The 144,179-nt window shown below is 38.4% G+C and overlaps 2 protein-coding genes across 2 annotated transcripts; both read left to right on the forward strand.

The window, feature by feature from the left end:
- The first annotated feature begins 71,962 nt into the window (after positions 1–71,962).
- LOC128869942 (uncharacterized) lies at positions 71,963–73,054 on the forward strand. The gene is made up of 2 exons (XM_054112540.1): positions 71,963–72,701; positions 72,744–73,054. The coding sequence occupies exons 1-2, from the start codon at positions 71,963–71,965 to the stop codon at positions 73,052–73,054; spliced, it is 1,050 nt and encodes a 349-aa protein (XP_053968515.1).
- Positions 73,055–73,129: 75 nt separating this feature from the next.
- On the forward strand, positions 73,130–74,263 carry LOC128869943 (uncharacterized). The gene has a single exon (XM_054112542.1). It carries the CDS (start codon positions 73,130–73,132, stop codon positions 74,261–74,263), a length of 1,134 nt encoding a protein of 377 aa, XP_053968517.1.
- The last annotated feature ends 69,916 nt before the right edge of the window (positions 74,264–144,179 follow it).

Consider the following 144,179-nt stretch of genomic DNA (forward strand, 5'->3'; position numbering starts at 1 on the left):
ATGCGCGATGTCTTCATGAAATCTCATTTATTGGGCACTGCAGCATTTAGAAAACGACGGCAATCTTGCAGTTTATGTTGCCCGTGGCATAGTGGGCACTTTAAAGAAGTTGCGCCTGCATAGCTCGGGCACTGCTTTTCGGTCGTATATGGCAATACACGACGTCTATGCTCTCTACTGTCAATATCTTGCACTATGCATATAAAATTAGCATGTTCACTTAACCAAGCGCTAAGGCGTACAATTGTCGGATACGGCTGTATTGAGGTGGCGACTCTGGCCCACTCCAGTTCCTTACTCATTGGAAGCTTCGCTAATAATTACCGTAATAGCGTAGGATAGGCGATGTCTTCTCGCCCATTCGCGGATTGTTACAACGTTACTAAATTTTTCACTTTTCACGTGCTTCTCCTGTAATATTTCCGCATAGGAGGTTTCACCCTTCGCCTCTATTACAATTGCGTCAGGTCTAATCCTCCTTGTTCTAGCCTCCCTTGGCTTGGTATTTTTAGACACTGTTCGCCATTGCTCGATATCTGCCTTCTAAGATTCCTTTTGTGAGGCAGACGACGTTCTGGTGTCTTGCTCTACACCTGACCCACTCGCCTCTGGGTCCCTCCGCGTAGGTTTTGGGGTCTAAACCGCACCCTCCAGTTTTTTTTTGGGTCTGGATTGTGCTGGGATGCTTGGGAACCTATGCTTTTTCCTCTGACGTCTTTGGCTTGCTTATCTCCCTGTTCAATAGCTGCCAGCTCGTATAATGTCTTGATGCTGATGTATTGAGCGCCTTTTGCTATCCGCCATCATTTCAACTAGGCTTCGCAAAGCCAGAAGAATGCCATTCGCTTGATATCCACGCTATCCCCATTCGTCTCCTCAGTCTCCTTTCCGCGCTGTGCGGCACCCAGAATAGGGGATCTGAAAGTCTTTGACGTCCTCCGGAACGCATTGGCTTCCGCTAACTTCATATCCGCTGTTCCTGGTACTGCCGCTCTCTCTCCGCTTGCTGTTGTTGTTGTTTTTTGTGTTTATGTTTTTTTGTGTCTCCATTTAAAAAGGGTCCCCACTCAAGTCCGTTACCTCTAGACGTAGTGTAGTTGCTTTATAACCACACGTAGGGAGGCCATGCGAGGGTTGACACATGACTTTATGAGTACATGTCTGAACACCGGGTCGGCACTAACCAGGAAAAATTCAACTGGACCTCCACGACCAACTAAATGGTGACGGCTAGAGAGCGTTACTTGAGGGCTGCCAAGGTTTTAACAAAGTTCTTGAATGGCATGCACCTCCGCTTGAAACATAGATGCGTATTTTCAAGGCCTCTTCTTGAATGAAAACAACAAGGGGTGGTAGACTAACCAGATCGTCTAATGCCGGCCTTGAAGTAGTCGGAAAAGCTCCAGTGGTCCTTCTGATTCCCACGAGAGAGATCCATAGGACCTTGCGAGGAGAAAGACCACACGTTTTCCTAAACACATCCTTGCACTGCCAAAAGGCTGTCAGAGCTTTGGATGGCTTTGCAACTTCCAAAGGAGTTTACTATTCAGGATTACTCCAAGATATTTGATGTCTTTAGATAGCTGGATTGTGACTGCTTTTAGCTTAGTAAGAACGAGTCCATCAAGCTTCCTCTTTCTGGTAAAGAGGACAATACCAGTCTTAGTGGAGTTTGCCGATAGCTCATTAGCACAGCACCAAGTGTCAATCAATCAGATGTTCACAAGCGAAGGGCCTGTTAACAAACAGGAAACGTTGTTTGCATATGCGTGTGCGGAGAAAGAGGGTATACCTTCACCGACTTCTGACGTATGTGCAATTCCATTAGTCGTTCGAGACTTTTCAGCATGAAAGAAGTCATGCTGATGTGTATAAAGCTTTTGGGGCTCCAATCCTCGAAGAGCGTGGTATATAAGCCAATGCAGGAATGCAGAGAAGATTTTTTCAAGGCTGCTGTCACGGACTCTGCGCCTTCATTCAGCATGACAGGATATATGCCATCTGGTCCGGGCGACTTGTAGCCGCGAAAAGATGTGATGGCAAATTGAATGGCGGCCTCATTTACCACAGATCTAACAACGTACCAGTCATGCCGAGAAGGTGTAGCAGCTCTGCTACAGGCTCTTTGAATAAGGGCTGTTGCCGGCCGACGCTTATCTGATTGCCTAGAAAGTGAGACTCCATGAGCAAGCTTTACCTCTCCGTGAAGGAGCCATCAGATATCCTAAGTGACCCCAGCTTTGCAGTTGGGTCCCTTTTTAGAGTCCTAACCAGTTTCGCTGTGTCAATCAGAGATTCAATACCGCTGCAGAATTCCCTATAGGAGGCTCTTATAGATTCCCGAATAAGCTTCTTGTAGTTCTTCTGAATATCACGGTACCGCTCCCAGTCCCCAGCAAGATTAGTCTTTAGGGCCCGGTTTAGAAGTTTTCTTGACTCACGCCTCAATACCTGGAGTTCTCTGTTCCACCAAGGAACGGGAGTCCGGTCAAGGAGAGGTCGAATTGGACAGGCTGACGCAAAAAATTCAGTTAAGGCAGCGTTGAGTTTCTCAAAAGCCGCTTCAATGACCTGTTCTTTCCAAAGTCATGGTGGCGCCGCGTCATGGTGTCGCAACGCCGCTTCTAAAGGGCAATGGCATTTGTGCTTCCTCGACACACTGAAACTCAATGTACCAGTGGTCTAAGCATGAGTCTTTTTCAAGGACTCTCCAGTTCTTCACTGGCCCCCCAAGTTTTGAGTTTGATAGGGTGAGATCAATCACCTGTTGCCTTCTAGCAGTTATAAACGTAGGCTGTTGTGTATGTTTAGGCAAGATGAGAGACAGGTAGTTGAGAGTGTCGTCCATTGCATTTGTTGCAGTCCTAGATTGTATGCTGGACAGAGTTGTTCAAGACCCATAGTGAGATGGGGTGATACTTTAAGACCGCTACTAGATCTACTCGATTTCCTGTCATATAATACCGTGTCCCCTTTCAATGCGCCAAATCTACAGAGGCGGCCCCTAAAGATCCAGATCTCTTGCACTGTTGTTATGAGGGGTTATGCGTGCAACTGGGCAAGCCGTCTACTTAGAAGTGCGTAGCGACTTTTGTCATCGAATATTCTCATAAATATACGCAAATCTTGTCGCTTTGACAGAAATGTGAGCTCATCAAAAAATGATTTTGGAAACTTCTCCACAAATGTAAGCTGATCCGATGCTGGCTTCGTTATGGATCCAGCGAACAACAGTGGCCAAGCGTGATAACTTTTCTTCATTGTCTGCACTCTGAAGCCAATCATCGAAAAAAGTGTTATTATAATGGCTTGTACAGCTTCGGGATAAGTCTCGGAAAAACGTTGAGCAGTTCGGTTTTACGAAGTTCGCTAGCCAAGGGAAACACGATGCGCCGAAGGTCATCACACATATGGCATAGACCTCTGGCTGTCGATTAGACTCACCATCGTGCCATAAAAACTTCTGCGCTACTTGGTCCTCTTTGGCTACCTTAATTTGGTGAAACATCTCGCGTAAATCTCCGAAGTTTGCAAAAGGTTTTTCGCGGAAGCGAAGAAGAATGCCGAACATCGTGTTTTGCTGATCAGGTCATTTTGACAACTTGTTGTTGACGTTGTGCACCGTGAATACCATGATCTGTCACCTATCGATATTTCGCGTAACTCCAATTTACATATGTAACCTTTTTTCTTGTGGTCGTCAATTTTGCCGACGAAAAAACGGTGCAGTTGAGGATCCCGCTTCATCTTGGCTTCCAGGTACATTAGACGGCGGCGCGCCGTAGGAAGTGAATCAGGTAAATCGACGACATCTTGCTTTCATAGCAATCTTGTTTCCCATCTCTTCTCTGTTGGCAGAAACATGATGAATTTTTCCATCAATTGTAAAGCACATTCATCATCTTTTGAGCGAAGCGGTTTAGCTGGCGCATAGACACCGATAGCGTCGATAGAAAAATATGTCTTCATCTGTTCATCCATTCGGCCGTTGAGCGTAGGATCACAGCTGCAGATGTGGAGCACACGAGGCTTCACTGCGTGTTCAGATATGTGTCAACAATATCTGCAATCAGATTGGAGGTGCTACTCTCCTTAACTTCAATTGGCACACAGACTTTCGCGTTGTCGACTCTAGCACAGTTATATGGTACTATAGGTAGTAGTAATATAGGTAGACCTAAACGAGCAATAGTACGTACCCCTCGTAACAAGTATGATAGTTTGGAGCGCCAACTGTGTCGATGCAATGACGGCGACATACCTGAAGAGCGAGTTCTGCTTTTTGTTTGGGGAGCCTGAACGACGTTCGTAGATAAACCCTGTTTGCTTATAACGGAAGTTGCTCTTAACGGAAGCAGATGCAGGCAGAAGAGCGTTGTTTGCCATCTGGCAGCCGTCAACCACACAACTACTCTTCAAATTGCATTGGCGAATGTGAAAATTGAATTAGCGAAAGCAAAGTTTTTCTCTCGTATAAACAGACATCGATAATTTCGCGAGAACGCAGAAAGTTCTACAGTTTATGGTAGGTACCACACTTTGGGCATATAGTCACCTTTGCATTTACATCTACATTTTTATCGACAACTTCATGAACTAAAATTCTTGCCATGTGGGAATTGCGGCCACCTCTCTTTATTTCAATATTTTAAAAAGTGGCTGTGGGTGGCTCACATCTCATTGGCTGAAAATATTATAAGAGACGTTTGGGTATACGACTGCATTATGTTCGGCTGCACGAAAACAGAGGTATTCGGTGGCGGCGCCATGCGGTTATGCGTGGTCGCCTGTGAACAAAATAGACGATATATAATATATTGCCGAACGTTGGATAGGTTAGCGCGCTACAAGGCATGGCAGCCGAAGTGAGGTTAGTCACGACCCCACTAGATACGCCGGCTGAGTTCCATGAACTGATGTTATCATGGATGCGTTGTTCACGCCGGATGCGGTAAATGTCGAAGGGTGAGTAGTGGTTGCGTTGATGCGTGACAGTACGGCGCACTTCCAGCAGTAAATGTCGATCCAATGCCCGAATAGGCAAAATATTTCAGAATGTTGTACCGGCAATTGGCGGCCCGCAATTCGAGCATTATGTATAAAAGATTATTATAAAGAGCTTATATACATTTTGTTTTAGGCCCCATGCGCTCTTGAACAACCAGAAAAATAAGGAGAGAGAAATAACGTTAGCTATGACAGTTGTAATTTGCGTTCATATAAAGACTGTACGAACTCAACAAAAAACATAAAAATAAGCTAGGCTGTATGAAGCCAGTTCTTCAGTATGTATATTAAATGAATTTTGTTGTTGTTTAAAGAAAGTATATTTTTTACCTTTTTTCGCAAGGTAGTTGCTCCGAATCGTGGACTTCATTATACAATCACGGTGGGAGAATACAGGAGGTGGCGAGATCCACGAACCGCGACTTGACGGAACTGTGAACTTTACAGAATCACTACAAAGTTCATCTTTACAATTTAATATAAACACAAAGTGATACCTATGCTCATATTTATCGGAGAAGTTGTCTGTCTCCCATCGGACGCGTCCCCAGGTGGCGGATAGGGGAATGCTTGGTAGATATGAATTGTAAGTGGAAATAAAATACCACTCGCAGACCAAAACAGACAAACACCGATAGGAGCGACAGAAATCGAGGACGCGATATAAAAGCCAGCAAATCCGAGGACACTCCGGTGACAGAGGCGCACAGATACCGCCTCTATAATATAAGTATCCTCTTCACCATTCAACGGTATGGTGAACTATGCAAACATCAAGGAGCGTTTAATTCACAGTGAGCGGCTTCCCTAGTCAGCGTCTGTCTCCAGGTTAGGACCAGTTGTAACTTACGCGTAATATGGCTGGCGAGTCATCAGAGTGGAGACCAGTATCATTCTGACTTTGAAATACTGGACATATTTGGAAATGTGAAACCTGGGCTGGGCTTGTAATTCCCTGTTACCTGAGTATGCGGCTTAAAACACCGTAGAAATGGCTTGCAGAAGAATTGCAAATTCTCGGTCCTAATAAAACCTGGTAGGTCTTAGGATGCGTTAAATACTTGTTGCCTTGGACCTACGCTCTGTAGGTTAGGTTGAGACGACTCCCTATTTGTTCCGGTTGGGGCTTGGCTCTGAACTCTGGACTCCATAAGGGCCAGGGTCAACCCTCCCATGACCTCACTGCTTGCATAGATAATCATGGAGTCTTAAGGAAACTACATACACGAGTGGAGATAGCCGTCTTAAGTTTGGACCCTTACAGAATGGACCCATTAAAAAACAAATTTACAACAAATTCACCAGCAGCAGCAACAGCAGAAAAAATCAATGTTTTGCGGACAAGTTCGTTAATGCAATATTCGCCACCTACTAATGCAACGACTGAACCAGTAGCGTCAAGTGGCACCCTCACAACTGCTTCGACCCCTCAGCAGCACCGCATTACAGTGCCTAAGGCGACCACCACACTGAGCGATAGGAGCACAACCAGATTGATCACCACACCAGTGACAAATGTCGTCAAATGTCGATGTTGGTTGCGCCTTAAAATTACAACATGACAATTCAATGATTTGCAAACGTTGTTTGTTTGTAAGACGATTTATGGTTAAATTATAGACCAAACTGTAGATGTTTGACAGTGAAACAAAACACGAAATGTGCGTCAGCTGTTTAAATCAACTGTTTAAAAAGATAATAGCTAAAAAATCACCCGTTATATGATATCACAGAAGCGAAAATGAATAGTCCAAAAATACTGGTAACGCATACGAATGCTGAGCTAATAAATAAAATTAAAATTCAAAATAGTTTTCTAAATGCTGCAAACTTAAAATGCATTAAAAATTTTAGATCCAAAAGCAATAAGGAGACATTCAATGAGATAATTGAAATCGAGCACAATTTTTTTTTACAGGTATTAGATTGAAAGAAACTAAATATTGGTTGGCATCGCTGTCCCGTCTATGGTGGGCAAGCAGTAAAAAGATGCTCCAAGTGTTTGGGTTTCAACCATGGCTCTAAGAATTGCAGCAAAAAGTTAAGGTGTAGCAAATGTATGGGGGAGCATAACTCAGAGAACTGCACTGAGACTAATCCAAAACAAATTTGTTGTAACTGTTGTGCATTTAATCGGCAGTGTACGGTCTACATTAGACGACTTAAGCTTGAAAAGTAAAGGATAGGATGTTAGAAACTAAAATCAAACAGAGCGCAACACAATTATTTAGGGCCGGCGGGCCAATTAGATGTCCTAAATTCAGTAGTTTTCGCGAAGCATTGTAGGATGAGAAAAAAAACAATTAGCCAAATGAAGTTTTGGGGATAGTTTAATATATATTTGAACTAAAAAAAAAAAATTTGTACAATCTCCAACAATACATTGTAAGCCGAGTTATCAATAGATTCCCAGAGCGCCTTGCCACTGAAGTATCTGTACTGAAGTAACTTCTGTACAAGATACAACTTGCAATTTTCATCTGAAAACAAAAAAAAAAGATTATTAATTTTGATGTAATTATCTTCGATGTGAACTAAGAAAATTGGGAGAAACACTTAAAATTCGAATTTTTGGGGAAGGTAGAAAAAAAAGTGGTTTTTCAAGGAAAAAAAAAACTCTTCAACTGGGTAAAAAAGTCGCTTAAAAAAAGTTTTTGGATGTTTTTTTTAGTTCACATAGAAGAGAAAACAATACTGAAGATAACGCATTTTGAATGAAATGGATAGCTCGTTTAGTTTTTTTGCAATCGTGTACATAAATTAGCTAAAATCGTGAAAATGAAAAGCCGAGAAAACGCGCTTCAAAGTCAACAATAAGCGCACGGTTGCTCGACGCCGCACTACGCTCGGCTCTGTAGCTCTGCAAATACTTGGAATTTAACTCTGAAAATTTGTGTCTCATGTTCTTGAATATCTAAGCTATTGATTTCAGGAAAAAAAAAATCGATTTTTTTGACCTTTTCATTGGCCCGCCGGCCTTAAAGTGCATATATCTTAATATAAATAGTATTATAGCTCGAAAGCTTATTGAGACTGTTGGCGCGGATATAGTTCTATGTTCTGAAACATGTACAACAGATGAAATAAACAGCTCAGAATTAAAGTTCCCAACGTATCAATTAGTAAGGTGCGATTCATACAGTAGGTATACAGGCGGAGTAATTATGATCATGCGAAACACACTAGACTTTAAAACAATATTTAATGAATCTATAGATTCAGCTGTAAAATTGCAAAACCAAATGGAAAATCGGAGGTCATTTTGTCGGAAATACCTATACTATTATATGGGCGACTTCGTGATATAGTAAGAAACTTAAAGAGATTTGCGCTCAACAAGCAATGAAGCAACTAATAAATTTTAATACACGTGTTACTGAACACACTGAAACGTTGATCAACTTACGATACTCGAATACTGATGAAGTAGTATGTGAAAAAGCAGAGGAGCAAAAAATATCAGATCATGAAACTATATTGTTCCGGTACAACATAACAAAACAAAGCCCAATTATTAGAGTGTCAGAGTTAACTTCCTGGGTTCCTGGGAGGGATACAACACTGAAAAGCTTTAACGAGTACATTTCCTGAGACAGTGCAACTTCGCTGACCTGCATAGTTTTACCACTGATGTTATGCAAGAACAGATTAACAGTTGCCTGATGTCTATAATGAAACAGTTACCTACTAAAAAGCAAATTTACATTAAACTGCCAACTAATTCACTCGAAACTAAAAAAAGTTTACGTTGTATCAAAAAGCCATTATGACAGGAGATTGGGTAGAATACAACGAAATAATGAAAGAATGGTTAAACAAGGAAATGGTTCAAGGTAAAATAAATGCTGCATATGGAACACAAGGGGAAACAAATAGACATGATAGTCGATTAATGTGGAAATATTTAAAAAATGTTGTTAAAACACAGATAACAACATTAAAGAGGTGCGAGATAGCGAGATGGCTAATATAGTATTATCGACGTAAATAGTAACATAGAAAATAGTGACAATGAATTGATAAGGCAGGAAAAACTCCCAACTACGTTTAAGTTTGAAGAAATAAGCACAGATGGTATCGTTCATATTGTCAGGAAATCAAAGAGAAAATTGGGTGGAAACAACTTATTATCAGAAGTTGTAATTAAGGATTTTGTGGAATATATGGACCCCTTCTACGTATACTAGTAAATAGTAATCTTAGGTCAAGATCAATGCCTATGCAACGGAAAACTTCCACCATAGTACCACTTAAGAAGGTGAAAAATACTAAAATACTACCAACTACTATTGAGAATGTTTATTCTGAAAAATAATTCAATATTATATGTTACATTATGTACTTTTTACCTAAGTAAACTTACCGCAGTTTTTCAGTCTTTCTTCTTGAAGGCCAGTTTTGATTTAAAAAAACCGTTTTATACAGCGCTCTTACAAATACAAAGTGAAACTAGAAATCAAAAGGAAGTATAAATAAAAAGGAAAACGATGAAGAATGAGTGCGCAACTTTGGTTCACAACCCAGAGTTGTATTAAAGAGTATAATTAAAAGGAGACTTTAAATGGCATTTGCCAACACCTCCCCCCCCGTGGAACGATCATCTTCACCACTTTCCAGATCCAGTACTGCCAGTTTAGATACCGCTTGTTGAAGAAGTCCGCCCGCCGAGCCACACCATCAGCGCCAGTGTACACACGTTCAACAACACCACGTCGCCACTGATACATTAGCATATTCGGATCGCAAATAAATACTAAGTCGCTTTATTTAAGAGGCGCCGTTCGTTCACACGTTCCATCGGTTCCGCGTATCTTAGGCTTCGTGCAATGAGCCATTGCATGCGTAATAAAAGTGTCTTGAATTGAATTGGCCGGTGGTGCTTAAAGGACATTCCCCATGCCAATAAGGAAGTGGTTAGGTGTTAATGGTCGTCTTCGTCTCAAGAAATGGGTAGATGCGTCAATGGGCGAGAGTTTACTATATTCGTCGCTTCGATCAGAAAACATGCTTACGTAGCGCTCTTTCTTTCAATGAATGTCGAAGAAACTTTTCAACACTCTGCACCATTATTTACTAAATTCCTCCTTCAGATGGATTAGCGGGGCAGCTGAAAAACCACTCAACTCCCTCTTTTGATAATCCGTTTTGTTCTCGCTCAGTGGGAAAAACTTTAGGAAAACGTTTCGCTACTTCATTGGCCACAATAAAATTTTTTCCATTGTGAGATCGTAGACGCGCTGGGGCCCCTCTCCGATTCATGTTTAAGTTAAGCATGACGCTTAAAGAGGAATCCGTTGATAAGTCGTGGGCGATTTCTAGATGGATTGCACGCACGGTGAGGCATGTAAACAACGCGACCCAGCGCTTTTTAGTTCGCCGCCCGATCGTAACAAAAATAGGTCCAAAGTAGTCCAGTCCCGTTTAAGTAAAGGGTCGTACATAGGGCTTTAAACGATCTTCAAGTAGAGGATCCAACATGGGCGCGCGAGGTTCTGCCTTTCTGATTCGACAATATTTACATCCGGCTATTACGCGTGGAAGAAACTGCCTTATTCGGAGAACCCAGTATTTCTGATGTATATTACTTAAAGTAGCCTCGCGATTCTGGAGCTTCATTTTCAATGATGATAATTAACGATGAGTTGCGTAAATATATGTTTACACGCCAATATGATCGGTATTCTGTTGTTATAAGGCAAGAAGCTGGCTGCATCTATACTCCCTTGCACAGGAAGTAGTCCCATGTCGACCAGGTATGATGTTTTAATGCGCTTTCAGTTGAGATGACTTCATCAATTTCGATACTGTTGCGTTCTGAAATTATTCCGATTGGATGCGTAGGCATAGTAGGTGCTCCGCGGTTTCCAGCTCAACTGCAGTAAGTCCATATTCATGATGTTCTAGTTCCCGTTTACGCCAGCGATTTAAAAATCGAAGCACCCACGCTCTTGCCCTTTTTAGCCTAAGTAAATTTTAGTCTATGTATTGTAGTCTATATATAGTTATATATAACACGGTGCTACAAAATAAAAGAAATCGAAAGAACTCTTCAAGTGATACGAGTATAGTGCACGTTTTATGTCAAGACCAGTACAACACAAAACTGTGTTTAGAAAATTCAAAACACCCTCAATTTTTTTATTTATTGTTTGAAAATCGATTTATGGTGTTTTTGATGAAGTAAAAATTCATAACTAACCCTATTTCTAACCGATTTTTTACTTCAATATGGTCTTGGGAAGGGAAGTGTATGTGCGTTAAGAATCTATATAATTCTAAGATTGAACGATTGACGTTCAAAAGAAATTTTCAATTACAAGCTCTGATTTGTGCAATTTTTTCACTTTTCTTTTCAATGTGATGCAATTTTTTGGCCACTATTCTTAAACGGGCACCACAAATATATAGATATTTTTAAACTCCAATAAGATGTCCTCGAAATAAGCTATTTTTCATCTTCATACATTGAAAACTGTAAAAGTTACGATTTTTTGTTTAAAGTTTTCTTCCACATTTTTAAAAATCCATTTGAACCGAGACTGCGAGAGAATACCACATGACCGATAGTACTTTATTGCTCATTGTGGCTATCTTTGAAAGGCAGTAATAAGTTTACATAACTATGAATACATCTAACATATCAAAACCCATTATAACCTAAGCTTACCTAATCCAAACTGACCATCCGAAGCTTGTATGACACAGCAGAAACGTTTGCAATTTGCTGGTAAACATGTACAATTTAATGAGTGTGAAAAATCATCACTCTTGAATGATCAAGACCTATTAAAACTTAGCAAAAGTGCATCTAACCTAACCTAACATAACCTTACCTAACCTTATTTAACCCTAGAAAACTAAACCCCGCCTCTGAGGGGCAAAGATTGTCATTTTTACGTATTTCATTATGATTGAATGCAAGTGGCAGCACGAGCTTTCAAACCATTATAGTAGTCTCTTGTGTGAGTTTGTGGGCGAACGTTCATTGCACAAAGTTTTTTTGTTACGGAGATATATTAGCTCGTGTTGCCTGAGAGGCGAGGTTTAGTATTAAAGATATTTTTCTGACTACATATTATTTCTAAATATTTCCCTTTTTTGCGACAGTAGCTATAATGTTAATGGCTTTTTCGTTTAGAGATGTGTACTTCTGACTCCCAAATAGAAAAATGGCTGGAGGAGCTGTCGCTAAATGGAAGCGAAATAGAGGACAATTTAGAAAAGGATTTCGATTCAGACGATACTCGTAGTCTAATTGATCCAAACTTTCAAATTGAATCTGAAGATGAAGTTGAATATATAATTGTAGGCAATCAAGAATTGACTTCTGTTGCAGTTTCACCTATAGACGTACCACACAGTAATGACCAACCTAATGACTCTTTAATAATCAAGCCTTCCGAAGCTATTGTAAGAGGTAAGAACAATTTCATTTGGTCGACTGAATCGTCTTCTACAAAACGAAGCTCAAGTAGAACTCCAGCGAGGAATATTGTTCATGTTTTACCGGGATCAAAGAGAGAATTTAGGGATGTTACAAAGCCTTTAGATTGTTTTGAAAAATTTTTCACTCCAAATATAATTGAAGAAATCCTTCTTCATACCAACGAAGACATTAAAGTTAAATCCAATAATTACAAAAAACAAACCACAACCACATCATTAACTAGAACAGAAGAACTTCGTGCTCTCCTTGGAATTCTGGTTTTAAGTGGTGCGCTAAAGAACAACCATTTGTCAACTAAAGAGCTTTTTGATCCTTTGCTCTGCGGATCTAAAAATGTTGCTACAATGAGTATGGAACGTTTCAGATTTCTTATAAATTGCCTTTATTTTGATGATCGGCACACGAGAAAATAGAAGAAATACTGATAAATTTGCTCCCATTAGAAACATATGGGAGATTTGTATTCAGCAATGTAGAGATAACTTTATACCGGGGTGATATGTGACAATAGACGAACAGCTACTAGCATTTAGAGGTCGATGTCCATTCCGAATGTACATACCAAACAAACCAGCTAAATGCGGAATAAAAATTGTGTTAGTCTGCGATGTCAGAACTAAATACATATATGTTTGATGCTTCACCATATTTGGGAAAAAATTTTAATACAGTAGCTGGCGAACGGTTAGGTTCTTATTATGGTAAGCTTCTCACTAGAACTATACATTGAACAAATAGAAATATAACTGTAGACAATTGGTTCACTTCCATACCACTAGCAGTACAGCTATTAGCGGATCCTTGTAAGTTAACTTTAATTGGAACAATCAAAACTAACAAAAAAGAAATTCCAGATGAGTTCAAGCATAATACATCCCGTCGTATTGGAACATTCATTTTCGGTTTCCATGATAAATTAAGTCTTGTTAGCTATAAAGCAAAACTTCATAAAACTGTTTTTTTTAATATCAACTATGCACGACGAACTTACACTCAACTCACTATCAAAAAAACCTGTAATTATTGAATCCAATAATGCAACAAAAGGTGCTGTTGACACTTTTGATCAAATGTGTTGTCATGCCATGATAAATATGGTAGTATTGAATAGTTATATTCTCTATGTTTCAAACTGTGACCAAAAACAAATAAAGCCAATGAGCAGAAGGGATTTCATGAAGGATCTTAGTAAGGATTTGTGCTGTGACTGGCTCTCAATGAGACTTCAAGAAAGACCATCTAGGCAAATTGAGTTCGTGAAGCAATAACCGACTCCATTCATAGCTCCGAAGAGCAGCAAGAAAACTCTGAACCACAAATAAAGAAAGGGAAAAGATCAATGTGCAATTACTGTCCATCAAGCAAGAAACGTATGAGTGTTTATTATTGTGCAAAATGCAATAGAACATATTGCCTGGAACATAGATCCCCAAATTGCTATACATGTGATATAAGAAAAAAGGTCTGAATTCATTTTTATGTACAAAACAAAATGTTACTAATATATTTGAAATTCTTTATTTTTATGAAACTTAGTACAAATAGCTATAAAAAAAATATGAATTTTATGTTTTTGTTTTAAAGAAAAAAAAATTATAAAACTTTTTCTAAATGATATCCTTGCAAAACAAAAAATGTAAGTGTTAATTTAATAAGTACATAATTGGCTTATAAAAACAATTTGATGAAATATTTTTTTTATATTATAGTTAAATACTCCAACTCTCAAAAAATAAAATGTTTTTCAATACAAAAACTTAACAAAAATAAGAGAAGAATTTTGTTTTTTAAAAAGTAGCCTGATAGGCGAGCTTTAGTTCTAAGCGTTTAAAAAAAAGGTTTAGTTTTCTAGGGTTAAATTAAGCTAATATACAAAATATAATATAAGTTATTCAAGGTTACGTCGAGTTTGGATAGGTTGGCATTGCAAACTAATCAAAATGACTTGCTTTTGCAATGCAGAAAAGCAGCACAATGGGTTCGATTGTCTCACATTGTGTACGGTTGGATTGATTTCGATAACTTTAGGTTAGGTAAGGTTTAGTTAGGTAATACTACGTCCGGGTAAGTTAGAAAATTGCAGAAGTAAGTCAGCAAATTGCGTTACTTTTTTGATAATTTTTTTTTTTTTTTGACGTTACAATATTCTTCTACGGTCTCTGTGCAACTCGAAAATGTTCTGTTTTCATTTTATTTCTACAAAAACGTTCTTCACTTGTAAAATTTCTTATCAATTTTGATGAAATAATGCTTGCTAGATTCGGAATGGACACAGGTATGAGTAAATATACTCATACATGTATTTCGCGAATAATAACGGAGAACTGCATTAAATTTGCAGAAGAACACTCGAAGGCTTGCTATTGCCTGCCGAGGGGCGACCGCTATTAGAAAAAAACTCTTTCTTCATTTTGGTCTTTCACCAGAGAATGTTAATGCAATGAGAAGGAGCAAATGTTAAACGAGCTTTTTTCGAGTTCTAATTTGTAGATTCATAATAAGGTCATTTCAAATTCAACTTTACGCACGAGTGGCGAATTGCAGATATTTACCACGCGAGTGACGCGAGTGGAGGGTTTCTATATTTACTTACCACGCTAGGACAGAAATTCAGATTTTTTCTGCGTTTACCATACTACTGAGGAAGTTCATAAGATTTTTCGGCACACTACTAAGGAAATCGAAGCGAATAAATTTGCGATTAAGAAGGCCGTTCGGCAGTTAGTTTGTGGTGCAGAAGCTAAAGTCGGCGGAGTTATTCGTTTTGTTTTTTGGCACGTATTTAATTCAGGTTCAAGTCCTGAAGTCATATTTTTTTTTCTTTCACATTTTTTTTTACAATTCAAACCAGGAAAGTTTGGAAAAATTTTTGAGTTTATTTTAATTAAAATTTCTTTAAAATACTGTTTTTTTTGTATTTCATAAATGGAAATTTCTTTTCGGTATAAAATAGTTCATACTGGATATGATCTGATTTTTATATAAATCAATCAAAACAGAAAATATGTACATATGTCTATAATCTATTTCATCAAATCCAAATTATATTGATGAGAAAATATCATTCTAATATCCGTCCAGAAAGCCAAACGCGCATACACAGATCCATATGCATATAATTACGCATACAAACTTTCAACTAACGCAGAATATGTGCATATAAAACTGCGAATCGAATAAATGAGTGATTTAGAAAAGTTCATTAGTAATTGTAGTTTAGCGCAATCGCGAGAGACGTGTTGTGTATGCAGTACATCGTCCTATATTTGACTCAGGTTCAAATCCTGTACACATTTTCTTGTTCGATATTTTTATTTCATTTTTTATATTTGGTTTAATTAGAATTGATTTAAAATAGTGTATTCAGGTTTTTCTAATACCTGTTATTTAGAAATTTATTTTCTATATAACATTATTCATACTTCTTTTGAATTAATTTATATGTAAAACAGCCATAAAGGCAATCATATGAATATGCATTCATATATGTATGTGTGTATTTAATCTCTTCAGTCAAATCTGAACTACTTACATACACATATTGATGAGAAAATACTCTAATATCCATCCAGGAAGCCTAACGCGCATACTCACATATGTGTATAAATATATGTACAAACTACCACCATTCTAACAAACCCAGAACACAAGCTTCTGCGCACACTTGACACATGGGATATGTATACCCTATGAGCAAAAAGAACCGGGAAGGTGATGTTGACTGCTTCCTTCGATTGCCAAGGCATAGTCCACCATGAGTACCTTCCATCGGGCCAGACAGTCAATAGAGAATATTATTTATCCGTTTTGAAACCTTAGAGAGATGCTGTGTGTTGCAAACCGCCGGAAATGTAAATGTAAATGTAGCAACCAATCCTCAGATTTTGCATGATGATAACGCGCCATCGCACTGATCAAAGAGAATACAAATCGGCCTGCCGGGGGTGTTTGGAGGACTGGGTTAAACGTTGGCACATGTGTGTTGCTTCAGACGGGTCAAATTTTGAAGGAGATAATATAAATTTGCCTTAAATTTAACTCTGTTTTGTTTAATTTAAACATTCCCGGTACTTTCTGATCATAAGGTACATATATGCGGCTTTGCGGACAGCAATGTGTGATTCGCTGGAAGTCGCATTAACTCGCGACTGTCGCACAGTTAGAATACATATTTACATACATATAAGGGTGCATACATACATACGGAGCCGCGGCCACTCGACATGACAAAAATTTAAGATTTATCAAATATTGGCAAATAATTCCACGCGAAATATTCCAATATTGACTATTTTCGAATGGTCGCGAAAATTGGCATATGGGCGGCTCGTTTATGAATGAAATTGAAATATGAGCTCTAACTTATGAATGAACTTTTTGTTTTTGATCTAAATTGTTCAGCGCCGTCGCTGATAGAATCATGGCCGCTGCGACTGCGTCTACCAATGTATTTTGTTTTTGTAGTCGCTAGGCTTAGATTTTAGCTTTGGGCGACATGCGCATTCTGTTCTAGAATATTTTAGAATGTGTGGTGGCAAAGCGGCCATCGCGTTGCGCTTGCTGTTGCTTTTGCGCCGATCAAAGTATTGTGTTTTTGTAATTGCAATATTAGGAATATCGACTGATGAAAGACAAAAGTATACATAAGCAAGAAGGGAGCGCTGTGCTCGCGCATATATGCATGAATGTATGAACGTGCATGGATGTAGTAACATATGAATGCAATTATTTTGTAGGAAGTTTAGAAGGCAAGTAGGTATATATGTATGTATGTATATATGCTAGGACATAAACTCGGTATATATGCATACATAGAGCAGAATTGTTTTTGCACTTGTTAGGAAGAAACTCGTTCACTAGTGCGCATGTGTATTTGATTTCTTGTAAGAATGTGATATGGTATGACATGTGTACATACATAAGTCAAGGTTATTTGGGCATACTTGCATATGTGATATGATGTTCTTGCGCTTGTGCATTATTGTTTTTCATATACAAATGTGCATACATACATATGTATGTAAATGCTGTCGAATACATAAACTATAAATTGACATACAATATAAAATAAGTGTTGATTTATCTTAAACCGTTCTTTTTTTCTGAATGCAAATACCTCATATTGACATGTACGTACATATTATGTACTTATGTATATTTCATATACCATCATTTATTTACATATAAAGTATGCGTTCATTTATGTACATATGTGTGTAATGAAAAACTTCATGAATTACTTTCAGAACTTTATTAAAATTAATTCGCGTCGCGCGCATGCACAAAACCTTGGTTCACAACGCAGGCGCAGAAATAAACGCTCTGCGTATTTATCCTCCCCACGTGACTCGCCATCAATTCTCGGCGCAAATTTTTTTTTTCGTTTTTAAATTTTTTTTTTTAATGTAATCGTAAAAAAATTTGTAATAAATTTTATGTATCCGCTTATCATTTCAAAAGTAACAAAATGGTAAAAAAATAAGCAGTCGAAGAAATAAACGCACCACCTATTTTTCCTCGCCACATGTTCGACTCGAGTTCAATTCCCGGCGCAAACTTTTTTTTATAAATTTTTTTTTTTAAATCGTTTTTTTTTTAATGTAATTGAAAAAAAAAAAATTATGTAATAAATTTTACGTATTCGCTTATTATTTCAAAAATACGAAAATATTATAGTAAAAATTTAATTGGTTTAATGTCGAGGTGAGAAATGTGTTGTGTCTTGAGGTGAAAAATGTGTGGTGTTTCTAATTTTTGTGTGGGCAAAAGTCAGTGAGGTGTCTATAAACTCGGTGTGCTAAATGACCTTATTACAAATCTTTCAAATCTCAATTGTACTAAAAAAAGCTCACAGTAACATTTGCACCTTCTCATTGCATTAACATTCTCTGCTTTCACCGAGATTCGAGATTAAAGAAAATTTTGAACGGAATTCCTCTTTGAGATTTTACTGAGAAATCATCCCATGGCTTCTTGTCGCATCATCGGCAGCATTGTCTTTCGTTGGTACCCATCGCCATCACTCCTATCTAAAATCTCTGCAATACGGTGACATATGACGCGTTGTTTAACCACCTTAGACGTAACTCGAATCTACCATCGCTGTGAATTTCACTAGCCGCTTTTGAGATATCTACGGCTTCAATCGTCAAAAAACTGTCTACAAAATCATCAATAAATGGTGTTCAAAAATAGCTTGAATTACACGAGGATGACTTTCGTGGTGTTCCTTGGCGTTCAGACTCATGACATATTGCGCCGAAAAGGGTAAGCACGCAGCACCGAAAATCATCACTCCCATCTCATACTCCTTAGGTGACCTACTACTCTCACCATCACGTGGCGGCTGTATAGCCACCTGGAGGAATATTACTTTAATATCTTTGCAAACTGAGACAGCACGTGTTCTAAAATTAAATTAAATCGAGGTAGTAACATATACAGCTGTGGTCCCTTCAATAATTTAGAGCTCAGAGATACCCCTTCAAATTGACAGGCAACGTCAAAAACAAAGCTTAATTTTTTAGGTTTATTTGGGTTGAAGACGCCGAAGTGCGGGAGATACCATTTCCTGGATGAAGTCATACTCGATTCCTCGTGCGTAAGCTTTCGAGCATAGCCTTTGCTTAGGTACCCTTCGATAATCATTTTGTACGTGGTTGCGAACGTGATGTCACGTTTCATCTTTCTCTCAATCCCCTCAAGCCTACGTAAAGCAGCTGTATAATTATCGGGCAGTTGTACGTTGTCGTTTTTCTATAATAGGCCTGTTTGAAATCGACCTCTAACTCGAATAGTTGTACCGCTAAGTAGCTGCTTAGCTTTGACGACATCGTTGTTTTCGACTGGTGGCCAAGATTTGACACCAATACCCTCAATATTGAAATAGTCGTAGACAAGTTGATGCATGTCTTCGTCCTCTTCCCATTCTTGCGTGCGTCAACACAGACAAGAGTGGGTTGCTAATGATGGCAGACAGGTTGGACCAAAACCTACCCACCCTAGATTAGTGTTGCAGGCATAAAGACCTTGTTCACTAACCCTTTTTATGTCCGTCGGCATTCCCAAGCGCACGTGATCGATTCCAATTAAAAGTTGAGGTACAGCATCGGTATATAGTTGGCGAGGAAGAGAAGAAATTGATTTGTCACTATTCTTTAAATCATCATGATATGGACTCTGCATGGCCAAACCAAGATTAGCTACGGCGTATAGGTTGGGCAGCAGATGGCATTTATTCTTACCAACATCGCTAATTTTAACACTGAAAACCTCAGTTGACTGCTGCTCTTCCCCCAAACCATTGTAAATCTAAGTGGTGTCGACGGCCTCGTCTTCCTAACTTTTTGGCAAAATCGCTGTCTAACATTGTAACTGAAGAACCTTCATCCAATAAAGCGTATGTATTGATACGCTTATTATCGTCATACAAAGTTACCGGCAGCACACGAAAGAGCAGCTAGGGCTAACTGCAAACATTCGCGCAGTTCAACACGATTTCTGGTACGTCACCTTGTTTTTCCTAAAGTTCAGAGTTATAACTTAGGCTTCCTGTAGTAGATAATGGTGTATGCGGTGGCATTCTTCTTCTGAACAAGGCTTCTTACGCAGACAATTACGCGTAGTATGGCCCCCGTTCAGGCACGAAAAACATGCGCGATGTCTTCATGAAATCTCATTTATTGGGCACTGCAGCATTTAGAAAACGACGGCAATCTTGCAGTTTATGTTGCCCGTGGCATAGTGGGCACTTTAAAGAAGTTGCGCCTGCATAGCTCGGGCACTGCTTTTCGGTCGTATATGGCAATACACGACGTCTATGCTCTCTACTGTCAATATCTTGCACTATGCATATAAAATTAGCATGTTCACTTAACCAAGCGCTAAGGCGTACAATTGTCGGATACGGCTGTATTGAGGTGGCGACTCTGGCCCACTCCAGTTCCTTACTCATTGGAAGCTTCGCTAATAATTACCGTAATAGCGTAGGATAGGCGATGTCTTCTCGCCCATTCGCGGATTGTTACAACGTTACTAAATTTTTCACTTTTCACGTGCTTCTCCTGTAATATTTCCGCATAGGAGGTTTCACCCTTCGCCTCTATTACAATTGCGTCAGGTCTAATCCTCCTTGTTCTAGCCTCCCTTGGCTTGGTATTTTTAGACACTGTTCGCCATTGCTCGATATCTGCCTTCTAAGATTAATTTTGTGAGGCAGACGACGTTCTGGTGTCTTGCTCTACACCTGACCCACTCGCCTCTGGGTCCCTCCGCGTAGGTTTTGGGGTCTAAACCGCACCCTCCAGTTTTTTTTTGGGTCTGGATTGTGCTGGGATGCTTGGGAACCTATGCTTTTTCCTCTGACGTCTTTGGCTTGCTTATCTCCCTGTTCAATAGCTGCCAGCTCGTATAATGTCTTGATGCTGATGTATTGAGCGCCTTTTGCTATCCGCCATCATTTCAACTAGGCTTCGCAAAGCCAGAAGAATGCCATTCGCTTGATATCCACGCTATCCCCATTCGTCTCCTCAGTCTCCTTTCCGCGCTGTGCGGCACCCAGAACAGGGGATCTGAAAGTCTTTGACGTCCTCCGGAACGCATTGGCTTCCGCTAACTTCATATCCGCTGTTCCTAGTACTGCCGCTCTCTCTCCGCTTGCTGTTGTTGTTGTTTTTTGTGTTTATGTTTTTTTGTGTCTCCATTTAAAAAGGGTCCCCACTCAAGTCCGTTACCTCTAGACGTAGTGTAGTTGCTTTATAACCCCACGTAGGGAGGCCATGCGAGGGTTGACACATGACTTTATGAGTACATGTCTGAACACCGGGTCGGCACTAACCAGGAAAAATTCAACTGGACCTCCACGACCAACTAAATGGTGACGGCTAGAGAGCGTTACTTGAGGGCTTCCAAGGTTTTAACAAAGTTCTTGAATGGCATACACCTCCGCTTGAAACATAGATGCGTATTTTCAAGGCCTCTTCTTGAATGAAAACAACAAGGGGTGGTAGACTAACCAGATCGTCTAATGCCGGCCTTGAAGTAGTCGGAAAAGCTCCAGTGGTCCTTCTGATTCCCACGAGAGAGATCCATAGGACCTTGCGAGGAGAAAGACCACACGTTTTCCTAAACACATCCTTGCACTGCCAAAAGGCTGTCAGAGCTTTGGATGGCTTTGCAACTTCCAAAGGAGTTTACTATTCAGGATTACTCCAAGATATTTGATGTCTTTAGATAGCTGGATTGTGACTGCTTTTAGCTTAGTAAGAACGAGTCCATCAAGCTTCCTCTTTCTGGTAAAGAGGACAATACCAGTCTTAGTGGAGTTTGCCGATAGCTCATTAGCACAGCACCAAGTGTCAATCAATCAGATGTTCACAAGCGAAGGGCCTGTTAACAAACAGGAAACGTTGTTTGCATATGCGTGTGCGGAGAAAGAGGGTATACCTTCACCGACTTCTGACGTATGTGCAATTCCATTAGTCGTTCGAGACTTTTCAGCATGAAAGAAGTCATGCTGATGTGTATAAAGCTTTTGGGGCTCCAATCCTCGAAGAGCGTGGTATATAAGCCAATGCAGGAATGCAGAGAAGATTTTTTCAAGGCTGCTGTCACGGACTCTGAGCCTTCATTCAGCATGACAGGATATATGCCATCTGGTCCGGGCGACTTGTAGCCGCGAAAAGATGTGATGGCAAATTGAATGGCGGCCTCATTTACCACAGATCTAACAACGTACCAGTCATGCCGAGAAGGTGTAGCAGCTCTGCTACAGGCTCTTTGAATAAGGGCTGTTGCCGGCCGACGCTTATCTGATTGCCTAGAAAGTGAGACTCCATGAGCAAGCTTTACCTCTCCGTGAAGGAGCCATCAGATATCCTAAGTGACCCCAGCTTTGCAGTTGGGTCCCTTTTTAGAGTCCTAACCAGTTTCGCTGTGTCAATCAGAGATTCAATACCGCTGCAGAATTCCCTATAGGAGGCTCTTATAGATTCCCGAATAAGCTTCTTGTAGTTCTTCTGAATATCACGGTACCGCTCCCAGTCCCCAGCAAGATTAGTCTTTAGGGCCCGGTTTAGAAGTTTTCTTGACTCACGCCTCAATACCTGGAGTTCTCTGTTCCACCAAGGAACGGGAGTCCGGTCAAGGAGAGGTCGAATTGGACAGGCTGACGCAAAAAATTCAGTTAAGGCAGCGTTGAGTTTCTCAAAAGCCGCTTCAATGACCTGTTCTTTCCAAAGTCATGGTGGCGCCGCGTCATGGTGTCGCAACGCCGCTTCTAAAGGGCAATGGCATTTGTGCTTCCTCGACACACTGAAACTCAATGTACCAGTGGTCTAAGCATGAGTCTTTTTCAAGGACTCTCCAGTTCTTCACTGGCCCCCCAAGTTTTGAGTTTGATAGGGTGAGATCAATCACCTGTTGCCTTCTAGCAGTTATAAACGTAGGCTGTTGTGTATGTTTAGGCAAGATGAGAGACAGGTAGTTGAGAGTGTCGTCCATTGCATTTGTTGCAGTCCTAGATTGTATGCTGGACAGAGTTGTTCAAGACCCATAGTGAGATGGGGTGATACTTTAAGACCGCTACTAGATCTACTCGATTTCCTGTCATATAATACCGTGTCCCCTTTCAATGCGCCAAATCTACAGAGGCGGCCCCTAAAGATCCAGATCTCTTGCACTGTTGTTATGAGGGGTTATGCGTGCAACTGGGCAAGCCGTCTACTTAGAAGTGCGTAGCGACTTTTGTCATCGAATATTCTCATAAATATACGCAAATCTTGTCGCTTTGACAGAAATGTGAGCTCATCAAAAAATGATTTTGGAAACTTCTCCACAAATGTAAGCTGATCCGATGCTGGCTTCGTTATGGATCCAGCGAACAACAGTGGCCAAGCGTGATAACTTTTCTTCATTGTCTGCACTCTGAAGCCAATCATCGAAAAAAGTGTTATTATAATGGCTTGTACAGCTTCGGGATAAGTCTCGGAAAAACGTTGAGCAGTTCGGTTTTACGAAGTTCGCTAGCCAAGGGAAACACGATGCGCCGAAGGTCATCACACATATGGCATAGACCTCTGGCTGTCGATTAGACTCACCATCGTGCCATAAAAACTTCTGCGCTACTTGGTCCTCTTTGGCTACCTTAATTTGGTGAAACATCTCGCGTAAATCTCCGAAGTTTGCAAAAGGTTTTTCGCGGAAGCGAAGAAGAATGCCGAACATCGTGTTTTGCTGATCAGGTCATTTTGACAACTTGTTGTTGACGTTGTGCACCGTGAATACCATGATCTGTCACCTATCGATATTTCGCGTAACTCCAATTTACATATGTAACCTTTTTTCTTGTGGTCGTCAATTTTGCCGACGAAAAAACGGTGCAGTTGAGGATCCCGCTTCATCTTGGCTTCCAGGTACATTAGACGGCGGCGCGCCGTAGGAAGTGAATCAGGTAAATCGACGACATCTTGCTTTCATAGCAATCTTGTTTCCCATCTCTTCTCTGTTGGCAGAAACATGATGAATTTTTCCATCAATTGTAAAGCACATTCATCATCTTTTGAGCGAAGCGGTTTAGCTGGCGCATAGACACCGATAGCGTCGATAGAAAAATATGTCTTCATCTGTTCATCCATTCGGCCGTTGAGCGTAGGATCACAGCTGCAGATGTGGAGCACACGAGGCTTCACTGCGTGTTCAGATATGTGTCAACAATATCTGCAATCAGATTGGAGGTGCTACTCTCCTTAACTTCAATTGGCACACAGACTTTCGCGTTGTCGACTCTAGCACAGTTATATGGTACTATAGGTAGTAGTAATATAGGTAGACCTAAACGAGCAATAGTACGTACCCCTCGTAACAAGTATGATAGTTTGGAGCGCCAACTGTGTCGATGCAATGACGGCGACATACCTGAAGAGCGAGTTCTGCTTTTTGTTTGGGGAGCCTGAACGACGTTCGTAGATAAACCCTGTTTGCTTATAACGGAAGTTGCTCTTAACGGAAGCAGATGCAGGCAGAAGAGCGTTGTTTGCCATCTGGCAGCCGTCAACCACACAACTACTCTTCAAATTGCATTGGCGAATGTGAAAATTGAATTAGCGAAAGCAAAGTTTTTCTCTCGTATAAACAGACATCGATAATTTCGCGAGAACGCAGAAAGTTCTACAGTTTATGGTAGGTACCACACTTTGGGCATATAGTCACCTTTGCATTTACATCTACATTTTTATCGACAACTTCATGAACTAAAATTCTTGCCATGTGGGAATTGCGGCCACCTCTCTTTATTTCAATATTTTAAAAAGTGGCTGTGGGTGGCTCACATCTCATTGGCTGAAAATATTATAAGAGACGTTTGGGTATACGACTGCATTATGTTCGGCTGCACGAAAACAGAGGTATTCGGTGGCGGCGCCATGCGGTTATGCGTGGTCGCCAGTGAACAAAATAGACGATATATAATATATTGCCGAACGTTGGATAGGTTAGCGCGCTACAAGGCATGGCAGCCGAAGTGAGGTTAGTCACGACCCCACTAGATACGCCGGAAACGCATTCACTGGCGTGGTTTGAAACAGCAGTGTACAAGTGGTATATACCATAAACTGCGGTTGAGTTCCATGAACTGATGTTATCATGGATGCGTTGTTCACGCCGGATGCGGTAAATGTAGAAGGGTGAGTAGTGGTTGCGTTGATGCGTGACAGTACGGCGCACTTCCAGCAGTAAATGTCGATCCAATGCCCGAATAGGCAAAATATTTCAGAATGTTGTACCGGCAATTGGCGGCCCGCAATTCGAGCATTATGTATAAAAGATTATTATAAAGAGCTTATATACATTTTGTTTTAGGCCCCATGCGCTCTTGAACAACCAGAAAAATAAGGAGAGAGAAATAACGTTAGCTATGACAGTTGTAATTTGCGTTCATATAAAGACTGTACGAACTCAACAAAAAACATAAAAATAAGCTAGGCTGTATGAAGCCAGTTCTTCAGTATGTATATTAAATGAATTTTGTTGTTGTTTAAAGAAAGTATATTTTTACCTTTTTTCGCAAGGTAGTTGCTCCGAATCGTGGACTTCATTATACAATCACGGTGGGAGAATACAGGAGGTGGCGAGATCCACGAACCGCGACTTGACGGAACTGTGAACTTTACAGAATCACTACAAAGTTCATCTTTACAATTTAATATAAACACAAAGTGATACCTATGCTCATATTTATCGGAGAAGTTGTCTGTCTCCCATCGGACGCGTCCCCAGGTGGCGGATAGGGGAATGCTTGGTAGACATGAATTGTAAGTGGAAATAAAATACCACTCGCAGACCAAAACAGACAAACACCGATAGGAGCGACAGAAATCGAGGACGCGATATAAAAGCCAGCAAATCCGAGGACACTCCGGTGACAGAGGCGCACAGATACCGCCTCTATAATAGAAGTATCCTCTTCACCATTCAACGGTATGGTGAACTATACAAACATCCAGGAGCTTTTGATTCACAGTGAGCGGCTTCCCTAGTCAGCGTCTGTCTCCAGGTTAGGACCAGTTGTAACTTACGCGTAATATGGCTGGCGAGTCATCAGAGTGGAGACCAGTATCATTCTGACTTTGATATACTGGACATATTTGGAAATGTGAAACCTGGGCTGGGCTTGTAATTCCCTGTTACCTGAGTATGCGGCTTAAAACACCGTAGAAATGGCTTGCAGAAGAATTGCAAATTCTCGGTCCTAATAAAACCTGGCAGGTCTTAGGATGCGTTCAATACTTGTTGCCTTGGACCTACGCTCTGTAGGTTAGGTTGAGACGACTCCCTATTTGTTCCGGTTGGGGCTTGGCTCTGAACTCTGGACTCCATAAGGGCCAGGGTCAACCCTCCCATGACCTCACTGCTTGCATAGATAATCATGGAGTCTTAAGGAAACTACATACACGAGTGGAGATCGCCGTCTTAAGTTTGGACCCTTACAGAATGGACCCATTAAAAAACAAATTTACAACAAATTCACCAGCTGCAGCAACAGCAGAAAAAATCAATGTTTTGCGGACAAGTTCGTTAATGCAATATTCGCCACCTACTAATGCAACGACTGAACCAGTAGCGTCAAGTGGCACCCCCACAACTGCTTCGACCCCTCAGCAGCACCGCATTACAGTGCCTAAGGCGACCACCACACTAAGCGATACGAGCTCAACCAGATTGATCACCACACCAGTGACAAATGTCGTCAAATGTCGATGTTGGTTGCGCCTTAAAATTACAACATGACAATTCAATGATTTGCAAGCGTTGTTTGTTTGTAAGACGATTTATGGTTAAATTATAGACCAAACTGTAGATGTTTGACAGTGAAACAAAACACGAAATGTGCGTCAGCTGTTTAAATCAACTGTTTAAAAAGATAATAGCTAAAAAATCACCCGTTATATGATATCACAGAAGCGAAAATGAATAGTCCAAAAATACTGGTAACGCATACGAATGCTGAGCTAATAAATAAAATTAAAATTCAAAATAGTTTTCTAAATGCTGCAAACTTAAAATGCATTAAAAATTTTAGATCCAAAAGCAATAAGGAGACATTCAATGAGATAATTGAAATCGAGCACAATTTTTTTTTACAGGTATTAGATTGAAAGAAACTAAATATTGGTTGGCATCGCTGTCCCGTCTATGGTGGGCAAGCAGTAAAAAGATGCTCCAAGTGTTTGGGTTTCAACCATGGCTCTAAGAATTGCAGCAAAAAGTTAAGGTGTAGCAAATGTATGGGGGAGCATAACTCAGAGAACTGCACTGAGACTAATCCAAAACAAATTTGTTGTAACTGTTGTGCATTTAATCGGCAGTGTACGGTCTACATTAGACGACTTAAGCTTGAAAAGTAAAGGATAGGATGTTAGAAACTAAAATCAAACAGAGCGCAACACAATTATTTAGGGCCGGCGGGCCAATTAGATGTCCTAAATTCAGTAGTTTTCGCGAAGCATTGTAGGATGAGAAAAAAAACAATTAGCCAAATGAAGTTTTGGGGATAGTTTAATATATATTTGAACTAAAAAAAAAAAATTTGTACAATCTCCAACAATACATTGTAAGCCGAGTTATCAATAGATTCCCAGAGCGCCTTGCAACTGAAGTATCTGTACTGAAGTAACTTCTGTACAAGATACAACTTGCAATTTTCATCTGAAAACAAAAAAAAAAGATTATTAATTTTGATGTAATTATCTTCGATGTGAACTAAGAAAATTGGGAGAAACACTTAAAATTCGAATTTTTGGGGAAGGTAGAAAAAAAAGTGGTTTTTCAAGGAAAAAAAAAACTCTTCAACTGGGTAAAAAAGTCGCTTAAAAAAAGTTTTTGGATGTTTTTTTTAGTTCACATAGAAGAGAAAACAATACTGAAGATAACGCATTTTGAATGAAATGGATAGCTCGTTTAGTTTTTTTGCAATCGTGTACATAAATTAGGTAAAATCGTGAAAATGAAAAGCCGAGAAAACGCGCTTCAAAGTCAACAATAAGCGCACGGTTGCTCGACGCCGCACTACGCTCGGCTCTGTAGCTCTGCAAATACTTGGAATTTAACTCTGAAAATTTGTGTCTCATGTTCTTGAATATCTAAGCTATTGATTTCAGGAAAAAAAAAATCGATTTTTTTTACCTTTTCATTGGCCCGCCGGCCTTAAAGTGCGTATACACTACCGATCAAAAGTTTGGGTTCACTTGAAAAATTGTAAAATTTTTTTAAATAATCGTGATTTTCTTCGTCAAATATTTTTTAATATTGTTATTTTACAGAAAGTAATTGTGTTTAATACAAAATATGTTAACTTTTAAAGAAACCCGCAAGTATTTGTTCATATTTTGGATTCCTCGGAATATCCGCCTTTTGCTCGTATTACAGCGTCGCATGTTCTAGGCATCCTATTAATTAGTTTACGCAAAGATTCTGCTGTTATTTGATTCCAGCAATTCTGCAGAAATGTCCAAAGTTGCTTTGTATTAGTAGGTTGCAATTTTCTTACTTCTCTGTTCAACTCGTCCCACAGCAACTCGATCGGGTTACAATCCGGCGACTGCGGAGGCCATTCCATAAATTTGAGTTGTTTTTGATTTCCTTTGGCTGCAATGTAATCCTGGAAAAATTTTGAAGTGTGCTTAGAATCGTTATCCTGCTGGAAAACGAATCCGCTGCCCACAAGTCTTTTCCCACACGGAAAAGCGTGCCGTTGAAGTATGTTGTGGTAGACTTTTTTTGTCAATGATACCCTCAATTTGCACAATGTCTCCAACTTTATCCCCAGACTAACACTGACCATCCACCATTCTTAACTGTGGGAACAACACATTGGTTCAACATGCGACCCGACAAAACGATGAGCATATCAGCGGCGTCGTTTGTTGAAAATTTCAAATTTGGACTCGTCGGTGAACAAGACTTTAGACCATTGTTCAGTTGTCTACTCTTTATGTTTTTTAGCCCAATTAAGTCTCTTTACTTTATTTTGCTTTCGAAGTAAAGGTTTTTTGGCGGCAACGCACCCTTTTAGGCCGTCGCTTCTTAGTCGTCGCTGTACCGTCGAAACAGATACTGGAGCCTCGCGCGAGGAATTGAGTTGTTCGCGAATTTCAGCGGCTGTTAGAAAACGATTTTTTTTGCTTACAACACATATGAACTTATCCTCTCCTTTTGACGTAGTTTTAGGCCACTCAGAACGATGACGACTCTGATTGCACCCAGTATTGCTCTTTCTTTGTAACGTTCTCATAACAACATTTTGAGAAACATTACATTTCGAAGCAATTTTTCGCGTCGAATAGCCTTCTCCATGTAGTGCTACAATGCCTGCTCGTGTTTCTACACTAAGCTCTGCTTTCCGACCAATTTTTCTACATATAAAACAAGAAATATGTAGTTTTATTTAAATTTCAATAATTAGAAGATCATTTTTGTATAACGTCGACTTGTATATAACTTTTTGTAAAATAGTTATTTTTTGGAAGACCAAAAATTGTTTTACTTACCGTTTTGATAACAAAGATGACACAAACAGTTAGAAATATAACTCCTGAAGCGAGTTTTGCAGCAATAAGATGTTACGCGTAATAAGCACTAGACGCATTGACAGAATGCAGCAAGTCATAACACGTTCCTGCTTGATCTACGCGACTCCCACAGTCACTTTGTAAACAATAACAATCTCCTAAACTCAAACTAGTAGCAGAAGCCACGTTGAAAAAAAAAAACCAGTAATAAGCCGACTTGATTGTGTAAAATTCCAAAATAATGCAAGTGAACCCAAACTTTTGACCGGTAGTGTATCTTAATATAAATAGTATTATAGCTCGAAAGCTTATTGAGACTGTTGGCGCGGATATAGTTCTATGTTCTGAAACATGTACAACAGATGAAATAAACAGCTCAGAATTAAAGTTCCCAACGTATCAATTAGTAAGGTGCGATTCATACAGTAGGTATACAGGCGGAGTAATTATGATCATGCGAAACACACTAGACTTTAAAACAATATTTAATGAATCTATAGATTCAGCTGTAAAATTGCAAAACCAAATGAAAATCGGAGGTCATTTTGTCGGAAATACCTATACTATTATATGGGCGACTTCGTGATATAGTAAGAAACTTAAAGAGATTTGCGCTCAACAAGCAATGAAGCAACTAATAAATTTTAATACACGTGTTACTGAACACACTGAAACGTTGATCAACTTACGATACTCGAATACTGATGAAGTAGTATGTGAAAAAGCAGAGGAGCAAAAAATATCAGATCATGAAACTATATTGTTCCGGTACAACATAACAAAACAAAGCCCAATTATTAGAGTGTCAGAGTTAACTTCCTGGGTTCCTGGGAGGGATACAACACTGAAAAGCTTTAACGAGTACATTTCCTGAGACAGTGCAACTTCGCTGACCTGCATAGTTTTACCACTGATGTTATGCAAGAACAGATTAACAGTTGCCTGATGTCTATAATGAAACAGTTACCTACTAAAAAGCAAATTTACATTAAACTGCCAACTAATTCACTCGAAACTAAAAAAAGTTTACGTTGTATCAAAAAGCCATTATGACAGGAGATTGGGTAGAATACAACGAAATAATGAAAGAATGGTTAAACAAGGAAATGGTTCAAGGTAAAATAAATGCTGCATATGGAACACAAGGGGAAACAAATAGACATGATAGTCGATTAATGTGGAAATATTTAAAAAATGTTGTTAAAACACAGATAACAACATTAAAGAGGTGCGAGATAGCGAGATGGCTAATATAGTATTATCGACGTAAATAGTAACATAGAAAATAGTGACAATGAATTGATAAGGCAGGAAAAACTCCCAACTACGTTTAAGTTTGAAGAAATAAGCACAGATGGTATCGTTCATATTGTCAGGAAATCAAAGAGAAAATTGGGTGGAAACAACTTATTATCAGAAGTTGTAATTAAGGATTTTGTGGAATATATGGACCCCTTCTACGTATACTAGTAAATAGTAATCTTAGGTCAAGATCAATGCCTATGCAACGGAAAACTTCCACCATAGTACCACTTAAGAAGGTGAAAAATACTAAAATACTACCAACTACTATTGAGAATGTTTATTCTGAAAAATAATTCAATATTATATGTTACATTATGTACTTTTTACCTAAGTAAACTTACCGCAGTTTTTCAGTCTTTCTTCTTGAAGGCCAGTTTTGATTTAAAAAAACCGTTTTATACAGCGCTCTTACAAATACAAAGTGAAACTAGAAATCAAAAGGAAGTATAAATAAAAAGGAAAACGATGAAGAATGAGTGCGCAACTTTGGTTCACAACCCAGAGTTGTATTAAAGAGTATAATTAAAAGGAGACTTTAAATGGCATTTGCCAACACCTCCCCCCCCGTGGAACGATCATCTTCACCACTTTCCAGATCCAGTACTGCCAGTTTAGATACCGCTTGTTGAAGAAGTCCGCCCGCCGAGCCACACCATCAGCGCCAGTGTACACACGTTCAACAACACCACGTCGCCACTGATACATTAGCATATTCGGATCGCAAATAAATACTAAGTCGCTTTATTTAAGAGGCGCCGTTCGTTCACACGTTCCATCGGTTCCGCGTATCTTAGGCTTCGTGCAATGAGCCATTGCATGCGTAATAAAAGTGTCTTGAATTGAATTGGCCGGTGGTGCTTAAAGGACATTCCCCATGCCAATAAGGAAGTGGTTAGGTGTTAATGGTCGTCTTCGTCTCAAGAAATGGGTAGATGCGTCAATGGGCGAGAGTTTACTATATTCGTCGCTTCGATCAGAAAACATGCTTACGTAGCGCTCTTTCTTTCAATGAATGTCGAAGAAACTTTTCAACACTCTGCACCATTATTTACTAAATTCCTCCTTCAGATGGATTAGCGGGGCAGCTGAAAAACCACTCAACTCCCTCTTTTGATAATCCGTTTTGTTCTCGCTCAGTGGGAAAAACTTTAGGAAAACGTTTCGCTACTTCATTGGCCACAATAAAATTTTTTCCATTGTGAGATCGTAGACGCGCTGGGGCCCCTCTCCGATTCATGTTTAAGTTAAGCATGACGCTTAAAGAGGAATCCGTTGATAAGTCGTGGGCGATTTCTAGATGGATTGCACGCACGGTGAGGCATGTAAACAACGCGACCCAGCGCTTTTTAGTTCGCCGCCCGATCGTAACAAAAATAGGTCCAAAGTAGTCCAGTCCCGTTTAAGTAAAGGGTCGTACATAGGGCTTCAAACGATCTTCAAGTAGAGGATCCAACATGGGCGCGCGAGGTTCTGCCTTTCTGATTCGACAATATTTACATCCGGCTATTACGCGTGGAAGAAACTGCCTTATTCGGAGAACCCAGTATTTCTGATGTATATTACTTAAAGTAGCCTCGCGATTCTGGAGCTTCATTTTCAATGATGATAATTAACGATGAGTTGCGTAAATATATGTTTACACGCCAATATGATCGGTATTCTGTTGTTATAAGGCAAGAAGCTGGCTGCATCTATACTCCCTCGCACAGGAAGTAGTCCCATGTCGTCCAGGTATGATGTTTTAATGCGCTTTCAGTTGAGATGACTTCATCAATTTCGATACTGTTGCGTTCTGAAATTATTCCGATTGGATGCGTAGGCATAGTAGGTGCTCCGCGGTTTCCAGCTCAACTGCAGTAAGTCCATATTCATGATGTTCTAGTTCCCGTTTACGCCAGCGATTTAAAAATCGAAGCACCCACGCTCTTGCCCTTTTTAGCCTAAGTAAATTTTAGTCTATATATTGTAGTCTATATATAGTTATATATAACACGGTGCTACAAAATAAAAGAAATCGAAAGAACTCTTCAAGTGATACGAGTATAGTGCACGTTTTATGTCAAGACCAGTACAACACAAAACTGTGTTTAGAAAATTCAAAACACCCTCAATTTTTTTATTTATTGTTTGAAAATCGATTTATGGTGTTTTTGATGAGGTAAAAATTCATAACTAACCCTATTTCTAACCGATTTTTTACTTCAATATGGTCTTGGGAAGGGAAGTGTATGTGCGTTAAGAATCTATATAATTCTAAGATTGAACGATTGACGTTCAAAAGAAATTTTCAATTACAAGCTCTGATTTGTGCAATTTTTTCACTTTTCTTTTCAATGTGATGCAATTTTTTGGCCACTATTCTTAAACGGGCACCACAAATATATACATATTTTTAAACTCCAATAAGATGTCCTCGAAATAAGCTATTTTTCATCTTCATACATTGAAAACTGTAAAAGTTACGATTTTTTTTTTTTAAAGTTTTCTTCCACATTTTTAAAAATCCATTTGAACCGAGACTGCGAGAGAATACCACATGACCGATAGTACTTTATTGCTCATTGTGGCTATCTTTGAAAGACAGTAATAAGTTTACATAACTATGAATACATCTAACATATCAAAACCCATTATAACCTAAGCTTACCTAATCCAAACTGACCATCCGAAGCTTGTATGACACAGCAGAAACGTTTGCAATTTGCTGGTAAACATGTACAATTTAATGAGTGTGAAAAATCATCACTCTTGAATGATCAAGACCCATTAAAACTTAGCAAAAGTGCATCTAAGCTAACCTAACATAACCTTACCTAACCTTATTTAAATTAAGCTAATATACAAAATATAATATAAGTTATTCAAGGTTACGTCGAGTTTGGATAGGTTGGCATTGCAAACTAATCAAAATGACTTGCTTTTGCAATGCAGAAAAGCAGCACAATGGGTTCGATTGTCTCACATTGTGTACGGTTGGATTGATTTCGATAACTTTAGGTTAGGTAAGGTTTAGTTAGGTAATACTACGTCCGGGTAAGTCAGAAAATTGCAGAAGTAAGTCAGCAAATTGCGTTACTTTTTGGATTATTTTTTTTTTTTTGACGTTACAATATTCTTCTACGGTCTCTGTGCAACTCGAAAATGTTCTGTTTTCATTTTATTTCTACAAAAACGTTCTTCACTTGTAAAATTTCTTATCAATTTTGATGAAATAATGCTTGCTAGATTTGGAATGGACACAGGTATGAGTAAATATACTCATACATGTATTTCGCGAATAATAACGGAGAACTGCATTAAATTTGCAGAAGAACACTCGAAGGCTTGCTATTGCCTGCCGAGGGGCGACCGCTATTAGAAAAAAACTCTTTCTTCATTTTGGTCTTTCACCGAGATTCGAGATTAAAGAAAATTTTGAACGGAATTCCTCTTTGAGATTTTACTGAGAAATCATCCCATGGCTTCTTGTCGCATCATCGGCAGCATTGTCTTTCGTTGGTACCCATCGCCATCACTCCTATCTAAAATCTCTGCAATACGGTGACATATGACGCGTTGTTTAACCACCTTAGACGTAACTCGAATCTACCATCGCTGTGAATTTCACTAGCCGCTTTTGAGATATCTACGGCTCAAATCGTCAAAAAACTGTCTACAAAATCATCAATAAATGGTGTTCAAAAATAGCTTGAATTACACGAGGATGACTTTCGTGGTGTTCCTTGGCGTTCAGACTCATGACATATTGCGCCGAAAAGGGTAAGCACGCAGCACCGAAAATCATCACTCCCATCTCATACTCCTCAGGTGACCTACTACTCTCACCATCACGTGGCGGCTGTATAGCCACCTGGAGGAATATTACTTTAATATCTTTGCAAACTGAGACAGCACGTGTTCTAAAATTAAATTAAATCGAGGTAGTAACATATACAGCTGTGGTCCCTTCAATAATTTAGAGCTCAGAGATACCCCTTCAAATTGACAGGCAACGTCAAAAACAAAGCTTAATTTTTTAGGTTTATTTGGGTTGAAGACGCCGAAGTGCGGGAGATACCATTTGCTGGATGAAGTCATACTCGATTCCTCGTGCGTAAGCTTTCGAGCATAGCCTTTGCTTAGGTACCCTTCGATAATCATTTTGTACGTGGTTGCGAACGTGATGTCACGTTTCATCTTTCTCTCAATCCCCTCAAGCCTACGTAAAGCAGCTGTATAATTATCGGGCAGTTGTACGTTGTCGTTTTTCTATAATAGGCCTGTTTGAAATCGACCTCTAACTCGAATAGTTGTACCGCTAAGTAGCTGCTTAGCTTTGACGACATCGTTGTTTTCGACTGGTGGCCAAGATTTGACACCAATACCCTCAATATTGAAATAGTCGTAGACAAGTTGATGCATGTCTTCGTCCTCTTCCCATTCTTGCGTGCGTCAACACAGACAAGAGTAGGTTGCTAATGATGGCAGACAGGTTGGACCAAAACCTACCCACCCTAGATTAGTGTTGCAGGCATAAAGACCTTGTTCACTAACCCTTTTTATGTCCGTCGGCATTCCCAAGCGCACGTGATCGATTCCAATTAAAAGTTGAGGTACAGCATCGGTATATAGTTGGCGAGGAAGAGAAGAAATTGATTTGTCACTATTCTTTAAATCATCATGATATGGACTCTGCATGGCCAAACCAAGATTAGCTACGGCGTATAGGTTGGGCAGCAGATGGCATTTATTCTTACCAACATCGCTAATTTTAACACTGAAAACCTCAGTTGACTGCTGCTCTTCCCCCAAACCATTGTAAATCTAAGTGGTGTCGACGGCCTCGTCTTCCTAACTTTTTGGCAAAATCGCTGTCTAACATTGTAACTGAAGAACCTTCATCCAATAAAGCGTATGTATTGATACGCTTATTATCGTCATACAAAGTTACCGGCAGCACACGAAAGAGCAGCTTGGGCTAACTGCAAACATTCGCGCAGTTCAACACGATTTCTGGTACATCACCTTGTTTTTCCTAAAGTTCAGAGTTATAACTTAGGCTTCCTGTAGTAGATAATGGTGTATGCGGTGGCATTCTTCTTCTGAACAAGGCTTCTTACGCAGACAATTACGCGTAGTATGGCCCCCGTTCAGGCACGAAAAACATGCGCGATGTCTTCATGAAATCTCATTTATTGGGCACTGCAGCATTTAGAAAACGACGGCAATCTTGCAGTTTATGTTGCCCGTGGCATAGTGGGCACTTTAAAGAAGTTGCGCCTGCATAGCTCGGGCACTGCTTTTCGGTCGTATATGGCAATACACGACGTCTATGCTCTCTACTGTCAATATCTTGCACTATGCATATAAAATTAGCATGTTCACTTAACCAAGCGCTAAGGCGTACAATTGTCGGATACGGCTGTATTGAGGTGGCGACTCTGGCCCACTCCAGTTCCTTACTCATTGGAAGCTTCGCTAATAATTACCCTAATAGCGTAGGATAGGCGATGTCTTCTCGCCCATTCGCGGATTGTTACAACGTTACTAAATTTTTCACTTTTCACGTGCTTCTCCTGTAATATTTCCGCATAGGAGGTTTCACCCTTCGCCTCTATTACAATTGCGTCAGGTCTAATCCTCCTTGTTCTAGCCTCCCTTGGCTTGGTATTTTTAGACACTGTTCGCCATTGCTCGATATCTGCCTTCTAAGATTCCTTTTGTGAGGCAGACGACGTTCTGGTGTCTTGCTCTACACCTGACCCACTCGCCTCTGGGTCCCTCCAGTTTTTTTTTGGGTCTGGATTGTGCTGGGATGCTTGGGAACCTATGCCTTTTCCTCTGACGTCAGTTTAATATAAACACAAAGTGATACCTATGCTCATATTTATCGGAGAAGTTGTCTGTCTCCCATCGGACGCGTCCCCAGGTGGCGGATAGGGGAATGCTTGGTAGATATGAATTGTAAGTGGAAATAAAATACCACTCGCAGACCAAAACAGACAAACACCGATAGGAGCGACAGAAATCGAGGACGCGATATAAAAGCCAGCAAATCCGAGGACACTCCGGTGACAGAGGCGCACAGATACCGCCTCTATAATATAAGTATCCTCTTCACCATTCAACGGTATGGTGAACTATACAAACATCCAGGAGCGTTTAATTCACAGTGAGCGGCTTCCCTAGTCAGCGTCTGTCTCCAGGTTAGGACCAGTTGTAACTTACGCGTAATATGGCTGGCGAGTCATCAGAGTGGAGACCAGTATCATTCTGACTTTGAAATACTGGACATATTTGGAAATGTGAAACCTGGGCTGGGCTTGTAATTCCCTGTTACCTGAGTATGCGGCTTAAAACACCGTAGAAATGGCTTGCAGAAGAATTGCAAATTCTCGGTCCTAATAAAACCTGGCAGGTCTTAGGATGCGTTCAATACTTGTTGCCTTGGACCTACGCTCTGTAGGTTAGGTTGAGACGACTCCCTATTTGTTCCGGTTGGGGCTTGGCTCTGAACTCTGGACTCCATAAGGGCCAGGGTCAACCCTCCCATGACCTCACTGCTTGCATAGATAATCATGGAGTCTTAAGGAAACTACATACACGAGTGGAGATAGCCGTCTTAAGTTTGGACCCTTACAGAATGGACCCATTAAAAAACAAATTTACAACAAATTCACCAGCAGCAGCAACAACAGAAAAAATCAATGTTTTGCGGACAAGTTCGTTAATGCAATATTCGCCACCTACTAATGCAACGACTGAACCAGTAGCGTCAAGTGGCACCCCCACAACTGCTTCGACCCCTCAGCAGCACCGCATTACAGTGCCTAAGGCGACCACCACACTGAGCGATAGGAGCTCAACCAGATTGATCACCACACCAGTGACAAATGACGTCAAATGTCGATGTTGGTTGCGCCTTAAAATTACAACATCAAGATATCAGCCCAATTAGTTGTCAATTTCGGAACAGAGATCGACGAACTAATTCAGTATGGTGATAAGCGCCACAATGTACATGGTGAGGTGAAGAAGCGGTGCAGCATATTGAAGCGCTGTCACACTGAAATAACTATGGAACTGGAGGCGGAACAAAGAAGCGCCAGGCTAAACGACCCACGTCACAAACCTATGGTAGCAGCGCACGGAACGCCAAAATCAGCGAAAAGGTCGAGAGATAAAGCTAGCCCAAAGGACGTTACAAATAGGTCTGGCAGAACGCCCGAGGCAAAGAAAAGGAAAGCAACGACCCCAGAAAACCTACACCCACAGAAAAAGACGGCAACACCATACAAAGATCAGGAATGGACAAAAGTTCAAAACAAAAATGACAAGAATGCACGAAATCACAAGCGAGTGGCCAAAGCAATAAGACCCAGGGCAGATGCTTTGGTGATAGCAAAGAAAGTCGATGTGGTAACCTATGCAGAAATAATGAGAGAAGTAAAATCAAATGAAGAACTAAAAGATCTCAGTGAAAATGTCAGAACTATGTGACCTAGGCAAAAAGGTAGTTTGCTGATAGAGCTCAGAAGTAAAAAAGACGCCAATACTGCGAAGTTTCAAGCAACTATCGAAAAGGTCTTAGCAAACATGACAATTGTTGATTTACGTACGCATATGGTTACCGTGCAACGCAGAGATCTCATCACTGACGTGAGCACGGCTGAAGAGCTAATAGATGCGCTGACCGAACAAGCAAAAATTAAGACGCCGGAAATAGGCTCCATAAAAAGCACACGAGCCACACACACTGGTATGCATGCTGCCTACGTTTCCTTACCGGCAGATTGGCCATCTTAGAGTTGGTTGAATACGCTGCTGCGTGTCAGAAGTTGTACCCCCAAAGTACTGTTTACGATGCTGGGGGTATGGTCATATGGCCACAGCAAATAAAGAGCCGGATCGAGCAAGCCAATGCAGGAGATGTGGATCAAGCGCTGGAGCGCATGCAGCAGGAAGTGCTTAATGTCCGCGGTACCAAGACGCAGCACGTCGACGAACTTGAAAGTATTGCAGCTTAACATTCAACATAGTAGGATCGCACAAGATTTGCTTTGGCAAACTGTCGCCGAAGAACATATTGATGTGATATTGCTGTCTGAGCCATATACAGCAGAAGGGTCGTACAACTGGGTAAGCGATAACCAGAAACTGGCAGCAATCTGTGTGCTTAGGAACAGAACACGGCAATGCAGAATGAGAGTTATGCGTGCAGGCTTCACATGGGTAAAGCTGCACAGCATGTACATAGTGAGCTGTTACGAACCACCGAGATGGCCACAGGAATAATTTGCATGCCTGTTATCATTAATGGAAATAGAGCTCAGGGAATAACGCCCAATACTGGTCGCTGGAGATTATAATACTTGGCCGCTGGCATGGGGTAGCAGGAAAACCAATGCGAGAGGTCGGTTATTGGAAGCACCCTGGATCTGGTGCCACAACGGACAGTGAGTGATTGATATCGTTTTCGCAGACCGAGCTACGGCGATAAACGTCAAATGGATACGGGAAGACAAATTATACGCGCATAGCGATCATCTCCCCATCGCAATAGACACCAGCAAGACCATTAAAAAGCCAAGCTGCCACAGAGTACAAGCGAAAACATGGAAGACCAGGTCTTTTAACATAAAGGTCTTCAACGAAAAATGGGAAGGATTAAAAATTACCGGTGGCACGTCAGATATTATTGCCGACCATATAGGCGTCATATGGAAACAGCTTGTGATGTGTCGATGCCTAGATGGAAAAAAACCTGCCAAAACAGAAAACCGGTGTATTGATGGTCGACTGAGATAGGTGAGCTGCGCGAAACATGCAATAAAGCAAGAAGACGATCTCAAAGAGCGAGGGGAAGACCAGAATTCGAAGAACTACGGGCTGAATTTAGAGCACACCGACTGAAGTTAAGGAAAACTATAGAAGCAAGTAAAAAGGGATGCTTTAAGAAAATGATCGACGACGCGGATGACAATCCATGGGGTATTGCCTATAAGACGGTCATGCCCAAAGTAAGAGGTCCCAAAGCACCTCAACCAACTTGCCCAGAACTGCTTGAAAAGGTGGTCATCCCACCCTTCCCTCCACAGGAGGAAAGCAGCAGAATTTATACGCAATTGGGAGAAAATTATGAGATTCAGGCGGTTACAGTGCCAGAAGTATTAAGCACATTGGCGCGAATTAATGACAACAAAGCATCTGGGCCCGATGGCATACCAAATTCGACATTTAAAGCGGCGGTGTACTCAAATCCGGCTGTGTTTGTAAACCTGTATAATTTGTGCCTGGCCGAAGGTACATTCCCAAAGAGCTGGAAAAAGCAGCGTCTAGTATTATTACTAAAACCGGGAAAGCAGCCGGATCAGCCATCGTCATACAGACCGCTGTGTATGCTCGATACCATTGGGAAGGTATTCGAAAGAATATTAAGCGAAAGATTACGGGAGTATCTGGAGGGGCCAAGAGGTCTCTCAGGCAATCAGTTCGGTTTTCGCAGAGCCAGATCTACTGTTGATGCAATAGCGATGGTAGCTGATTTGGCCAAAAAGGCTGTTAATAAATTCAATGGCACCAGAGCGACGAAAAAATGTGCAGTTATGACATTAGACATAAAAAAACGCATTTAATACGGCCAATTGGGCAAATATTTTGAATGCACTCTGCAGCTTCTCGGTACCAAAGTATCGTATTAGAATCATCCGGAGCTACTTAAACCAGAGAGTACTGCAGTATGATACAGAGAAGGGCCCAAAGAGCTACAGCCTGACAGGTGGTGTACCGCATGGATCTGTTCTTAGACCAACTCTATGGAACGCTATGTATGATGGCATTCTTAAAATTGAAATTCTCGCTAAGACAACCATAGTGGGATACGCCGACGATATCGCACTGGTAGTGATTGATAAGCACATAGACAGATTGCAACATGTATGTAATGATGCCATAACAAGAATACAAAGGTGGTTGAATAACGCCAGCCTGGAAGTAGCTGTCCAAAAACTAGAACTGGTGCTGATCAGCAGAAGTAAGCAGGGAGAAAAGCTGTCAACATCAGATGGTGGCCACGATATAGAATCCCAGAAGTCTATAAAATATCTTGGCATGTACATTGATGCCAGACTAACATTCAAGGAACATCTTAAAGCTGTTAGTGTGAAGCCGGCAAAGGTTAATAACGCACTTACGGGCATGCTACCGAGCTTAGGAGGACCACAGGGTGCCAGGAGAAAAATTATTTCCACTGTGACAGACTCCATAATGTTGTACGCCTCTCCAAGCAGAACGTTCTACCTCGATAGCAGACTGGCAATCAAAGTGGGACCAGTCATCAAATGGCCGGTAGACACATAGGTTGATCCCACGGATTAACGAGTGGATCTGTTGGAAACACGGAGACGTTAATTTCTTCCTAACGCAGCTATTAAGTGGACACGGATGTTTCCAAAAATATCTGCATCGCCTAGACTTAGCTGGTAGCCCTTATTGTCCAGAGTGCTTGGACGAAGAAGAGACGGTCGAACATGTGGCCTTCTATTGTGGCAGGATCGTTAAGGTACGCGAGGACCTAGCAAGAACAACTGGTGTATTTCTGACTCCCATTAACCTAGCTCCACAAATGCTTGAGTCGAATGAAAAATGGGGGGCAGTGCAGGTTTTTGCAACTCGAATTATCGTGGAACTTCTCAACATTGATTGGAGGCGAAGGAACGACTCGAGACGAACGCGGCAGCAACCACAACTGTCGCATTGATAAAAAGCAGCAAGACGAACAGTATACGAATATAACTGACGATTGAGCTTATTGCTCACGACGGCCCCCAGACGTAATTACCAAAACGGTATCCCTGTAGGATGAACCGTCGGACTTGAGGTGCTTTTTGTGGCGTTAAAGTCCCACACTGACTAAGGTTTTCGATTGCTTTTACACCTCGTTAAAAAAAAAAAAATTGGAGAAGTTAGGCAATACGGATCACCCTTTGTTTTCGCTTATTTGTAAAGTATGATATGTTGATATCGCTGTCGCTGTTTTGTCTTGGTTTTAAATTGGCCATCTAGGATTGTTCGCGCTCTTCAAATATCAGGGGATTTTTTTTTCCAAAAAGTCAAGAAGTGTTTGTTTTAACATACATAATTAGTCTACAAATTTCCAAGAAATTCTAGCAGGTAAGTATCGTTTTGAGCTTCGCCTAACGTTACTATTAGAGGCCACAGAAGAAAAATGTTATACAAGATGAAGTCCAAAATAATTCTAATTTGATTTGATACAACCAAATTAACTAACTTAAAACTAAGTTTATTCTGAGCAAAAAAAAAAAGCACACAAGCCCAATTAGTTCAGAAAAATCCTAAATAAAGGCTGATCAGAGTGCAAGGGTTTATTTTGACAGATCACGCGGGACTACTGTCACACTATGTAAATACTTGCATATTCGCATTTATCGTGTATATCATCTGCGAGCATTTTGTATAACATGTCGTTTGGGTTATAACGGGCAGCTTTTTTCTCTGTCTGCGTATTTGTTCTTTTCCATGTAAAATTTCGACACTTCCAATACATCAACTGCATCACTTCGCAGTGCATTAAACGAAGTTAGTTCTTTGAAGCATGTGTAACAAGACGTCTTTACTTTAGTTTCAATTTACACGAAGTAGGTATGTATTTGCATTTAAGAAAGTTTACAAAGCTTTTAATTAAATTTCAATTTCACTGCTTCCGTGGTCAACCAACGCTGAAACTCCACTCCCTGCATTCGAGTCTGATGTTGCTACTTTGTTCGTAAGACTATTTAGGTGCAGAATTACCTGCACGCTGACACGGTCCTTTGGAATCGTCCCCGATTTGGTTGTCTACAGAATCGGTACCCGTTCAGTAATCATCATAGAGTTTGGGACAGATGCCATATCAGGGCTTAAGTTTTCGAGATTAGTAAACTGAAGAAAAATTACGCGACTTTATAGGCATATCCGGTACATCTTCTATTAGATCGTTGTTTAAAACCTTTACGATATGATACGGACCGCGATACTTTAGCTCTAATTTTCGCGACTTACCAGTAGCGACTGCTTCGCTCTCGATAACGACTAATTAATCTTTACGGTGTAATCAAGAATATGAATGTTTTTCATCAAAACACTTTTTCCGTTTTTGTCGCTCGATCGATATTGTAAGAAGCTGAAAAACGTTTTTCGTCTATCGGAATTTTCTCAGCGGTTTCATGTACATACGTCGTGTATGACGCAGACTAATTGTGTACAGTATCATGCACATTAAAGCGATTGGACTATAACCGGTCGTTTTATTCTTTTGCGGGTTAATGTAAATTGCAAATTCCGTAATACTAAGCCCCTAAATAGTTTAGAATCGATTGGCTAGCGCGCTTGACTAGCCCGTTAGATAGTGGAGTACCGTTTAGCTCTCAATACGAAGTAAATGCCTTCGACGTGTGGGCGGTCCTATAATCGGTGATAATTTTAATATGCAACCTGAAATAACTACTTATGTCATTTAATGTATTTTCAACATGAATTGTTAGTGTTCCGTGAACCGGTTTAGCTACAAGATATTTGGAGAATGCGTTTAAAATTGCTAGTATATACATATCAATTTCCTTTTTTACTACGAATAAACGGACCAATGTACAAAGTGCATTGCACCTTGTGTCACACTGGATTGGGATCTACAATAACAGCATTCAATATACGCCGTGATATAGTTTTTAATATATTTATTTTACGTAGAGACGACAAATATAAAGGCGATGACCCTGTATACGGAAATACAATTGGCCTGGCAGAACGCATTGTGTGAAGCTAATCGTTCACTCGGACGTTATTTCGAATATACATTTCCTGCGGACTGGTCAGGTTCTCTACTCACCGCATCTACATGAGCAAATTTGGTACTGGAACAATGTAGGGCTTCGAAGTAGAATTCTGATATTTTCAACCGCCATCGAGAAATGTTAGGCTTGAGTTGCTTGTTAGCACGTAGTTTGGTAACTGTTGAACAACCAGTCACCAGGCGACATTTCTTGCCCAATATGGATATAAGAAATAGTTCAAGCAATTCGACAACGACAAGAGCTTCCAGCTCATAAGAGTGATACCGATTCTCTGTGTCTTCACAGTGACGACTGTAGTAAATTGTTGATTTCCACGTTTTACTATCGTGCGATTGCATCAGTACGACTACGAGGCCTATAATACCAGCGTCGGTGTGAACCTCACGCTGCGCGGATTGATCGCAGAACGCCAACACTGGAGTGATTATCGAAATTTTGATAATTGTTTCAAACACTGTTTGCTGTAGCTCCGACGAGTAAAAAGTATTTTGTTGCGGACTTTGTTATTAAAGAGTAATCACGAGCAAATTTTCTGAGAAGGCCGTGAGACCCACAAATCGTCTCAGCTCTGTGACATTCGTCAACACTTGAAAATTCTGGATTGCTGATCCCTTGCGATTCTCAGGCGTTTTCTGTTCTCGGCTATGTCGTGACCGAGATATTCAATTTCACTTTCCAAAAATTGGTATATGTCGACTCCAAGTATCATCCCACTGTCTTTTAGATCTTCCTCAATAGTGCAATTTGGTCTGATAACGTCATCTAAATATGCCAAGACTTCCCCCGTTTTCATTTATTTGACCAATCTATTCACTGTTTGAAACATAGGCGGAGCGTCGACCAAACTAAAAGACATTATATTGAACTTCGTTAGTAACAAATGTCGTAAACTGCTTTGAATGTCCATCGAGATCTATATATTTGGTATTACGTCATTCGTAGATCTAACATAGAGAAATATTTATTACTTGCTAGCTGGGCTGTTTTTTTTGTTACTTTATTCAGACATATATAGCTACGCAAAGTCAGAGGAGAAAAATATATGTGACATATGTGGACACTGATGGTCTTTTAAATTCGTTTTCTTTTCGAGTAGATCTTTTATTTCCCCATTGCAGAAGAAGTGGGGACCTTTCAAAGAAGGAATTGCGAATTTTCTCTGTAAATGTCCGGGTTTGGCAACTGTGTAATTAAGGTCACTTGCTGCTGCTTTTTTCTGCAGTTTGGGGCACTTATTATTATATCGTATGGTATGGAAAGAACAAAGCCCCACAACAAATTCCTTGCAATTAGATCTATTCTACGTCAGTCCTTTAACTTCATTCCAGGTTAAATTCACGATGCCCAAATCCAACAATAGTCTTTAAGTGTTCGACTGCCTTCCGCGTCTACGGTGCCTTAGGGATTCCACTCAATCGTGCATCTTGTTAAGTCATCACATTGTCTACGAAGGAGTGGCCAATCCAATCCAATTGTTCTCAACAGATCAGCATTCGAGATTGTATTTGGCCAAAAGATTTTTCGAAGGCATCAATTAGTGACTTTTGCCGTATCACCTAGAGTCTCACCATGCTTTATTCTGCATCCTGCCCTCAACAAACTGAATCACTTTGCGTGGGACCCTCTTACTCTCAAAACAGCATTACCACAGTGACCCAATGTGTCGAACGCTTTTTCAAAGTCAAGGTAAAGTGGGGCCCTCCAATCAACGAATTGTTCGACAATTACTCGGAGGCTGTTAATGTGATCAATGCAAGAGCGGTTAGGAAGATTGACTGCCTGTTCTGGCGTGAGCTCTGGTTGAAAGTCTTTTGTTGATGATCTGTGCAATTATCTTACGTGCTTAGCAAAATAATACCTGTCCAGTTTTTACATTCTGTAAGGTTTCTTTTCTTTGGGATTTTGATGATCACGCCTTCTTTCAGCTCATCTGGACGGTTACTAGTGTCTCAGAACTTTTTGATGGTATGTTAAATAAGCTTTTTGTACTGGTCTTGGGATCGGTTTTCAAAAGTTCGGGTGAGATTTTATCACGCACTGCGGCTTTTTAACTCTTTATCGAATCGATCGCCGCATCCACCTCCGAGATATTTGGATATTCTGATGGGATGTCTCTTCGTTCTTCATGCGTTGCACACATGCTGATTTTCTCGGCAGTATTCGTTGGCTTGGGAAGCATGTTCACATATAACTGTGTCCGAATGGAAAGCTGCTGTTCTTTTGGGGTAACAAGTTTGCTGTTTGTGTCTTTTATTGCCATTGAATACGTATTTTTGTTTTGTGTCATCCATTTCAATGTTCAATGTTGCGATTAGTTGCAACAGCTGCTTCAGCTTCTCGACAGAGATTTTCTGTGTACTTACGCTTATCACTCCGTGCTCTGCATTTTACCCACGATCAATTTGACTATAGGACTTTTTTCGCGCCGCCTTAGAGCTTAAATCTCTTAATCTCATCGCATCAATACTCTCCTCCTTTTCACACATTCTATTTCAATTATCGTCTTAATTTTCTCTCCACCAAAAATCATTTAATGTGATTCAGCACGGAGTAGGTATGCCGGGCTCTCTTGCGAAGCTTTCTTTCACAACACTGCGACTACTTCCGGAATCTACAACAAAAATTGTCATTAACCCATTTATTTTAATTTGTTTTACATTCACGTTTAAGCTAGTTTCTACCGACTCGACGCTATAATTAAATTCTTTCACTGTATTATTCGATTTTTCTGGACAATTATCAGTTACATGATTAGTACGTTGACTTCTTTCTTCTGCGGTTCTGGGCATTTAATCGAGTAGTGCCCCATCATTAAACAATTGTAGCACTTCACACTTTGGTTTGATTTTATGTATGTATTTCGCGGAACGGACGTAGAGTTTGTTTGTGGCATTGTTTTTGGCTTATATTTTGGAACACGCATCAGTTCGTTAAAACTATTATAATTGTTCATATCACATGGCAAGTTACTGTAACACTGTGGAACAAATTCAGGTTAGCAAAAATTAGGTCCATTCTGAGAGTGGCGAGTGAAAATAGAGGCAAAATTAAAGGACCCGTATCGCGCCGTTTGTTTATGTTAGTTCGAATTTTTTTTTAATCGGCCTTCGAAGTTTGCAGTCAAATGCCGATTTTCAGTATATTGTTTATATGGGTTTTCGGCTATAACTCGTCGACTAATTGATATTATTTCAATCTGTAAAAGCCAAATTATTTTTATGGTACTTATGAGGCAAAATGTTGGAAAAATTATTTTTTTTTCATGTTTTTTGAAAATATTTTCCACAAAACTAAGTGTTTTTTACTTTTTGTGTGGTCTATAATATGCTTCCCAGTTTCTTTATTGAATTTCATTTGAAAAAAAATTGTCTTAGTCGATAATTTGCGCTTTAGGCATACAGTCATAATACAAAACTTGCGTTTTTTGAGCTTAATATTAATTTATTTCCCATTTTTTATTTACCAATTTTGTTCAGTGTTGGTTTTGAAGAAACATAGAAAAAGAAAATATAAAAATATGGAAAAAAATATAATTTTGAAATGTTAATAATGAAAAGTTTTAAGTAGAAAAATAAAATAAATTAAATTAATAATTTGGCCAGCTGCCGTTTAGCAGGCGGCTGTGGATCAACATCAGTGCTCTCTCTAATGTCTTGGTCATCGTCATCATCATCAGAGAGATCGATTATTTCGTCCAACAGATATTCTGGATTTTCATCTGTGTCTTCCCCTTCTTCCTCTGTTTCCTCGTCTTCCTCTTCTTCAAAGGTGTTTTTATACCACCAACAAATTTCAGCGAGTATCGCATCTGGAGATTTCTTTCCTCTGTACCTGAAACGAAAATAGTTTTCAATCGTTAACATGTTTAAATTGTGCACTCTGACCAAGATATTAGAAAAATCTAGGAATTCAAAATATGCACACTCTATAGTTACCTTATTTCAAATGGAAGCGCAGTTTGGTGATGACGTTCGCCTTGCTCATCAGATTCAGTTGGCAACTGTTGAGCGATTTTTTCAAGATGCTGATGCAAGAGATGAATTTTGTATGACATATTAACCCCAATTTCAGCGAAAGCTGCCAACATGTTTGCAACAGATTGCCTGTAGTTTTCTTCGCGTTCTTTACCCAAAAGTCCTTTGATGACTGCTTTCAATGCGAGCCATGCATTTAATTCTCGGTCTGTCAGAACTTGCTCAAAATCTTGACGACTCATTAGTTTCCGTATGTCGGGACCATTAACAACCCCTTCCTGAATTTTGGCCTTACTTAGTCTTGGGAAAATGTCTTTCAAGCGGTTGAATACTGCTGGTCTTTTTGCGATACATTTCAAAAAATTTTTAGCAATGCCAAGTTTAATGTGGAGCAACGGCAACAAAATTTTCATTTCAGGAACAAGACTTTCGTGTAGCCTATTGTCATTAGGCCATTTTCGCCCAATTCGACTACTCCAGTTATGTTGTTTGTACTAGTTTCTTCCTTTAATACCTTCTCCGTATCGTGAATCCCAATCGCACAAAAAACACGGATATTTTGGACGGCCAGATGCTGTTAAGCCTGTAATCAGGGAAACTACTTTGAGGTCCCAGCAAATGCGCCATTGGTGTTCGTTATATTTGACTACTTCCAGAATGTCTTTCAATTTATGGAAAGTTTCACTAGTGTCAGTGCTATACGCAATCGGAACAGAAGGCATTCTATTTGTCTTGTGCAAAATCACAACTTTTAAGCTGATTAGTGAACTATCGATAAAGAGACGCCAATCATCTTTTTTATAGGTTAACCCTATCGCCTCCATTAACTTTTCAATATCGTTGCAATAAGCGAAATTTTTTGCATCATTGACATTGAAGAACTTTTGTCTTTTTGGCGTTTTCGATATGCTGTTACTTTTGTACCTTTCGTCAGCAAATTATTTCCTTTCAAAAATTAAGCCAGTCGTTCTGATTTTTTCTGAGTCAAACACAAATTTGCAACAATTCCATCCAATTGGTTTTGTGTTATTAGGATTGGGTCCTTTGATGTTTTATAGGATGTACCTTCACCAGGGTTGAATTCTGAGGAGAAATCCATGGGTGCAGCAGCGGTGGTTGTAGTACTGATACCTGTTTGAAGATCAGTACTTCTGTATGTTGGTACTGGAACGAATTCTGAGTGCGGTAATGGTAATTGGACACTTGACACTGCTACATAAGTTTTATTCTTTGTTTTCCTTCTATTCAAAGTTTTATTGTAGTTGGTACATCCATAGCAATTTTCTTCTTGATGTGGGATATTATCTGACCACATCATTGGTACACCAAAAGGCATAGCCTTCTTCTTTTCACTTTTCCATTGCATAAGACTTGAATAGCAATTAAAGCAAACTTTTTTAGGGGCATAGTTTACGTCATTGATAAACTCTTGCGAGAAATATTGTCTATAGATTTCCAAAAAAGAATCAGTCACATTGCCGCATTTTTCATCGCTTACTATGAAACGTCCACAAATATTACAAAAATGGTTCATTTTACACGTTGGTTCCGACATTTTTAATAATATACAATATATATTATAGAATGTTTTTTTTTGTTATTTTTATGAAACCTATACACTTAACTTAAATCACTCACAAAATGAAATAGGTTTCAAAAGAATGAATAGCAAATTTTATCACGACCGAGCGAAAATTAAAAGACATCAGCTTCGGCTGAGTTTCGAGTCTTAACTGAATCTTTATTTTTGAAATTAGTTCGCATGCAGATTGTTAAATTTTTTAGTTCTCATGCTGTTGCAATTTGAAAGTTTCCACTCTTGAAATAACAAGTTGTAAATAATAAGGTCTACAAGTCGCAAAACGTGCTTAAATGTCGCTATGCCAGTAGATTATGATCATGGCAAGGGCAAGTAGTAAACAATTCGCCGAAATACCTGTACCGGACTATTTGGACCCCCTCTCCTGTCGGTATGAATATTGTGTGGGTCATAGTATGAGAAATGGAATTTTGTTTTTTTCAGTTGTCTGCCGACTTTTGCTAAGAGCACTGCGTGCTTCTTTTCTAATACATTTTAACCGTTATTTAATCAATAAATATTACACTTAATTAAACTGTTGATTTAATCATTGAGATTTCAACACAAATGTTTACAAATATTATTTTAATAGCTATTGATTGTTCCTGGAAATTCCCTTTCTTAATTGTATTCTGGGAATTTCCTTTTCCTTAATTATTTTTGGAACATGCTTTCTTCTCGGAAAATCCCTTTTTTAATCCATACTTAGCATTTCCTTTTCTTTAATTGTTTTTGGAATGTTCTTAATTCTTGAAACTTCCCTTTTTAATTACTTCTACCGAAATCGATATTTATTTAATGGTTTTGGGGATTTTTAATTACTATGTGTTTACCAGGAATTTTGGGTTTTTTTACATTAGTTTTATGTAATGAATGTGTGTATATCGCACAAATTTTCGACTGATACTATATTTTTTTCCATGATATTTATGTGATGGATTGAAAACTATATTTTAGATAAGAAAAAAAGCGAAAAACAATGAGTTGCTTGCCAGATATTAAGAAATAATAAGGAAAACGTTAATTTTTCGAACATTTTGTGACTTTCGTCTAAGTAGCTGCCAAAGTATTTAATCCCGTAATTTTCTTTTCAAATTACATTTATTTAAGAAACTGAGAAGCATATTATAGACCACACAAAATGCAAAAAAGACTTAGTTTTGTTGAAAATATTTTCAAAAAACATAAAAAAAAAATAATTTTTCCAACAATTTGCTTCATAAGTACCACAAAAATTTTCGAAATCAATTTTTTCAAAAATTGTAATTGTTGCACAGGTCTTTAGCAATAATTTGGCTTTTACAAATTGAAAAAATATCAATTAGTCGACGAGTTATAGCCAAAAAACCATATAAACAATATACTGAAAATCGGCATTTGACTGCAAACTTCGAAGGCCGATTAAAAAAAAATTCGAACTAACATAAACAAACGGCGCGATACGGGTCCTTTAATTTCGCCTCTATTTTCACCCGCCACTCTCAGAATGGACCTAATTTTTGCTAACCTGAATTTGTTCCACAGTGTAATGTGAGAGTAATCGTTAGATATTTTTTTTTTCAAATCATCATCATTAATACATACTGTTCACGATGTGAATAGCAATATCGTTTTAGAAATATTTCTTTTCATACCGTGAGCTGTTCAATTGTGATATTTTTATATGCAAGTCAGCAATACTTTCCAAGCATGGAAAATCACTGATCAACCGATTTGAAAACTCGAACCATGAAGTGTATACTACTTGCAGTGAATCGATCAACTTTTTAGCTGTTACTTACTCTTTTGCTGCGCCGCGCCTAGAAAAACCGTATGATAAATGCAGTGTGCATTTTGTACGATTTCGAGACGTTGTATGAAATGAATTGCGTTTAATGAAACTGGGGTAGACTGAATATGTGGCATTTGGTTTTTAATGGAACCAACTCCAATTGTCTGCATTGGCACTGGCTGATGCACCTATGGAATTGGTGCCTGCAAACATCGCCTGAAATTCGTGACCCTAGCGATTGCATCGTGTGCAAGTTTGTCGGTACAGACACCGTCTACTGGCAAGTAGACAAATTGCGGTACGAAATCTATGAAGTGATTACAAAATAATTTTCTTGTTGCCTATTTCTAAATCGCCTTTTCTAATTTCGCTACGCTTTGTGACATCACTAAACTAGCATTTAAATAATGTTCTTCATTACGTACGTAATGCCCAATAAATACCCAATTCATGTTTCTACCGGTGCGGCAATATTGGCGAATGTTATAAAAAATGCACATTTTCTCACGTTCTCACGAGAAAAAGAGCTTCACATCTAGTCATCTATGGTTCTGACAGCAACATAAGCAGTGGCTGCGCTGGTAATTTTATATTTATATAATTTAATAATAACATAATTATAATTATATAATAAAATGATTGGAAAAAAAAAATTTTATGATTCCAAATGCGTTTGGTGATATGCAGTGGGATTTTTTGATAATTTTCAGGGTTTGCGGAGGGATAATTTATTTACTGAAAGGAAAAAGAAAACTCTTTTCTTTAATTGAAAACAGGTTTGAAGACATTAAGGCACTTCAGAATTGCATATATCTCTTTGATAACCCTTTTACTTGTGATGTTAGCAACTACATATGATTTTAAAATTCAAGTAGAATTACTAATCCCAGGAAGCGAAAAACATTTTTATAATGGAAATAATATTGTATAATTTAGTTCTGGAGGAATTTAGATAACAGTTTGTATCCTCAACTCAAAAAATTTTCTTTTTTTATATTACTTCCACGTTTGTACTTTGGCGAACAAATTTTTTATGATTTAAAATTTATTTGTTCCAAGCAAAGACTAAATTAAATACAAGCCGTTTAGAATATATACTCTTAACCAGAAATTTCCCAAAAGTATAAATAGTAATATTGAATAAACTACGTTTTGAAGCATATGGTTTCTTTGTCGTCAATTTAATTTCTTTCAAAGTAAACAAGGATTAATTGCAAAATAAATGGTACGAAGGAATTCAATTGCTTAAATTTTTATTAAAGTTTGTTACAAAATCTTTACTTCTTATATTATTATACTCGTACATCTATAATATTCTATTTTATATTTTGATACCTATGTATTTCATTGTGGAGTAGTACAGTATTCATTTTTCGTTGTTAACACATTTGGTCTTTAAATTATGCTCTGTTCTAAACGTTTTATAAACGCATTTTTATTTTCAGCGCTTGGAAGTCCTGCATCTTTACACATTTGTTTAAGTACGTTTGAGGAACGAAGGATTTCCATTTCTTCGTTTTATTTTGGTTAACGATATGTACCGAGTTGAAGACGGAGAGAAATGTTTACGCTTAACAAGAGAAAAATTGTAAACGATGTTTCTTGCAATCTTCTTGGAGCACTACAAACAATTTTAAAATAGCAACGTTTTAGTGGGTTCTCATCAGCTTTTTCGTGCTGAAAGAAATATTTACGATGAACGAGAGAAACGAAGTGAACGATGTTTCTCGAATTTTCCATATAGCAACGAGCACAATTTTAATTATCGATGATCGCAATACTATAACCTAAATGCAAAGGAGTCTCGATTTTCGCGGAGTCAACGGAGTCTCACTCTTTTAAAATGCGGGTTTGAGGAATGAATTTCCATTTTTCTTTTTCACTTCAGTTTCAATTAACAGTAAGCGTAATATATACATATTTTCGGTTCGTGACAATTATTCGGAGTACGTAGCCTCGAATCTCCAAACATGAAACACCAAAATGAAGAAACAAGTTTTTTTCTAATAGCGGTCGCAATGGCAAACCTCCGATTGTATTTCTGCCGTGGAAAAGCTCCTTATAAAAAAATATCTGCTGTTAGGAGTCAGCTTAAACTGTAGGCCTCTCAATTTGTGGAACAACATCAAGACGTACGCTACTAGCAGAAGGAGGAGCTCAGCCAAACACCTAACAGAAGTGTACGAGCCGATTATTTATTATATATATATATTATATTTATTTCATTTAAGAAAGTTTAATTAAACTTAAATTTCACATCTTCTGTCCGCAACCAACGCTGGAATTCTACTCCCTTCTTTCGAGTCTGATGTTGCACATTGCTCGTAACATGCGCCGCTAAAAAGCGAAACGTTCGTGCAACACCCAAGAAACAACAAAGCACTGCTTCTCGCCCAGCACCTTCTCAAATTTCCCTGATTCTCTAACATTTGACCTGCTTGCGGTTGTACCTTGTTTTCATCTGGAAAAGTGCATGCAAAGGTATGAGTTACTTTACTTACTAAAGTACTTAAAATTTTGAGTTCGCAAGAAAGTTTCTAGTGAAATTTGAAAATTTAGCTGAGAATAATTATTACTATTATTAATTTTGAATGTAAAATTTGATTTATTACTCTTTTTAATACAGAGAAGTCTTAATAGGAGGAACGTATACGATTTTGGAGGTACTCGTCCATATACACAGTTTTCGCCATAAAAATACAGAATTGCTTAAATTGAACAGCAGTGGAGCACGGTTCGTATGTAATCCTTCTTCCTGTCATTGATTGGCGCCATAACCACTTACACGATTTTGGCCGAGTTTAATAAAGCGCGCCAGTCGTTTCGAAGCCAAGTCCTTCTCCACCTGTCCTTCCCAACGCAAAGTCGGATTTCCTCTTCCTCTGCACCCAGCCATCGAAGCTTCTGGATCTTTATTCGCTGCACTGATGTATAATATATGTCGTCGTAAAGCTAATACTGCTCAGTGCTCTATCGCCTACGATACTCATCATCGCTAACGTGCAAAGATCCAAAAATCTTGCACAGTCTTTCTCTACAATACTCCAAGGGACGCCTCATCAGATGTTGTCATCATCCAATCTTCTGCGCTATACGGTAGGACGGGCATAATGAGAGCCTCATAAAGTGTTAGTTTTGTTCTTCGAGAGATGACTCTACTACTCAATTGCCTACTTAGACCAAAGTAGCACTCGTTTGCAAGAGAGATTCTATATTGCATGACATTGTCATCGGTGTTTATGATAAACGAAGTCTCTTACAACCTCGAAATCGTAACTGTCAAGAGTGACGTGGCTGCCGATACGCGAGTGTGCCGACTGTTTGTTTGATGACAGGAGGTCTTTCGTTTTGTCCTCGTTCACCACCGTTTTGCTTTTTTATTCAGTTTCCAAAAGGCAGAACTAGCAGCGCGGTTGTTAAGACCGATGATGTCAATATAATGGGCATACAGCAACAATTGTACGCTATTATAAAAATGTGTGCTTGAGCGATTAAGTTCTACCACTCGCACGATCTTTTCCAGCATCATGTTAAAGAAGTCAAACGATAAAGAGTCACCTTGTCACAATATAGAGTCAGCAAAAATTTTAAGTTAATACAATTCGAAAATTCTTCGAGAAAAATTCTTAGGAACGAAGTAAAATGATAGTCCAATCATAAAAAATGCAGGCGAAATGTAAAAGTATACATTAATATTTTGTTGAAAATCCTAGTTGCTTTATTACTGCTGCACAGCGCCTTTGCATTGGCATTTTCAAATTTCTACAATGTTCAACAGGAATTAGATTCCCATGCTGCCTTAGCTTTCTCAAATAACTAATCAAAATATTCTATTGGATTTATAGCGGCAATCAAGGATGCCCAATCCAGAATAGTGTCTTGGAAAAACTTGTTTACCTCACGATAAGTGTGCTTCGAATCATTGCCTTGTTGAAATTTCCAAATCACCAGTAAAGTGAGACGAGCTGGGCATCGAATGCTGCACGTTTTGGCCACCGCACGTACTTCTTACCATCTGAACCAATTCTATTTATTTTCATTTCATCGCTGAATGAAATATCTACATATAAAGCCACTGATTTTGAGACCAGAGAAGCGCAACTGTTCTTTTCGTTATCAGCTTTTCTTCTTTTTCATCGTTTATTTAGGATTTGATCCTGTTTACAATAACAGTTATGGGTTATTTTATATTTTATTATATATGCATGTATATTTCATTGTATTGTATGCTTAGTTTTGCGTATCAGCAGATCCCGACTTCCAACACTCATCCCTTTGTCTTGGCGGTCTGTAGCGATTAACTTTGCCGTTCATTGCTATTCTTTGGACGTGATCTCTTCATGCTTTTCTTCGAGTTCGGACCCATTTCGTTATTTCTGCTATGTTGCAAGTTTTTCTTATTTCTTCTTCAACTGTTGCCATGACTTTTTGCGTTGGAGCCGTGTAGGCCTTGTCTGCGCAGCATACGTGAGAATTGCCTTTTTCAGGTGAACAAAAGTTTCTCGATTGATATCAGCAGCAGTCTTCCTGGGATCCTGTTTTGCCAATCTAACGATCATCCTATCAATAGTAGTATTTCCCGCTTTCTACTTTCTGGAAACTTTTCTGCTGTTTTATACCCAGAAAAATATTTCAAAGCATTACAAACCATCGTTTTTGAAACGTTTAATTATACACTTTTAGATTTCTTTAAATTTTTCTATCTAGAAAATCCATATTTTATTCAATGTAACAAAATGTGGATGAAAAAAATTGCTGTTGGCCTTGATTCAATTTGATTTCCTACACATGCCAAAATTTGTGCTGAGCCAATATACTTAGAGAGAATTCACTACAATCAGCCCGCTATCGAGCGAGCTGGGCGGGATGAACATTATAATTTAATAGAACTAATAATATAATAATATCCTCATTCGACTACGGCTGCTTACTTACATATGTATTAGGGTGTCCGTTATTTACCAATTTGATTATTTTTCTTGCGACGCCCCCTAAACTTTTAGTTTTCCGTCTAAGAAAAATTATCATATCAAAATCAGCTCTTAATATTCAGAATAAACCTTACCCCAAACACGATATATTTCTCATTTACATAACATGGGATTTTCCTACTTTTTGGAACAAACTTTTTTTTCTCTAGTATGCTAATTTACAGCTATGAAAAACACATATTCTGATGGCAATTTTAACTCTCTGCAAAAAGATCTCGTACAATTTTTCGATAAATTGACTCCTTTAAAAGTTAATCGAAGTTAAAGTTGAACTGTGTGTAAATTTCAGACTTTTTCACTTTTGCAGCAAAATTATTATTGTTGTAGTAAACTTCTCACGTTTATATAAAAAAATAAGCCAGAGCCAAGTAAAAATTATTCAAACATTTTTCCATTTACAGTATCTAATCAACTAATATTTCTGAAAAATGCATCAATTTTTGTCCATTCCTATGAAATGTCTTTTTCAATTATTTTTACAAGCATTTCTGCCAACATATGGTTTGGTTTTTTCTTGCACATTAGGGTGTCCGTCATTAATTTGATTATTTTTCTTGCGACGCTCCCAAAGTCAGTGGCCTACAAAAAAATAAATTGAAAAACGTCTTAAAAGAAAAATACCAGAAATAAATTCGAAAATTGTTGAATACTTGAATACTACGCTACCTCGTGATGATTATCGAGAATTATTAGAGCTAAGTAAAATATTTTTAGGCACAATGAATGTCAAAGAAATCAAATTTTATAAACCGGGGGCATTCTATCACGCTCGATGGATGTCCAAAGCACTTTATTGCTTAAAAATGTATATTTTCGAGACAGTTTCAAGTTAAGCGCAGGAGATAAACAAAGTTTTCAGGACATAACATTGTTCGTCGTTTTTGTGTATGTTCCATTTTGGTACTCTGCACCGCTAGCTGCAGCTGCACCGAATCAAGACCTTAATTTAATCAAATCTGTTCACCAATATAGAACGATCGATAGAAATCTGTCCGATGCAGTTTTCAGAAAATTTCGGAATCATCTATGGTACTTAAGTCCTGAAACAGGGGCTCTAGCATTTTTCGATAAAAGTTTATTTTATAGTTTAAAGCAAAAAATGGTAGAAGCATTAAAATTGAGAGATGACGATCAGTTTGATGCTCCTAAACGCTTCATATTTAATTCCGATGATTTCAAATGGTTCATATATAAAGACATTGATTACTTTATAAACGAAAATTCTTCTTTTCTTCAATCAGACAATCAGTAAATGGTTAGAAGATCCTGAATATTTGAGAGGTCTAGAAATTGTAAGAAATTTAAGAGTAGTCAATGACAATGCAGAAAGAGCTGTAAAATTGTCGGAAGAATATTTTAACGTTTTAGCAAGAAATGAAGATGACAAGCAATATGTAATCCAGATTGTAAGCGCGTACTAAAACATGTTTACTAAAATAAATCGTGCATTCTTAGGTGGTATAAATTTGATTCGACTTATGGATTTTTTCATCCCTCATCTTCATACCATAGAAATTGATCATTTTTTTACATAAACGTCAGAATTTTGCTATAACAGTAATAACTTTGCTGCAAAAGTGAAAAAGTCTGAAATTTACTCACAGCTCAACTTTAACTTCGATTAGCTTTTAAAGGAGTCAATTTATCGAAAAATTATAAGAGATCTTTTTTGTAGAGAGTTAAAATTGCCATCAGAATATGTGTTTTTTATAGCTGTAAATTAGCATACTAGAGAAAAAAAAGTTTATTCCGAAAAGTAGCAAAATCCCATGTTATGTAAATGAGAAATATATCGTGTTTGGGGCAAGGTTTATTCTGAATATTAAGAGCTGATTTTGATCTGATAATTTTTCTTAGACGGAAAACTAAAAGTATAGGGGGCGTCGCAAGAAAAATAATCAAATTGGTAAATAACGGACACCCTAATATGTATAGTAAATATTTTCGATTGCATCTCTAAGACACTGTTTGAGAAATACTTGTTTTGGAGGAATGCTAGAATACAAGATTGAGTCTCCCTAAATGCCGCTACGTCAGTACAGAAAATTAAAAAAAAAAGAAGAAGATGAATAAGCGAAAGTTTGCGGAAAGCCAAAAATTTAGAGTAACTCGTGAACACATACCTTTTCATTGTATCATACAATACATACATTGCTTATGCCAAACCCTCAGCAGCAAATACAGGGAAGCTAAAAGCTGCACCAGTAAAAATTACCTCAATCATTGCGAAGCCGCACAATATATTTTAAGGCAGACATTAGTGAAACTAAATGTTGGCATAGCATTACAGAGCGAACCGCACAAAGCGAAGTCGTGAAAATTGTCATCAAAGTCAAGCCTTACAAGATCCAAACGGCACATGATTGACCAAAGCAGCCACAAGTCAGACTTGAAAGAGTGAATGAGTTTCTTCGCTTGGCCAAAGGCGATAAATTTCCGAACATTGTGTTTTCTGACGAGAATTTTTTTCAAATTCAGCAATTCGTAAACATTCGAAACGATAGGGTTTATTTGACCGACCGTTCATACGAGAATTTGAGTAATCCATTGACCACCAGGAGGCAGCACCCGACACAGGAAATAGTTTAGGCCGCTGTAACGGCGCCCATCTGCGGCTTCCTTCGAGCCTGGCGTCAAGGTAAATACGAAATATTATCGGGAAAGTATTCTCTTTGGGCCATTTTCGAGAGCAAGTTCCAAACTAAAAGATTCACCAGTCTCGCATCGCTGAAAAAAGTCATTGTGAGCGCCTGGGAGAAAATACCTGCAAGTCGCATTCGGGCAGCTTGCGATTCGTTTCGGGACCATATCAAGGCAATAGTCAAGACAAAAATTGATCATATTGAGCAAAAATAAATTGATTATTAATTTTGTATTATTTTCACACATGTTTACTTTGAATTGAATAAAAGTAATTTTCCAAACTAAATTTACGGCCTTTTCAATTTGTTACACTTCGAGTGCCCGACCCTGTATATCTACAACTGCTACATACCGACAAGTACACCCATAGGCGAATTTGAGGTGATCGTTCAGAAAATCGCTTTGGATGCTAATACCAGACAGTACTTTATCATCGCAGGCGATTTTAACACCAGAGCCGTAAAGTAGGGTTCACAGCGAACTGGTCCAAAGAGTATGGTGATCCTGGAAGCTCTGACATGTCTACAAGTAGCTTTGCTTAATACCGGAGAAGAATACACCTCCAATAGAAATGGTTTCGGGTCAAATGTATTCATGCTCTTCAGATGCCAGCTGAGCAAATGCTACACTCACGGCAATCGTTTGTGACATCTACTTCGCACAAAATAATAACGTCAGAAACACCGGGATGGTAAATTAGCATCTTGGACGTTGACCTATTCAATCAAATGATACGACCAACCGTTTACAAAGGATCTGAGAATGCAATGGCATCCAAGCTAATGTTTGACCCTCGAGCAGCTTGTGATACGTCAATAGGTATTCAAATTTGAGGAAAGTACAAAGGCAAATACACTCAACTGTTAATCTTGTTCTAATGCTGCTACCGTATTGAAGTGCTTTGCTATATGTGTATTTATTGAATAACCCCAATAAACGTAGAGATTTCTTAGTTTGTTTTCTTGTATAATTATATATATATATATATATATAACTTGTGAGATTTCGGTGTTGTATTTTTGTTTTCATCTTCGTTTTTTCCTAACATACAAGGCAATTTATATAATAAATATTATAAAGAAATTGATAGTGCATTGATGTCTTTTAAGAATATCTAGCGGGTATTGATTATAACGTCTAACGATTTTGTTATTCAATGTTGTATCTTTTCACTATGCATACACATACATTATAATGACGCATCTAGTACATATATTCAGCAGAGCATACCTCTTGCATTTAATTTTCTTCTTAACATATTAAAAAAATTACTTGTAAAGCTGCACACAATGATATAAAAACTATTGCACAGAGATGAAAATCATTATACACAAATTAAAATCTGAAATCTTATCAATATTTATTTCCCGATTTTGGTTTTTAATACTAATTTTTGAATAAAGAATAAATTGAAAATATATATAACAATTATCATCATTTTGAAATAGAAAACATTAAATAAATCAAAATAGATATATAGATTTTTCTTGAGTGAAATAGTGCAAACCAAATTTTGAATATAAATTTGTAAGCACAAAAGTTTAAATTAAAATAGTAATAATGTTAGTGTATATTTGTACAACTACATGTATACTATATTCAATTTTTTTTTTTTTGTGACAGTTGGAACATCTTACTTTTATTTATTTATTTTGTACATTTATTTTTTCGTTCAATTTTGTTGTATTAAATGACACTGATTTAAAAAAATGGTTGAATGAGGAGAATGGTTCCCATGCGCTGGGTTTAGGACCCGTCACTTAAAGAGAAAGTCGCAATGAAAATAAAAACAGCATCTCGGAGGAGAACTTCCTTGTCTCATGACAACCACGGCAAACGAAGATGCGTAAGATTAAAGGCTGACATCTTCGTCATTCAAGAGGTGCGATGGGCTGGCAAGACAAGAAAACCACTCGATCTTACGACGGCCACTACAGCTGCTGCGTAAAGGAGCGGAAATTTCGTCTTGGATTGTGGCCGGAGAGAGACTTCTCCGCTAAGTACTTTCGTGCCCTGGAATAGCGTCACGTGACTAGAGACCGCTTTTATGAGTATACCATGGCATAAAAATCCACCATGGCCACTTCAAGTGGTGAAGGAAAGGATTTTTGGTTCAAGACTAGGAAAATTCAGCCTACACATCCGTTAACGCTCTGAGGCTGATCGATTTCGCCGCGGCCTGAAACATGGTAATCCGCAGCACCAGAATCCAGCACAATGAATTTATCAAGCTACGTGGCGGTCTCCTGATCGAAAAGCGCAATATATGGAAGACATGATTTCAGTGTTTTAGAGGTAAGTACAAATCGGCTCGGATTCTGCACACGCTTCTGTGTACATATAACCACGCAAATAATGTTTGATATGAGAAAGCTGCAATCGCAACAGGCAGCTAGAAGATTCGCTACTATACTCTCACTCCTGTTCAGCGAGTCCAAGCCCAATGGGTACGACGAAGAATATCAAGCTGCCGCAGAAAGATATTACACTGTTTATAGAGCCATGCGGATATCAGGTGCAACGCTAGCCATGTGAGATCCAGAACGGAAGAGAGACGTATTGTCCGAAAGAGGTTACGACGTCCAGGGCATACTTAAGTTATTAAGGGAAGATTTCTCGAACTTGCTGAATAAGGACAACAGTGGGTATCTCAGAGTCATCCGATTCCGATAAGGAATAAGGTGCAAATAGCGATGGTGCGATATGAGAACAACAAAGTACTGGGAGCCGACGAACTGACGACTGAGCTATTCAAATATGGCGGCGAGAAGTTGGTAAGATATACATATATATATAGTTCTGCCGCTTACAATCTTTAGTCCATGAGTCCATGAGTCCTGGGTTCGTGCTAATAGGGTTTGCGGATTGAGTACGCCAGGCTATAAGTTGTTGGTATTTAGTTCTAACGGCGTTCCTGTATTTTAGTAAGAACTACGCTGTATATATTTATTTCATCGAATCTTAGTGATAGCGATCTGGTGGTAGCTAGTCTTTAGCTCAACAATTCAAGTTATTGATCGGCGTGTACATATCTCTCTCATGATCATTTTGATTTACAGCGACAAATTTTGAGGCAAACGATACAAGAAACTAGTAAATTTAAAGTTGGGCTGATTGTGGGATGCAATGCCAACGCTCACCCCTCCGTGTGGGGAAGTAGCGATATACATGGAAGGAATGAACTACTTGCAGAATTGATCCTGTGCCCTAGGTTACTCATTTTTAATAGAGGTGAGAAATTGAATTTTGTCACTAGGGAAAGGAAAGAGGTTCTAGATATCACATTTGCCTCAGATGTTTTCTCTACGTATATAGATTGCTGGAGCGGTAGTAAGGAGAATTCGTTCTCAGATCATATGTATATTGAGTTTGGTATTTTATTTCCGCTTTTTCGATTTCGTAAAAATATTAGGAAGACCAATTGGGTCTTGTACTGTATTGGGTATAGTATTGTATAGTAGTATACTAATAGCTCCAACAAGGCGCTTGGTGTGGCCTTCCTTGGTGGTCGCATAAACTAAATACGCTTAAAAAAGACTATAACAGATGTTTAACCGGGATAAAGCCACTGGTCTGATAGACGGTTGGGTATGTTTAAAAGATGGCCGCAGAATCTATAAAAGTGCTTTTAAAAGAGCAAAACGTAGTTCGGGGCGAAATTTTTGTAGCTGATGGGTGCACGGAAGTCTCCAGACTAAGGAAGGTATTGTCCTCTACACGCATGTCTCAGGACGGTCTAGATCTCCTTTTAGATACTCACTTTCCAGGCAGTTCAGGTATCCATAATGGATATGCCGCCCAGGCGTTTTATCATAACGAACACTATAATAGAAACCTTTACGAAATCATCTCTGAAACCAAGATTCGATGGGCGGTTAATACAATAGTTTCAGATTTTATAAATTACCTGGTACTCACGGTATCGCTCCAGTAGAGCTTCAACGAATGCCTCATCCGGCGATACCGTGGTCTTTTTTAAAAATTGCTGAATATACGACAGATTCCCGATAAGGAGAGAGAAACCAATGTGGTATTTGTTCCTAAAGCACTGAAGATTTCGCAAATCCTTCCGAAGGAGTTCAGACCAATCACCTTGTTCCTTTTGAAAGCTCTGGAACGTTTGATCGATTATCACATAAAAGGTTGTTTGAACTCCTCGACAGATCAACATGCTTACACAAAGCGTAGGTCAACAGATACTGCCCTGCACTTACTTGTGGGTACTATTGGGAAAGCTTTTCCGGTTAAAGAATATACTCTAGCAGCCTTCCTAGACATTGAATGCGCATCTAATAATAACTCTCCAGAAAAAATACTCTCGGCCCTTTGTAAGGTTGGAGCTGATATGTCCATTAGACAACTACAACGTAACCTGATAGTTAGTTGGAAAATATTTTCCAAGTTAGGTGCTTCTTGCAGCGCTCGCACATTTTGTAGAGGAACTCCTCAAGGAGGCCTCCTTTCTCTTATTCTGTGGAACCTGACCGTCGACGATGTTTTGATGCTCGATAGTCAAGGCTGTAAACTAATCGCTTATGCAGAAAACATAGTTATTGCCACATGTCGTGAAAATCTTTCAACTCTAAACCATCTAATGCAGGCCGCCGTGAATCTTCAGAAAACGTGCTGTTTACAAGGAAACACAAAATTCCACAATTTGTGAAGCTAACAATAAATGGTGTAAAGCGAGAAATAGGAGATAGCGCCAAATATTTAGGTGCAATTCCCGACAAGAAAATAAATTGGAACATAAATGTAGAGGAAAGAGTACCGAAACCTACTTTAGCTCTATTCTCACACAAAAAGGAAATATGACGCAGGTAGGGTCTTTCTCCGAAGAACACTCACTGGCTGTATATGACCATTATCAGGCCTTTAGGGATTATTGTCTGGCCTGAGGGGTTGCCTGGTCTCCCATCGGGCGCATCCCAGATGGTGGATAGGGAAGACCTGACATCATACCAGCGGGCTTCTCTGATGGGGTGGGTTCAACAATCGTGTGATGACTGAAAGTTGGAATAGAATCAGTGTGCCATTCGCGAACCAAACTGGCTATGGAGGAGTCCCGATTAGAAACCGTCCTTGGTAATGGACAACATAGAGCATAATACTCTAAGTGGGATCCGCACAAGTGCCAATCCACCTGCTTCGGCGGCAGAGGCATGGATTCTGGAGGCCCTAACCATTATCCAAGTCTCCCAGCTTCTCTTCTTCAGAGTCTGAAAATCGTTTTCCTGTTTCGGAGGGCCTGAGTTGTGAGGTTTCTTCGGTGGCGGCACGACCCCCCAAAGAAGCCGGGAAATCGAAGAGCGCGGCAGGGAGGGAGAGAAGAAAGCTGCGAGCTAGGCTTATGCGGGAAAAACCCTCATGTGGCTCTGCCGGCTATTCTGCGTCAGTAGGGGATGGGGAGCCGGACCTTCGCAAAAGCACATCAAAGGGGGCGGCCAAGCCATCCTATAGCGAGAAGGGTGCTAGCCTTCTACCTGTGGATGTGATTGGAAAACTGGGTCCCCCAACAACGCGTCCCCCATGACGATCACTCGCTTCGTGGTCTACAGCGAAGAAAGTGTACCCCTCAGGAAGGTCATCTGCTGCATTCTGGATCCAGACCTGTCTACGGTGGATGTCTTGTCCTGCCTACGTGCCTAGAATCCGTGCATCAGCACGAGACTTTGGTGAGTCCTTTCGCACACCAAGAGTAGCAACCCGGAAGGATAGGAACGGACTGTTCTTGTCGTGCGAGTGGATGAGGCCAGTGCTGCTGTCATGGACTCACGGTTCGGGAACCGTCTGAGTTCCTTCTTTGGGACGGTCAGCTTCCACGTCTTTCCCAAAGGATTGGTTCGGACGGTTCCTGTAGCTACCGCCCCTTGACGGTGATACAGATGAACTTGCAGCACTCCAAAGCCGCTACTGCACTACTAAGTAGAAGGCTTACCCTGATGCACACATTACCCCACATAAGAACAGTGCAAGAGTCCTGGGTCTTTAGGGGCCGCCTGTGTGACTTAAACTCGTTGAAAGGGGCCACGTTATTTTATGACAGGTGTTCGAATAGACCTAGGACCGGTCTTATAGTATCATCCCATCTCACTGTGACGGGTCTTGAGCAATTCTGCTGTCGAGACCTGGTACCGGCTAAGGTGTGTTATAGAGGTCGACGAGGATGGTCAAAGTTTGTGATTGCATCTGCTTATTTTCCTTACGATGCTTTACAAGGGCCACCACCTGGGAAGGCCACAAGTCTCGTGAGGTTCTGTGAGCGGCGCAATATGTCCCTAACCGGACTCCCGTTCCTTGGTGGAATCGAGAGCTCCAGATGTTGATTCGTGAGTCGAGAAAACTTCTAAGCCGGGCCCTCAAGACTAACTTTGCTGAGGACTGGGAGCGGTACCGTGATATTCAGAAGAACTACACGAGCCTTATTCGGGAACCGAAAAGAGCCTCATATAGGGAATTCTACAGCGGTATTGAATCTCAGACTGATACGGCGAAATTGGTTAGGACTCTGAAGAGGGACCCAACTGCAAAGCTTGGGTAACTTAGGAAATCTGATGGCTCCTTCACGGAGCGGCAAAGTGAGACACTCAGCCGGCTGATGGAATCTCCTTATTGATAGAGAGGGGTTGTGAGAGCTGCTACACCTTCTCGGCATGACTGGTACGTTACCAGATCTGTGGTGAAGGAGGCCACCATTCGATTTGCCATCAAATCTTTTGACGGCTACAAGTCACCCGGACCAGATGGCATATATCCAGCCATGCTGAAGGGAGGCGCAGAGTTCGTGACAGCAGCCCTGAAGAAAATCTTCTCTGTATGCGTGGCACTGGCTTATATGCTTCTTAACACATCTGTGCCTGATGCGAGCGAAGGCCGGGTAAACGCACAGAAAGTGGTCCGCCGTCTCATCCTCCTCTCCACATACTGGGCAGAGAGCGCTGTCTGCGATGCCCACCTGCCGCTCTGTTCACTGTAGACAACGAAGCGAGTGATCCCCATGGGGAGCACGTTATTGACCACGGTCCTGGTCCACTCGAAGTTGGCCCGAGACGCGCGCATCACCATTATGGTGCCGTCTTTTGTCTCATAGCCCTTCGCGTTGGCTTCAAGACCGGAGGCAATAACCTCACGCATCAGTCGGCCTTTGCAGTATTTGATTTCTGCATCCTCAGGTCGTGGGCCAGAACTCTTCCCGCAATAGGATGGCTTGGCCGCACCCTCGGATGAGCTTGGGCGAAGGTCCAGCTCGCCATCCCCCACTGACGAAAATTTCGATGGGCAGACAGCTGGGTTGGACTTTTTGTCGAGGCGCCGATCAGGACGTGGCTTAGCAGAACCTTTTCCCACCACATTTACTGGCGCTAAGACCGCGCTCGTACCTTGAGGGGCCGTGGATCGGCCATTAACAGGCCTTCTCCGCTTACCTCGAGAGCGAGACAGTTTAGGACTCGGTAGCTTCCGTTGGTGTCACTTTCGCCGATTGAGGTCTTTTGGAAGACACAGACATAAATCTCAATATTACGAAACCGTTTACTGACTTTTCACAAACTTCCAAGTTCTCTTCCTTTTGTTTGTTGCGCTTGTTAGTTTTGTGGTGTTAAGGGGCCTGGCGTTAGACTTACAAAATCGCGAAAAATAAAGTACCTTTTTTATTTAGAATTATTGTATTTCAAGGCATTTGTAAAAAGTTTAGTTGAAGGATTTATCTTTCGAATAAGATTTCGATCGTTCCGCTTGCACACGCCTTCCCAAGTGCAGTGACATCAATACAGAAAATAAAAAACAAAAAGAAGTGGTAGGGGAAGAATAAGCATAAGTGATCGAAAAGCCAAAACATTGCACAAGAATGGAGACTTGTTCATTTTCTGCAATCCTTGTTAAATTTAGTAGGTTGAATGAAGGTCTGACGCCGAAAACGTCTGATAGCCTGGTCGCTCCAAGTTGCCAGTCAAAACTCATAAATTTTTGAATGCCACCATTGAATAAGTAATAACATAGTTAAAATCTCGAACGGAAATTATTATGCCAGTACTGGTACCACATTTCCACTCAAATATATTGTTCAGCTACTTTTTGTAAAGTAAGAAGAGAAAGAAAAGAACAGGATAGACAAATCATCTTGTCGAGTTATAAAGGCGACCAATGATGGCTTCGCTCATGCCCCGAAAAGAATTGACATCGGATGAGAGAAAAATTGTTTTCTGCATACATAAAGCTATAAAATCATACTTAGAAAACGGGGAAACCATCAGGAGGAGTAAAGCAGCAGTCCTAAAGGTAATACAAAGATTCCAAAATTATCAAGAGAACAATAGAAAAAAATTCTTTCGGAAGTGCTCCGGATGTAGCTACTGTATTGCAAACATCTCTAAACACCATTGTTTTATCGGATACAGTGCGAAGGTCAATAAAAAAAAATGGATGTAAGGCATGTATTGCTAGAAAACGAGATTGTTCCCATATATATAATACACCCTTTGTGGGTGTTTGGCCGAGCTCCTCCTCCCATTTGTGGCGTGCGTCTTGATGTTGTTGCAAAATGAGGGACCTACAGTTTCAAACCGACGCCGAACGGCAGATATTTTTATGATGAGCTTTTTCATGGCAGAAATACACTCGGAGGTTTGCCATTACCTGCCGAGGGGCGACCGATATTAGAAAAATGTTTTTCTTAATTTTGGTGTTTCACCGAGACTCGAACCGACGTTCTTGCCGGAACTTAATAACTCAAAGAATTTGACTTCTGGAGCAAGGCAAAGCTCGGACAAACACCCAAAAAGAGTGTACGCGCCAATTATATAATATATATATATATAATCCTCCCCTCGGGGAGACTATAACCCCTAGAGGGCGCGTCCCCAGGGGGCGGATAGGGGAATGCTTCCCAGATATGGGTGGTAGGAGGGAAATGAAATACCTCTTGCGGACCAACAGTCGACAGCGTCTGTCCTCATATTGGGCGGCTGTAAACAACCTGATCTGCAGGTGGAGCGGTTTAAAAATTAAGAAAGAAAACTTTAAACCCTTCAGAAGGCAATGAAAACCACTGAAATATGCTTTCCTTGAAAATCATGAATACAAGTCTTAATATTATGAGGCCATCAGTCTCTGGCACAAAGAGGGTGCTAAGAATCCTCGGAGGTAACACCAACGATGAACATAAATTAAAATTAGGTACACGAAATGTGCGAAGCCCATATGGAGCAAGAAAGCTGGCGAATACTATTCAAGAAATGAAGAGGTAAAAAATTTACATTTTGGGCATATCTGAGTAGTGGTGGGCAAACTATGATGAATTTAAAACGAATGACACAACCGTTTATTATTCCGGAAACCAAAATAAAAGCCATAGAAATGGAGTAGCAATGATTGTTCGCAAAGATATTGCTAAATGTTTAATTGGATGGATTCCACAACTGATAAAACGCTCTTACTAAAAATCAGTGCCAAACCGCTTAATATTAACATAGTTTAGGCCTATGCTCCCACAGCTGATAAGAGCGAAGAAGATATTGAAGAATTTTATACAGAAAACGAAGAATTGTTGAAATATACTCAATCATGAAATATAATCAATATCATACAAGAAGATTTTAATGCTAAAGTAGGTCAAAGACAAGTAGATGGAATTGTGGGAAATTTTGGACTGGGAGAAAGGAATGAAAGAGGTGACATGCTGATACAGTTCTGCCAGAAGCATCGGATGAATATTACAATTACATGCTTCTGTCTCCCACCTAGAAGAGTTTACACTTGGAAATGTCCTATGAATAATAGCCAAAACATTATAAGAAATCAAATAGAATACATTATTTTAAACAAACGCTTTGCTTCAACTATATGCAGAGTCTCTACATTTCCAGGAGCAGACGTCAGAGAACGTTTATGTATAGAGAAGTCTCAATGACAGGAACGTATGGAATTTCGAGGGGTACTCGTTTTGCGCGCGGAGCTCACCACAGACATATTTTCCACCACAAGTTAATAGAAATATACTAAACTGGTCAAATTAAACAGCAGCAAATACACATGCAAAGTTCAATAGAGACAAAACTATCCAAAAATATAATATATCTGTTTGTTCCAAGAAGCCTTTTTCTTGGATGACGAAAAAACCGAGAAAATTGGGGGTGTATATCTTGCGCAGTGAAAAACAAAAAGAGTAACGAAATCCAAAATGTATGTGTCTATGCAAAACTTGCGAAATCACTTGCGAACCAAAAAGACTGTAATGAACTGCTTGATGTGAGCGATAAGACCAGACTCATTTATTGAAATTCATGCTAATTATTTACAAGCGAAAGATTTATCAGACTAAAAGAGAATTAGAGAGCAATAATAAGTAATATTGACTATGTGTGTGTGTGTGTGTGTACGTATGCAAATTTACAATGAGTGGATGTTTATTTGTACATATTGAGTGTTAATTAGGTGTAAGTTATTTAAGCATAAAGGGTGATCCAACAATATCCATACATACTTGCTTTAACCCGCGGCCCCGCTCGAGTAGGAGTAGTTTTGAGGGATTTAGGATATGTATATAAAAGAATTACAAACAATAATTTCATAGAAAATAATTTTTTATTAATGTTGAGAAATGATATTTAAGGTTTGTAATTATTGGAATTAATACTATTAAGTACAACTCTGCTTGTGAACCAAAGTTGCGCACTCATTCTTCTTCGTATTCCTTTTATTTCTATTTTTCATTTGCATTTGTAGGAATAACGTTCAGTCAAGGAAAAAAGGGTGCAAAGCTGCGAATAAACCATTCATTGCCATATGCGTTAAAAGCAAACCCTTTCAACTCAGCGCCGAGTCGTAGCCGCGACATCTTTATTCGCAGTCTTAATTATTTGAGATTAACTGCGTATTTTTCCCTGCCGTAAAAGAGTGAAAGTTTGGGGCCGTTTAAATGAATTATCCGGAGGAAACCATAGAAAAACGCCGCAGTCCTCGGCTCAACAAATTAGAACCAGAGTTAGGTGAAGTTCAGCCTAATTCCCCCGCCACCACGCATACCAACGCCACAACTGCTGCCAGCACGTATACAAACGTCACAGAATCCTTAAGTTTAAGATTGGAAATGCAGAAACAAATCGCCACTCTTCAAAGACAGCTAGACGAATCACAGGTAAGATTAAGTGAACAAAACCGCCACTGCCAAAGTTAGATAGTGCTACATCCACCGCCACGACAACAACAATACCCGTATGAATTCCCAAATTTTTCATGTACTTCACGTATGCAAAAATTGTCGGTTAACGCAACAACAAATAACATCACGCCATCGCCCATAAACAGTTATGCACATTTCGCGACGTCGACTATCACGAGCAGCGCTGCCATGCTGCCAGGCCAGCAAGGCGCTGAAAACGGTGATAGTTTTCTTCCGCTGCCGTCGTTAACTGCGAGCGCCGTCTTTGCGCCAACGTATTCAATAAAGGGCCAAACACACGCTACACTAGGTAATTCTGGCGTGCCGTTTACATCGTCGTCGATAATTTCGCCCCCTGTTTTTAATAATTATAACAGTATAGTTCATGGTCCTATGCCAACAAATGACTTAAACAATTTTTAATTTTTAAACAATTCTGCAACAGTACCACGGAAGTTGCAAGATTTACCCGAATTTAGCGGCGAGCCAGAAGACTGGCCAATTTTTTATACAGCCTACATCCAATCGAATTCAATGTAAAACTACACTAATCTGGAAAACAATCAGCGGTTGCAGAAAGCTGTTAAAGGAGAAGCGCGGGAAGTGATTAAAGGAAGAACAAGGTGGCGTACGAGGAAACGTGTTGAGCTGCGTAAACGTTAGCAGCACTAAACCCAAGCTGCTCTTTTGTGTGCTGCCGGTAACCTTGTATGGCGATAATAAGCGCATCGATATGTACGCCCTATTGGATGAAGGTTCTTCAATTACGATGTTAGACAGTGATTTGGCCAAGGAGTTAGGAATACGCGGTCGTCGACATTCGATAGATATACAATGGTTTGGAGGAAGAGCAGCCCAGGAGTCGACTGAGGTTTTCAATATTGAAATTAGCGGTGTTGGAAAAAATAAGCGCTACCTACTGCGCGACGTGTATGCCGTAGCTAATCCAGGTTTGCCCATGCAGAGTTTACGTCATGATGATTTAAAGAGTAGTGACAAATCAATTTCGTCTCTGCCTCTCCAGCCATATTTTGATGCTGTGCCTCCACTTTTAATTGGAATCGATCATGCACACTTAGGCTTGCCGACTGACATAAAAGGGGTTAGTGAGCAAGGTCCGTACGCTTGCAACACTAAACTAGGGTGGGTAGTTTTTGGTCCAACCAGTCGCGCGTCGTTAGCAACCCGCTCTTGTCTTTTTTTACGTACCCAAGAAAAGGAAGAGGAAGAAGACATGCGTCAACTTGTGTTCGACTATTTCAATATTGAAAGTCTTGGCGTTAGATCTTCGCCACCTGTCGAAAGCAATGATGACGTCAGAGTTAAGATGTTACTTGAAGGCACAACTAAACGAGTGGGAGGTCGATTTCAAACAGGGCTATTATGGAAGGACGCCAGCATACAACTGCCTGATAATTATAAGGCTGCTCTACATAGGCTTGAAGGGATTGAGAGAAAGATGAAAACGACGAAACGATCGCAACCGCGTACAAAGAGATCATCGATGGGTACCTAAGTAAATGCTATGCTCGAAAGCTTACGCCCAGGAAATCGAGTATGACTTCATCCAGGAAATGGTACCTCCCACATATCTACATATCACTACCTTCGATTTTATTTAATTTTAGAACACGTGCAGTTGCAGTTTGCGGAGATATTAAAGAGATGTTCCACCAGGTAGCTATACAGCCAGTAGACAGGTGTGCACAGAGTTGGCGTGATGGCGAAAATACTAAGCCACCTGAGGAGTACGAGATACGAGTGATGATTTTTGGCGTCGCGTGCTCGCCTTACTGGGCGCAATATGTCATGAGGCTGAACGTGGTGCGCCTACGAAAGTCATCCTCGTGCAATTAAAGCTATTTTTGATCATCATTATATTGATGATTTTGTAGACAGTGTTGATGCAATTGAATAGGCCATAGATATCTCAAAGCAGGTTCGTGACATTCACAGCGATGGTGGATTCGAGTTACGTGGATTTGTATCGAACTCAGAGAAGGTAGTTAAAGAATTAAGTGGTAGTACGGCAACGAAACAGATCGCAGTCGGTGAGAGCACAGAGAAGGTTCTTGGGTTATATTGGTAGTCAGCAACTGATAATTTTGAATTTAATCTGAAGTTCCATCGCATTGAATAAACAGTAATCACAGGCGAAAGGAGTCCCACAAAAAGGGAAATTCATAGTATTATTATGTCAATGTTCAACCCGTTGGGATTTTTAAGTCCCTTTACTGTTGCAGCCAAATCTCTTATGCGTGAAGTATGGCGTCGTGATGTCCGTTGGGATGAGCCCATTCCAAATGATGTGAATATAATATGGGAAAGGTGGCGCCAGCAGATGCACAAAGTAGCGGGATCTCGTGTGCCGCGATTCTACTTCCCACATGGTGCGCCTTCAGATTTGGAGCTGCATGTGTTCGTTGACGCTAGCGAAGAGACCTTCACTGCTGTCGCCTGCTGGAGGTCAAGAAAGTCGACTGGTGAAGTTGGTGTTACGTTAGCTTGTGCGAAGACGAAGTGCGCTCCACTGAAGGCCGTAACCATTCCACTCTTGGAATTGCAAGCAGCCGTCCTGGGTGTACGTTTACGGAAATTGATATTGGAAAATCACCAAATACGCCCTGAAGGATGCTTCTTATGGAGCGACTCCAGAACTATCTTGAAGTGGATTGGAAGCGAACATCGACGCTACAAACCGTATATGGCGCACCGCTTTGCAGAGATTTTAGATGGAAGTGAAGTTCGCGAATGGCGATGGGTGCCAACGAAAGACAATGCAGCCGATGATGCAACAAGAAGCCATGGGAGTATTGATTTCTCACTAAAATCTCGCTGGCTACAGGGACTGAGTTTTCTAAGACGCGATGAAGAGACATGGCCTGCTGAAGAAGACATCAGCGAGATCTTTGTGGAAGCAGACGAAGAGCTCCGTTCTAAATTTTCTTTAATTGCCAATAACTATATTTTTATAGATTACAATTGTTTCTCAAATTTACTTAGATTAAAAAGAGCAGTAGCGTGGGTGCTTCGATTCATAAACCGCTGCCGTAAACGGGAGCTAAAATATCTGGAATATGGACTTACTGCTGTTGAACTGGAAGCCGCGGAGCACCTATTATGCCTACGCGTTCAATCGGAATCATTTACTTCAGAATGCAACAGTATCGAAATTGGTAAAGCCATTCCAAATGACAGCGCATTAAAGCAACTTTCGCCATATCTGGACGACAGGGGGCTACTTCGTGTACAGGGGCGCATAGATGCAGCTAGCTTCTTACCGTAAAACATCAGAAGACCGATCATACTGCCGCATGAACATATATTTACGCATCTCGTCGTTAATTATCACCATTGCACAATGAAGCACCAGAATCACGAGGCGACTATAAGCAATATACGTCAGAAATACTGGAATCCCCGAATAACGCAGATGCTACGACGTGTAATAGCCGGATGCAAATATTGTCGAGTCAGGAAGACAGAATCTCACGCGCCTATGATGGGTCCTCTACCTGAGGATCGTTTGAAGCCCTATGTACGACCATTTACTTATACGGGACTGGACTATTTTGGGCCTATTTCGGTTACTATCGGGCGGCGAAGTGAAAAGCGTTGGGTCGCGTTGTTTACGTGCCTCACCGTGCGCGCAATCCACCTAGAAATCGCCCACGATCTATCAACGAATTCCTGTATAATAGTTATGCGCAACTTCATGAATCGGAGAGGGGTTCCAACACGTCTACGATCTGACAATAGGAAAAACTTCATTGGGGCCAACGAAGAAGCGAAACGTCTTCCTGTTGTTTTTGACACTCACCTAATACAAAATGAATTATCAACCAAGGGAGTTGAATGGTTCTTCAACTGCCCCGCCAATCCATCTCAAGGAGGAATTTGGGAAAGAATGGTGCAGAGCGTTAAAAGGGTTCTTCGACATTCATTAAAAGAAAGAGCGCCACGTGAGCATGTCTTACAAAGCTTTCTGATAGAAGCGGAAAACATAGTAAACTCACGTCCATTGACGCATCTTTCCATCTCTCCCGACGAAGACGAACCATTAACGCCTAACCACTTCCTGATTGGCGTGGGTAATATCCCTAAAACTCCAACGGCCAACTCTCCTGGTAAAAAGATACCCTTATTACGCAAGCAATGGCTCATTGCACGAAGCCTAAGAGATGCATTTGGGAAGCGATGGGTACTGGAGTATCTACCAACGCTAACCCGAAGAGTTAAGTGGCGTGAACGAACCGCGCCTCTTAAAGAAGGTGATGTAGTATTTATTTGCGATCCGAATGTGCCAAGGATTCAGTGGCGACGTGGTATTGTTAAGCGTGTGTACACTGGCGCAGATGGTGTGGCTCGGCGTGCGGCCGTGCGTACGGTTGGCGGACTTCTGCAACGAGCGGTATCTAAATTGGCAGTCCTGGATCTGGAAAGTGGTGAAGCTGATCGCTTCACGGGGGTGGGGGTGTTGACAAATGATATTTAAAGTTTGTAATTATTGGAATTAATACTATTAAGTACAACTCTGCTTGTGAACCAAAGTTGCGCACTCATTCTTCTTCGTATTCCTTTTATTTCTATTTTTCATTTGCATTTGTAGGAATAACGTTCAGTCAAGGAAGAAAGGGTTCAAAACTACGAATAAACCATTCATTGCCATATGCGTTAAAAGCAAACCCTTTCAACCCAGCGCAGAGTCGTAGCCGCGACAATTAATAACCATAATATTACTATACCCGGCATCCGTTGCTATGCCTCGTTGAATAAAATCCAAACAACCCACCAGAAAAATATCAACCAAAATTATTTTTATTGATTTTCTATCTCAAACCGTTTTTGAACTTTGCATTTGGGTCATAGTTGAACAGCTTATGCGGAATATAAAGTCTAGAGTGTGCTATAAATAGGAAATAGGAAAAGCTAAGATTTAACCCGCGACCCCGCTCGCGTAGGAGTAGTTTTGAGGGATTTAGGATGTGTATATAAAATAATTACAAACAATAATTTATTATTCTGTTGTTTATGCCAAATCATCATGGCAAGTTACACGATTGAACAGCACGTTCAAATTATAAAACTTTATTATCAAAATAAGTGTTCATTAACGAAAACGTTGCGCGCATTGCGCCCATTTTTCGATAGACGTGGTGGCCCTTCAAAGTCGACTTTTCAACGTTTGGTGGCCAAATTTGAGACGACCGGGTCAGTAAACAATCAGCCAACACCCGTACGTTCAAGGAACGCAAGATTAGCCGAGAACATGGCCGCGGTCCGTGAAAGTGTACAGCAGAACCCGAGGCAGTCTATTCCTCGCCGTGCACAAGAACTTGGCCTTTTGCAGACTTCAACTTGGCGAATTTTGCGTCGGGACTTGGGCCTACACCTGTGCAAGATCCAACTGACCCAGGAGCTCAAAGTTGATGACCATAGACAACGCCGGTTGTTCGCTGACTTGGCTTCGAATCGTTTGGAAGATAACCCCAGTTTTGGGCGAGAAATCATCTTTAGTGACGAGGCGCATTTTTGGATGAATGGCTGTGTGAACAAACAAAATTGCCGTATATGGGACGACACCAATTCACACGAGGTTCACCAGGTGATAATGCATCCTCAAAAAGTTACCGTTTGGTGTGGATTTTGGGCCGGCGGCGTCATTGGTCCGTACTTTTTTGAAAACGACGTTGGGGAGGCGGTCACCGTCAACAGCGAGCGCTACACAACGGTGATAACCAATTTCTTATGGCCCATATTGAACCATATGGACCTAGACGACATGTGGTTCCAGCAGGACGGCGCTACATGCCACACAGCAAACGCCATCCATTTCCATTTCAACATCTACCCGCCCTTATTGAAAAACCCTCTATAAGAATTACAAACAATAATTTCATAGAAAATAATTTTTTATTAATAACCATAATATTACAATTCCCGGCATCCGTCGCTTTGCCTCGTTGAATAAAATCAAAACAACCAATCAGAAAAATATCAAGCAAAATTATTTTATTAATTTTCTATCCCAAACCGTTTTTGAACTTTGCATATGGGTCATAGTTGAAAAGCTTATGCGGATTATGAAGTCTAGAGTGTGCTATAAATAGTGGGAAATAGGAAAAACTTTAGATTAAATTTAAGCAAATATTCGATTATTAGTGACGAATGAGAGTGGTGGCGCGGCCTGGAGGCTGTGGGAAGGTAGTTCCATCATAAAAACATGCCTATAACCTTCATTGGGTGAAAATATGAATGTATAAAAATTGTTACGTCATTTGGTGTTGTCGTTTCGTAGTGATGCGCGGACAACGTACAGACATTCACCTTTATAGTATAGATATTATGTCTGTCTGTTATAACTTTGTTCAATTCCCTTCAACCAAATCAAAGTCCTCTATAGAAAACGCCTCATTACCAGGCACACAGGAAGGTGGAATATGCAAATGTAAATATGTGAATTTATATACATATATGTGCATATATATATGATGTGTGTACGTATGTTGAATTGCCACAGCAAAACAAATTTCGGTAAAACTTTTGAAGAAATCCAGCGCGCATTCATAGGCACAGCGCACATTCATAGACACAGCATTGTATGGACAGTTACCTTCAAATACTCTGATTTCAGAGTAAGTTTGTAACCTTGCAGATGTATGCATAAGTTTTGTGCACTTTTTATCAATTGAAGAACTACATACGTAAAGTAATATACTAATTAGCTATTTGCCTACTACATTTCAGTTAACATAAAATAATTGTTTCGAAATGTTTGTCCTAGTATTGAAATGTCCGACACAGAACTTTTTTATAAGCCTCTTATGTAGTTTTTTGCAACTTACTGTATGCTCATGCGCGCACTTGACCCACAGCAGCTGCGGTTGTCGAGCATTTAGAAAGACATGTTAACATACATATATTGATGCATACTTAACAAAAATTCAAGATTTACCAAATATTGGCAAATAATTCGACGCGAAATATTCCAATATTGACTATTTTCGTACTTTGCTCGTAGAAATATGAGCACGAATTTATCAATGAATTTTTTGATGATGAGTTTTTGTTGAAACTGTTCAGCGCCGCCGCGACTGTTTTATAGCTCCTGATGACGCTCAAGCAAGCATGTCCTGCAGCTTATATGTGTGCGTGTCGGGTGACACACGAACTTCCTTCGTGTCACGCATACTTGTTGTCGGCTTTTGCTTGATGAAAATCAAAAATTTTAGATATTAGCGTCATGCACCCGACACGCACACATATAAGCTGGAGGACATGCATGCTTGAGCGTCATCAGGAGCTATTATAGCCCAGTCATATTAGGGGTCTCACCTCGGAATGAAAGATAATAAGCTGGAAATTTGTAAAAACCTTTGTATTGTCACCCTAAATATTGTGTTAAAAGTCACAAATGCTATTGTGTCCGCGCCTTAAGATATTGAAGGTCAAAGGTCACAAAAAACGATTTTTCGCGAATATCTCGGCTCCTATTGCTTAAATGATATTTTCACCTATTATGAAAGTTGTAGAGTATAAAATTCTCTACAACTTTTGTAAAATTTTTTTTTCATACGATCAACCGTTTTTGAGGTAGAGCGCGAAGAGTGCGCAGCGTACAGTCATATATGAGCTAATGCAGGGTCAAGCGTGAGTTAGGTACGGTTATCAGTACGTTGTATAAAGTCAATTATTGACAAAAAAAATTATAATTATTAAGCAATGCCCATTATTTCTGTACTTGCTATATATACTATAGGTATATATACATATATTATTCAACTATATATATATATATAAAAAGCTGTACGCGTACAGCATTTTTGGGTGTTTGGCCGAGCTCCTCCTCCTATTTGTGGCGTGCGTCTTGATGTTGTTCCACAAATAGAGGGACCTACAGTTTTAAGCCGACTCCGAACGGCAGATATTTTTATGAGGAGCTTTTTCATGGCAGAAATACACTCAGAGGTTTGCCATTGCCTGCCGAGGGGCTACCGCTATTAGAAAAATTGTTTTTCTTAATTTTGGTGTTTCACCGATATTTGAACCAACGTTCTCTCTGTTAATTCCGAATATACTATATACTATTGTATTAATTCTGGATTATCTATTTTAATTATATTTTGGAATAAAAAGACAGTAAGGAAATATATTTTAGATATACCTTTATTTATCATTACATATGGCATGTTATGCATTTATTAAAATGTGAGTTTAAAAATATTAAAATAATTTGTGAATCGAATGAAATTGCGAATGGAAGCTAGTTACCTTCTTCTTCGTAGTCTTCTTCTTGTTGTCGCTCTAAAATATTCAATTCATTGTCATCATCCTCATTATCGTTCATATTCATTTCCAAACTTTCTAGAATTTCAGGATCGTATGTGCTTTCTTCATCAAGATTACTTGGATATAGTGGAGCGTTGAGGCAAGCTTGTCCATTGCACTGGCCACAAGCTGTAGAACATAGTAGCCCTGATTTTCTGCATCCACAGCGGGAACCACAACCATTTTTGCAATTGCAAAATATTGTGTTTAGTAGTTCGGCTGGTGCTGGAGGTAATAACTTTGTTATGGGCTCCAGGATTTCATTTTCAAGCTTCCAGCCCCATTCTTGAGATTCTAAGTTCTTCCCTAGCCACGTTTGAATCTAGTAGTAGACACGATTGATATGTTGACGGGCTGCTACACTTGTTGGTGGAAGTGTTGACAATTGTACAGGTTTATTTAGTTTTGTTAATTTGATGAATTGCGTGTAGCGGAAATAATCAAGGTTGTCCTCAGATTTTGGGCAGTTTTCTTGTTGAAATATTTCCACCAGTTTCTCCAAATTGGTAATTTTCTCCAATGCTCTATGACAGTTTTTTTTCTTCCTTTTTAAAATAGCGCAGAAGTCGTGTCACTGCCACTAAATGCATGTAAAAATAAAATGTGTTTTTAATACGAGGATATTGGTCAAAACTTTTGGAAGAGTATATTTGTGTCTTAACATTGCCTTTGCCAACTTTTTAAAATAAATTTCCCGTTGATGTGATTGAGTACGTCCAATTAAAATAACGACCAAATCAATATCTTCTCCTATTATGACGACAGTGTTTTGTTGTTCTGATAAGGCAATAGCTGTGTTGGTGATGAAAACATCAGCATCATCTGTGGCTTGTTTTGATGTGATACTAACAGTTTTTAATTTTTCAGCAAGCATGTCGATCATTTTTTTTTTTTTATTCGACTTATTTGATAAAAATTTTGCTTGGCTGATTGGCACAATCATTGTTTCGTCAAAACAACCTTCATATGATTTTGAAAGTGCTGCAGTTCTTCTTTGTTATTCCATTGCTGTAATATTTTTACTATAGTCCGAATATCCGTCAAATACAACAACGATTTTCGAGCCATAATGTGTTTGTAAATATTTAATGTATTTATCTAAAATAATGGAGTAAGTATCATCTTCGCTCCACACGACGCGATGCAGAAGAAATCCACCATCGACAACGTATGTTACATTATTTTCATCAAGATCTCATGCCATTACTATCAAATAAAGATGTCGGATACGGGCTTAGTTCATATTGAAGAATCGATCAAATCGTACTCGTAAAGTATACGTTCCTTTATTAGTTCTCCAAAGGAATCGTTTCGTTCTTCTGCTTTCTTAATTACGTTGTATTTGAATGCAAGAGTACTTACATTACCTATTGTCCGTCTATACTTATGTTTTTTTTTTCCTTTCTGCTGCTTCATTAGCCTCATGGCTACACAATAAGCACTTCTGTGCGTCGTTTCGATGCAGCAATAACATTTTTGCTAGTGTACACTTTTCGACACTCGGAATGCACATTTACAGAACTTAAAGTATTTAAATAGTTTATATGTCCATCATTCCTTTCAATACTTGCAGTTCTTAAAGTTTGTAAACCACGTACGACATTCACAGAAACACCTTCTGAAAGTGACTTATCACATATAAAACAGAAATCAGCAATAGCTCTTAAAACCGTACGTCCGTCGTTGTGAAAATACAATTTCAAACTAACGAATAATCTAGACTATACTAAACAAAAGAATAGCTGCTTTCAACCTACATAACCTATAGCTGCTTTATTTATTTAACCTCTTTTGTGCCTTTCCCCTCCTTCATCTTCCTGATGGTTAACACTTGAGCGGGAATATTATTCCATTTATTGTTCTATATATATATATACGAGGTGTGTTCAAAAAGTATCGCGAATTTTGCGTGTTTTCAAAAATTATTTATTTATTCATTAATATCTATTTGTCCCTTCAAAGTAATCCCCATGAGATATTAAGCACTTGTGCCAACGATTTTTATAATCTTCGAATCTTGTTCAGCTCCTCCTTCGATGCCGTCTTTATCTCGTCAATCCTAGCGTCCTTTTATGGGCCTCTTCAGTTTCGGGAACAAGAAAACGTCACAGGGGGCCAGATGTGGCATCATTAGTGTGTTGTTTGGAAACAAAGAGAAGGCGAAAGTGAACACAAGTTAATTGCTGGTAATTAATTGTTCGGTTGAAATTAAAGGTGAGGCACACGCTAAGCAGGCTGCAGCCACAAATATAACCATAACAAGGCCACTCGATTGAGCTTTAAGAACGAAAAAAACTGCTGATAATTGCGGCAGAAGAACAACACTACAGGGCGGCAACTTCTTTCTCCAGAGGCTCTAACGTAAGTTTTGGCGTATAACTAATCTTATCTACGAAGGCCAAATCTGCTGTGCACACGTATATTTGACAAGTGCAACCAACCTGACGACGAAACGAGAGGTGGGAGAGAACTAAATCTTGTTCCGGCAGCTTGAGAACTTGATGCTGTGGACATAACCTCCCAACGAGAAACAACATTCACAATAGAAAAATAGCAATAAAATTAAGAATCAAAAGCAACTTAGTCGCCTGGAAGTATGCAAGGAACACCACCACTTAATGCTAATAGCAGGGATGTCACCCGGCGATCCAAAAGAATGCTGATAGAAATCGCACCGGATGCAGAAAAGAGGTCGGTTTAAAACTTCGATGTAGTGGAGTTAATGCGGCTTATGAAAGATTTGCTAGAAGAAAATTTACAAAATTTAGCCACGAAAAACGATCTATTAATAGTATCCGCAAATGTTGAAGAAAACAAAGCTTTGGTTTCTGAAGTCAACTTGCTAAAGCTAAAATGAAATGCGAGAAGACTGAAGTAAACCGATTAATTCTTGACAGCAATAGAAAGAACCTCGTATTCAAAGGAATAGAGAACCAAACGTTTCCGGAAAAAGCTGTAAAAAAGATCCACTGGAAGCAAATACAATTCGAGGGGTTAAACTTCTATATGAACGAGGCAATAAGAGGGCAGTCAAGTTGGAATTCTCAACAGAAGCAGCGGTTGGAGCAATCTTTAGGAATATCAAAAAGCTGGCTGGCGGGCTCTGCTATTTCCGTTGAGAACGACCTACGCGTAGACAAGCGAGAGGTAAAACAGGATCTACTTCAACTTAAAAGAGAAATTCGTAACATGGATACAACGCGATGCAACAAAAGTATTGAATAATATTTATGGTATTAAATTTGACGATGTAAACCTTAGATTTAATAATTTAGTATTGAAAATGAAAGAACATAAAATAAACTCAAAAAACTAAGAAATTGTACAACACAAAAATTAAATAATCAAACCAGAATTACTTGTGAAAACAAACACAAATGTAAAGGCATAATTAATGAAAAATATACCAAAAGAAGTGAAGAGCTCAAGACTAATCTATATATACTCTCTTATAACGTACATGGTTTAGAAAACAAATCATTGCAACCTGAATTTGTTGAATATGTCAAGTCTTTCGATATTTTCATATTACTCGAAACACACATAAGTGCAGATAAAACTCAAAGGTTTTGATACATTTTGGAAACCTTCGAGTCGCATTAGTCTTTTTGGGAGAGGTATAGGAGGAGTAGTTAGCGGCCGCCGTAGCCGAATGGGCTGGTGCGTGACTACCATTCGGAATTCACAGAGAGAACGTTGGTTCGCATCTCGGTGAAAACACTAAAGTTAAGAAAAAAAATTTTCTAATAGCGGTCGCCCCTCGGCAGGCAATGGCAAACTCCGAGTGTATTTCTGCTATGAAAAAGCTCCTCATAAAAATATCCGCCGTTCGGAGTCGGCTTAAAACTGTAGGTCACTCCATTTGTGGGACAACATCAAGACGCACAAGTCCTGGAAAGTCTACCATCGACCAAATATTCACAATACGCCAAATCTTGGAAAAGACCCATGAAAGGAGAATCGACACACACCATCTTTTCGTCGACTTCAAAGCTGCATTCGACAGTACGGAAAGGAGTTACTTGTATGCCGCGATGTCTGAATTTGGTATCCCCGCAAAACTAATACGGCTATGCAAGATGACGTTGCTCAACACCAGCAGCGCCGTCAGAATAGGGAAGGACCTCTCCGAGCCGTTTGATACCAAACGAGGTTTCGCGAATATCGCAGACGATGGAACGATGAGCTGTATGAGCTTTACGACGACATAGACATAGCGCAGCCGCAAATAAAGATCCAGCGGCTACGTTGGCTGGGTCATGTCGTCCGAATGGATACAAACGCTCCGGCACTGAAAGTATTCGATGCGGTACCAGCTGGTGGTAGAAGAGGAACAGGAAGGCCTCCTCTGCGTTAGAAAGATCAGGTGGAGAAGGACTTGGCTTCACTTGGTGTGTCCAATTGGCGCCGGTTAGCACGAGAAAGAAACGACTGGCGCGCTTTGTTAAACTCGGCCAAAATCGCGAAAGCAGTTATCGCGCCAATTAAGAAGAAGAAGAAGTATGCGGAGTAAAACCAAACTTAAAAACGCTTAACTATCAATGGTTTTTTAAAACCCTGTTTGATGTAGATATATTAGTAATTAAAAACGAAGCTGAGGAATATACACTGATTCCCAAATATATAAGATGAGCTGCGTGGCGGAAAGAAATAAATAATATTATTACACCTTTCCTAGAAGATGATATTATTAATCCCATTTTAATTGGTGATATGAATGCGCGAATTGGGGAACAACAACAACAACTCCAAGACTTGGTAGGGGGCGATACATGGTTCGAAATAAGAAACTCAAAGGATAAGATAGAGAATGGTAGATGTAAGATTTTGCTTGATTTCTGTAATGATTTCTGATTAATTGTTCTAAATGGTAGAAGGGGATCTCGGAGGAAATTTCACATTCATCAGTAGAGTGGATTACTGTATAGTCAACAAAGATGTATTACAAAGATCAATTTTAGACTTTGAAGTTGATTTTAAATGTTGGTCGGACCATTTGCCAATCAATTGAAGTTGGGTGGAAAAGCCTGCAAAATGTCAAAATGTTACTTATTGCCAAAGTTGAATTGGAATATCCAAAAAATGGAGAAGTATCAAGAAAACTAAAATAAGAATATAGGAATTATAAGTAGAGTAAAAGATATTAATATTCTAGATCTCCAAGAAGCAATAGAACAGTCGTCGATAAGGTAGCAAAGGAAATCAAAAAGGTTAGGCAAGAATGCGTGGTTTAACAAAGAATATGAAGAAGCAAGCATCTCTTAATTTCAAAGTTTAAATGACCTTAGAGAATTCTATAATTAAACAAATAAATTGCTATACTTAAAAGCAAATAAATATTTTAAAAAAGTATGTAAAAGGAATAGAGAAGAATGGTATAACAGGCTTATAAAATATATTAACAACATTAAAGATAGCGCTAGCTGGTGGAAATTTGTTAAGAAAATAAAGGAAATAAGTTCCGCCATATCAACACATGAATTTAAGGTTTATTTTGAAAACCTGCTGAGCCCTACTGCTAATGACAAGAAAATTTTTTATGCTCATAACTCCCACGCTGACGATCTGCTTGGGGAACTTTTTTCACCAGACAAAGTTAGATCTGTGCTAAACAAAGTTAAATTAAACAAAGCTCCAGGGATTGATAGAATTCTTTACGAGTTCTTAAAAAATGCTCCCCATACTTTCATTGCGGCTATGGCAAGCGCTTACACAAATCTTTACGAAAAATGCAAAGTAGACGAGACTTTTAGAACTGTCTTCAAAAAAGGGGATGAATTGCATTGCTAAAGTTATGATGGGCATAATTAACGAAAGAATAACTTCTTGGACTGAAAGGACTGAAAAAAGTATCTTAAACCAGTATCAAGCCGGCTTCAGAAAGAATTACTCCACAGTCGACAATATATTCAATTTAGCCGCTATTGTCCATTTAAAAATCGAAGAAAAGAAGAAAGTTTACGCGTATTTTGTCGACTTTAAAGCGGCTTTTGATAGAGTATCAAGAAACACCTTGCTATATAAACAGCGCCGTATTGGTCTTGCAACGAAACTAGTGAGGTTCATAGAGAATATATACAGCGATACAAAGACAGTTGTATGGAATGGCTCAGAAATTATATATTATATAATTAGATACATTCTAAACAAACTCAGGCGTCCAACAGGGACGCCTATTGTCGCCAATACTATTTGCTCTTTACATAAACGACTTACATGAAAGCTTAGAAGGAGGATTAAACATAGAAGGGAAAAATATTAGACTTCTAATGAATGCGGATGATATCACTTTGTTAGCGGATCACCCAGGCAAACTACAAGTGATGATTAATAACCTTGAAAGTTACTGCAACCTGTGGAATCTTGAAGTAAACCGCTCAAAGTTTCAAATAATGGTGCTCAGAAAAGGTGGGAAACTTAGTAAAGAGGAGAAATGGTACTATAGTAAGAAAGAAATACAGACTATGTCTCGATATATAGGGTGGGCCATATAGCGTTTGCTTTTTGAACCACCTATTTTTTTCAGATTGGTAACACAAATGACATGCCAAATGTGTTCATAACTTACTTAAAGATTTGACATTTACGAAATTAGACGCTATACGCTTGAACAATGGGCAGAAAATCGTTTGACCGAAGATGAGCATTTTTACCGAAAAATCACCTTTTCTGATGAAGCTCATTTTCACATCGGTGGTTACGTCAATAAGCAAAATTGTCGGATTTGAGGCTCAAAAAATCCACACGTTACTGTAGAGAAGCAAATGCATCCACAACGAGTCACTGTTTGGTGCGGTTTTTGGTCTGGCGGCATCATCGGGCCATTTTTTGTCGAAAATGAGCGAGGAGCCGCGGTTACAGTAAATGGCGAGCGTTACCGTGACATGCTCAATGAGTTTTTGTTTCCAAAAATTGAAAAGGATGACATGGACGACGGTTGGTTTCAACAGGACGGTGCAACTTGTCACACTGCGAAAGTTACACTCGAACTTTTGGCTACCGTTTTTGAAAACCGAATAATCAGCCGAAATTCCGATATCAATTGGCCGCCTCGGAGCTGTGATTTAAGCCCGTTGGACTATTTTTTGTAGGGAGCCGGAGGACAAACGCTATGCGAACCAGAGACGATTTATGCTTTAAAACACGAAATCGAAGTTGCCATTCATGAAATTGGAGCCCAAACAATCGAAAATGTGCTTAAAAATTGGGTTGATCCAATGGCCTACTGTAAAGCCAGTCGTGACAGTCATTTGAACAATATTATTTTTTATTCATAAATGACAATGTTCAATCTTCAAAATAAAAAAAATTTGAAAAAATATTGATCAGTTTTTTTTTATAGCAGATTCAAAAAGCAAATTTTACATGGCCCACCCTATACTTACTTAGGAGTGGAAATAACACCTCAAATGAATTTAAAAAAACATGTTGAAAACAGAACAGCTGCAGCGAAGAATGGTATTAACGCTTCGGGGACTTGTCTTTCAAGAAATTTCAATTGAAGCTAAATGGAAACTTTTTCTTGCAGTTTGTCATTCAATACAATCATACGCAGCAGAGGTGTGGGGTTTCGGGTGGTTTGAAGAAGTTGATATATTGCAAAAGTATTTTATAAAGCGAATTCTGGAGCTACCATCACATATGCCTACATCCATACTTTTTTTCGAAACCGGCATTCAAGAAAATCATTTGTTCACTTTGGAACTGTTCCTTCAGTATATGCACAGAATATTGTTTATATACTCAGAAAATCGGCTGCCACATTATCTGTCCAAAATTTTTATAAAGAAAGAAGTCTTCTGGCTTAGAGATCTAAAGAACTTGTTTAGTAAAACCGATGTCATTTGGCGAACAGATAACATACAATCAGAAAGCTGGATAGAAAATGCAAAATTGCTTTTAACAAACCACAACCAGGCTAGGATGAATATGTTCATACAAAAAGCTTTAAGTATACTACTAGTAGGATATATTTATAAGGAATTAGATTGGTCAAAAGGTCTGGTTTATTTAAAAAATATGATATAGAATCAAGCATGTGGATAATGAGGGCTAGAAGTGACATGGTAATTTTAAATAAAAACAGATTTGACACAGAAAATAAAACTTGTTCAATGTGTAATTTAGGCGAGCTTGAAAACATAGTACTTTTCCTGGCGCGCTGCCCGAGATTAAGAGCATACAGAAAAGTCTTTTTCGGAAAATTTACCTTAAATGATTCACAGCTGATTGAGATTCTCAAAGGGGAAAATGATCATTCCGATAAACTTTTGCGTTTCATTAAATATGCCTCTAGATACAGAGATTACTTAATAAAAGAGTTTAGCTGGTTTTAAAAACCGTAAACCGCGTAATTGTTTCGTACGAAAAATAAACGGCTCATGCCATTGTCGTTAAGTTATTGCAAATGTTTATTTTTTTTTTTTCTTAATATTACAATAAGTAAACTTCAAAGTTTGTATATTTGCAGGACTGACTTAGGTCAACATTTATTACTCTTCCAAATAGAATCATGCGAAACAATGCAGCGAATATAGACTTATAAGTCTCACTAGCCATTCTCTAAAAATATTTCTGAAAGTGATTCATAATAGAATATATCAAACTTGTGAGGAAGTAATGGAAGTCATGTGCTAATCATTTGATAATGTGCAGCACGAAAAGCTCTTCAACATTTTGAGGTCATTAAATCTTGAAGGCAAGGATATACAAGTACTTCAAAAACTATATTCGAATCAATCATCATACATTTTTATTGACGGCGAAAAACTAATGATGTACCCATTTTCAAAGGTGTATGACAAGGATATATTCTTTATACACTTCTATGTAACATCTATTCAGAAGAAATTTTCCAAAAGGCCTTAGAAAACACTGATGACGGTATTAAAGTTAATAGCGTACTTATGAACAACATAAGATACGCCAATCACACAACTTTAATATCGGACAGCATGGATAGACTCCAACGATTAGTCGATACTGTGATAAAACAAAAGTAAACAAATGGTTTAAATATCAGTGTCAGTAAGACAAAATTCATGTCAATTAGTCGTAAAAATATCTACAATAATCTTACATCGAGAAGTAATAACATGGCGGTTGAACGAATTAATAAATTTAAGCACATTAGCCGCTTTATTAATGATAAACGCGTCGATTCAATCGAAATTAAATACCGCATAGAAATGGCTAGAGCTGCTTTTTATAAATACAGCTGTGTTTTAAGAAACCATTATTTTAATGTAAATCTGAAAATACGCTTTGTGACATGTTTTGTTTTGTCAGTTTTGTTGTATGGCATGGAAACTTGAACGATGAAAGTTTCTGATATGAATCGCATTGAAGCATTCGAGATGTGGATACTAAGAAGACAATTCTGTGGACCGACCGTGTCTCCGACTCTGAAGTACTTCGAAGAGTAAATAGCGATATAGAAGTTCTACGGTGCAATAAATGCAGAAAACCAACCTACCTAGGTCATATATGCCGAAATTATAAGTATAATCTCCTGCAACTTATACTTCAAGGCAAGATTGAAGGAAGACGAGGCATCAGAAGAAAAAAACCATCCTTGTTGCGAAATAGACGTCAGTCGATCGGAGTCCAAAATATCGGTCATCTTTTGGAGTTAGCCCGAAATAGAGAGATACGTATGAATTTATATATTTTTTGTAAGCCTATTTTTAATCATTATTGTATTCATTTTATTTTTATGCATTGAATTTTATACATTATATTGTATTTTATGCATGATCGGTTACATTCGGTAACGAACCGCATATATTGGAAATATTGTATTGACTTATATATATGTACCTACTTATATATTTCTAAGCGGTCCTCATAAATGCGTATATTTTAATAAATACTTTAATAACATTATTAAAAGTAACGTTTTTATTTTTATGAAGATTTTTAAAAACATAATTATCAAAAAAATAAAATTCTCATAAAAAATACAAAGTGAATATGCGGAGATGCCGGTCTCAGGATTTGAACCTGGTGCCCAGTATCTACGGATCTTGTAAAAGCAATCTTGGAGTAATTAAGTGAATCAATAAAACATCGCAGTCAGAGATGCGTTCCAGAAATCGCAACAAACTTACATATTGATCTCACACATCAACTGACCTCTAAAAGATATGTTGTATTTTCACCACAACATGCCATATTTCTCAATTTCCTGCTCAGTCCACATTTTTTTTAATCGATTTATTTATTCCAATCTATTTTATAACATTCATGAATATTTGTATTTAAAACTAAAACAATTTATTAAGCATGGATGGAAAGCACCCAGTGGTGCAACCATTTCTAGAATGTTTGCTTATGTAAGTTAAACTACCCGGTCGTTTTGGTTTATAAAAAAAAATTTATTCCGGAGACCGGTCTTTATTGGTTGAATCTTATTTTACAACTGACTTAAAAGTATTTTAATTCTAATACTAAAGCTAAGCCCTTGTGCTTGCAACGTGACCAATTCTTTGCTGAGTAGGCGTTTCCCACGGGAACGCCAATCGCTGCTCTGGTATTTCCTCAAAAGCGTTGCGCGTGTGGAGTGTTGGGTTACCATCATATTTTGGTTGAGGTGTGTGAAGTGTTGCGTTAGCTAAAACGTTGCGCGTGTGGGGTGTTGGGTTACCATCATATTTTGGTTGAGGAGTGTGAAGTATTGCGTTAGCTCCTCCCTCCTCAAGTGCGGACGTCCCTGTTCGCATCTACTCCGTAGATTCAGGAGTACCAAGGGTGTTTGGTTTATTACAATTCCATTGAAAGTCCTTCGGCTTTCTTTTTCCGGAAATTTTAAGTGCGAGTAGTATGACAGCTATTATTATGGATATTGTGAGTGCTGTATTGGAGGTTAAACCCACTTTATTGATCTTGTTGATCGTCTCCAGCTTCTTCAAGTTTTGTATTTGGAGACCTTTCATCATCTGCAAGGATAATATTTCTTCGAGTGGCGTCTTCGGGTCTCGTTTTTGTAGAACAGGTGCAAGAGGTTGTAAATTACTAATTTCATGTACGTAGAAATTTTTGTTTTGCACGTTGATAGTGGAGTTGTGGTGTTGGATTATGAATGTTCCATTCAGTTCTATTGATTCGCCATCTATTTCGATTAAACCATTAATAATAACACAGTGCGACATCAAAAATCAAACCGCACCGGACCCTTTTTTTCTGAAAATATACCTATTCAATAGCAAAACCCTCGCTGGGTTTTTAAAAGTTAGCTCGATTTTTTTTTTATTGCGTTTTGAAGTTTTCTATTTTCATGAGATTTTGGAGTTTTACCTGTACGCTAAATTTGACTTATAAATGGACCTTTGATTGATTTAATCGATTTATTTTGTCATAGCTTGATGCAGAAATTTCGTAATATACATGTACAAATAAACTTATTTTGAGAAGAACCTATATCTCAATACGCAATTTTGAATACCAAAATTTCGAAAAATTGTATGTTTTTACCATTTTTTACTGTAATTATGAAAATAATTGTATACGTAACCACCCGTTATACACATTTTCAGATTTTTCTATTTTTGCTAGTATTTTTTCCAGATACGGTTTTCCAATGAATATTGGATGTAACAAAATGTGATCGTGAGTAGTGAAAAGCAAGATTGGTCTCACAAGACTTTTAGCCTGTTAAGTACATAGAAAAGTGGCTAGCACACATTCCAAAATAAAAAGTATAAAGAAGGTTGTAGTCTGTCTTATCAGGAAATGTTTGTTTTAGAAATTCCAAAATTTGTTCCCAACGATTTTACCTGTTCTAAGATCGCAGCAGTCTTGCGAGATCAGGTTCGTGCATAACAACTCCTAAAACACATTTGACGCGCTAAATATTTTGTGAACAATACGGTTTTTGTTAACATATTTGAATTTATTAATTTCATTTACGTGAATTTTTTATGAATTAAGAAAATAAAAAATGTACAATTGTCCTGCAAATATTAACGTTTTCTGCTATTGTTGTGGACGTTTCACAACAGAGTATACAAAAATTATTTTTATGAAGAAAAATCTTGTTAAAAATTAATTTTTTTAGAAAATAACAAACTTAAAGTTCAGTTTTATGTTTTTATCTTATAAATGACTTTTTTAGTACATTTTGCAACATTTTTGATAGAAGAAATAGTGAGAAATTTTAATTATTTTCATAATTACAGTAAAAAATGGTAAAAACATACAATTTTTCGAAATTTTGGTATTGAAAATTGCGTATTGAGATATAGGTTCTTCTCAAAATAAGTTTATTTGTACATGTACGAAATTTCTGCATCAAGCTATGACAAAATAAATCGGTTAAATCAAACAAAGGTCGATTTATAAGTCAAATTTAGCGTACAGGTAAAACTCCAAAATCTCATGAAAATAGAAAACTTCAAAACGCAATAAAAAAAAAATCGAGCTAACTTTTAAAAACCCAGCGAGGGTTTTGCTATTGAATAGGTATATTTTCAGAAAAAAAAGGTCCGGTGTGGTTTGATTTTGATGACCCCAAAATTGTCGCACAGTGTAATTGTTCAAAAATAGTATTCCGGGTTGTACTTCTTCTAGGTTGCTAATGTGGTCAGCGTTGATAAGCGTGCAATTTGGGCGTCTACTGTTTATAAGATTACTAATACAGCTATTATTATTTATTTCTATAAAATCTTTTTCATTACAAATTGTTATTTTATTATATGCTCTACATTCATTTTTTAGTCCGTATATTTTCGTTTTACATTTTAATATCTTTTCATAATCAATTTTATTAATTTTATTTTCCTTTTTTACTCCTTTGAGTATTATCTTTTCACAAGTTTCTTTATTAGTAGTAGGTAAGCTTAGAATATAAATTATAGAAGTGCCATTTGAGGCTATTCTAATATCGGTAAATTCTAGTTCTTCTTCAATATTAATGTAAGGTATTTCTTCTTTTCCAATAATTTTTTCAATTGTGCTTATTTCTAGATTCGACAATATAAATGAATTAACAATATTTGATTTTGCCCAATGTAATGCGTATTCAATATTAATAAGCTCTTCCTTAATTAATTGTAATTTATATTTAATTTTAAGACCTAGTTCTAATTTTACATTTTCATTATTTTTTAAGCTTTTAAGTATTTCATTTGTGTTATTACTTGCTTCATTTATTTTATCTACAATTTTTTGTTTATTATTACTTGTCTATCGTTATTTTCTAGTAAATTTCCAATATTTTTATTATTGTAATTATTTCTAAGTCATGGTGGTCTGGGTTACCAGCAATCCATTTCCATGCTGTGCCTATAAAATCTAATGAACGTTTATTTTTAATTCGAGGGGTGAGTTTTGAAAGAAGTGTGCGAATTTGGATTATCTCGTGGTCAAGGAAAGGATGTAATGGATGGTTGATTTGGATATTTTGTGCGATAGTATTTTCAAGTTCTTTCGTTAAGTTGTCGTACTGTCTCGTGTCTATTATATGAATAATTTTAAATGTTCCTTCCTGTATTCTTGCTGTTCCACCCTTCAAGATTATAAGCTGTGCGTTCGTATAATCTAGGATTTGTGTTTCTGCGTAAGCCATGGCGGCAAGGGTACTGTAAAAAGGTTGTTATTATGGACCTATAGTTATGTATCTAATTTTTAAATTTGTATCGTTGGCCTATGGCATTTATAACGATTTTTCTTATTATCTAATGATCGAACGCCTATGGCATTTTACTCGATTTTTCCTATTATCTAATGATCGGACGCCTATGGCATTTTACTCGATTTTTTTTATTCGCTAAAGATTACATTAATAATTTTCAAATTAAATTTAATCATATTAAAATTATTTTGATTTTAATTGTATCAAAACTAATTCAATTTAATAGAACTAAATTTGGTTTAATTTCTTGAAATTAATTTAATTCGATGGATGCGAATTTAAATTAATATGAAGAAATTCAGTTCAAGCTTTAATTTTCTATAATTAAAATATATTTTTTCCTTTGTCCTTTTCTTTTTGTTTTTTTTTTCTTTTTTGGTGATTTTTCTTCTGTTGGTTGTCTATGTCTTTCTAACTGTTCGGGGTCTGTGGTAACTCTGGTACCGGAAAATGTTTCTAGCGGTTTTTTCTTGGTGGTTGAATGAATTGTCGAGCTGTATTCTTTAACAGATTTAAAAAGTAGTTCCTCGAAAGTCAGACTATTGTTGTCGGATTTTAAGCATCTCATAATTTCAGAGAGAGTAGAGTGAAATCTCTCCACTTGTCCGTTTGTCGTGCTAGCGTAAGGCGGTGTAAAATATACTTCGATGTTCATTTGATCCTTCAATAGTGATGAAATTGAGGCAGAGTTCAGTGATTTCTCATTGTCAATTACAACAAGTTTGGGAATTCCAAATGCAATCATTAGTTCACGTATTGGATCTTTTATGTGCTCTACTGCGCGGGATGGGATTATTTTTACTTGTGCGTATTTGGAATATTTGTCAACAGAAGTGAGAATAAACCTTTTTTCTGTGGAGTAAATGTCTATATGGACGATTTCTCCAGGGTTTTGTGGAATCGGGGTGGCTTGGATTTCTGGCTTTGGGGGGTGTCTATCGTATTTTTGCTGAACGCAAGTTGAGCACTGTTTGACCTTTTTCTCTATTTTGGAGTACATGCTAGGGAAATAGTATTTTTTTAGAACTTGAGTTTTATTTTCACGGCTATTTCTATGGGCTCGTTGGTGCTCAGTTAGTATTATTTCTTCTTGTTCGGTTTCGTTTGTGATATCCTGTAATAAAGTTTGTGTAAAACGGATTTTAATGTTTCTGAAATGTAGTGGATACATTTCTTGAATTTAACCCATAATATTTTCTGTTGTGTAGAGTCCATTAACAAGAGCTGGGTCTAAACGTTGTTTAAAAATGTCTATTAAGTCCTGGGTGGAATAGTGTGTTTTGGTTACAGTATGTCTGTGAAAACTGGGGAAAGGCAGTTCAAAAGTGTAGTTGTTTTCATTTCCGATTAGTAAAAATAACTGATTCTTAAATGCGTTTATTGGGGCTTCTGTAGCAGGTATGAGGATATGAGCAGAGCTTTCGTCACTATGGTCGGTTGTCGTGAGGGTATTTACCTCAGATTTAGGTGGTCTTGAAAGAGCGTCTGCAACGACATTAATTTTACAAGGTTTGTAGTAGATTTCATAGTTATACTCTTCTAAAATGCATTTCCACCTTTTCATTTTTGCGTTATGATTTTTATTGCTTAAAGCAAACGTAAGGGGTTGGTGGTCGGTGTAAATTATTACTTTGACTGAACCGTAGAGATAATTCCGTAGCGTGTTCAATGCCCAAATTATCGCCAACATTTCCTTCTCATTGGCGGCGTAATTCTCTTCTGTCTTTGATAAGGATCTAGATATGAACGTGATAGGTTTACCTGATTGTTCTAAAACAGCACCTAAAGCATAGTTTGATGCGTCGGTTGTCAGATGGAATTCTTTTTTGAAATCTGGGTATGTGAGTATAACTTCCTCAGATATTAATGAAGTTCTAATTTGGTGGAAAGCTTGCTTGGCATTATTATTCAGCGTGATTAACTTTTTACTGGAGTTAGTTTTTGAAGCTCGTCCGTCTTCTCCTCTAAGGAGTGAAGTCAGTGATCTTGCTAATTTAGCGTAGTCTCGTATAAATCGTCGGTAGTAACCTGATAATCCAAGAAATGATCTCAGATCTTTCAACGTCCTGGGATAAGGGAAATCTTGGATGGCTTTTACTTTATTAGGATTTGTCTTAATACCATTACATGATATTACTACACCTAGAAACTCTACTTCGTCCTTAAAAAATTCACACTTATCCAACTGTACTTTCATTCGAGCGTTTTCGAGTGTTCGGAAAATGGTTTCTAAGTTCTCTAAGTGGCTACGTTCGTCTTTACCAAGTACTATTACGTCATCTATATAGACATAACAGATTTTTCCAATGTGATCCCTAAGTATGTCATCAAGGGCACGCTGGAAAATGGCTGGTGCGTTTTTCAACCCGAATGGGAGTCTGGTAAATTTATACTTCCCATTATTGACTGAAAAAGCTGTCTTTTCCATGTCAGATTCCTTCAAAGGAATTTGGTGGAAGCCGCTTTACAGGTCGAGAACAGAGAAAAATTGGCTACTTCCTAGTTGCGAGATTATTTAATTTATTTCAGGTATAGGGTATTTGTCCGCTACTGTCACTGCATTCAATTTTCGGTAATCGATAACAAGTCTATATTTTTTCTGTCCGGAGGCGTCTATTTTTTTGGGTACTACCCAAATAGGTGAGTTGTATGCAGATCGTGATCGTCTAATGATTCCATCTTTTAGTAAGGTTTCAATCTCTTGGGTTACAAAGTCTCTCATAGCTAAAGGATATGGATAATATTTGGAATAAATTGGGCTGTCCGAAAGAGTCTTAATTTCCCCAACTACCGTGGTGGTATAGATAAGCTTTGCATTGGGTTCCGAAAATAATTTGGAATACTTTCTTGTTAAATAATTTATGTCATTTTTCTGCTGCAATGTCATGTGTTCGGTCCTAATATCAATTTTATTAACGTCCGCTGAGAATTTTTGTTTAATTTTAATAACTGTATTCCTACCAATTTTTAGTGTATTATCGTGGATATTTATAATAGCAGACAAGTCTCTTAGACTATCGTTACCAAGAATTCCGTGGAAAGAATTTAATGTTGGGAGTAGGAAGAATTTTAAATTTGTATCATTTTTCCCGAAAAGATTTACCAAAGTGTGATGGGTGATTTCTATTTTTCCGGCTATGGAGTTTGCGAAGAAGGGTTGTTCATTAAGAAGAGGCTTTGAAACAAGATTTGGCTGAATATAATTCTTACTAAAACCAGTATCTAGTAATATCTTAATGATTTTTCCGTTCTTCGTCCAACACTCTATGTACGGTAACGAAGAACATGTCATTCTAAAAAATGTATATCCGTAAAGTCAGCTGAGGTTTCATGTTCCTGAGACAACTGCGGATTACATCCATGATTCAATGCCGTCTCATATTCGTCCATTGTAGGTATACATTCTTGTTCATATCCTTCCTGTTGGACTTCCTGTTGTTGCCGTTCACTTTCAATATGAAAGTTCCTCTGAAACTTGTATGGTATTTGATGAGAATTGTTGGATGGCCTCTTTTCAGCTGATTTACTTGGTCCTGGTCTATTCATGTAATTAATTGCCTTAGATTGCATGGAACGATCAATTTCCATGGGTTCCGGTCTCGGTAATGGTTTTGGAGCTACTGGGCGAGGGGGTGTGAATGTATTTCTGACGTGAGGGTAAGGTTGAGAAAGCCATGGTTGAGTTGGCAGTTGAAACAATGTAGGATACTGTTGAGAAGTTCGTTGTGTATTCCAACCAAATTGAGCAGGTGAAGTCCTTTGGTAGTACTGTGACATATTTCTGGGTGGTAGAGGTGGAGGGATTTGTTGTGGGTAATATGGTCGAGGAATATGGTAGGATGCTCGCGTATTTAGAGGCATATTCCTTTGTTCATTTAACTTTACAGGTGCTGGAGGTGCCTGTCTATTTGACCTGTTGTGAGGGGAAAAGTTTACTTGGTTTTCGAGGATTTCACATAGATGAAGTGAATGTGGGAGGTCCTTTGGTTCCTTTACCGCTAGAAGCCTTGGCATATCGCCGTTGAGTCCATTTATGAAGGCATCTCGAGCTTTTTCTCTATACATGTTCGTTAAGACTCTTATAGCTTCTGAGCTCTCCTTCATACAAGATATTTTATTCAATATCAAGGACAGGTGGGAATAAACTAGTTGATAAAAATCCCAAATCTGTAAACGTCCCTGAACCAAGCTACAAAGTTGGTACTCGAGAGTTTTTAGATCTCGTTTATCAGCATAGTGCCAAGTTAAACAGGAGCGAATAGCCGTCCAATTTAATGGAATATTGTAAGATTCCAAAACTTCGTCTGCATGACCTACAATTTTGTTCCTTATTGTCATTGGTTGGTTAGAGTGGTGATTCATCCAGAATCCAACTAGCGCTTCCGCACCATTTTGTTGCCACATCCTCGTTACCAAATTGTTTAACAGTTATTTGCAGCAGGACTATATCCAGTCTGTGCGGTTTAGGAACCTTATTAGGTTGTTGACGTCTACGCCAGACAGTTGCTCGAGACTCTCGAACAGCGGTTTGCCCAGGGTTAACATTCTGTCCTTCCATAGGGCAGGGCATTATTGTCATAAGTATCCCGAAATATCTCGGAGCCCCCTGATACTGACCATAGTACTCTAAAAGTCTCTCTATACTTTTTTTCCAGGAGCTAAACTCACTTAGATTTCCTGCAAATTCTCTTATTGTTCTAGCTATTTCTGGGACACGGTCCGAATCTGTGGTTCCTTGTGCAACTACGGGTTCGTCCCTCAAATTAAGGAATTCATGGTTACGGCTCACTATATTGTTCACTAGCTTCTGTCCTTCACTTTCAAAAATATTTTTGACTACTCTACGGATTGTGTCTTCTAATCCTGTCATTGCACTGCTGCTGGCCGCGGTGCCAGTGTTCAGCACGGAAGGTCGGAGTATTGAAGGTATGTTGTCGTCAGGCATTTTGGATTTTCTTTTAAATTTACAAAATTTTTCTTTCTAGATTTTTTTTTCTTCACTTTTTATTTAGTTGCATTAATTTTCTTAAACTTACAAAACTTCTCTTTTTAGATTTTTTTTTTTATATAAAATTTCACTTAATTATTTAAAGAATTATTTAATAGGTTTTATTTTTATAGATACTTAGTATATAATCTTACATTAATATAATTAGGGCCAGCGACATCTCCTCTTGTTTGGGGTCCTGGGTGCGGGCAGAGCGGCTTGGCATCCGTTGCCGTCCTTTTCCTCTGCAGTTCGTCCTGCAGCTACTCGGGGGCCTCGTTCTCTACACTCACGTTTTTTTCGGGACCGACAGTTCCGCCGTTAACACTTATATAACACTTATATGTATTTCGTACGACACGACTCTTTTTAGAGCTTCTTTTATGATTCGCTAGTACTTTGTTAACGTTCGCGTTTGTTTTATCGGGATTAGCGCACTGTCGGTCCCTGCTCGGGCGCCAGTTAAACTACCCGGTCGTAGTGGTTTATTGGTTGAATCTTATTTTACAGCTGACTTAAAAGTATTTTAATTCTAATACTAAAGCTAAGCCCGTGTGCTTGCAACGTGACCAATTCTTTGCTGAGTAGGCGTTTCCCACGGGAACGCCAATCGCTGCTCTGGTATTTCCTCAAAAGCGTTGCGCGTGTGGAGTGTTGGGTTACCATCATATTTTGGTTGAGGTGTGTGAAGTATTGTGTTACCTTGTATAGGCATAATAAGTCCATTGCTGACTTCCTCTTCAGTCTGTTAAAGGAGATGGTTTGAGAGTTATTTCTGTGATTAAAGGGTCTATGTTTTTTATTATGACATGTTGCTAGCGTTTTCATTTCTTCAGCTATTGTTAGAAATTTGAGATCACGATGTATTTGGGCATTTGTGATGTAATATGGTGCGTTTGTAATCATTCTTTGGGTTTTTGACTGGAATCTTTGGAGTATATCGATGTTAGGGTTAGCTGTAGTGCCTCAGAGTTATATTCCATAGGCCCATATTGGTTTTAAGATAACTGAGTAGAGTAAGAATTTACTTTTTAGAGAAACATGAGACCTTCGTTAATCAACCAGTATATGTAGGTTTCGAAGTTTAATTCCAAGTGCTTTGTGTTTGGTGAAAGTATGCGTTTTCCATGTAAGTTTGCTGTCAAGGTACAAGCCAAGATATTTTGTAACATTATTTTGGGGAATAATTACATTATTGATTTTAACGGGTCAGTAAGTGTTTCGTTTGAGTGTAAAGGTAACTTGAAAAGATTTCGTCTCGTTATTTTCCAGTCCTTGAATCATTAAGCTATTTTATCAAGCCCTTTCTGGAGTTTGAGGGAAGCAACCTCCGGGTGGGAGTCTATAGCGGGTAGGGCGGTGTCATCTGCAAAAGTTCCGACGACAGTTTCTTCTGTGATTGGTAAATTTTGTGAGTAAAGCAAGTAAAGTATTGGGCCTATTATTCTGCCTTGGGGTATGCCAGCTTAACTTTCATAGAGTTCAGACTGTTCTTCGTTTGTTAAACAAAGAAGTGACGGTCTTTGAGGTAGGACTGGATAAAAGTATAATAATTAATGGGTAGAGTGAGTTTTATTTTGCAGAGTAAGCCGTCATGCCAGACGGGGCCGAAGGCTTCAAAATGTCGAGAAATGCGTCCCTGCAATACTTCTACCGCATTGTTTGATAAAGTTTGTAATTCGCTATTCGAAAATCGCCTTTATTAGTTGAAATGAGTTTCAGATATAAGAAGAATATCTGTCATGGGATTTGTGTAACGTTTTTATTTCCAATATTTGTTTTGAGAGCCCATTGGTATTCCACAGGAGAATATTCATGGGTTTGAAGGGTTGAATTTTTAGTGGTGAGAGTTACGAACAGATTCATCATTGATGTGACGTGTAGCAAGACTTACTTGAAAAGCGCGATCATTTCTCGCATTTCACTTGAGGACTCTGATGTTGTTTCTTTGGGTGAAAGGTGAGTTTGAGTTGTGTTTAGGTGGTTGAGTGGCAGGGATGAACCTGGATGAGTCCTGTGGTTGGGTGACAGGAGCGGATATTTCATTAATTCTTCTTAGTAGCGGATTTTTAAGTTTCTGCAAATTTTTATACACCATACGCCTTTGTAATTTGCATGGTGAATGCCTTCGCACAAAGCGCACTTAACAGTGCCACTTTTCGTCTTACGTGAATAGTTTACTGATAAATGAGCTTCAGCGCCTTTAATGCAGACTGGTGTTTTGTGGCAATAAGATTTAGTGTGTCCATATTGCTGGCAGTTAGCGCATTGAGGGATATCATATCATTATTATTTTGACTTTGTTTTAATTTAATAATGAATGTTAAAATAGGTTTTTTAGTGGTTTGTATTTCATATTATATATATCTATTGCTTTATGACCGAGATTTGCAAGTACGAGAGAGATGTGTTCTGTGCTAATGGAGTGATGCATGTTTGTTAAAATAAGTTTAAAGTTCCTTTCCTGTTTAGGCTTGTATGCATAAATTTCTGTTTGCTTTTCTTCTTGAGGGTAACTATAGTTTTGTATGCGTCGGGGTTGAGCGGTTGTATTTTAATCTGCTCATTATTTATGAGTTTTAAGGTATACAATGCTGGAGCTTTTTCTGTTAGGAGCTTCATCAGTGTAGTGATATTATTAACTTTGTCAACGAATATTGGTGGAGGTTTTGCCACTTTTTCCTGTGGTTTGGGGTTTTCATCTTCCTCCTCGATTTCTAAGGGAGAAAATCGATTATCTGTTAGTTCCGAGCTGCCTAGCCAGTACTGATCAATTTTGGCTTGGTTTTGGTATATTTTGAGCTTACCTGGGCTATCACGGGTTCGTTTTATAATTTCTACGGATTGCCAATCACTACCTGTAGACTTTCTGAGTGAAAGCTGTACGGGAGACTCCTGTTGTTGATAAAGCAGATGCAGTTGCAGCTGGAGCTGCTGTATATGTTGCTTTATATAGAGTTTTGGCTATTTGTTACTGATGTGAAAAATTCCTTTGGCAACTCTTAACAGAAACCAAAAAATCAGTTTACATATGTTTAGGCCGAACTTATTTTCAGCTTGTTGAGTTGAGCTTACAGCGTTTTTTTGTCATATAAGGGACACCCTAATGTATATAGCCGCAAAGTTGGAAACTTGCACTGAAACAGGAGTGCGACTCATTGGATGTTACTGTACATACATTCAGCCTTCGGATGAAGCCTTAAGTGCCAAATATTTAATATTGAAGAAATCATCTGTGAGCTGTGTTCAGAACTGTTCAAAACAACAGAGACCAAATCCGCAAATCATTAAACTAAAATTTTTCAGTCAATATCCAGTTTTTATTTCTAAAATTTAATACATACTTTACCCTTTAAATATTAAAATTCATATATCGAAAGATAATGTATTATTTTATAGTAAAGACCTCCCAAGTTGTTTAAGTAAATTGTGAAACAACTTTGTTGACGCCTCCTAATTCATAATTTTCGACACAGCGCTGTGCCTATGAATGTGCGTTGGATTTCTTGAGAAGTTTAGCGAATCATAATATTTCTCTATGAAGGAATTAAGTTGATTTGGTTGAAGGGATTTAATATAATTGTAACGAAAGTTTTAACTAATTTTGGATGATTTGCTCTTTCTATTATTGCTACTAATATGTTTGTTACTTGTTTTTAACGGTATTTTTATATTTTACTGAATAAGTAACACAATGTGAAATAATTCAAAAAGGAAGATTTGCAAATGAAATGTAAAGTAAATAAAAAAATGTAAATACGTACATATATTATATTACCAATGGTCATACTAAAAAGCACCTATAGCTAGCCTACAGCGTTGACATTATTTGTTTTTAATTATAAATACAATCGAATTCAATTTACATAATTCAGTCTCTGTTATTTAGACTGATGGTGCTCACACTCAACAACGTAAACGTACGTCCGTATCAGCTGACACTATGAAACTAATGCGAGTCCCATGCAAATGAATTATCACCACCGTTCCGTTCCGTAGTAACGTAGATCGTTGTTTCATCGTGTCAGCTGATACGGACGTATAGTGGTTATATATATATTAACGATCTCTTCGAGCAAAGACATCGTTCTCGCCAATTATAAATCGTGAAAATATTTTCCCTTCCTCTTCCCCCCGACCGACAGCATCAATATGCTCATTTGCGACAAAATGAGTGATTGTCAAAAATGATAGATTTGGCCAATAAATATGAGGGAAAAGAAATTGTGAGCGGAACTTTCGCTACCATAGTCGCGGAGTACCCGGCAGCCGAATTCTATACGATCATTTCACATGTATCCAATCAGTCGTTATTCAGATAGCCACGAAGTAAGTTGAGACTGTGTTGATTTTTTTTCGTGTATAACAATCATAATCATTTCGCACATATTCACTCATTCGTGCAATCAGTCGCTGTTCGTACGGCAATGACGTGGCGTTGCATTAAATTTTTTTCGTGTATCATTAACACAACATGGATTTTCAGTAAACAAACTGATTCCTGACCCCAGTTACGTCAGCCTAACAGGTTCTTCTGCCAAATTCGCTGAGAGTCGGATGACGGTATGATATTGGCCATACCTCTTAATTCGTTTCACCATGGAATTCGGCTGCCATCGCGAATTCCATCGCGAAAAGATTTTTAGAGGTGTGCTGATGGGTTGGAGCCACTTGGGATATGTTTAACAAAATTTAGCTTGTGTTAGTGGTACACGAAAAAATCAATATAACGTATGCTCATGCCATGGCAACATTTTGTTAAAGAATACGGTGAAAACGAATGTGCGAAAGTGCGTAATTTTAATGTGCGTTATTTAAAGTGAGTTTTTGTTTAATTAAAATTGTTATTATAATCTAAAAAATAAAAAATTCCCCGTTCCTAAAGAAGGAAAAAATTGGATTCCTCAAAAATCGGAATAATTATCCCTTAGAGCAACGTGATAAGCAATACGAACAGCACATCCTGAAAAAAAGGCATCACACTGGAATTGCAAAGAAAGCGACAAGCAATCTTCAATTAACACACATGGAAAATGGCACTCTCTATTATACATTCGAAAATTCAAGAAGAGGCGGCCGACATTTGAATTAACCACGACACCAAATTCCATTTTTATGATATAATAGACCATCTCGATTACACTAATGCGGACCAGAGACCACTGCATGTGTTGCTCGAAGAAATGAAGATAATAAGGCAGGGACAAAGAACCTTGGCAGAGTTCCATTGCGAAGTCAGTAAGGTACTTAATCTTGCTCTCAATAAAGTTGAGAGGGATAGCTCAGGAAATCCATCACCTATGAAAGAGTATGCGAACAAAAAAGCTGTAAGGGCATTCATTCTTTGTCTGAACAGCAAATATACCGGCGACACCCTATATAGCCACAATCCAAATGACTTAGAAACCGCTTACGCTATCGCAAGTACATTTACCACGATAACGTGAACTCACAATTCGACGTTCCGTTATATAATCATATATAATCAACACAGATAATATAATAGTACATTGCAGTATCAAAGCCAAGGCAGAAGATATTACGAGATACCACAAAGGTACTGACCCAACGTACAGGTGCAATGCAACCAAACTTCACCCAGGCAACAGCACGAACCAATGGACGTAGATACACCCCAACAAAACAGCTATGACCGCCAAATGCAAGGATTAGCTCCACATAATCCATTTCGAGGAGATCCTCAAAAAAGAGACCGAAATCCTTCATCTCGTAACTACAACACGCAACAGAAGGTACAACGTGTGAATCAAACACGCGAAGAAAAAATACAATCGCTTGCCGCAGAATACGAAAATGATGAATATGAAACAGGCAGTGTTTTTTAAGGCGCGTAATCGATTTGCTGTGTCTGCAACGCCACTGCAGGGATACAGGCAAATTAATTAACATCCTGATCGACACTGGAGCAACCAAAAATTATATAAGTACAAAATGCAACTTCAGTGAGCCTATTTCCATTAAACCTATAAAAGTGAAAACCCTTCACGGTTATTCAATAACAAAATCAAAAAAAATTGCAACACTATTAGAACATAATATCATATTTTTTGAAACAGATGCATAAGAAGAATTTAATATGCTTCTGGGGGAACAGGGGCTTAGAATAATAAAAGCAGAGATCGACCATTTCGAGTACAAGCTCAGTTATAAGTATAGGGCCAAGAAAGAAAGTGAATCTGTAGGAAAAATAAATTATACAGTTAATAGTGAAAAGTATATTGCAGAAATTGAAAAGCTTATGCAAAAAAATGAAGTCACAAACGAAGTGCTACCTTATACTACCGCGATACAAGCTACCATTAGAACGAAATCCGTAGATCCTATTTGAACCAAGCAATATCCGTGCCCTATGTCGGATAATGCCTTCATTAGCACAGAAATCAAGAAACTTTTAAAAAATGAAATAGTTCAACCAAGCAAAAGTCCGTACAACTCTCTCATTTGGACAGTCGCTAAAAAAGGTACCGATGAACAAGGGAAGCCTAAGCGCAGAATGGTCGCAGACTTTCAATAGCTAAACACTCAAAATATCACAGATAGATACCGCATACCTGATGTGGCTATGACTATATAGAATTTTGGTAATGCAAAATTATTTACAAACTTAGATTTAGAATCAGGCTTCCATCAGATTCTTATTAATGAGTCCGACAAGGAAAAAACTGCCTTTAGTGTTAATGGAGCCATATACGTATTCTTCGCATCCCTTTCGGTCTGAAAAATTCTCCTTCTTTTTTTTCAAAGATGCGTAGACGATATCCTTAGACCATATATCGGCAAGTTGGCTTACGTTTATAAAGATGATGTTCTCATTTATTCTTCTTCTCCTGAAGAAAATATCGAACACATTCGCATAATTATAAATGTGCTTCTCCAAGCCTACATGAAGATATCTAATGAGAATTCTCACTTTTTCTAAGACTCTGTGGAATACTTAGGGCACATAATTAAATACAACAGGATCACAGTAGACCCTACAAAAAAAAAGCTATTAAAGATTTTCTTATTTGCATAACACTGAAGGAACTCAGATCTTTCCTATGGTTCACTAGTTATTATAGAAAATTCATACAGAATTTTGCAGCCATTGTCAAACCACTCACTACATTCCTCAGAGGAGAAAACGGTGGCATATCCAAAAATCAAAGCGCAAAAATAAAAATCACCTTAGACGAACCTGCACTAGAAGCGCTGAAAAAAATTAAAGAGGAACTGCTAGCCCAGGTTGAACTCTTTCAACCCAATTTTAATAAACCCTTCGAATTAACCACAGATGCTAGCAATTACGTTATAAGAGCTGTATTATCGCAAAACCGGAAACCCATATCATTTATTTCGCGAACACTTAGCCAACCAGAACAGAATTACTCCACGAATGAAAAAGAGTTACTCGCAATTGTTTGGTCACTACAGAAACTACGTAATTACTTGTATGGTATAGTTGATTTAACAAATTACACTGTTCACCAATCTTTAATCTTCTCCATATCAGAAAAAAACCTCAATACAAAATAAAAAGATGGAAAAATTTCATTGAAGAATACGGTGCAAAACTTGTTTACAAACCCGGACATCAGAACGTTGTTGCTGATGCACTTTCCCGCCAGCAAATAAACACCACTTCAAATTCTGATAACTCCCAACATTCAGCACAAAGTTCCCCAACACAAAAACTCAAGCGAGTAAAGCAATCGTTAATCACATTATTATAAAACAGTCAGACCAGAACCTCGTCGAAATATCCTCTCAAACTATAATATATTTTCTAACAGCCGGCATACGCTTTTTTTAACACCAAAACTGAATTGCTAGACAGACTATAAAATATAATTAAACCAAAGGTAACTAATGCTCTGCAAATGGACGTGCAAATATTATTTTACGTCGAAAATGACATTATCAACACATTTTCAACTGTATCGATCGTAATAGCGCAAAAATTGGTGGACGACATCACTGAAACCGAACAACAAGAATAAATCATACAGGACACACACAAACGTGCTCACAGAAACTACAAAAATAACGCACGGGAAATTTCGATCGGACACTACTGGCCAATCATATGAGACGCTTGTAAAAACGAAGTACAGGACTGCGAAATTTGCCTCACAAATAAGTATGAACGCCGGCCAAATAAGCAACCAATAGGTTCAGCACCAGTACCGAACAAGGTAGGCGTACACGTAAGCTGATTTTTTATGAGCAATAATATTTACATTAGTTCAACCGACAAATACTCAAAATTCTGCCATTTGAGAAAAATACCATCAAAGAAGGACACATATAAATACGTTGACGAGAGACTATTTCAAATAAACCCAAACGCAAAGTTTGTAATGACGAGTCAACATTTACCGACTACAAATAACGCATACCAAAACTCCACGCTATCATTCGACAACTAACGGTCAAGTTGAACGAACGCACAGTACCATAATAGAACTCGCGAGAGTCTTAGCACATCAACACTGTTCGGCACCTGACGAACAGATATTTGAAGCAGTCCGACAATACAACAAAACAATCCATTCGGCAACCAACGAGAGACCCGAGGACGTGTTTTTCAATCAAAGGGAGTCTTCAACAAGCGTCTTCAAAAAAACCCAAGCGAGAGTTTTGCGATACCACAACCGCAATCGCAAACAGCTGAACTACGAGTACAAAGAAGGAGACGTCGTATATTCAAAGACGCATAGAAGGAGCAAAAACGTAAAAAAATACGCCAAACATATCGTCAAAAAAGACAACGGTGATACAATAACCACCAATAAAAGAGTTATTATACATAAGGACAGTATCAGAGTAAAGGCATGTATGTAATAATATTTACCTTACTTTTCTCTACCGTACTTTGCGATAATATAATAGATTTAGCCAATAGGAAATATGTACTAGTAGAAGCAGATCCTGTTTACATTTATCAAGACGCAGCCTTCTTGTATCACACATCTATTTTCTCAAAAGTAATCGCGCCATACGAAAGAATAATGAAATCTGCATATAATTTAGAAAACCAACCTGAAACTCCAATTTTAGTGAACAAAATCGAAACCGTGAAAACTCAGCTCATTCCTAATATTTACCATATAGACCAAAAATCACTTAATTTTCTTAGCTCCATGTTAAAATTCATCATTGTCACACCAGACCATGATGACCTCGTAGAAATCAAAACTACACTTAATATGCTAATAGAAATTAATAATAAGCAAAGAACAATTAATTCACAGTTCGAGAGAATACTCGAAGCCACGATCTCAAAGCAATAACCAAAAACATTGTTATACATAGCAGAAGTTATAATGAACTTCAATCAATAGGTTAGGTTAGGTTATGGTGGTAGTCGGTCCATATGACCAACTCACTTAGACCTCACAGGACCGTTGTGATACCACTGTATGACACGGGAGCCTTGTTTCATTATGTACTTTCATGAAACCTGCAGACCTGTTTGCTTAGAGAAGTGCTGCCTAAATTTGCCGTTACCTTCTTTCTGACGAGTATTGCTTCTATCAGGGCAACAACGTGTGGTTCCACTCCAATGTTTTCTAAAGCATCTACGATAGCGCTCGCCTTTATATTTTTGAAAACGCCTTCTATATATACGGAGGCAACCATGGCAAACTCTTTATCTGATAAACATTTTTTCAGCAAACCCGACAAGCGAGTGTAAGGCGGTTTCTGTAGATTTCCCCGTAGTGTAGGCATGCTGCGCCGAGGAGAACTTATTTTTTGGTATAGCGCTCCGTATGTACTCGTCTACCATCCTCTCTAGAATTTTGAGGAGGAAAGACTTAAGACTAACTGGTCAGAAGTCTTTGGGGTTAGTGTGTGAGGACCTGTCTGCCTTGGGTATGAAAAAGACTTTTGTCTCTCTCCATCCTAGCGGAATGTAGCCCATGTTAAGACAACTTCTAATGATAATTTTAATAAACGGGGAGGCAATATCCTTGGGGAGGCCTTGTCGAGATTGAATAACGTTCTATGGTATTTTTGTAGCTGCTTGGTCCACCAAGGTGGTTTAGATTTTCCTCTGGGCCTGACAGGCGGCCAGCTAGCTGCTAAAGAGATATTCATTGCTTTTTTTTACCTGATTAAACAACTTATCCAGCTTCCGACATGTAGTGGGGTCTTTGGGGGCTATCTTTGGCAGTAAAGTTTTTAGTTCTTTATTGTAAACTCCCCAGTCTTTTTTTCGTAGATTTCTAAACTTACCGACTTGAGGGGATCTAATGTCGATTTCAAATTCGATGTATCGATGGTCTGAGAATGAATTTTCGTTTGAAATGCGCCATCTCTTAACGTAGTTGGAAAACATGTCGGAAGCCAGGGTGATATCCAGGACTTCCTCTCTATTCATTGTCACAAAGATCGGCTCTGAGCCTAAATTCAACACACTAATTTTGCTTTCTAGAATAAAGTCAAGTAAAAACTCACCTCTAGCGTTAGTGTCGCTACTCCCCCACAGGGTGTTATGTGCATTTGCGTCGCAGGAGACAACCAGGTGTTTCTTCTTCAGAGCTGACTCTTTCACGAGCACCCGAACCTCTTCCTGAATATATTGATATTATTTCTAGCTAAAATGCAGCTGCGGATCTTACCTGTGTTTTGTACGGTAATGAGTTTGAATCCTTCCCTCCGAGTCCACAGATTTTGTTGCCGCATAACCATGGCTCTTGAATGAGGGCTACGTCAAGTCCACCGGCAGCCATGCGGACGGAAAGGTGTGCGGACGCAAGTTTAGAATGATGCAGATAAATTGGGATCAGCTTCATATGAATCTGTCCGTTTCGCCTCCACCAGCGTGACATCAACGTCCTCCTCCGTTGTCCCTCGTTGCCTCCTTCAGTACTCGTACTGTGATCACTGATCAGCCCTATCGCTCAAGCCCCCTCTGTCTCCTATTAATGGCGGTCTGACCACTACCTCGCTTGCAGCTATGGCAGCAGTCGGGTTCACCTTCGTTGGTTTTTTGGCTGACCGTCCTCCTATATATTTATTAAAATTTTCTCCATTTTTGGTCCCACGAGTGACGGACCAGGGAGGTCCGCCTGCACAAAGGTCCATGTGCACAGGTAAGGCACTCCGTTCACGTCTGGGCTATTTTTGATCCGGGTTCCCAGCCAGGCTGAACCTCGGCACGGGTCGTATTACACCTTGTTCCAACCCAAAGTTTTTTTCAAGGGGTTTGGTCCTCCGGTTGGCAGAACTTCGTCATCGTTCAAAAAGGCAGTCCGAACCATAGGAATGGAGTGAACTCGTTCATTACTGGAATGTACCTAAACAAACCCACTGCCATCCAATGATAAGGCCTGATTAATGATTCGACCACGGCAAGGTGCCTACCTCGCGGAGGACTTCAATCAATAACACTATAAATTTTGCAAAAACTACTCATTTTTATTCTGGCACATTAAATTTGAAAGATGTATACGATTTAGTAAAATGCAATCTTCCAATCACTACATATTATAAAACAAAGTCGCTTTTTCTGTCCCTATGTCCCCTTGAATGCTTAAATCTTTAAAACTACGCAACGGATTTTGATGCGGTTTTTTTTTAAAGATAGATTGATTGAAGAGGAAGGTTTATATCTATATAATGTGAGGAAATATATAAAGGGGGCGTGGCAATCGGTCAAAATGTGGCAAAAAAACATACATTTTTTGTTTTCACGGCCATAAATCATAAACGAATCAACTAATTAAAATGAAACTTTCTTAAAGTTTAACTTTGAAATACTTACTTTCGTTCTGCATCAAAAAAATAATTGATTTATTTGTTATTTAACCAAAATTGTTTAAACAAAAGCAGCTCTTTTCCCAAAAAAAGCTGTTTGTGTGTTTGTTCGCTGTCAACCGAATGAAGCAACAGGCGTTAAGCGACAATCTCACCACACCTCATTAATGTTGAATTACATCGTATGGTGACGTATGTATGTATGTATTTACGAATCGCCCGCATTATTTCATTTCGGACGTATGTACATATGTATGTATGTATGTACTGAATTCCATGTAATTATATGTACATACAATTTTACAGTTTACAACAATTCTGTTCTCAGGAGATTTCCGTCAAATCCTACCAGTTGTGACTCGAGGAACGAAATAAATGCTTCGCTAAAAAGATCCCACCTTTGGTCGCATGTCAATAAATTAGAGCTTAAAACTAATATGAGGGTTTCGTCATCTTCACGTGAGAACAGGCTATTTCCAGAGATGCTGCTAAAAGTTGGTAATGGAGAATTAACACAAAGTGAGGGAAGGATTAACCTAGAAAACCTTTGTGTTTTGATAGACAACATCCAAGAGTTAGTCAACAATGTCTATCCTGACATTGATAACATAAGTTATAAGACAATATCTTGGTTTAAAGAAAGAGCTATTCTGTCACCAACTAACGAACAAGTAGATAAAGTAAATAACTTGATTATTTCAAAGATTGATGCACCGACGAAAATATACTACTCGGTGGATACTGTTCTCGATTTGGAAGAAGCTGTTCATTTTCCTACAGAATTTCTAAATTCTTTGAACCCGTCTGGACTCCCTACTCATAAAATGGAGCTGAAAATAGGTTGTCCTGTTATTTTATTAAGAAACCTAAATCCACCTAAACTTTGCAATGACACGCGTTTGATGGTAAAATCACTGAAAACTTTCATAATAGAGTGCACAGTACACAGCACAGGATGTGGTACCGGAGAAGATGTATTGATTCCCCGAATCCCTCTGATACCATCGGATCTACCATTCCAATTTAAACGCTTACAATTTCCGGTAAAGACATCTTTTGCAATGACCATTAATAAATCTCAGGGTCAAACCTTCAACGTTGCAGGCTTAGATTTGAGTGTTGACTGTTTTTCACATGGCCAACTGTATGTCGCTCTTTCAAGAGTAACCTCTAGAGAAAACATGTTTGTATTGTCTAATGACAAGAATGCTATGAACGTTGTATATAAAGACATTCTGTAATATATTAATTGTTGTAAAAATAAAATAAACACATATGTAAAAATGCAAAAAGTAAATAGGTAAAAGTGTAGGGTATGAATTTAGATATTCCAAAGATAGCAGGAAATCTTCATGCTATAAAGAAAGGGGAATTGTTTTACTCCAAATTTAACGCGTGCGGGCTACGGGCAGTAATGAATAAGCCAAAACTACTGGATCGATTTTAATCATTTTTTCAGTGAGGGACAGAGCGTATATATTTTATACCGTGCGAAGCCGGGCGGGTTGCTAGTAATTAATATATTAGAATATGCCGATATGCATATATGTTACCTACAAGAAGCAATTATAACAATATACTCGTACAAATATCCTATCCTCGAAACTAAATGTAGCCCATTTAATGTATATCCTCTCGCACATAAGCATGGTAAAATTAATTTAGACCCTAAAATCGCAACATGTAACGATTATCAAAGGATAACTAAATGTAAAAACTATATGAATAACTTTATTTGTAAATCAGAACCCTCTGACAATTGTACTATAAAAATATTTAAAAAAACTCAGCACCATGCGAAACAATAAATCAAAATAATGCTCCACTCCGCATTTTAGAGAATAGATATATTTTGACAGATTACGAGCACACTTGGAACAAAATGTATATCTCCGGCCCTAAATTGATGCATTTTAATGAATTCACAAACATCGATAATATCACATATTGCAATCATCAACTACAACTCAGGGAAATCATACACAACCAAAATAACGAAAAACTTGAAGTACCCCGCATCCTTTCCTAAAGTTCCATATACAAATTCAGCAATATACAAAAACTCTCAATATTTTTGAAGAAAATCCTGTACAGCTTACGTTCTTCATCGTAATTCCTCAAGTTCGATATACAAATTCAGCAATATATAAAAACTCTCAACATTTTTGATACCTATTGAAGAAAATCCTGTACAGTTTACGTTCTTCATCCTAATGGGATTCTTTACCTTGGTAGTTATCACTAACGGTATGGTACAGCTCTGCCGATACCACGAAAATAGAAGAATGCTTAACAGACAAGGCAAATTGAAGAATTATATGAAATCTAAATGACCCGTCTTCAAAAGCAACTTGTAGCAACACCATTGCTAGGACGCTACGTTTTAAGAAAGAGGGGAGTTAACGACATGGCCTCACTTTCTGCATTTCTAATCACTTCAGTTCATGGTCAACAGACATGCATTATCAAGTAAACAACATTAAGACAATAGGACTTGTTTTCACATGCATTATCATGAACTGCAACAATAGAAATTCGGTATCACCAAAACAAACCATAAACATTTAAATAGTTATCTACAAGTAAAAGTAAACAATACACATATAGCAACGAATTATCCCAATGCGATAACAACCGCCGCTTTTAAATAGTATAAATATCAGTAAGATTTATGTAACAAGTTAGTCTTAAGAATATCGGAAATAAACTCCCACTTCGGCGTTAAAATATAAAAAGACATTATTTTTTCTCATAACGATATTGACTCGCGAAGTACACCACAGCCATATGTTTCATCAAAGTTAACAGAAATTTGCTCAACTGGTGAAATTTAATAGCAGTTGAGAATTAAGAGCATTTATTTTGGAAAGCTTCCCTTTGGTGCGCAAAGTTAGGTTACAGGTGCTTCTTTGTCTCTTTATTTGCATACAAAATCAAAAAAATTTTGAATTGGAATTGATTTTTGCGTAATTTGCCCCAAAATGTCAATGTCGAACAAAAGGAATCATAAAAGAAACATTTTCGCATGAAATTCATACAAAATTTCATATTGATAATAAATTTTCTTAATCAAGACTAGGAAAATTATAAATTAAAATGTAGCAATATGCAAATATTTATTAACTCATTCAAACGCAACGCATTAAATATCTCGAAACAATAAAATATAATATGACTACACCACTTTTATAATTATGGGCTGGTATTTTAAATTTGGGGATATGTTTCTAAATATTTTTCAAAAAACCGTACAAAAGAAGTAATAAAAAAAGTAATTTGTTCAAAATGTTTATAAATTCGTACAAAGTAGTAATAATATTGGAGGTTGAATTAGTTTTAAAGGTTTTTTTCGAAGATTTGGGGCTTTATTGTGAAAAAACGGTACAAAATATTTTATTCGAAGTATTGGCCATCGCTAGCTACAACTTTCGCCCATCTTTCGGGCAATTTCCGGATGCCGTTTCTCCAAAATTCTGGCCGCTGCTTGGCTATCCATGACTCAACCCATATTTTGGTAGCCTCGTACGAGGAGAACCGCTGGTCCACCAAATCGAGACTCATATGCCGGAACAAATGATAATTGGAGGGAGCTATGTCTGGACTATACGGCGGGTGGGGTAACATTTCCCAGCCAAGCATTCCAAGGTATTTTTTGACAGGTTGAGCAACATGCGGCCGAGCGTTGTCATGTTGCAAAATAACCTTGTCGTGCCTTTTTACCGTTTCCGGCCGTTTTTCTTTCAATGCAGGGCTTAAACGCATCAATTGCAGTCGGTAACGATCCCCCGTGATTGTTTCACTCGGTTGGAGCAGCTCAAAATATACGACGCCGACCTGATCCCACCAAATGCAGAGCATGATTTTCTTGCCGTGAATATTCTGCTTGGCCGTCGACGTTGATGCGTGGCCGGGCAAACCCCATGATTTTTTGCGTTTTGGGTTATCGTAGTGGATCCATTTTTCGTCGCCAGTCACCACCCGATGCAAAAAACCCTTCCGATTTTGTCGCTCGATCAGCAATTCGCACGTAAAAAGTCGCCGTTCGACGTCGCGCAGCTTCAACTCGTACGGGACCCAATGTCCTTGCTTTTGGATCATTCCCATCGCTTTTAGACGCTTGCAAACGGTTGATTTATCAACGCCCAATGATTCAGCAAGCTCTTCTTGGGTTTGGCACGAGTCCTCGTTTACCAATTCCCCCAATTCCGCGTCCTCGAACTTTTTGGGCTGGCCAAGACGCTCCTTGTCTTCGGTGTGAAAATCACCACTTTTGAATCGTCGAAACCAGTACTCACATGTTGAAATCGACGGAGTATGGTCTGGGTAGGCCTCCTGCAGCAATTCACGGGCTTGGGCTGTATTTTTTTTCAAATTGAAGCAGAAAAGCAAAGCTTCCCGCAAATTGCGTTTCGACGGCACGAAAGTTGACATACTCGGAGCACGAAAACACTGCGTTGTTTATACTTCAGCGAAATGACAGATACTGATAAACAAAGCCTAGGGATGAGGCTTTGTCATGAATATATATTCAGTATTGCCAACGCGATAAAGTGATAAATAGCGCCATCTGTGTGTCACCTTTAAAACTAATTCAACCTCCCAATATTTAATTTTTTAATAGGACATGATGATGACAGGCTCGGAAAAGTTGGGCCCCAGCTTGTAACATACAACCAGCAGACACAGATAGGCTATATGTTTGCAAGCACGACTTTAGTCCAGAGCAAGTAACTCAATTTAAAGTTTTAGATGGGGTTGTTCCATCTTTAAGATTAGAGCCAGTTAGTAGAAGTCGCTCACCTAGTACTGGCTCTGATTGGGTTTGCCCGCCCGTTACCAAAGTATATGTAAATTGTACAGTAGGTGTAGGAGACGATCTTACATTAGAAGAGTTCGAATAATATTCTATGCTAGAGGAAACAAGCCAGGTTCCCAAAAAGGAAAACATCTGTGAGGGCTTAGAAATCACTAGCAGTCGCGAACGATTTGCTCAGGCTGCTCGTTTTTATCGGAGCAACGAAATTAAATTAAAGAAAAGAATTGGAGAACTAGAAGCAGAAAATGAGAAGTTGCAGCAAAAATATAAATATTTGTGTAGTCGCGCAGTACTTGCGGAAGTATATTAACTTCAAGCAGTGATGCTATAACTTTCACAATAATGATCGTCAGTGGCCAAAAAAACCGTTATAGCGAGGAGGAAAAGGCATTGGCTCTAAACATCAATTATATGGCCCCCAAATCATATACGTTTATGCGTGACGATCTAGGTTTTGCTTTGCTCCATAAGTCATCTCTTTCGCGTTGGCGCCCCATCAAATATGTTGTTCCGGGTTTCGATGCCAATATCTTAATTAATTAAGAAAAAAATGTTTCTACTATGTCCGACACCTAATGCATAAGCGTTCTATTATTCGATGAAATCATCATCAAATCGGACTTGAGCTATAATAAAGCTAAAGATGTTATCGATGGGTTCGTAGACCATGGGGAAGGTCAACCCGAATATAAAATTGGCAATAAATTTTTATTTTTTATGGTTACGGCATTGTGCTCTAAATGGAAATAAGTGTTTTCGCATTATTTCTCCAGTGGTGGTACACATACGGAGACATTAATATCCATTTTGAGAAAAAATATCGCACAACTAAAAAAATTGGGGTTAAATTGAAAGGTAAAGTTTGCGATCAAGGGCCCTTCAACACTGGTATCTTTAACACTTTAGGAATTTCTGAGAAGTGCCCCTTGTCCTGCACGAAGACACAAAGATTTTTTGCCTGTTCGATTATTGTCACTTGATAAAGCCCGTCCGAAATACCTTAATGAAATATGACATCTTAACATCAGATGGAGTGACAAGCTTCAAGGTGATACAAAAAATTGTTTGACACATATCAAATGAGTCCCCACTATAAAATTCGTCCGAAACTAACGGAGGTCCATATATATCCCAGTAATTGAGCGTTTCACGCGCAACTCAGGTCCTAAGCAATTCGGTAGCCTCTGGTAACGAAATGGCCTTGACCCAAAGTTTATTAGGCAGTGACGACTACATGATCAAATGCGCTAAGCCCACACAGATGTTGGTAAAAAAATGAATGATCTGTTTGACGAATTGGATGCAAAAAATTTCCAGTCAAAAAATCCTTTAAAGTGTCCGATTAGGCGGGGTGACACAAGAAAAATTGATAGATTCAATAAACATCTAGATTTTTTACGGTCATTCTAGTTGCCAGGAAACGCACACGTAAAGTGCATCGAAGGTTTCCGCATAATGATTTTAGCGATGCAAAAGTTATGCGAGAAACTTTTTATCGAAAAAAGCTTCTTAAAATTTATTTTCACCGGGGAAATAAATCAGGGTATGAATACCTATCCAACAGCTCATAAAGTCCAATATATAGTAGGACGATTAATCTTAATGAAAATTTTACGTCAGAGATTTGAGAAAAAAGGTTCAAACTGTATAGACGATGACGATATAAATTTAGGTTGGAATGTTGTCCCCGAGGATCGTCATCTTGAGACATAAGTAGGAGACCACCATGGTATCACATTTACCAAAAAGTGCTGTGCAAGCTCAAATGTGAAGGTCAATAGTGTCAGATTGAGAAAAGTCCAAAATAAGTTAAAAAAAAGCCTAGATTTTTCAAGCACTACAATTTTCTCTTAATTATGATGGATTGAGAGTAGTGTTTTAAAAATCAGGTAAATCGCAATGACTTAATCGATGTCAATATCGAAATCGTGTGAGAAATTGTTATAATATGAGAACAATTCCGTAATTCGTGCTTTCACAATTTTTTTTTTTTTTCAGAACAGAAAATTTAAATACCTATTATTTATAGTATTGTAATATATATACAATATATACCTATGAGTAGTTAACTTACTTATTGATAAAATAATAATAAAATAAAAAAAACTAGTGTTTAAATTTTCTTAAGGATAATATTTATTTGGTAAGAAGAACTTAAATAAACATATTCCAATACTATAATTCGACAGGATTTCGTTATAAAATCAATATATTCGTTCAGCTAAATCAAATGAATATCTGCATATGAAAAATCGTTCATATGGACCTGCAAAATCAAACACGCATATTGGGGTGTCCCAAAAAAATTAAAGTGTTTTTTTTTTAACGCATACCCTCTTATTTTGTTTGAATGGTCTCAAAACATCTAAAAATAAAGTTTCGTCTATCTAGGATCACGGCAACCCGTGCCGAGTTGCGCCGAAACCTATCGGTACTTGTACAGTACGGCGCGCGTGAACTGTCGGATTGATTGCGTGTAATTACTTTTTTGTTTTATTAGTAATCGGGTTTTTTTTCGTGTAGTCAACATGTTAGTGGAGTTACGAAGTTCCAAAAAGGAGATATTTTTAATAGGGGATGTAAAACATCAAATCACCGGTTCTAAACTTCTCTCTAATGTGCAAGTACTGGCAGTTTTGTTCTATAATATTCGTGAAGTGAACTTAAGTGTCAATGAAAGTGCAAATCTCACAATTCGTGAGTGTATTATTTATTGAGAAAAGGCTACGTGCCGACCAGATCAATACCTAACTGTGTTAAGAAACTAGTTAACTTATACTTATAATATACTTATTGCAAAAAAATGCAAAAAAAACTCAAGAAGTGTTTGAACAGCGTCGACAGGAGTTTGCTTCAAACTTAAACAATTGGTTTGACATCGCACATACCGATACTCTTCAATTGATTAAAATAAATGAAGATAAGATCTTCTTGCAGCGCCAAAGAGAACCAGGTGGGCCCGGTCACTTAGCCGGAGTGCACAAAAAAGTAACAAACAAAGAGGAAAGGACGCACCTTCGAATCATCGAGGAGGAAAAGCGACGTGCTAAATATTTTTCACCTTAGCACCATCAACATCATCTTGCGAACCACCACTAGAAAAGTCATCTTCTGATTCTGAAATAATAGATTTAGAAGAAAATAGGCCCAGCGCAAGAGAAGCCTCCTCTCAGCACGATAAAACTTCTATGCGGAGGCTCTGGGGCTTAATACGGATGAATTCCCTATAAGCAAGTCCTCCATCCATAGAGTTCGTACGGAAATGCGAAAAGAATGGGCTGAATCTATAAAAATTGATTTTCAAAACAAGGTCCCGGGCGCGGTAACTGTCCTCTGAGACGGAAGACTGTTGCCAGCTCTAGATTCACGTAAAAGTAAAGAAGAACGCCTACCGGTAGTTATTACATATGATAATAAAGAACAAATTATTGCTGTTCCGAAATTGGATAGCTCGTCAGGAAGGGAACAGGGCAGACGCAGTTTGGGATGCTATTATGAACTGGAACCTTGAAGACAAAGTGCAGATTCTCTGTTGTGATACTACTGCTTCTAACACAGGCCGCATAAATGGAGCATGTGTGCTTCTCGAAAAAAACTGGGTAGAGAAGTGCTTATTTTTGCTTGCCGTCATCACGTTACGAATTAGTACTTAAAGGCGATCCCGAGAAAATACAAAGCTCTACAGAAAAGATATCTTGTTTTAATGTTTCGGAAATTGACAAACTACTGCTAAAATTGTACAAAACTGAATTAACCAAAGAAATCGTTAGAGATTACTATCGCGAATTAATTGAGCTTTCAACTATATTTCATGGCGGAGATTCAGGGAAGGAATTTAAGATTCGGCCTCCAGGTGCTATGCACCAGGCTTGATGGATGCCGAGAGCCATTTATTTATTAAAAATATCGTTACTTAGCTCTCAGTTCAGAATTTCAAACAAGGATAAGGCAGCTCTGTTGGACGTATGTCTGTTCATCGCGACATCCTACGTAAAACCCTGGCTCCAATGTATTTTGGCAGTAAAGGCGCCGTATCAGGATTTGTGTTTTTTGAAGGCCATGAAAAATTAAGAAACAATAGACAAAAGCATTTCAAAAGCAGCTTTGCAGAAGTTTTGCCAGCATTTGTGGTATTTGACAAATGAAGTATCTATTCTGGCTTTATTTGATGATGATGTCGATCTAGAAACTTAAGTAAAAGTGATTGCTAACTTAACTAGAGAAAACCCAGTCCACAATAAACGTTACATTGTATCCAAAGAAGAACTCTGTGGCCCACTTTTTCTTACGTTAATTAAGCTTTGATTTTGTTCTTTTACTAAGTTTGCTAATAGGTATATTTGATAACTGATCTATTTGTTTTAATTTCAGAGAAAAACATTGATGACTTCGTCTCTGTCGAAAGCAAGTTCCTGTTTAATCGACTTCAGATTGACGACAGTTTTCTGAACAAGTGCCCCTCTTCGTGGTCAAATGATGATTCGTTTCTGCAGGATAAAAGGAAGCTGCTAGGACCGAAAGCAGTTAATGATACAGAAGAAAAAGCGATTAAGTTAATACAAGACTTCCATGATTTGGTCACTGTTCAAGAGGAGCAAAAACTATTTTTATTACGTTGCGTACAAGAACACAGACAGGTATATCCCGACTATAAAAAGCAAACTTTGAAAAGAAAATTCGATGATTGATGTCCTTTTTATAATAAAAAGCAAATAAATACGAAATATGTGTTTTATTTTTACTTATTTACTTAATCTAAAAATTCAATTAAACTTTTCCCTATTGTGAGCCTATAGCTTTCATACTAACTTTTAATCTTAAGGTTTGACATCAAGTCGGCACGGGTTAGTGGCATCCGATCTCAATAATATTTTATATTTAAGTTTTTAGAGTCAAATGGAAAAAATAAAGGGTATGCGTATTGAAATTCCGAAAAAAAAAATTCCCCCTTGTAGCCTGGGACACCCTAACGCATATACATAAATACATGCATACAAACTTCCATAGGCCTACATATATATGAGGCTGTGAGCACTTCCCACAGAAAAAATATTACGGTTTGCTATTGCTGTCGAGAATTTAGAAGACATAGTTACATACATATATTAATGCATACATATGTACTAGGCCGGGTCGATTTGTGGGGAGGCAAAAATATCGCCCATTGCTCTGTGAAAATCATATTCTAGGGATCAAAATAAGAAACTTTGCCGAAGGAACCATACCTCTAAAACGAATTCTGATGTCCCCCAATTTGGGTCGAACTTTAAGTGTCTTTTGTGGGGAGGCAAAAAAATTGCCCATTGCTCTGTGAAAATCATATTCTAGGGATCAAAATAAGAAGCTTTGCTGAAGGAACCATACCTCTGAAACTTTTTAGTTTCTTTTCTCATGTAATGGCCAAAAATGGTGATATTTTGAAATAATTGTATGGGGAGTCCCCCAGGGGAGTTCCAGGGGGTGTGCCACTGGCAAGGGTGGATCGGCCGTCCAAAGTTAGTGGGGGTCGGTCATACATTTGGACTCGATTGGAGCACTCTAAATGGGTCAAAGTGAGATTTTTCGTTCGACCCAAATTGGGGGACAACAGAATTCGTTTTAGAGGTATGGTTCCTTCGGCAAAGTTTCTTATTTTGATCCCTAGAATACGATTTTCCCAGAGCAATGAGCGATTTTTAAATCGACCCGCCATACATAGGTATTATGTACGGAGCCGCGGCCACTCGACTTGAGAAAAATTCAAGATTTACCAAATATTAGCAATAAAAGTACTTTGCTCGTATAAATTTATTTTTGTTAGTGTTATAGAATATTTTGGACTTTTCAGCGCCGTTGCGACTAACAAAATCATTACCGCTACGGCTGCGTCTATGAATGTATTTTGTTCTTGTAGTCGCTAGGCTCATAATTTTAGTTTTGGAAACATACGCATGCAGAGGCATAAAGCGAGTTCTTTGTGTGCAGTTGTATTTGCATACATATGTATGTGTATACTAATAAGCATAGTTTTGCTGGGAGTCGAGAATGTACACATATGTACGTACACGCATACGTATACGCATATGTGATGAGAATTGCCTTTCCATTTGTTAGACAGGAATTCGGTCACAACAATATGCCAATACGTGAGGTAGGTCATGGTTGCTTCAGTACATTGAACTTTTGCTCAATTGTTGCTTACATATATACATATGTAAATTATGTTTTTCCTTACTGGAATAACATTTTAAAAAAAACGTGCTTCAGTTGAAGACGGAGTAAAAACTAAACTTTATTCTATAAATTCCCTTATTTATATCTTTACAATTTGTTTACTTAAATCTATGTGTTTCACAATGATGGTTTGGCATTGCATCAGCCTGGTCAAAGAAGATATCAATTTCATTTTCAATTAATTTTTATTACGCAGCAGCATAATGCTGAGCTGGCGGATTTGTAAGATGCAAAATATGTTTTCTCAATTGTGTTTACATTTAGCATTGTAATGGGGTAAGTGGTCTGCCGTTAACTCCCCCTTCTCTAAAATGAATCGCCCTCGATTCAACGATTTCTTTTGATAGAATATTTATTTTATTTTGCAACTCAAAATATAATTTTTCTTGATTTCTTTGGAACTTTTCTTGCTTTTTCATTTGTATAAACAATATCAATTTATGAACTGTATATGCTATTATTGCCAGTGACATGAAGGTCAATAATGACATTGATTTGGGATTTTCAATATACGAATTTCCAATTTTTTCTAAGAAATTTATGTTAGTGAACTTTAAAGTGTCGTCATTTGAGTTTACAAATTCAAGTATTTCATAATTTTTAAAATGATTTTGTTTTATAAATTTTACAATTTTTCCTGTGGGGTTTTCATATGTTTTGTTATCTATATTCACACTTGTATTAAAAGTTATTAAATATGTACCATTTATTACAATTTTATTAACTGTATGTTTCCCTGAAACTAATATAGCCCCATCTCTTATTTTATCTATTTGTTTATTATTTTCTTTGATTTTAGTGCAATTAGCTGGCTTTTTATTTAACAAATTTATAAAACATGTATTTTGTAATTTTTGCTTACAAAAAATATTACTTATTTCAATTTTACATTCTTCAATAGATATAAATGTGTTATTACATAATGCTACTTCATTCTCAATTATTAATTTCCCATCATTTTGTGATATTGGTCTGGTTTCAAATAACGTACAAATATTATTTATTTTGGGATATTTAATATACAATATAATTAGATTTGATTTTTGTATGATTTTAAATGTTGAAACGTCTAATAAGTCTGTCAAGGTTACTGCTTGTAATTCGTTCTGAATTATTTCTCTTGTTTCATCTGTATGAAGTATATGTGAGTTTAATATTCCTCCTTTTGCTAATGTAATAGTTTGCAAAATATTTTGTAATTCATATATTATCATTTTAATTCTCTGTTTACGTATTATTCTTTCATGCGAAATTCCTGTGATACTGTTTACTAAATTCGTTAAACGTCGTATTTCATTAAATATTTCAGAATTTGTCGTTAGTTGTTTATTGCTATTTTCAATTAAATCATTAATTTTATTTGAAATAAAAATGTAGTCGTCATGGTCAGGTGTGCCTGCTATCCACTTCCATACTGTACCTATTTCATTAATTCCTCTCTTTGTTCTAGTTTTTTCCAATTGAATTAAAGAAGATTCTATAATTTGGAGTTCTGATTCTATTTCTAGAAAGTCCGATGTAGAATAAGAATGTTTTTCTTTTTCTTGTAAAAAATATAATTTGTTGTTTAAATTGATTTACAGGTTTGTATGTTTCCTGTATTTGATCATTTTCGCTACTTTCCGCTGAATGTTCTGATTCACTTGACAAATTGTTTATTTCAAGGCGTGATAATGCATCAGCCACAACATTCGTTTTGCCTGGCCTATATACAAATTTTGGAGAAAACTCCTCAATTAAAGCATGCCATCTTTTCATTTTAGAATTCGGGTTGCGCGTAGATAATGCAAATGTTAACGGTTGATGATCCGTGTGAATTTCAAGATTAGTTACTCCATAAAGATAATTACGAAGATTCTTCAGTGCCCATACAATCGCAAACAACTCTTTTTCATTTGTAGCATAATTTCTTTCTGTCTTATTAAGAGTTTTGGAAACAAAAGTAATGGGTTTATTTTCTTGAGAAAGGACTGCGCCTATTGCAACATTCGATGCGTCAGTAGTTAACACAAACTTTTTTGAATAATCTGGTTGCGTCAATTCCATTGCTGATGCTAAACTTTTCTTTAGCTTTTTAAAAGAAGATATCCCTGCTTCATCAATTTTCACTAATACCTTTTTTTACATATTTTTAGAGACTCTGCCATTTTCTGCGGATAAGTATTTTGTCAATGGCTTTGCAATCGTTGCATAATCTTTAATGAATTTCCGGTAATAACCGGTAACACCTAAAAACCCCCTTAATTCCCGTAAACTTTTGGGTAGCGGGTAATTAAGCATTAATTCAATTTTATTTGGATCTGTTTTAATTGTATTTTGAGCTATAATGTAACCCAAAAATTCTATTTCAGTTCTGAAAAATTTAGATTTTTCAAGAGAAATTTTCATATTAGCGCTTCTTAATATTTCAATTATCATTTGCAAATCCTTCATATGTTGCTCTAAACTTCCTGAAAAAATTATTATATCATCCATATATACATGACATGTTTTTCCTATTTGATCACGCAATATATTGTCCATTGCTCTTTGAAATATTCTGGGAGCATTTTTTAGACCGAAAGGCATTCTTAAAAATTCATATTTTCCGTTATTAACGGAAAAAGCTGTTTTTTCTATGTCATTTTCCGACATTAAAATCTGGTGAAAACCTGACTCCAAATCAATGCTTGAAAAGTAATATATCTTGATTTCCCTAAATTTGACAAAATTATATTCGTATCCGAGATGGGATAGCGATCGGGAATAGTATGAGCATTCAATTTTTTGTAATCTATCACCATTCTAAATTTTGGTGAACCGTCGTCGTTAGTACCTTTTTTTGATACCACCCAAATGGGTGAATTATAAGGACTTTTACTAGGCCTTACAATATTTTCATTCAATAATCTTCCAATTTCTTTATTTACGAAAGAATTCACAGACAGAGGATATGGGTACTGTTTACTCCATATCGGCTTTTCATTTTCTGTTCGTATTTCCGCTCTTACATCTGTTCTAAACGGAAAACTTGTATCAATATTTGCGTGTTTTTCCACTATTCTCTGCTTTATTAAAATTCTAAACTCCTCAAGGTTTTTACCCTGATTTCTCCTTTCTGGAGTTTTATAAGCTCTTACTAAGTGAGAGTCTTCACTGTTTTCATCAAAACTTTCATTGACTGCCTGATCTGAACCTTTTTCAGTTTTCATGGAATAGTTATCCCTTATATTACCTGAATATTCATCAGCTATTGCTTTAGGATCTTCAGGTGCCAAAAACAAACATTTATATGGCATACTTTTACCGGTAACTCCCTCGGTATATGCTGTAGAAATTTTCTGATCCACAGTGTTTATTTTATAATTAATTTTTTTATTATTTTTTCTTTTCTTATTGCCGGTATTTTCTTCGGCGGGCGCCTTAGGATCCTTTTGTCCCAAGGGGTTAAAATTTTCTTTTTTCTCATTTTTATTTTCATACTTTTCTTTTTTGTTGCAGGTACTATCATCTGCTGGCGCCTTAGGACCTTTTTGTCCCAAGGGGTTAACATTTTCTTTTTTCTCTGAGTTTACTCTTTCTTTATGGATGTTAATATTCATACTTTCATCCACCTTTTCGTTCTCATATTTTGTTTTGTAAATTATTTTGTTGCTACGTATATCGATACGTGCTTCTATTTTCTTTAAAAAATTATATCCTAAAAGGATGTCCGAATCCAAATTATCTATTTCATGGAATACTTGTCGAACTCCGAATAAATTTATTATATGGTAATATTTTATAATCGAATAACCATTTACAGTTCTCACTCTTTTATAAATGGCTAATTCATTTCTATTTTGATATACTCCCTGCTTAATATAACAAGAAGTTGCTCCGGTATCTACCAGTGCTTTCAATCCTTTATTGAGTTTTTTATCATAAACTATGATGTAGGGGAGGTCGTTCCCCTTTTCCCTAAAAAATGTTCTTCATTTAAATTGTTTATTTTAGGAGTTTTTCCTTGCGGTCGAAAGCTATTATTACTTTCTCTTCGTCTCTTGAAGCCTTGCATATGTTGGTTCTGAGGCCCTGAACTTTGTTGAGTAGTATTTAACCCATTGCCTGAACTACTTGTCTGGGGTTTGTTATTCTGATTAAAATATCTGCCACCTTGTTGACCAAAAGGGTTGTAATTCTTATTGTATGACCTGGAGACAGATGGATCTACGTCCATTGGTTCTGGTTTTGGTACGTTATTCCTTGTTGGGAACCTCAAATTATTATTGGGATAATTTGTTGTCCTAGCTCTGCTTCTTTCATTTGCAAAATTTTTAGCAAATAATGCCCTTTGGTTGTTTGATTCTAGTTCCTGTGCTTTTGCCAAAGCATCAGGCAAATCCTGAGGATTGAGAGAAAATATTATGTCTCTTAAAGGTGCATTGAGACCAGTTACAAATATTCTTAAGGCATGATCCCTATTCTTTTTATTAAGTTCTTTGGCTATATCGGATGAGCTACTATGAGTCATTATTGTTTTATTTATGAGTAAGGTCAATTTTCTATTGACCAAATTATAATACTCGACAACTGTCATTGATCCCTGGCGTAAGATACTCAGTTCCTGTTCTATAATGTGTATCGGCCGTTTGTCTGAATAAGCAAAATCTAATCGCGCAATTATTGCATCAAAATTCAACACCGTACCATGATTGGTGAGCGTGTCATTCGCATCTTGTGTGATCTTGTTTCGCAAAATAGTAAGGGCTGCAAAGTATCTTCTACTTTTCCTTATATACAGGCTCATAGCATTATGTGCTGCCTCCCTCCAACTAACGTAAGAATTTAATTTCCCTGAAAAATCTGGAAGGGATTTAACAACATCAAGAGATTCTTGGCACTGTATATTTTCGTCAATAGACTCAGTCACATAATCCGTCACCCTACGAGTATCTATCTCAACTTGAGAGCGTAATCGTTCAACTTCCTGCCTTAAATTTATTGTGCTCTCCGCAATCAATCTTGTGATTAAATCAACTGTTAAGTCAGCCATTTTTATATCTTATTCTTTTGTTCACTTTTCTTAAAATTTTTCTTAAATAATATAAGGCACTTTTCAATTTTATGATCCCCACTACATTAAATCAACTGTTAAATCAGCCATTCCTATATTTTATTATTTTGAATACTTTTTATTCTTTTGTTCACTTTTCTTAAAATTTTTCTTAAATAATATAGGGCACTTTTCAATTTTATGATCCCCACTACAATATTCACAATATAATAATTTTGAATATTTTATTTCACTGGGAGTATTCCCCATTTACTTATTATATGTATATGGTATAACTTACATATATCATTTTTTATCTTCGGTGCATTTGTGTCTCCTCTTCTGCGAAGAACGTGCTGCGCCAGGAAAATGCTCGCTACAAGGAGCGCTGCCAAATCGGGCAAAAATGTCTTGTCGTTTCTATCACGGGGAGTTGCTGCAAAAGCTGCAAGCCAAGCCGCTGCTGGTGTTAATGGCAAAATTGTTGCTGTTATTGTTCTTTGCTATTGAGTCGCTGTTGGTAACTTCGCTGAAGCTGCTTAGTTGAACCGGAGCTCGATGCCTGCACTGCGATCACTTTTAAACGCTCTGGAAGTGGAGAACAAGGCCCTTTACGTTGGGCGCCAATTATGTTTTTCCTTACTGGAATAACATTTTTAAAAAAACGTGCTTCAGTTGAAGACGGAGTAAAAACTAAACTTTATTCTATAAATTCCCTTATTTATATCTTTACAATTTGTTTACTTAAATCTATGTGTTTCACAATGATGGTTTGGCATTGCATCAGCCTGGTCAAAGAAGATATCAATTTCATTTTCAATTAATTTTTATTACGCAGCAGCATAATGCTGAGCTGGCGGATTTGTAAGATGCAAAATATGTTTTCTCAATTGTGTTTACATTTAGCATTGTAATGGGGTAAGTGGTCTGCCGTTAACTTGTACATATATAATAAGAAACAGTTTCAAAAGATTTTGTTACTGATCCAAATATACTTACGTTAACATATTGTACGAATATGCTTTTTTCTCCTATAAAATAAATATAGACGATATCATTGGTTTGTTAAAATTTTTCTCTTATTTATTTTAAATATCAATACTTGTATACAAACCATGCTTGTATACTTCCTGCAATAGGATGTGGTGAAAAATTACAGAACAAAAGTAAAGAAGTTTTCAAATGCCTTGCAAAATGCTGTCGGTCAATTTTATTTCCACTTCTTATATACACCTACATATGCACAAATATTAGAATAATATACCAAAACATTGGTAGTAGTTTAAGTTTACTAAAACGCAGTAAATAAAGGAATAAACACATAAACATAGAAATTACACACATTCAAATGGCTGCAAAATGCCGTCGGCATTCAGACAAATTTATTTTCTACCCACATACATTCACAATACATACACTTGTATTTATGTACATAAATTTAAGAATAATATACCAAAACACTGGCAGGTTCTCTGAATCTCGCCCCATGAAATTTGTATTAAAAATAATAATACATATATAAAATAATATAAAACGCACGTAATTTTCAACAAATTTCGTTTGTCAAAGAATGCCTGTCAAATGCCTTGCAACTTATGATATACACTGAAGAGCAAAACTGTAACAAAATGTAATACTTTCTATTTCAACACTTCAAGGACTGCGCCTATTGCAACATTCGATGCGTCAGTAGTTAACACAAACTTTTTTGAATAATCTGGTTGCGTCAATTCCATTGCTGATGCTAAACTTTTCTTTAGCTTTTTAAAAGAAGATATCCCTGCTTCATCAATTTTCACTAATACCTTTTTTTACATATTTTTAGAGACTCTGCCATTTTCTGCGGATAAGTATTTTGTCAATGGCTTTGCAATCGTTGCATAATCTTTAATGAATTTCCGGTAATAACCGGTAACACCTAAAAACCCCCTTAATTCCCGTAAACTTTTGGGTAGCGGGTAATTAAGCATTAATTCAATTTTATTTGGATCTGTTTTAATTGTATTTTGAGCTATAATGTAACCCAAAAATTCTATTTCAGTTCTGAAAAATTTAGATTTTTCAAGAGAAATTTTCATATTAGCGCTTCTTAATATTTCAATTATCATTTGCAAATCCTTCATATGTTGCTCTAAACTTCCTGAAAAAATTATTATATCATCCATATATACATGACATGTTTTTCCTATTTGATCACGCAATATATTGTCCATTGCTCTTTGAAATATTCTGGGAGCATTTTTTAGACCGAAAGGCATTCTTAAAAATTCATATTTTCCGTTATTAACGGAAAAAGCTGTTTTTTCTATGTCATTTTCCGACATTAAAATCTGGTGAAAACCTGACTCCAAATCAATGCTTGAAAAGTAATATATCTTGATTTCCCTAAATTTGACAAAATTATATTCGTATCCGAGATGGGATAGCGATCGGGAATAGTATGAGCATTCAATTTTTTGTAATCTATCACCATTCTAAATTTTGGTGAACCGTCGTCGTTAGTACCTTTTTTTGATACCACCCAAATGGGTGAATTATAAGGACTTTTACTAGGCCTTACAATATTTTCATTCAATAATCTTCCAATTCCTTTATTTACGAAAGAATTCACAGACAGAGGATATGGGTACTGTTTACTCCATATCGGCTTTTCATTTTCTGTTCGTATTTCCGCTCTTACATCTGTTCTAAACGGAAAACTTGTATCAATATTTGCGTGTTTTTCCACTATTCTCTGCTTTATTAAAATTCTAAACTCCTCAAGGTTTTTACCCTGATTTCTCCTTTCTGGAGTTTTATAAGCTCTTACTAAGTGAGAGTCTTCACTGTTTTCATCAAAACTTTCATTGACTGCCTGATCTGAACCTTTTTCAGTTTTCATGGAATAGTTATCCCTTATATTACCTGAATATTCATCAGCTATTGCTTTAGGATCTTCAGGTGCCAAAAACAAACATTTATATGGCATACTTTTACCGGTAACTCCCTCGGTATATGCTGTAGAAATTTTCTGATCCACAGTGTTTATTTTATAATTAATTTTTTTATTATTTTTTCTTTTCTTATTGCCGGTATTTTCTTCGGCGGGCGCCTTAGGATCCTTTTGTCCCAAGGGGTTAAAATTTTCTTTTTTCTCATTTTTATTTTCATACTTTTCTTTTTTGTTGCAGGTACTATCATCTGCTGGCGCCTTAGGACCTTTTTGTCCCAAGGGGTTAACATTTTCTTTTTTCTCTGAGTTTACTCTTTCTTTATGGATGTTAATATTCATACTTTCATCCACCTTTTCGTTCTCATATTTTGTTTTGTAAATTATTTTGTTGCTACGTATATCGATACGTGCTTCTATTTTCTTTAAAAAATTATATCCTAAAAGGATGTCCGAATCCAAATTATCTATTTCATGGAATACTTGTCGAACTCCGAATAAATTTATTATATGGTAATATTTTATAATCGAATAACCATTTACAGTTCTCACTCTTTTATAAATGGCTAATTCATTTCTATTTTGATATACTCCCTGCTTAATATAACAAGAAGTTGCTCCGGTATCTACCAGTGCTTTCAATCCTTTATTGAGTTTTTTATCATAAACTATGATGTAGGGGAGGTCGTTCCCCTTTTCCCTAAAAAATGTTCTTCATTTAAATTGTTTATTTTAGGAGTTTTTCCTTGCGGTCGAAAGCTATTATTACTTTCTCTTCGTCTCTTGAAGCCTTGCATATGTTGGTTCTGAGGCCCTGAACTTTGTTGAGTAGTATTTAACCCATTGCCTGAACTACTTGTCTGGGGTTTGTTATTCTGATTAAAATATCTGCCACCTTGTTGACCAAAAGGGTTGTAATTCTTATTGTATGACCTGGAGACAGATGGATCTACGTCCATTGGTTCTGGTTTTGGTACGTTATTCCTTGTTGGGAACCTCAAATTATTATTGGGATAATTTGTTGTCCTAGCTCTGCTTCTTTCATTTGCAAAATTTTTAGCAAATAATGCCCTTTGGTTGTTTGATTCTAGTTCCTGTGCTTTTGCCAAAGCATCAGGCAAATCCTGAGGATTGAGAGAAAATATTATGTCTCTTAAAGGTGCATTGAGACCAGTTACAAATATTCTTAAGGCATGATCCCTATTCTTTTTATTAAGTTCTTTGGCTATATCGGATGAGCTACTATGAGTCATTATTGTTTTATTTATGAGTAAGGTCAATTTTCTATTGACCAAATTATAATACTCGACAACTGTCATTGATCCCTGGCGTAAGACACTCAGTTCCTGTTCTATAATGTGTATCGGCCGTTTGTCTGAATAAGCAAAATCTAATCGCGCAATTATTGCATCAAAATTCAACACCGTACCATGATTGGTGAGCGTGTCATTCGCATCTTGTGTGATCTTGTTTCGCAAAATAGTAAGGGCTGCAAAGTATCTTCTACTTTTCCTTATATACAGGCTCATAGCATTATGTGCTGCCTCCCTCCAACTAACGTAAGAATTTAATTTCCCTGAAAAATCTGGAAGGGATTTAACAACATCAAGAGATTCTTGGCACTGTATATTTTCGTCAATAGACTCAGTCACATAATCCGTCACCCTACGAGTATCTATCTCAACTTGAGAGCGTAATCGTTCAACTTCCTGCCTTAAATTTATTGTGCTCTCCGCAATCAATCTTGTGATTAAATCAACTGTTAAGTCAGCCATTTTTATATCTTATTCTTTTGTTCACTTTTCTTAAAATTTTTCTTAAATAATATAAGGCACTTTTCAATTTTATGATCCCCACTACATTAAATCAACTGTTAAATCAGCCATTCCTATATTTTATTATTTTGAATACTTTTTATTCTTTTGTTCACTTTTCTTAAAATTTTTCTTAAATAATATAGGGCACTTTTCAATTTTATGATCCCCACTACAATATTCACAATATAATAATTTTGAATATTTTATTTCACTGGGAGTATTCCCCATTTACTTATTATATGTATATGGTATAACTTACATATATCATTTTTTATCTTCGGTGCATTTGTGTCTCCTCTTCTGCGAAGAACGTGCTGCGCCAGGAAAATGCTCGCTACAAGGAGCGCTGCCAAATCGGGCAAAAATGTCTTGTCGTTTCTATCACGGGGAGTTGCTGCAAAAGCTGCAAGCCAAGCCGCTGCTGGTGTTAATGGCAAAATTGTTGCTGTTATTGTTCTTTGCTATTGAGTCGCTGTTGGTAACTTCGCTGAAGCTGCTTAGTTGAACCGGAGCTCGATGCCTGCACTGCGATCACTTTTAAACGCTCTGGAAGTGGAGAACAAGGCCCTTTACGTTGGGCGCCAATTATGTTTTTCCTTACTGGAATAACATTTTTAAAAAAACGTGCTTCAGTTGAAGACGGAGTAAAAACTAAACTTTATTCTATAAATTCCCTTATTTATATCTTTACAATTTGTTTACTTAAATCTATGTGTTTCACAATGATGGTTTGGCATTGCATCAGCCTGGTCAAAGAAGATATCAATTTCATTTTCAATTAATTTTTATTACGCAGCAGCATAATGCTGAGCTGGCGGATTTGTAAGATGCAAAATATGTTTTCTCAATTGTGTTTACATTTAGCATTGTAATGGGGTAAGTGGTCTGCCGTTAACTTGTACATATATAATAAGAAACAGTTTCAAAAGATTTTGTTACTGATCCAAATATACTTACGTTAACATATTGTACGAATATGCTTTTTTCTCCTATAAAATAAATATAGACGATATCATTGGTTTGTTAAAATTTTTCTCTTATTTATTTTAAATATCAATACTTGTATACAAACCATGCTTGTATACTTCCTGCAATAGGATGTGGTGAAAAATTACAGAACAAAAGTAAAGAAGTTTTCAAATGCCTTGCAAAATGCTGTCGGTCAATTTTATTTCCACTTCTTATATACACCTACATATGCACAAATATTAGAATAATATACCAAAACATTGGTAGTAGTTTAAGTTTACTAAAACGCAGTAAATAAAGGAATAAACACATAAACATAGAAATTACACACATTCAAATGGCTGCAAAATGCCGTCGGCATTCAGACAAATTTATTTTCTACCCACATACATTCACAATACATACACTTGTATTTATGTACATAAATTTAAGAATAATATACCAAAACACTGGCAGGTTCTCTGAATCTCGCCCCATGAAATTTGTATTAAAAATAATAATACATATATAAAATAATATAAAACGCACGTAATTTTCAACAAATTTCGTTTGTCAAAGAATGCCTGTCAAATGCCTTGCAACTTATGATATACACTGAAGAGCAAAACTGTAATAAAATGTAATACTTTCTATTTCAACACTTTTTTTTTAGACATGTTTTAACAAATCAAATATTTTTTTTGCATAACTTTATTGGCATGTATGTACTCTCTCTCTCCGGTTTGGTGTCAATGCAACAACAACAACACTAGTAGCAAGCAATAATGCAAATAAAGACAAATGTTACAGTTTTGCACTCACTCTTAATTTTCAAATTTTCCGTTATTTTTCTCGTAATTATATATTTGGTGGATTTTTAATAATTATAAACGTGACCGTGAATAAGACAAAATGTTAAATCGGGAAGTACAACGCCAAATAATTGATTTGCTGAAGAAGGGCGAGTCTATAAGAAAAATAGCTAAAAAATTCGAAGTGAGCCACATGGCTGTGCAAAGGCTGCGGAAAAATGTGCCAGACGCTGTTCCCAGTAACAAAGGAGGCCGGCCAAGGAAGATAAGCGACCGCGATGCCCGCCATCTGGCAAATTTGGTAACAAGCAGCAAGGCGGTCACTCCCAAAGAAGCACTAAAGATGCTGGATATTGATGCCAGTCAGTGGACAGCCAGGCGCAGCCTGTCAAAACTGGGGCTAAAGGCAGCGGAGAAGAAAACCAAGCCAATGCTGACAAAAAGACATGTGCGGTTGAGGCGGGATTTTGTTGCGGCTCACCAAAGCTGGACAGTTGAAGATTGGGATCAGGTACGTCTTTATAAATGGATTATAAAAGACCTTTTTTCATAAAATTTCAAAACGATTGCAGGTTATTTGGTCTGATGAAACCAAAATCAATCGATTTCAGTCAGATGGTCGGGCCTGGTATTGGGTTAAAGACCCAAATGCAGTCCAGCCACATCACATCAAGCAGACAGTAAAACATGGTGGTGGCTCCATTATGGTGTGGGGCTGCATTTCCAAAAATGGTGTGGGTCCTTTAGTACGAATAGACGGTATAATGCGGAAAGAGGAATACCTGGCCATATTGCAACAAAATCTGCCGGGTGTAGTGGAAAGTATGGGTCTTGCTGCTGAAAAAGTAATTTTTCAGCAAGACAATGACCCTAAGCACACCGCACATGTTGTACGAAATTGGATGCAACGCCAAAAATTTCGTAACTTGAAGTGGCCTCCACAATCACCGGACATGAACCCAATCGAAAATTTATGGAGTCATGTAAAATCGAAGCTTGCCGAATATTCAAGTCCGCCCAGTGGAGTTAATGAGCTGTGGGAGCGAACACGCGATGCATGGGATGCTATTCCGACTGACTTTGTCTTGAGGTATACACGAAGTATGCCCAATCGTATCCACGAGCTGAAAAAATCCAAAGGATATTGGACATCTTACTAATATTTATTTTATTTATTGTAAAAAATAAAAAATGGGTTGAGTGCAAAACTGTAACATTTGTCTTTATTTGCATTATTGCTTGCTACTAGTGTTGTTGTTGTTGCCAATAAGTTATGCAAAAAAATTATTTGATTTGTTAAAACATGTCTAAAAAAAAATGTGTTGAAATAGAAAGTATTACATTTTGTTACAGTTTTGCTCTTCAGTGTATATACATTACCGTTCTCTGGCAAACAAACTATGCAAAGCCAATATCACTGCAATCAGCTCTGTTAAAAGTTTCACCACACTCCGGCGGTGGTTAGACTTCATTTTTGACAATTCACACTATGCGTAGCTCGTGAGACTTCTCTATATATTAACGTTCTCTGCCCCAATCTGTAGATAAGTATTACAGAGTATGCACAGACAATATACACTAATATATATGTATTTGTATATATATGTCATATGGTAACATCCGTATGCACGCGCATACGCGTGATATTACAGGGGCGAGGAGACGCAGACGCCTAGGCACGTAGAAAACGACGCGGATTTGTGTAGTCCACGAGTTCATCAAACTTATTATTAAATAATATTTAATAATTAAATATATATTCAGTGAAAGAAAATTTAAAATTTGCAAATTAATTTCCAGTTAGAACAGGTATGTATTCATTTATTTTTATAAATGTACTATGCCAAATTTAGTATATATTCGAAGAACTTAAATATCAGTATATTGTGATTACGAAAGGTCTTTCTTACACAGTTCACAGGTACCGTTGAGGAAAAACTGTTGTGCCTTCCTAACCCGATTTGACATCACTAATTTGTGTATTTGTAAGTATAAATTTATAATAGTTATATTATTGTATTGGATGACCATCTATCTATATATATAAAATTCAAATTATGTATGTATCTATAGATCGACTTGCGTCCTAAACGCATAAACCGATCGTAACCAAATTTGAAACACGAACTGGATACCTTACCGGGATGGTCATAGGCTAAAAAATATTTTGATATATATAGGGGGGCGTGGCACCTCCCATACAAATGGAGTTTTTAACAGTCCGTATTTCTGAAAATATTTACGTTAGACCACTGAAATTTGGTAAGGGGTTATATGACATTAATCCTTACCACATCCACAAAAACTGCGTATAACGAAAAAGGGGGTGTGGCACCTCCCATACAACTGGAATTTTTAACAGTCCGTATTTCTGGAAGTATTTACGTTAGACTACTGAAATTTGGTAAGGGGTTATATGACATTAATCCTTACCACATCCACAAAAACTGCGTATAACTAAAGAGGGTGCGTGGCACCTCCCATGCAAATGGATTTTTTAACAGTCCGTATTTCTGGAAGTATTTACGTTAGACTACTGAAATTTGGTAAGGGGTTATATGACATTAATCCTTACCACATCCAGAAAAACTGCGTATAACGAAAAAGGGGGCATGGCACCTCCCATACAACTGGAATTTTTTGTAGGCCATATCTCTGGAAGTAATATATTTAGGCTAGACCAATGAAATTTGGGAAGGGGTTATATGAGGTTAATTCCTAACACCTCCAAGAAAACTGAGAAAAACGAAAAAGGGGGTTTGGCACGTCCCATATAAATGCAATTTTTCATTGTCCATATCTCCGGAAGTATTTCGGCTAGACAACTGAAATTCGGTAAGAGATTATATAAGGTTAATACCTAAAACCTGCATGAAACCGGTGATAGAAATGGGGCGTGACACCTCCTATACAAATGGTAGAATACCAAAAATTGGTAAAAAGTTTAATGAAGTTAGTATTTAGTACTCCTAGAAAAAATATGAGCTTAGAGAAAAATGGGGGTTAGACCATTTGATATAGAAACGAATTTATATTATCAACGATAGAGGTATTGATGAATTGAATGCATTCTCTTATTGGGAAAGCTTACCGCCGCAGATGAAGTGAATGCCTGCTTAAAATCGTCATACCTATGGGACTACGTTCAAAAATTGACTCTTTCTACAAATATGAGAGCACAGGGAGGGATGGGAGGAGATGCTTCAGCAGACGTTTTTTCTGAACACTTACAATAGGCAATGGAAAAATACCAGTTTCTTTACCACCAAATTTAATTTCTTTTCCTCCACGTTTTTGTCAACTTATGTTATAAGTCGATGCTTTGATAGAAAGGGTATTTCCAAATATTTCAACCAATCACACAAACTATAGATGGCTTCGAGAAAGGGCAATTTTGGCACCTAAGAATGACGATGTAAATGTCATTAATTCCAAAACTCAAGAAATACTACCAGGAACTGTCACAACTTATCATTCCATTGACACAGTCATCGAAGAATCCCAGGCAGTTCATTATCCCGTTGAGTTTCTTAACTCCTTGGACCCATCAGGAATTTCTCCTCATCGACTGATGCTTAAAAAGGGGGCCATGATAATTATGCTGCGTAATTTGGATCCTCCACGTTTATGCAATGGCACAAGGCTAATCATCACGAAATTTTACCGAATGTTATAGAAGCTATGGTTTTATCAGGAAATTTTGAAAACCACAAAGTTTTCATACCAGGAAGTCCAATGATAGCGACGGATATACCTTTCAATTTTAAACGCCTCCAATTTCCTATTAGACTGGCTTTCGCAATGTCCATAAATGAAGCTCAGGGGCAATCATTAGCTGTAGCAGGAGTCAATCTAACCAACTCATGTTTTACCCATGGCCAATTATATGTAGCCTGCTCCAGAGCTGGCGCACCGAAAAACCTTTTTATTTATACTCAAAATTATATAACAAAAAATGTCGTATATCCGATCGTTTTAAATAATACCTAAACTGACTTAAAAAAGTTAAAGTTGTTTTATTTACATTGCATACTTTTTGATAGAAATGTGGAGTGAAACCCACGGGTATAAGCTAGTAAAAAATATTGTTGATTTCCAATTTGGTATTACTATTTGTTATAGACTTCAATATGCCAAAAACGACTGCTGAACGTGCACGAGAATACAGAGCTCGCAAAAAATTATCGAAACAAGAAAAACCACCAGCGCAAACAGCAGCACAACGCAATCGAAAATGTAGGGCTCGACAGAAGGTTTTGAGAAATGCAGTCGTCACTATCGAAGACGAATCATCATCGCCGAATTTCTTTGGGCTAAGTGAATTAGGGCTAATAAGGAGGATGGTTCCATGTGTAGAGGTCCACGCAAGTGGGGAAAGTTACTGATCGCCATTCACTTGGGAATGGCCAGGACGATTCTTCTGCATATGGTTCAAGCAGCTCACAACGGCCGGGATTAGCCCACGTATCCTCTGCGTAGCTTCCGAGCACCCGTTCGGGAGTGAGCTAACGTGAGAAGGCGAAACATTCCAGGATAGCTGGTTGTGCGTTGGGTTTGGGACCCGCCACTTAAAAATCCCCCCCAATAAAAAGTTAAAAAAAGCCCCGGATGAGACCTCCCTATACTGATGACGACCACTGCAAACGAAATAAGGATTACGATTTGAGGGCATGCACCTGGAATGACCGGTCCCTTAATGGCGAAGGTGCCTCTGCTCGGCTGGTTGATATCCTCGTGAGAGTAAAGGCTGACGTCACTGCCATCCAAAAGATGCGATGGACGGGGCAAGGAAAGAAAACCATAGGACCTGGCGACGTCTACTACAGCTGCCATGTAAAGGAGCGCAAATTCGGTGTCGGATTTGTTGTGGGAGAGAGACTTCGTCACCAAGTACTGTCGTTCACTCCGGTGGAGGGTTTTTTTAACATACCGCTAATTTGCGCCCACGCCCCGACGGAAGAGAAGGACGATGCGACCAAAGATTCCTTCTATGAGCGCCTGGAACGTTCCTATGAGCGCTGCCCCTGCCACGACATAAAAATCGTGCTTGGTGACTTCAACGCCAGGGTGGGCAAGGAGGGAATTTTTGGTCCCACAGTCGGAAAATTCAGCCTGCACAATGAAACATCCGGTAACGGACAGCGGCTGATCGACTTCGCCGGGGCCCGAAACATGGTATTCTGTAGCACCAGATTTCAGCATAAGAAGATTCACCAAGCCACCTGGCTGTCTCCTGATCGAAAAACACGAAACCAGATCGATCATGTTGTGATAGATGGAAGACACGCTTCTAGTGTATTAGATGTACGTACGATCCGAGGACCCAACATCAACTCGGATCACTACCTTGTTGCAGCCAAACTGCGCACACGCCTCTGTGCAGCAAAAAACGTGCATCTACCTACGCAAAGAATGTTCGACATCGAAAAGCTGCAATCACAACAGACAGCCAGAAGATTCGCCACTCGACTCTCACTCCTGCTCTCAGAGAGTACTGTCCAACAAACCGGCATGCACGAGCAATGGAGCAACATTTCTCGTTCTCTACGTACCGCCGCCGAAGAAGAAATCGGATTCCGGCGAGCCCGAAAAAACAATTGGTACGACGAGGAATGTCATGCTGCCGCAGAAAGAAAGGATGCGGCCTATAGAGCCATGCTGCGATCGGGCGCAACGAGAGCCCTGTGGGATCGCTACAGAGAGCTTAAAATAGAGCTTTCTAGCGAGCGTATTGTGTGAAAGGCTGAAGCCCACCGTCAACCAACTGATTGGACCTTATCAGTGTGGCTTCAGACCTGGAAAGTCTACCATCGACCAAATATTCACAAGATGCCAAATCTTGGAAAAGACCCATGAAAGGAGAATCGACACACACCATCTTTTCGTCACCTTCAAAGCTGCATTCGACAGTACGAAAAGGAGTTACCTGCCTGAATTGGCTATGTAAGATGACGTTGCTCAACACCAGCAGCGCGGTCAGAATTGGGAAGGACCTCTCCGAGCCGTTTGATACCAAACGGGGTTTCAGACAGGGTGACTCGCTGTCGTGTGACTTCTTTAACCTGATGTTGGAGAGCATCGTGCGAGCCGCAGAACTTAATCGCTCAGGCACAATATTTTATAAGAGTGTACAAGTGCAGGCGAGTGCCGATGATATTGGCATCATCGGTCTTAACAACCGCGCTGTTAGTTCTGCCTTCTCAAAACTGGATAAAGAGGCAAAGCAAATGGGTCTGGTGGTGAGTGAGGACAAAACGAAGTACCTCCTGTTTTCAAACAAACAGTCGGCGCACTCGCGTATCGGCACCCACGTCACTGTTGACAGTTATAATTTCGAGGTTGTAAAAGACTTCGTTTATTTAGGAACCAGCATTAACACCGATAACAAAGTCAGCCTTGAAATCCAACGTAGAATCTCTATTGCCAACAAGTGCTACTTTGGACTAAATAGGCAACTGAGCAGTAAAGTCCTCTCTCGACGAACAAAACTAACACTCTACAAGACTCTCATCATGCCCGTCCTAACGTATGGCGCAGAAGTTTGGACGATGACAATATCCGATGAAGCGACGCTTGGAGTGTTCGAGAGAAAGATTATGCGTAAGATTTTTGGACCTTTGCACGTTGGCAGCGGCGAATATCGCAGACGATGGAACGATGAGCTGTATGAGCTTTACGCCAACATAGACATAGCGCAACGAATAAAGATCCAGCGGCTACGCTGGCTGGGTCGTGTTGTCCGAATGGATACAAACGCTCCGGCTTCGAAAATATTCGATGCGGTACCAGCTGGTGGTAGCAGAGGAAGAGGAAGGCCTCCTCTGCGTTGGAAAGATCAGGTGGAGAAGGACTTGGCTTCACTTGGTGTGTCCAACCGGCGCCGGTTAGCACGAGAAAGAAACGACTGGAACTGTCACAACTTATCATTCCATTGACACAGTCATCGAAGAATCCCAGGCAGTTCATTATCCCGTTGAGTTTCTTAACTCCTTGGACCCATCAGGAATTTCTCCTCATCGACTGATGCTTAAAAAGGGGGCCATGATAATTATGCTGCGTAATTTGGATCCTCCACGTTTATGCAATGGCACAAGGCTAATCATCACGAAATTTTACCGAATGTTATAGAAGCTATGGTTTTATCAGGAAATTTTGAAAACCACAAAGTTTTCATACCAGGAAGTCCAATGATAGCGACGGATATACCTTTCAATTTTAAACGCCTCCAATTTCCTATTAGACTGGCTTTCGCAATGTCCATAAATGAAGCTCAGGGGCAATCATTAGCTGTAGCAGGAGTCAATCTAACCAACTCATGTTTTACCCATGGCCAATTATATGTAGCCTGCTCCAGAGCTGGCGCACCGAAAAACCTTTTTATTTATACTCAAAATTATATAACAAAAAATGTCGTATATCCGATCGTTTTAAATAATACCTAAACTGACTTAAAAAAGTTAAAGTTGTTTTATTTACATTGCATACTTTTTGATAGAAATGTGGAGTGAAACCCACGGGTATAAGCTAGTAAAAAATATTGTTGATTTCCAATTTGGTATTACTATTTGTTATAGACTTCAATATGCCAAAAACGACTGCTGAACGTGCACGAGAATACAGAGCTCGCAAAAAATTATCGAAACAAGAAAAACCACCAGCGCAAACAGCAGCACAACGCAATCGAAAATGTAGGGCTCGACAGAAGGTTTTGAGAAATGCAGTCGTCACTATCGAAGACGAATCATCATCGCCGAATTTCTTTGGGCTAAGTGAATTAGGGCTAATAAGGAGGATGGTTCCATGTGTAGAGGTCCACGCAAGTGGGGAAAGTTACTGATCGCCATTCACTTGGGAATGGCCAGGACGATTCTTCTGCATATGGTTCAAGCAGCTCACAACGGCCGGGATTAGCCCACGTATCCTCTGCGTAGCTTCCGAGCACCCGTTCGGGAGTGAGCTAACGTGAGAAGGCGAAACATTCCAGGATAGCTGGTTGTGCGTTGGGTTTGGGACCCGCCACTTAAAAATCCCCCCCAATAAAAAGTTAAAAAAAGCCCCGGATGAGACCTCCCTATACTGATGACGACCACTGCAAACGAAATAAGGATTACGATTTGAGGGCATGCACCTGGAATGACCGGTCCCTTAATGGCGAAGGTGCCTCTGCCCGGCTGGTTGATATCCTCGTGAGAGTAAAGGCTGACGTCACTGCCATCCAAAAGATGCGATGGACGGGGCAAGGAAAGAAAACCATAGGACCTGGCGACGTCTACTACAGCTGCCATGTAAAGGAGCGCAAATTCGGTGTCGGATTTGTTGTTGGAGAGAGACTTCGTCACCAAGTACTGTCGTTCACTCCGGTGGAGGGTTTTTTTAACACACCGCTAATTTGCGCCCACGCCCCGACGGAAGAGAAGGACGATGCGACCAAAGATTCCTTCTATGAGCGCCTGGAACGTTCCTATGAGCGCTGCCCCTGCCACGACATAAAAATCGTGCTTGGTGACTTCAACGCCAGGGTGGGCAAGGAGGGAATTTTTGGTCCCACAGTCGGAAAATTCAGCCTGCACAATGAAACATCCGGTAACGGACAGCGGCTGATCGACTTCGCCGGGGCCCGAAACATGGTATTCTGTAGCACCAGATTTCAGCATAAGAAGATTCACCAAGCCACCTGGCTGTCTCCTGATCGAAAAACACGAAACCAGATCGATCATGTTGTGATAGATGGAAGACACGCTTCTAGTGTATTAGATGTACGTACGATCCGAGGACCCAACATCAACTCGGATCACTACCTTGTTGCAGCCAAACTGCGCACACGCCTCTGTGCAGCAAAAAACGTGCATCTACCTACGCAAAGAATGTTCGACATCGAAAAGCTGCAATCACAACAGACAGCCAGAAGATTCGCCACTCGACTCTCACTCCTGCTCTCAGAGAGTACTGTCCAACAAACCGGCATGCACGAGCAATGGAGCAACATTTCTCGTTCTCTACGTACCGCCGCCGAAGAAGAAATCGGATTCCGGCGAGCCCGAAAAAACAATTGGTACGACGAGGAATGTCATGCTGCCGCAGAAAGAAAGGATGCGGCCTATAGAGCCATGCTGCGATCGGGCGCAACGAGAGCCCTGTGGGATCGCTACAGAGAGCTTAAAATAGAGCTTTCTAGCGAGCGTATTGTGTGAAAGGCTGAAGCCCACCGTCAACCAACTGATTGGACCTTATCAGTGTGGCTTCAGACCTGGAAAGTCTACCATCGACCAAATATTCACAAGATGCCAAATCTTGGAAAAGACCCATGAAAGGAGAATCGACACACACCATCTTTTCGTCACCTTCAAAGCTGCATTCGACAGTACGAAAAGGAGTTACCTGCCTGAATTGGCTATGTAAGATGACGTTGCTCAACACCAGCAGCGCGGTCAGAATTGGGAAGGACCTCTCCGAGCCGTTTGATACCAAACGGGGTTTCAGACAGGGTGACTCGCTGTCGTGTGACTTCTTTAACCTGATGTTGGAGAGCATCGTGCGAGCCGCAGAACTTAATCGCTCAGGCACAATATTTTATAAGAGTGTACAAGTGCAGGCGAGTGCCGATGATATTGGCATCATCGGTCTTAACAACCGCGCTGTTAGTTCTGCCTTCTCCAAACTGGATAAAGAGGCAAAGCAAATGGGTCTGGTGGTGAGTGAGGACAAAACGAAGTACCTCCTGTTTTCAAACAAACAGTCGGCGCACTCGCGTATCGGCACCCACGTCACTGTTGACAGTTATAATTTCGAGGTTGTAAAAGACTTCGTTTATTTAGGAACCAGCATTAACACCGATAACAAAGTCAGCCTTGAAATCCAACGTAGAATCTCTATTGCCAACAAGTGCTACTTTGGACTAAATAGGCAACTGAGCAGTAAAGTCCTCTCTCGACGAACAAAACTAACACTCTACAAGACTCTCATCATGCCCGTCCTAACGTATGGCGCAGAAGTTTGGACGATGACAATATCCGATGAAGCGACGCTTGGAGTGTTCGAGAGAAAGATTATGCGTAAGATTTTTGGACCTTTGCACGTTGGCAGCGGCGAATATCGCAGACGATGGAACGATGAGCTGTATGAGCTTTACGCCAACATAGACATAGCGCAACGAATAAAGATCCAGCGGCTACGCTGGCTGGGTCGTGTTGTCCGAATGGATACAAACGCTCCGGCTTCGAAAATATTCGATGCGGTACCAGCTGGTGGTAGCAGAGGAAGAGGAAGGCCTCCTCTGCGTTGGAAAGATCAGGTGGAGAAGGACTTGGCTTCACTTGGTGTGTCCAACCGGCGCCGGTTAGCACGAGAAAGAAACGACTGGCGCGCTTTGTTGAACTCGGCCAAAATCGCGTAAGCGGTTATAGGGCCAATTAAGAAGAAGAAGAAGTGAATTACCCATAGTCAATCCAGACAATCCGCAACCCAGTACCAACAGAGACGATGGTTATATATTTCATCAATATATATCACAAACGAGTGGCTAAGCTGAGCAGGCTCAAGTTCCTGTTCAAAATACTGAGGGAAGAATAATTGTCGTCAAGCCGACGTGCACCAGGCCAATCGATCGCAAAGTCCAATGAATTCGACCTCAACTACATCCACAAAGACCAGGAGAAGCGGTGTCGATTTGAAGCACCATTTATGCCATGTAGAAATACAAGTATTCTGCCGCCGATGTTTAAAAAAGAACCTGGTTTTCAAGCATATTACAAACATTACAAAAGTATCCCTGATAATTTGGAGAACTATTAGTACATTAACATGGACCATTTTTATGCTGCCAACAATATACCTTCAGATGATTACTATCAAAACGTACTTCGTGCAGAAATCAAACGACTCAGAGTCTTCATCAAACGCCAACCTCATGAAAAATGGAATAATCCATTTAATCCATTCTTGTTCCACATTTTAAAATCGAATATGGATGGTACCTGAATATGTGAACAAGACTAATAGAGGTGTGAGCAATCTACAACGTCTTATCATTCAAACAATGGACGAACATCCTGAATTCGATATTGTAGATATAACACGTAATATTGGCATCAACATGCATAACACTGTTGAAATGACTAGTCAAGAGGCTGCCTGTTATCAGCAGAGAATGTTAACTTAATGAGAAGGCGCAAATGTTACTGTTAACTATTTTTAGTACAATTGTGATTTGAAAGATTTGTAGTAAGGGATTTCAGAACACCGACTTTATAGAACCTCACTAAGTTTTTATTAGACAAATTTTTTTTTTTCGATTAAATTAAAAAAATAAAATATAAAAAAAATGTAAAAAATAATTCGCGCTGGGAATTGATATCGAGTCTAATATGTGACGCGGAAAGATACGCGGTGCGTTTATTTCTGCGACTGTTTATTTTTTTACTATTTTGTTACTTTTGAAATGATAAGCGCATATGTACATAAAATTTCTTACACATTTTTTTTCGATTACATTAAAAAAATAATAATTAAGTAAGAAAAAAAAAAAAAATTTGGTGCCGGTAATTGATGTCAAGTCATACATACGGCAGGTATAAAGGTGCGGTGCGTTGTGATACAAAGCTGTGGATATCTTACGTGCGACGGTGATAAGTTTTAATACGAAGTATTTGTGTCCACAAATAAAATAATGGTTTATGGATAAATCAACACTTATTTTATATTGCATGTCAATTTATAGTTTATGCATTCGACGGCAAATTACATATGTATGCATGTACATTTACCTATATATGAAAAAGAATAATGCACAAGGGCAACAACAACATCTTCCTTTCATATGTAAGCTAACACATAATAAATCATTTCCTTTTGTTTGCACTATAAAGCAATTTACATATTTACATACTTACAATTTTGATTCCTCATAAACAAATTAATGCTGATAGTCCAAATTAATATTAACTAAAGTTATTAAATTAAAATTAATATTAACTAGGTTATCAAGTTACTGCACACGCATCCGGTAAAACGCTATTGCTTCTGCTAAATGCTGACGCCTGCGTCTGGCGTATTTAGTGCAAGCAATTGTTGTTGCTTTTAATAATTAAAATCTGTTTAAAAGAGGAAGAATTATGTATGTATGTATGTTTATATACACACTTTTAGTCCTAGCATGCATACATATACAGGCGTCCCTCTTATAACACAGTACTTGTAAAACACGGTTTCGATATTACACGGTACAAGAATTGATATTAATATAACACGATTTTTAAAAATATGCATTTTAAATTTGAACTTTTTTTCCGTTCAATAAGGGGAATACCCCCTATGTAATTATTATTATTAGTCTGTGAATATATATTTTGTTGTATTTTTTAATTTAATTTATTTTTCTTAATAAAAACTTCAAGGTAACTTTCTTTTTCATTTATGTAGTATTTGGAACGAAGTTTCAGCTATCATAAAATTTTACACCTTAAGATTTGGTTTCGATATAACACGGTACACATTGCCTTTATTTATATTATTCCAAGGTTTCGTATAACACGGTTTCGATATAACACAAGACTAGGTCTCGATACTACACGGTATACCTTGTTTCGTATAACACGGTTTCGATATAGCACGGTACGAATTAACCGTGTTATACTAGGGACGCCTGTACACATACCTACTTGCCTTCTAAACTTCCTACAAATAATTGTATTCATATGTAACTACATCCATGCACGTTCATTAATAAATATGCACGAGCACAGCAGTCCCTTCTTGCTTCCGTGTACTTTTGTCTTCCACCCGTCGATATTCCGAATATTGTACTTACAAAAACAAAATAATTCCATAGATGCAAAATCAGCAGCAAGCGCAACGCATTCCAAAATGTTCTAGAACACAACAAAAACAAAATACATTCGTATACGCAGTCACAGCGGCCATGATTCGGTTAGTCGCGACGGCGCTGAACAATTTAGAATATTATATGGCACAAAAACAAACAATTCATTAATAAGTTCGAGCTTATATTTCTAAAATCAAAGTACTTTGATTCATAAAACGAGCCGCCCATATGCCAATTTTCTCGACCATTCAAAATTAGTCAATATTCCAATTCGCGTTAAATTATTTGCCAATAGATGGTAAATCTTGAATTTTTGTCATGTCGGTGGCCGGGG

Source organism: Anastrepha ludens, chromosome X (genome assembly GCF_028408465.1).
Source record: "Anastrepha ludens isolate Willacy chromosome X, idAnaLude1.1, whole genome shotgun sequence".
In the NCBI taxonomy this organism is placed as follows: Eukaryota; Metazoa; Arthropoda; class Insecta; order Diptera; family Tephritidae; genus Anastrepha; species Anastrepha ludens.

What these genes read in the sequence shown, in the direction of transcription:
- LOC128869943 (XM_054112542.1), top strand. Translation starts at nt 73,130, where the DNA reads ATGAAGCACCAGAATCACGAGGCGACTATAAGCAATATACGTCAGAAA.
- LOC128869942 (XM_054112540.1), top strand. Translation starts at nt 71,963, where the DNA reads ATGTCAATGTTCAACCCGTTGGGATTTTTAAGTCCCTTTACTGTTGCA. An exon ending in GGAAGCAGACGAAGAGCTCC is followed by an intron (nt 72,702 to 72,743) that starts GTTCTAAATTTT and finishes ATATTTTTATAG; the next exon opens with ATTACAATTGTTTCTCAAAT.